The following is a 117,839-nucleotide window of genomic DNA, read 5'->3' as shown; positions in this document are numbered from 1 at the left end:
TTAAAAAAAAATTAATTTCAACCACGCCCTCTTGATTTTTATGCTAGGTGATCTTCACTGTGGGGTCCACTTAAACTCCATCACGGTCAAGTGTTTTACACATGTAAAAAAGATTGGCTTGCCTGCTACGCGTTGTTTGGGTCGCCTCCCTTTACAAGTCAAGCAAAAACTTTAGCGGCTGGGTCAATGGTGGTCACCATTTATTTTTTATCATGTCCCACCTTTTGATTCATGAAAATGACACGTCTAATATCCTATGGGGTTGCAAAAATGACAGATGGGGTCGAGGAATAGTGACAAACATCAGTGATTTCTCAGCTCAAAATTTGAGGTTTTCCAAGGAATAGTATTTGGGAAATCTCATGGAAAATAAAAACATTTAAAGATATTTATTATAATTTATTTGATAACTTTAAAATATTATTTTATTACTAATTTTTAAGTTAATATTATGGTTAAAACATGAATTTCATACCCTAAAAAAAACTGATGGATGATGCAGATATCCAACATATACTTCAATGTGAGTCTGACAGGCAAGAAAATATCTGCCACATTATCTGTTACCCTGTGAAAGATGCCGCATGAAAGTCATGCCATAAACTTATGGTGCACTTCCCTTATTTCAACCTTTAAAGGGCAAGGTTATCTTGAAGGTGGGCGGAATATTAGGATTACAATTTGAATAAATCCCTTGCCTAAAAGGGTAGGTAAGCATAAATCTATTTGAACCGTTTGATTTTATATGCTTAGATGCTTTTTATTTGTTTCCTATTTAGGATCACATCCTTTGTTATATGTTTTATAGAATAATGAAAGGTGGTATGATTTTTTTTAGCTGATTTCTAGTGAGCAGATTGGGTTGACTACTGAATAATCTCTGCGGGAGCCACCATCATGTATGTATCTTATCCACACTGTCCATCTATTTTTCAATATCATTTTAGATATTGGGCCGAAAATTGAAGCACATATATAGCTGGAGTGGACCACACTAAGGGAAACAGCTTGGATTAAACACCTACCGTTGAAATCTTCTTTGAGGCCACGAATGTTTTGGATCAAGCTAATATTTGTGTTTTTCCTTCATCCATGTCTATGTGACCTTATGAATAGCCGAGATGACAAAAAATTAATAATAATAATATTATTGGCCCTATAACAGTGCACATCATTTATTTTTTATGTGTTTCCCGTGGTCTGGTCCACTTCACTTTTGGATAATCTTTAATTTTTGGCTCATGACCTAAAATAAGCCACCACGGATGTTCACGGTTAAAAACTTACTAGGGTGCACCATAAAGTTGGCTTGATCCAAAGCTTTTGTGGCCCACATTAAGTTTTTTATGGTCAATTACTATTGTTTTCTATAATGTGGTCCAATTGAGAACTAAATCTACTTCAAAATAAGACCATGCCTTTAAGCTACCTGGAAAAAGTAATTGATAGAGTGGATACACAACGCATACATGAAATCCACATGTGGTGGGGCTGTTTGATGTTCCAAATCATGGGTAATAATTACTTCCTCGAGTAATAACGTCAATCTCCCCTATGTTGGATTTGATCCCTACCTTTTGAACCTGGTTATCCACACCATCCATCCGTGGTGCCAGCTGAAATTAGGGGTATTAGAAAAAAAAATTGGAAGATTTAAAGCTCAAGTGGACTACACCACAGGAAAAAGGAAATCGAACATCTGCCGTTAAAAACTACTTGGAGCCACTATTTCCTTTGGTGTGGGCCACTTGAGCTTAGATCTTCCTCATTTTTTTATTCTCTTCCTTCAAAATGTTCTACTAAAGCAGATGGATGGAGCGGATATTATATATATATCAAGGTGGGGCCTACACCTTTAAACAAGTCTTTTGCATTGGTTTTGGAAGCAGAATACACTCTTATTTTCAAACGGGATGAAAACGTAATAATTACTTATTTACATGGTATTTACAAGGATTTGGAAAATCAACAGGCCTTAGTTCTTGTGGTGAGTGCTTCTCGTCACTCTCCCATCTTGACGGCATTTCATTTTCTCTTAAATTGATGTCCCAACAGTCTTGGCGGCCCTGCTTTGGGCTTGGTCCGTACGCCTATAATGAGCCTTGGAAGAGTCTATCATGGCCCACCAAGATCTAGATCAGTAAGGCTCTTTCCAGATTGTAGCAAATTGCACATTGGTTTTAAAATATGAATTTCTAGGTAATCTGCCTGTTAGAGAAACTACTTTTGGATACACCGAAAAATAAATAATAAAATAAAATTATCACTAGGCTGAATCACGTATAAAATACGCTGTCCTTAAAGCGTGATTCGCCCCCTTATCAACTGCTGATGAGTTACAGGCGAATTGCTTCCAGGATAAGATAAGCCTTATCTGGATCCAGCGTGCAGCAATCACGATAGGTCCACTATGGAACAATTTTAACGCAGTCGATTTATTCTGACAGATTTAGACTATGAAGATGACAACAATATTCTAATATGAAGCTATGGACTGTATCTGATTTGATGGGGAGATGGTGTGTTGAGATGATGAAATCGGACTGGAATGGTCCAGTTTATATAGGCCTCAGGTTTAGACCCGTTGCTGTGTGGTATTCAATGGTCCAGAACGTTTGAAAAATGTTTCTGGCCGTTGTCCATTAATCTCAGATGTTTCTGGTCATTAGATCTTTAGATCTGACCGTTGGATCATCCTAGCCCATCCGTTTTCGGACCGTTGTGGCTTTTAAGGTAGCTATCCGTTTAAGAAACGGCTGGACGTTTCGGATTTAAGATCCGACCGTTCTCAGTCACCTATAAAACCCAGGCTCATTTCCAACATTTTAGATCTACACCGCCTTAAGGCTCTGACCAGACCCATTGCACCGCGATCGTACCGAGGTCGCACCAAGTTCGTGTAAGGTCGCGAGGGAGCGACCACGCGACCACTATACGACACGATGCGCACGTGCGAAGTGTAAAGTGCGTCATCTAGCGCCACTACAGCCACACTGCCCACGCCTTCGCCCTCGCCCTCGCCCGTGCCCGTGCCCGTGCCCGAGCCCGTGCGCGAGTGCGCGTGCGTGTGCGTGCGTGCGTGTGTTCCAGTGCTTCGGAACACGCAACCCGTGTTTCATCTCTTCCAAAAAAGCTCCAAGTAAGAATACCCTTTTCAACATCTCATATAAACCACAAAACTTTTCTCTGTATTTCCGATATGGGATAAAGCACACACACCGCACTTTTTAATTTAAAAAATTCAAAAAGGTAATTTGGCGGGAAAATCTCGAAATTTTGAAAATTTTGAATTTTTATTTTTTAATTATTTTTTAAACCACAAAAAAGCAACAATCCCCCACTGGTTTTTAAAATAATGAAAAAATTCTGCCAAAATAATAACAGTTATTATGCATAAAGAAAGATATCTTGTGATTTGAATCTTTCCTTAGTGTAAGCATTTTAAAGTTATTTCGAAATTTCTGGTTGCCGTAGCATTGAACTAGTTATTCCTTTATGATATAACCGAAAATACTACACACATAATAACTTATGCGTTAGGTGTTCCTTTATAATCTCGCTTAGTACTTTTAATGGCCATGTGCTTATCCTGTTTCATGAACGATCCCGAAATAACTCTAAGTCTCATGAGAAGCGGCACCACTTCTACGTTCACATAGGTGAAATTCTTCTAGTGTTTCCGTTTAAAACACTTGTCTTGTTTGACTGGATTTCATTAAGAGTTCAATACTCATCCCTCTTTATAACGGACAGCACTATCATCCTGGATGAGGTTATCAATTTATTTAGTGCTGAAACTTTTCACTTATCAGTGAATTGTTGTTACCCATTAAACCCAATATTTAGAGATTTTCTAATTTAGAGTTGGGTTTCTTTCACTGGTAAAACTTTAAGTAAAGAGTTTCAACCCCATCCCTCTAGATGTTGTCCTTACTACTTCTCTCGTTAGAGGTTTAGTAAAAGGATCAGCCAAGTTATTACTTGATTTTATATATGAGATCGCAATGATTCCATCTTGAATCAATTGTCTTACATAGTCATGTCGCAAACTTATGTGCCTGGACTTCCCATTATAGGTACCACTATAGGCTCTTGCTAGAGTAGCTTCACTATCACAATGAAGTGAAACAGCCGGTATAAGCTTCGCATAAAATGAGATTTCTAAAAGAAGATCCCTTAACCACTCAGCCTCTTTGCCTGTAGCAGCTAAAGCTATGAACTCAGATTCCATAGTTGAGTGTGTTATGCAAGTTTGTTTCTTATATCCCCAAGATACAGCTGCACCTCCTAGGGTGAATATCCACCCTGTAATGGACTTGTTGTTCCCTGCACTCGATATCTAACTTGCATCGGTATATCCTTCCAATATTGCTGGAAATTTTGAGTAAAATAACTCTAGTTCTTTGGTTTCTTTAAGATAACCTAGAACTCTACTAATTGCTTTCCAGTGTTTAACACTTGGATTACTTGTAAACCTACTTAGTTTACTCACAGCGTATGCTATATTCGGTCTTGTGCATTGCATTGCATACATAAGACTACCTATAGTACTAGCATACTCTAGTTGTGCAACTGCTCTTCCACTGTTTTTTTTTAACTTGATACTTGGATCAAACGGGGTCTTTGTCTCTTTAATTTTCAAGTGATTAAACTTATTTATTATTTTCTCAATATAATGAGACTGTCATAATGCAAAATCTCCACTATGTTTTTTAACTTTGATACCTAATATGGTATCCACTTGTCCAAGATCTTTCATTTTGAAAACTAAAGAGAGAAACTTTTTGGTTTCAGTTACCCCTTCCATTTTATTACTGATTATTAACATATCATCTACATACAAGCATATGATTATAACATAATCATTACATACTTTTGAATATATGCATTTATCAGCAGTATTGTGTTCAAAACCATAAGAAAGAACTTTAGAATCAAATTTATCATGCCACTGTTTTGGTGCTTGTTTTAATCCATACAAAGACTTAACAAGTCTACATACTTTTCTTTCATTTCCTGGTAGAACAAACCCTTCTGGTTGCTCCATGTAAACCTCCTCATCGAGATCACCATTCAGGAATGCTGTCTTCACGTCCATTTGATGGATATGAAGATGATGTATGGAAGCAAGAGCGAATAAGATCCTAATCGATGTTATTCGAGCTACTGGTGAATAAGTGTCAAAATAATCAATTCATTCTTTCTGTCGAAAACCCTTAATAACTAATCTTGCTTTAAAAGTTTAAATTGTACCATCTGTGTGATATTTTTTCTTAAATACCCACTTACAACCTATTGGTTTAGAACTTGGAGGTAGATCTACCAATTTCCATGTTTGGTTAGATATTATAAAATCCATTTAATCATTAATGGCTTCTTTCCAAAAAGCGGAGTCTCTTGAAGACATAGCTTCACTAAAAGTTTTAGGTTCATCTTCTATAGTCAAAACCATATGTATTTTCCTAATCACCTTCTCTCTATCATCCTCAACTAGATGAAAAGAGAGTTGTTGAGAGTCTATTTGATCAGGATCAAGACTCTTTTCTACTCTTGCTCTTTGACTCCTACGAGGTTCACTAGGAGTTTTCTCTTCTATTTGTGTTTCTTTTATATTTTCATTAGGAGATTGAATCTCAGCATTCTTTTCCTCCGTGAATACAGAATTCTCAAAGAACTCTACATCTCAAGACTCTATGATTATATTAGAGTCTAAGTCTAGAAGTCTATAGGCCTTACTATGTTGTGCATATCCTACAAGGATGCACTTGATAACTCTTGGTCCTAATTTAGTTCTTTTAGTTTCTCGAGTTTTGCAATATGCAAGACACCCTCACACTCTAAGATACCCTATGTTTGGTTTTCTTCCTTTCCATATTTTGTATGGAGAGGTCTTGGTTTTCTTAGAAGGAATTTGGTTTAAAACATGACATGCAGCTAACAACGCTTCTCCCCATAGGTTTAATGGCAACTGTGCTTGTATTAGCATTGAGTTGACTATTTCTACTAACGTCCTATTTTTTCTCTCTGCTACACCATTTTGTTATGGTGTATAAGGTGCTGTGCACTGATGTATTATGTCGTGTTCTTTACAATATTTAGAAAATTCATTAGAGAAATATTCTCCTCCTCGATCACTACGAAGGATTTTAATATTTTTATCTAATTGATTTTCTACTTCAACTTTATAGATTTTGAATGCATTAAATGCTTCATCTTTCGATTTTAACAGATATATATATACATATCTTGAACAATCATCTATAAATGTTATAAAGTACCTTTTACCTCCACGGGTAAAAATACCATTTAGTTCACATATGTCAGTATGCACTAGGTCTAATATTTGAGACGATCTCTCAACGCTAGTGAATGGTTTCTTTATTATTTTAGACCGTATGCATACTTCACATTTATCTTTGTCACTATCATTGTATGATATTAGGCCATTCTTAGCCATGAGTTTTATGGTACTGTAGCCAATATGGGCTAGTCTACCATGCCATAACGTTATAGACTCAATCATGTAAGCAGAAGAATTCTTTTCATTTAAAGAGAGTTTGATCATCCCATTACAAGCGTATCCCTTACCCACAAAGTTTCCATTCTCAGACAAGATCAGCTTGCCTGATTCAAACACAACCCTAATACCAGGCTTGTTTAAGAGATCCCCTGAGACAAGATTCCTCCTTATGTCTAGGATATGTAGTACGTTGGTCAGGATTACCTTCTTTCCAGATGTAAAGATTAATTCTACGGTTCCTTTGCCTACAACTTTCGATCGTCCTTCATTTTCCATTTGAACCTCTTGACCATTGGTCTCATTTTTATAGGTTTTGAAAGCAGATCGATCATTGCATACATGGACTGTGGCACCTGTATCATACCACCAACCAGGAATTTTCTCTTGAACTAGGTTTACTTTTGTGATCATGGCTACGATTTCATCGTCTACTGCATTAGCCTCTTTCTTAGGCTTTTTTCGGTCCCTACAGACTTAGGCGAAATGCTTGGTCTTGCCGCAGACATAGCAAGCTCCCTTGGGTTTGCCGTTTTTCTTCTTTTGGATTTTCTTGAATTTTCTTTGATCTTTGTTGGGTTTAAGGGAATCAACTTTCTCATAGGTATTATTTTGGGATGTCTTTTCTACTACGTTCACCTTGGATGAGGATGCACCATTAGCGTCATCCTTTTTGTCTCGGTTACGAGATTCTTCTTCAATATGAAGATGCTTCTGGATTTGTTCTAGGGTGAACTCTTCAGATTTATGCAGTAGTTTCTTCCTGTAGTCTTTCCAGCTCAGAGGCAACTTTGCGATTATAGCTCTGACTTGAAAGGATTCAGGAAGATCGATTTTTATGGCTTTTATTTTATTTACAATAAGCTGCAGTTCTTGGATTTGGGCAAGTAACGGTAGATGGTCTACCATCGTAAAGTCGAAATACCTGGCAATTATAAATTTCTGTGTACCTTCCTCTTCAGCCTTGTATTTGTATTCCAGTGCGCTCTAAATTTCTTTCGCTGATGTGGTCCCCGTGTACAAATTATACAATCGATCAGAGAGAGCATTGAGGATGTGGCCACGACACAGCAGTTCATCTTCTTGTCGCTTGATCCTAGCAGTGATCTGTTCTGGAGTGTCAGTGTCCTTTGCTTCAGGCAGAGGTTGGAGAGTCGGGTCCAAGATGTAGAAGATCTTCAGCGCGGTCAGCAGGAATTTCAGCTTTTCCTGCCATCTAGTAAAATTTGAACCATCGAATCGGTCCAATCGGATCAGATCCTGGTTCATCAGTTTGATTGATGCAACACTTTCGGTGTCCATAATCACGCTTTAAGATTGTTTGAGAAACTACTTTTGGATACACCGAAAAATAAATAATAAAATAAAATTATCACTAGGCTGAATCACGTATAAAATACGCTGTCCTTAAAGCGTGATTCGCCCCCTTATCAACTGCTGATGGGTTACAGGCGAATTGCTTCCAGGATAAGACAAGCCTTATCTGGATCCAGCGTGCAGCAATCACGATAGGTCCACTATGGAACAATTTTAACGCAGTCGATTTATTCTGGCAGACTTAGACTATGGAGATGACAACAGTATTCTAATATGAAGCTATTGACTGTATCTGATTTGATGGGGAGATGGTGTGTTGAGATGATGAAATCGGACTGGAATGGTCCAGTTTATATAGGCCTCAGGTTTAGATCCATTGCTGTGTGGTATTCAATGGTCCAGAACATTTGAAAAATGTTTCTGGCCATTGTCCATTAATCTCAGACGTTTCTGGTCATTAGATCTGTAGATCTGACCGTTGGATCATCCTGGCCCGTCCGTTTTTGGACCGTTGTGGCTTTTAAGGTAGCTATCCGTTTAAGAAACAGCTGGATGTTTCGGATTTAAGATCCGACCGTTCTCAGTCACTTATAAAACCCAAGCTCATTTCCAACATTTCAGATCCACATTGCCCTAAGGCTTTGACCAGACCCATCGTACCGAGGTCGCACTGAGTTCGCACCAAGTTCGCGTAAGGTTGCGAGGGAGCGACCACTCTGCGACACGATGCGCACGTGCGAAGTGCAAAGTGCGCCATCTAGCGCCACTACAGCCACACTGCCCACGCCCTCGCCCTCGCTCGTGCCCGTGCCCGAGCGCGAGCACGCGCGCGCATGGGTGCATGCGTGTGTTCCAGTGCGGTGTTTCATCTCTTCTAAAAAAGCTCCAAGTAAGAATACCCTTTTCAACATCTCATATAAACCACAAAACTTTTCTCTGTATTTCCGATGTGGGACAAAGCACACACACCATACTTTTTAATTTAAAAAATTCAAAAAGGTAATTTGGCGGGAAAATCCCGAAATTTTGAAAATTTTGAATTTTCATTTTTTAATTATTTTTTAAACCACAAAAATGCAACACTGCCTTCACACGCTGAAGTGACACATGAGATCTGGCCGTTCATCTGGTGGGCGTCCATGTTGTTTCCAAATTAAACCAGTCTAGTCTTCAGGTGGGTCGTATCAATGGTTTTAAGGCTTGAACGAGTATGATAGGACTCATCCAAGTTGACTTGGATTCGGTAGATTACTGATCTGGTTCGATATGATTGGTCGACTTCCAACTCAGGTTTGTGACTCAACCTAGGCATGATGTGTTAAACCTGTATTTCCGGATCAACGGATCATCTATGTATCGATAATGGAGATTCAACATAACACTCACAAATGCATATCTAATCGGGAAGACATTCCTAATGCCGCGTTGTAGCCGAGGGATGCTAGGTCTTCCGCACCCCATACCTTTAAGAGAATCTTTAAATGTGATTAGGTTTTTTTTTTTTTTTAAAAAAAATCTTCTTCTTATGTTGGTGTGGGACAAAACCATCTATTTATAGAAAAGAAGGCTAGAGAAGCTTACCCATCGCACTCCTCTTCTATAGGGTCTTTATATCGTAGGTTTCCATATCCGGTTTAATAACTATGTATAGGAATCATGGTTCAAGCGTCTTGTCTTGTTGTAAACCTATTTACAATAATCACAATTATAGTGAAGCCCACTGAATTGCTGAATCTGAATAATCCAACGGTCTAAACCGATAATCATGTGTGGCCCACCCAATAGAGTCTTACATGATGAGCCAATCAAGTCTTTGGATATTAAATTATGGTCCTATCAAAGGTTTTAAGACTTGGACAACTCCCATACGACTGGCTTGGGCCTACCCCGTGGAACCTTATCCGGTTTGATACCATGAGTCGCCCTCTGAATCACTCCCGACTCATGTGAGTTGGGCCTGGAGAGTCATGACTCGATGAGTCGACCCGAATATTAGAGTCTTAAAACCATGGTCTTTATCTGTATGAAGAAAAGATCAAAGCAAGTGGGTCCCACTTGAACATGGCACATGGGGTTGAAAGTAACCACTGCACTATTTTGTTCTGACTATACCACTGATTTAGGTTGTCGTCTCATCTACCATTGGTGGAAATTAGGACGTATTCACATGGGGTGGATTGGTGGGTCCCATCATTTCACCGATGACAGCTTGGTGGGCCACTTGGATTCGTTGTCTGGTGGATGATTGGCCTCTTTCCCAATAACAAACTTCCTGTAATTGGAGGATAGTTAGCGGGTTAGGTATACCTTCTAACTACTATATGTGTTCAATATATAAAAGACAAGATTCCCCTCCGTGGCTGACATGGCTGTTTATGGCTCTGCTGCACAAGAATGTCCCGGATAATTAAAATCAGGACCGTTGATTGATCAGGTGGGCCATTGAATATGGGCCATCATGAACAGAGCTTTGTAGGTTGACCTTAACCTACAAGGTGATGTGTGATGCTGATCGTGAGCTGTGCATGACATCCAATCCGTCTATCATGTGTAGCCATAAGTTAGGGCGTTACAAAACTTTAGTGGGCCACACTATTGTGAATAATTGGGATAGGGATGCCCACAATTAACAACTTTACTGATTGTATGGGGGGCTTGCGATATATATATATATATATATATATATATATATATATGGGAAATGGTACTATGAGGTCGGCCTCATGGGAAATTCCCATGAGGTCAAGCTGTGTGGGTCCCACCGTGATGTGTGTCGAACATCAACAACGTATTCTATGAGGTCGGCCTCATGGGAAATTCCCATGAGGTCAAGCTGTGTGGGTCCCACCGTGATGTGTGTCGAACATCAACACCATGCATTTGATGGGTCCCATTTAAATGTTGGTATATCTCAAAAATCAGCTGTATACAGAAGTCAGGTTGGCCATACCATCTAAAATCATGTGAAGACATGCCTAAAACATATAAAAGCACTTGGTGGGGCCACCTGAAATTTGGATGTGTCTGAAACTTGGTTTGACCCCTCATCCAAGTGGGACACACATAATGGATGGGCTGGATTTGTGAACCACATCTTGATGGTCCCAACAAATGATTATGAATGTTTTAATGGGAGGGTAACCCCTCTCAACTTTTGCATGTGGTGTGGCCCACAAAAGTCATGGATTGACTTGATTTTTAAGCCCGAGGCCCACCATGGGATGGTGCATCTGACTAATGAGGTAGATGTTCGACATGCATCACGGTGGGGCCCACACAGCTTTAGCTCATGGGAAATTCCCATGAGGTACTTCCCATGAGGTCGACGGCATAGAACCATTTCCATATATATATATATATATATATATAGAGAGAGAGAGAGAGAGAGAGAGAGAGAGAGAGAGAGAGAGAGAGAGAGAGAGAGAGAGAGAGAGAGAGGTTTTAAGCATGATTTTACATGGTGGCCCACCTTGGCTATGAGCATGCACTACATTCAGTTTATTTACCATTAATGCAGGGCTATTTTCACACCGGTCTCAAGTGGGGTGGCCTTTGAGATGCAGGGGCACATTTGGGTAGGGTGGCTCACAAGGGGAGTTTAACTGAGGTCCTAACCTATGTGATGTGGGGCTTGAGCCATGAGATAAATGGATTAATTCGCTATATTCTATCAGTTCGAGCTTTTAGAGCAAATGGTTAATTGTCTTACATCAACAATCTGTCATATTTAGGGTGCCGACTTTCACATCTTTTATAACCATTATTTTGATCAATCGACATCAATTAATGTTAATCAGCTATGCTGTTGTTGGCATCACCATCGGCCTTTAGCCTTTGTACTTTGGTCACTGTGGAGAAGGTAGAAGGGTGATAAAATGATTAGAGCTTGACAAAATGATCATGAAAATACCAATCTCCTTTATTGTCAAGACATTTATATATGCCAAATTATTACTTGTTTCTATTAAGCTACTTGTTAATTAATTTTCTAATCTAATTGAAACTTTTTCTAGTTTAACTATGAATTCATCAATTGATTTATCTATAAATCGATCAAGTAATTTGATAGTAGATTCATCAAGAGGTATTCCTTCATCTGCATAGGTCTACTCTTCTTCATTAGTGAATTTTTCAAGAGTTAATTGTTCATCTATACAAGTCTTCTTCTTCAACATCTAATTGACAAAAAAGCATTTGGATATAAATTGACTAATTGCAAGCCCTTTTGATGGTCGTGAATGTGTTTGCAATCAATGGCCTTAATCATGCTACTAGTCTTTGCTTCTATCTCCTGATTTCTAAATAAAAAACCATGAACCCTACACTCATCACATGATGCTCCAAAGCATTGCTCATATGATTGTTGTAGTCCAATTTGCTAGTAGAAGCCATTGACTCAAGGAAAAAAAAAACCTCACTCTAATATCAAATAATGTAGTGGGTGGGTGTTGGAAAAGGGGAGGAAGAGACCACCATCTTCTTCCACTATGATAAACCTCAAATTCATGAGAAATTTTAAATCTATAAGGTAAAAGTAATCTCTAAAAGAGAAAATTTATTAATAAATTGCAAATAAAGTCCAAATAAAGCTTTCTTACAAAACAATTTAGGGACTATTTGGTTTTCCTTACAATGGTAAATAGTTGTCAATAGGCAAAGTTTACTTACCATTGTAACCATGCAGTGACACAACTTATATTTGATTGCAATGATGATTTTGTTACATATTAATTATTTCAGCTAGAAATTATTGTAAAAATGATAGTTTTGTAATGTAAAAAAGTAATAGTTACAATTTACTTTATCTATTTCCTTTGCGAGTGTTTTTGGGTCTCGGTTTACAAGCCATAATTCTTCTTTAAACAAATGTCTGAAACCATAAAATATAAGTCATTTACTTTGCATTTCATAGGAAATTGGAAAACCACACCAACCTTTAGATGAATTATATGTCTTAGACCCCAAATTTATTTTTGACAAAATAATAAACTTTTTTAAAACAATAGATTTACTAAAAATAATAAATGACTTTTGAACTAATATTCAAAATATTTTGCATTACTCAAAGAAAGACCTAAAGCTATTCTTAGACTTTTCAAACCCTAAATTATACTAAAAATAATAGAAAAACATAACTTATTAAAAATAATAAATTTTAACTTAAAATTCAAAATTAACCTCTCTAAAATAACTTATTTTTGGAATTAAATAATTTGGGTTCAATTGCCTTTGGCATTAGCCATGGCGTAGGACTTGTTGATACCTTTCAATAACATATTAAATATTGAAATAATTGAAAGTTATGGTACTGGGAAGCTATATTGCGTGTTATTATTATTTATTTTTTCCATCTCAAGCTATATGGCCCTATTCCTCTTGATCTTGGTCATTCATGAGTTTTGAGTTTTTCCTTGACTTTGTCCCACATCATGACCTACCCAAAAATTGCACTTTTTGGAAAGAGGTTTGCTAGAGTACATCCCATGCATTGGGAATCGTAACCATTGGATTCCAATGGTAGTTGATAATTAAAACCATTTACATAATAGGTCTTACTTTCCACAATAACATATACCCAATAATAAAATTCTTGTATTGAAATATTTTAATACTTTAGTACTTTTATCTCTTTTTCTTTGAATATAGATCATTTCCTTAGGGATAAGAGTTTTGGGATTCACTTGTAAAATAGAGTTCTTGTAGAGCCCAAAGCTCTATGGGGCCACCATGATGATCATATGAAATCCAATCTATCCATTAATTTTGCCAACTCATGTTAGTGTGGGAGCTAAAAAAATGAGGCAGACTTAAGCTTGAGTATACCACATTACAAGAAATAGTGGGGATTAAACGACCATCAATGAAACAATCATGGGTTCACCGTGATGTCCATGCGTTATTCAACCCATTCATAAGGTGATTCCCACCTGGATACAGGGAGAACATAAATATTATCTTGATCCAAAACTTTTGTATGCCCCAAGAAGGTTTTAAAGGTGTGTGTTCCTGCATTCTAGACGGTGGCTCAGACACACGCACGCACACGCATATAGTTTACTTTGCCTCTTTGATTATTTGAAAAACTTGGGTTTAAGTTTCAAAGCCCAATAATCATAGAGGAAAAACTGCACATTAATGTAAGCTAACATGTCCAGGGAAGAAAAGTCCATATAGGACTTCGTTCATATGTTCAGATAGGAAATCTAAGTCTATACATAAAAGAAATTCTTGGCTATCTCCATCCAAACTCAAAAAATGTGTGGGGCTATTCATCTTTAAGAGCATACATGAGGGAAGATTAAGGAGAAGATGAGCGAAGGGGCATCGTCACATGCAGGAACACAAAAGCGATGATTAGAGTTGTTCATCATCAAGTTTGAGTTTCTAGTTGATATCTTTACATATGTATGTGTTTCACAATCCTAAGTGTGGAATCAAGACCGTCAATTAGATTTTAGAAAATTTCACAATTAGATCCTCGATATTTCTTATGGTGTCGCCACTTGAGCCTTGGACTTTTCTCAAATTTTTGGGATCACTTTCTAACATGAGCCAACAAAATTGATAAATGGCGGATGTACATGGATATTGTGGGTGGGCCATATAAAGCTTTGGGTTACAAAAACTCCATATAACAAGTGTTACCAAAAACCCACATCCTTTCCTTAATCCAATATTTTTATAGAGATACTTAAAAAAATTTCCAATCTTAAAGATTTTGTAAGTAGTCACCTTCATTTGTATATATTATCTCATTAATATTTTGGATCATAAACATGACATATACCTAACGGTTACAGTCCAGACATATCCTACCTTATGCACAACTCTAGTACTTTTGAGCACTTTTGCGAACAAAATTATTTTTGGGCAATTATACATGCGGCCTATCAACAGAGTTGTGTATTTTACTTCCATTTATCAACAGAGTTGCAAAATCCACGCTAAGTAACCTACGTACTGTGACCCCTCCTTCGTAGGGATCCTGTACAACATTATGTGGAGTCCACTACGATGATTATGTAACTATTTACATGCGGCCTATCAAGACCAGATCAAATGGCCTAAAATGTACCACGAGACAATTTTATATATAGTGAAGATGAACCTCAGGCTAGAGGTGTGTTTGTATTGGGAAACATTAAATGCTAGTGACCAATTAAAGCGACTTTTTGCAATGTAAGTTTCCAATAAAAGCAATTATGCAGTAAGTAAAAAGTTCAACAATATGAAGATTCTCCAACGATTCTTCCTATATACATTGTAAGATTGGAATAGCAAGAGGAAAGCATACGTAATTACATACTCTTTAGAAACATGCTCTCTCTTATACATATGGCTGAACGTGATGGGCTACACTTACGATCAAAGACAGTTGCACTTTATCTCTCATGCTGTCGAACTCTGCACGCGGTCACCGCCTCTCCAAATCTATAAAAGCAACATGAAACAAAAAGCTCCAGGCCTCACACCAAAACAATCAACACAATCTTTTCGGCTCAGCACTGTTTATCTTTTGTCCCTTAGTGGCATATATTTCAATTAGTTTTAATTTAAATTCCTTCATTTCTGTCCAACACCATGCTACAATAAGCTTAAAGTGTTTAGTTTTGTTTTAATCTAGTTTCAACTTCTGTCCAGTACATTGTTGCAGCAAGCCGGTTTAATTTATATTAAATATCCATGACTTCATTGTCAGTTCACTGAAATCTCCAAGTCCTTAGTGATTCCCTAGTCACATTCTATTGACCAATCCCATGACCATCTCACAACCGTATGGATATCTTACGACCCTCTAGGTTTGGAAGACTATCAACACTATGACCATTTTGCTAGCTTGAACCGTTGTTGGTGATTTATTGTGATTTCTTTACTTTATCAAGTGATTGTACTTCATATATCTCTAGATTAATAAAATTGGCAAATTTTTTTTTTAAAAATCTTTATATTATTTTGTTGATGGACACTGCCAAACTATCACCCTTGTAAGAAAAAGTACATATTTCCAAGGAAAAAAAAAAAACATGTGAAGGACTAACTCCCCTTTGCAAATTGTTTGATCACCTTGCCAATGGTGATGAAGTAAATAGCCAATCTTCTTAGACCAAGTCTTAATTGGTCTATCCTGGCTGTTGGAGTCACAAGGCATTCAAGGCATTCAATTCGATTCAAGTCAAATGTAAGTCTAGCACACCGGGCATATAGCATCCATGCGTAGCTTTGCATACATGTCATGGGCACATAATCTGAATGGTCCATGTGATGTGTCACCCCTTGAAACCTCACAAGCCTAACTTTCAGCCCAATACATAACTTTGGTGGGCCATGATAAAAGGAAACAATTTCCTCCCTTGATGTGTATTTCTCTTTGCTATGGCCCACTAGAGTTTTGGATCAGGTTGGAAATTGGGCTAGTGAGATTTCAAGGGTGCCGCATCACCATTCAGATTATGTACCCATGACACATGTGCAAAGTTGCACACATGTGCTCATGTAAGAATGTGTACGGGTGAGCATTACTCACCCCACTTGAAAATCGATACCAAGACCTCGGTGTTGAAACAAAGATATCTTCATTCAGTCTACCACTTGACCTATTGACCGGTGTGTCCCGACACTTACATTCACATGCATAATCAAATTTGAGTCATTCATTATATGTTTGACTGTCTCTGAAGAATAGCAATAGTGACTGCTTTCCATATCATTTTCTTTGCCTACCATCTTAAGACATGATTTTACATAATTCCATGTGGTGTGGCCCACCTCTTAGTTACTCAGTGTTTTGCATGTGATGAAAAGAATGGACTGCATTTACAGAAAGTCGTTCTCCTACATTGGAGCCAAATCCGTAGGCATAACATTTAATTGACCTAAAATTAGAATAATGTTACATTATATCTAACCGAATAACTTTTAAACATACTTTACATGGTGATACATGAGTAGACTGTTCAATCAAATTCTACAATATCACTGCCCATCTCTGCTGGGTACGACAGTGGCAGTGCCTAATCCGAGTCCAGGAATAACACAATTTAGAAGGACTCAAGTCCCACATTCAACAAAAACTCGTGGCCCACCAGTTTGAGTGCTCTGCTGGGCTTTTTGAATCAAGTCAGCTTTGAGCTGGGGCCAATCTTACACCCAGGTCAGATATCTCATGCACGTGCTTATTTGGCACGTGCTACTTCAAAGTGAACATTCTCAAATGATCTGCTCCATTGATTACGTGATTTCAATTTCATTTGCATTCATTGAAATCATGACCAAAAATTAGTATAGTATGGGCTGGAACATCTGGTCAATGGAAAGATGGACGGTCCATAGTTATTATATTAGAAAAGGTTCGATCAACGTTTGGACTATCCATCATGTGGGGCCAACTTTCGTTGGTCACCCTATTAAGTCACTTTGATTGGATGATCCTGACCAACCAAGATACTAATCATGGCTATAAAAATGGACTGTCCATATTGATTATACAAGAAAGCGTCTAGTTATTGATCTGGACCATCCATCATGCCAACCTCTCAAAATCACATTGATATGATGATCCTAACCATATACTCAATGGATAAAAAGTGCATGGTACGTATTTATTATATTGAAAAATATTTTATTGACTAACCTTCACCGTCTATCTTGTGGGCCCACCCTTTCTAGCCGACCATTCTTAAAATTCACTTTGATTGAATGATCCTAACCAATGGTGACAATGGCTGGGTAGCTCGCTTGATCTGATGAGCCTGACCTGGCTTTCTGAGCCAGCTTGGGCCTTACATCCATGGCCGAATCAATTTCCGGTCAGGCTTGGTCTCAAGTCATTTTAGCCCTGGCTGATCCCAGCCTGACCGACTGTATATGTGTCTGTGTTATATCCTACAAACACACCATGCCAATCCTCGGTTGGATGACCCATCCATCTTGAATCTAGACCGTTGGTTCCACTCCTATGAAGTGTTTATTTCTTTATAAATGTGTGGCCCACTTGATCAATGGATAGATTAGAACATTCAAGTTGTAAGAAGCGATTTTAGTAAGTTTTAGGTGGCACCAGGGCCAGGCCCACCCAATTATTTCCAGGTTAGGGTTGGGTTTCTTCCTTCATGTGGAGCCCACCTTTTATTGCACGTCCATCAAAAAGAATCACGTCACCATCCAATAAATGGCTAAGAAAATGGACCGTCCATGTTGATTGTAATAAAGAAGGTCCATTCAATGATTTGGATCATCCATCATATCTGATGGTCCAATCATTTCTGGCCCACCTCTTATTCCCCTTCCCTCTTACAATCTTTTGATAGGATGATCTTAGCCATCTGATCTTCAGCTAGAAAAATCAATGTTCTGTCTCCATTATAATGAAGGTCCAAGAATTAATTTTAATCGTCCAATACATGGGGCCCACCTTTGACTGCACAACCCTCCCAAATGATCTCTTTAGATAATACTAATTAAATTGCAATTTTCATATTAATTATCCAAACGCACTAAAAAAAAATAATTTCAACCATTAAGTCACAAAGACCTGTTACGAGAAAACACCTTAAAATACAATCTCTACCAAAGAAATCACAAAAACCTATTTCCAAACTCAATAAAAATTTAAAATCTTCTGGAAGTATACGATGGCAGGGTCACCCAATGAAGGGTTAGGATCTTCCAATGTGAGAGATTATATGGGCCATCACACACCTATCTGGATCACCAAACCATGGGCCCCACTTCTACAAAAGCCCCATTAAATACTAATACAGCAAGATCCTATAACTGCTCTTTGAAAGCTGATATATTAGTTAACACTGTTCCCATGATCTCTCAGCAAGGGCCACACATTCATTGAACCTAAAGCAGTGGACAAGGTGATCAACGGTCATCCCTGCAGCCTGCATGAATGAATAAATGATGACGGGGCCCACGAATCTGAACCCTCTCCTGAGTAGATCCTTGCTTATAGCCTCTGATTTTGGGCTCCTCAAAGGAACATTTCTGGGGTACCTGTATCTGTTGATCATGGGTTTGTAATTCACATAGGCCCATAGATAGCTACTGAAAGATCCGAATTCCTTCACAATCTGCATTTTCCATCCAAATGAAATTAGGAATGTTTCTGTTAATACTACCAACTTTGTTATGTGTACAATGTCATGAGGGTGTAAGTATACCACTACTGTATTATTGGGGGTGGCGATGGGCCGGGTTCGGCCGGGTCCGGATCAACCCGGCACTTAAGGTTCAATGGCCAAGCTCTGTCGAAGCCTGAGCTTGGAAAATTTGGTTGGCCACGACCGAACGAACCCGGCCTTAGCATTAGCCGAAAGTTCATAAAATCCCTATCTTTCACTTGAATGTTCTTAATTTATCCATTCATGCATCACACATGTAGAAATAAATAGAGACTTAGAAGAAACAAATCAACCATCTACATTCAAAATGCATGTGCTGCCTAATCAAGGATCAGAACGAACTAGGGCTGAAAGTCGGGTGGGTTCAACCCAACTGACCTGTGATTGACCCAACATTGGGTTGGGCTTGGGCAGGATGTATCGGGTTCAGTATTGGGCTTGGGCTGTACAAACACCAATCCGATAAAACTTTGGTTGGGTTTGGATTGGGCTCGGGTTGAGGTCTCAAGTTGCTTGACCCAACCCGAACCCGATTGATATATAAGTTATAAATTATAATTGAGTGTGGATCATCTGTGTTGAAGGCACAAGAAATTTCCTTGTTGTCGGGTTTCATTGGTCAATGTCATTTCCGATGACTCAAAGCTAATGAGATATGTCGGATTTCTCTCTCCCAAATAGATTGCATGTTACACAACACGACTTTTAAAGCAGTAGTTGTCCTATATTTTAGCTTATTTGTTTAAGAAAAATGAAGTTCTTTACTATAAATAATTATATATATAATCAATAAAATCATAGTCACAAAAACTAAGTCATATATTGAAAATATAATAGACCAATGTAATAACGAAAATATTAGCATGTATCCACCTTAGCAACCCGACTAACCTGGCCAAGCCTGCTTGGGTTGAGAATTCCCAACTGATGTTGGGTTGGGTTGGGTTGAGGCATGGGAACCTTGGATTGGGCTAGGGCTGAGCACCAACCTGACCCAACCCACCCGACTTTCAGCCCTATAAAGAACATATGAAGTTGGGTTGGTTTGGGCTGGGCCAGGCTGGCTCGCGCTAAAAGAACATGAGCCCAGCACTAGTCCATGGGCCGAGCTAATAGGTCCTTGCTTTGCCCAAAGTCAGAATCTGCTATAAAACGTTTCTACCTCAAACTTTATTTACAAATGGACTTTAATGACATCCAACCCATCTCTCATTTGCGCCTCCTTTTCTCCTTGCCTAAAGCGCAGGACAGTCCAAAAATGCAGGTGGGCCACACCACGGGGAATATTTGGAACGGGGACATCCATCATTAAAAACCTTCCATATTGTATTTGAGGCCTATCCCAAATCTCAGGTGGGCCACAGCATGTGATTTTAAAGTTTTTAGGCATGATTCTACCTGATGTGGGCCACCTGAGTTTTGGAAACGTAGGAGAATAGGAGGTGGCACATATGATGGATGGATGGGATGTTATTAAAACAACATGGTGGTTCCATGGTAAGAATTATTGTATCAACACTTTAAATAACCGAATCATGGTCCCATTTTTGTAGAAAGTGGATTGCGTCCTGCCCCTGTTTGGACAATAATCCGTGCAGGCAGGGGCTATGTGGGGTCACTGTGATGTGTGGGTTGTATCCATGCCGACCATCCATTTTTCATATTATTTTAGGGCATGATCCCAAAAAATAAGGCAATGCCAAATCTCAAGTGGAGCAAGCCGTAGGAAGGAGTTGTGATAATGCAACCCACCATTGAGACCTTTCTAGGGGCCACTGTGATGTTTATTTGCATCCAACTGTTCATAAGGTCCTATAGAATGAAGGTAAAATGAAAATATCAGCTTAATCCAAAACGGTTGTGGCCCCCAAGAAGTTTTTAATGGTGGGCACTCAATCCCTACCGTGTAGTCCACTTGAGCCTTGGAGGTGCCTTATTTTTTGGTTCATATCTTAAAATGATATGGAAAAATGGATGAATGGCATGGATAAAGTGTATACTTCATGGTGGACCTCACGGAGCCTTGCCAGGATGGATTATGGTCTAAGCATAAATAGGATGTACTTAGATTCTTTTTTATTTAAGAAACTAAGGAGCAATTTGGATGGGGGTAATGATGGTAAATGAGAAGAATTGGGAGTAAATGAAGATAAATAACATTTAAGTCAAATGGTGTGTGTGTGTGTGTGTGTGTGTGTGTGGATTTCTATTCTTAGTAGAATTTTGAAAAGCCATAAAATGATACTTGTGTCAATATTGAAGATAGACAACTGCACACACAGGTATTTAGAAGATGGGCAATGAAACATGTGACTACCCCGTCCGGGGTTTTATAAATACAGTTATTTACTTCTTGTCTTCAATTTTTTCAAAGTCACGTTTCTAAAGTATGGGTAAGGAAATTAAAGAGGGGCATTTTTCAAGAAATGAAAGGAAAATGAAAACGGCATTTTTAAAGAAAAAATTGCAAAACAAACAATGGAAATATTATTTCCCTATAAACTTCCAAAATCTACATTTCAGTAAATCCAAACAGGCTCTAATGTTTTTTGTAAACGAAGAGGTGTGATCATGATCATGAACCTTACAGTCCTAATCAGCCCACAGGCCCATCAATCCAAATAGTCCAATTCAATGGACCACCTATGGGATGAATCATAGCCCACAAATTAACCGTTGGATTAATGTACTTTGCACTGATAGGCAACTAGAGCTGACAAGAGTTTTTATGTTATAATCTAACCATTGGATCATTCCTATATTATCATGTTAGATGAGATCCAAAGGGCATTAGGCTTTGTTAATTACAATGGCCCACAAGGACGATGATAGCATAATCTACGTACCATTAAATATAAGGTGCAATACTCATCAAGCTTACCTTTAGTATGCATCTGGCATTGTCTACAATGCACCTCACCCTGCTCTCTGCTAACATGAGCTTCTTGTTGGAGCTGATCTCAATAATCTCTTTCTCCCCCATCTTAGCAACAACATCAACGTCGAATCTTGCAAAAGCCTCTCTATATATCAAACAAACAAAAATTTATAAAAATTTTATAAAGAGAAAAGGGCGGGTAGCATCCGGCAGGTGGGCCACATCGATTGATCGGTGTAAAAAACACACTTCAAAAGATAGCCACCTTGGATAGGCCATGGATGGTCCTCTTTTCTCCGAAGGATTTTTACTACGAAAATCTCAAAAAATTCTGATATTACCAAACAATGCCTTGACCATTCTCTAAATTTTAGTAGTCTAAAAATTGAATTGCTGAGGTCATTTTCAATGGTCTATATTTTTCCCACCACAGATTAAATGTGGGCTCCACCACTTAAATGGTTCGGATGACCCAAACCCATGTCCAAGTGGCAGATTACAAGTTCACTTCAAAGCGTCCATGCAACTAAACTGGTGCTGATTATATATAAGAGTTAACTCCCTTAACTCACTCGTCTCAACTCGCTCGAAACTGGGTTCGAGCTCCAAAAGATTTCAAGCTGAGTCTGAGCTAGACCTAAATCGGCTCGAATCGGCTCGGAACTTGACTTGGTTGGAATCGATTTGACTCAGATCGGATTTATATATATATATATATATATATATATATATATATATATATATATATATATATATATAACTTTAAAACTTAAACTCAAACTTAACTCGTAGGCTTGAACTCGAACTTGCCTCGAAAGATCAAGCTCAAGCTCGGCTTGAACTTGCCCCCAAGCTAATATACAAGCTAAACCGATCTGCTAAATCAAGCACAAGGACTGAACTGAGCTGAATTCGAAACATGGTAGCTTCCTGGCCGAGTTGAGCCGAGCTGGGCCAAGCTCGAATAGGTTCAACTTGTGTACAACTCTAATAATCACAATACTAATCTCATTTAAGAGAAAATAAATTAAAATTGCAGTAAATTAGAAAATTTCCACCCCTATGTTTGGGTGTACCAATAATCGCAAGTGGTTTCCATATTTCTTCCAAACATTGATACTTTCAATTTCTAGGAGCAGTTTGCAATATGGAGTACGCCCAAACGCACCATAAATATTTATTTAGTTGTTGAATAATGGGGAAAAATCACCTATATAACTCCCTTCGGCTGAGAATTTCTGTCCAATTGTAATCCATCAACATACCGGACAATGCAAGAAGCTCGAACAACTCACTGTTCATAATCACAGCTCACAAAAATGACATAATATTCCTCAAATAATATAAGATTTGGACACAGATCTGTGCACATGGCACGTGTGTGGAACATCTGAGCCGTTGCATCAGGTGGTCGTAGCCATTTTGATGAATTGGGCAGCTCATAAATGTACATCGAATATGGACTGTTAATTAAGCTGTCCATCCACCCTTTTTGTACTATGTCAGATAAGTCGACGGATCTGATTTTTGGGCCAGGCCGTCTATATAGTAGGCCTCCTGATTAAGTGCTCATGTCCCAAACACGGGACATAAGTTCCTATAAATTTGCAAAGAGCGGATTTGGTGAGACTCCGGACTCACCCAAGAAGGTGCGGCCCTTACCGTGGTGTTACCGTGGGGCCAACCTTGATGTATGTATTATGTATCCACTCCGTCCATACGTTTTTCTAGATCATTTTAGAGCATTGCCCAAAAAATGAAGCAGATTCAATTATCAGGTGGACCGTACCATAAGAAATAATGGTGATTGACCTTCCTACCATTAAAACTTTCTCAGGGCCCGTATGGTTTTTATTTACCATCCAATATATTGATAAGGTCACATAAGCTGGGATGAAGGGAAAAAATAAATATCAGCTTGATCCAAAACTTTCGTGGTCCATTAATGGTCAATCATCACTGTTTCTTATGTTATGGTCCACTTAGTAATTGGATCTGCTTCATTCATGGCTAGCGTAAAATGGTTTGGAAAAACGGATGGACGGTGTGGATACATAATATATATATATCAAGGTGGGCCCCACTGTAACCCCACGCTTGGGTGAGGCCTGGTCTCACCTAATCGGCTCCCAAATTTGCATGGGATTAAGGGTGTGTTTGGTTGCACTAAATACAACATTTCATGATATTTTGTACAAAATTAAACTGATTAATGATATTTGTTGCAACCAAACATGCCCTAAATTAAGAAATTTATTACAAAAAAGAAAGAAAATCTCAATCAAGTTGGTTAAAAATCTTACTTGTCATCATAAACAGGGACGCCCCACCGCTCATCATGGAACAGAACATAGACCTGATCTGTGAGAAATGCATGTGGAAAAATCATGTTTGTTTCAAAAAAAAAAAAACATGTTACTGATGAAATAACCGTCTGATTTTATATTTTTTAATTAATTTGAACTAGATCTGATTTTTGATTTTGATCACTAGCCAAATAACATGAATCAATGGATGATCTTGTTATTGGTTTTGGACTACTTAATATGATCTAGCCCATGTTTGGATGTCCAATTGAATTAAATTGCAATTGCCCAGTTATTGGTATAGACGGTTCGCTCAAAACTATTCCACCTCATTTGTAACTAGCAACTTGGAAATATGTCCTAGCACCAACCAAAAGTCGTCCAACGGTTTAGATTTACACAAATATCATGGTCCACCAAGAGAACAGGTGGGCCTGATTTTTGAGTCAGGTTATGGCCATGACAATGCTCTTAATGGTACAATTTAAAAACCTGAAAACTCAACTTGGTAGTTAATAAATATAAATTAAAATTTTTAGGAAATGCTCAAACACAACTAGCTGTAGGTTTTTATATTGGTCTGTTGGTAGGAAGAGTCTACCAGATGAGCGAAGTTCGGTCCTTGATAGGGTGGGTCATTCTGTCTAAGTCAGCATGAGTTGCATTGAATCAACTCATCCGCCAGGCTCAGCCGATGCCACTGTGAGAACTGAGTTTCCTAGGGCCTGTTTGGATCGCAAGTTGCTTAAGATAAGTTATTTATGCCACATGTAATTTACCTTAATTTTTTACTTATTAAGAAGATAAGTATGTTTGGTAAACAAATTCCTTAACAGATTCTCCTTTCTTTCGTCTTTCCCATGCCTCTCTTTAGCAACTTATGAAAGGTAGAAAAGTTAAAACTTTTGATCGAAGCGGTTGAATACTTTTACGTAAAAAAGTTACTTCTAACTAATCATAAATCAAACTTATCTAAAATAAGTTACCTATTCACTGTTGTAAGTATAAAAAGTAACTTATTTGGTGGGAACCTAATAGCCTCGGGGGACAAGTTCGAAATCTTGCTGAGTTGAGTTGACTTATTTTGAGTCAAGTTAGATGGGAAAGCAGATTAGCTATTATCGAGGTAACACCTTACTAGGTGTTACCCTAACCATGTGGGGCCTACCTTGTTTTTTTTTTTTTTTTTTTTTTTTTCTTTTGTATCCATGCTGTCCATTTATTTTTCCATCTCATTTTAGGACACAATCCCAAAAATGATCCAAATATCAAATGGACCATAACACTAGAAACAGTGATGAATGACCATTAATTAAGAACCTTTTATGGGCTACAAAAGTTTTGGATCAAGCTGGTATTTGTATTTTCCCTTCATTCAGATCTTCTTGACATTATCAAAAGGTTGGATGACAGGTAAATACTCTTACCATGGGCTCTTAGGGATTTCTAATGGTGAGGCACTCAATCAACACTGGTTCCTATGGTGTGTGGTCCATCTGAGATTTGGATCTGCAAAATTTTCGGGACCACATCCTAAAATTGGATGGAAAAAATGGATGGATGCCGTGAATATACAAGTTATCATGAAGGTGGGCCACTGGGTAAGGGTAATAACCACTAAGGTGTTACCTGGGTAACACCTAATCCCCATGTTTTGGGTTGCATGCACAACATAGGCACCTGTGCAAGTTGGAAGATAAATATCATCTGCCAATAAAATGCAGCAAGATGCAATTATGTGTTCGGTTGTCACTATCAATTGAAGTGATGTGACTGCCATTTTCATCGTTTAGTCTCTACACCCAACGTATGTTTGGATCACCATCAGATCTAATTGCAACCTTTAATCTAATAACGCGACAAATGACCAACCTTTCAGACTGGGTTCATAATATTGCCATTTCATCTGCTGTGAATTTGGAGCAGCCTCCCTCAATAGTGAGAAAAATCATCAGTTCTTGCAGTCCTCTTGTTTGATTAAATTGATTGTTGTCTATTCAGCTCACATGTGTTAGGGGGGAGCAGATTAGGTGAGATATCGGACTCACTCCAAACGGTGTGGCCCTTACCATGGGACCCAACTTGATGTATGCATTCTGTGTTAACTCTGTCCATCCCTTTTTACAAATTATTTCAATCTATTATCCCAAAAATGAAGCAGATCCAATTATCAAGTGGACCATAACATTGGAAACAGTGGTGATTGAATGTTCTACCATGTACCTTAATGTTTCTGGTAGTATTTAATTTCCATATCCAATCTGTGGATAAGGTTAAATAAGCTTGGATGAAGAAAAAAAAAAAAAAAAAACAAATACCAGCTTGATTCAGAACTTTTGTGGCCCATTAATAGTCAATCACCAATGCTTCCTGTGATATGGTCCACTGATAATTAGATCTACCTCATTTTTGGGATAATGCCCTAAAATCATAAGAAAAAAATGGACCGACTGTAGGCACAAAATACATACATCAAGATGAGCCCCACGGTAATAGCCTCACCATCTTGGGTGAGTATGGGTCTCACCTAAACCAATCCTGTGTTAGGGTTTGTTTGACTACTCTCACAGCTTCTCTCACAGAATAGAAGTTATTTTAAATAGCTTCTATTTCAAGAGAAAAGCTATTGCCAAAATAGAAGGTTCTTTTATAAAATGGAAGTCATTCTAAAAATAGAAACTACTTTAAAGTAGAGAATAACATCTATTTTTAGAGAGAAGCTGCTACCAAATACACCTTTAGAGCAGCTTCTCTTATAAAATAGAAGTCATTCTAAAAATAAGAGTTACTTTAAAATGTAGAATGGCTTCTATTTTATTTTATTTTATTTTTTTTTTTTTTTTAAAGAAAAAAAAAAGCAGTTGCTAGCTAACAAACCCTTGGGTAGGGTGTCATCAGTCCATACCTAAGATTGGTTAATCAAATTAGCCTATGAATGTGGATCATTTAAATTTTATAGTTATGGTAGGGCCCATCTAATAATCGTATAGCATCCCCTCATCAATGTGAGGCTCATGTAATATACAGATTAGAGTCATATACACAATATAATTGGCCAAAGACCATAGAAAACAATGAACAACCATTCATAAACCTCCAAATTCATTTGGTAGCTTATATGATGGTTAGATTAGCTTGATTTGAGTCTTCCAACTTTGACAGTGGGATGATTCAGATGGATAGGTCTGATTTGTACAACCCAATGGGTCCACACGTGTTAAATAAGCTTGTTTTACAATGAATTTTAGAGAAACCACATAAAGATAAGTTGAGAATTAGGTAGGGGTGGGGACATTTATCGGACTAGATGCCTGTTTTATTGTAGGTTGGAGAAGGGTCATGTCATGGTCACTAAGACCCAGTCCCATTTATTAAATGGCTCAGAATTCAGGATCAAGCCCAACCAACGATCTGAAATGACACTACCAGACCTAACCCATGACTAGAAATTCCTCAGCCCCAGCCTGGCCCAGCTTGATTGACTTATAAGATAATTAAAGATGGAGCACACACGTGATGAGATCTGAGCCATTCATCACACTTGGCACAAATATGTGCACGTCCTGGGCCAAAATCAGGATGGTACACTGATCCGGTGAGCATCGTGTCTACTTTGAATGTGGTCCGTTAGTCTTTTCGGATCCATCATTTTCTTCGTACACATACGAACAATCTGATTGTTTACACACGGTGGAGCCGTCCTTGGAAAGGTTGGGATCTTGTACATGTGCATTCCATTGTCACATGTGGGCAATAAAGATTTACAAATGCAGAGGGAAACATCAAAGATCTACAAATGCATAAGTATGATGGCATTTCTCAGTCTCCCCACATGTGACAAATTTGGTATGTGTTTGCGCGAGATCCTGACCATTCATCCGATGTACATAACCATGAACATTTCATGGCCCCAAATTCAGTATGGTCTGTCCATCAGGTGGACCACACGGGTACTGGAAAAAATGAGACTGGCCCGCCTAATGAATGGATAGGCTGGTGGCCTGATCTTCGGGCCATGTAACATACATTGTGGGCCCCACCTGATTTATAGCACATACAAGGAGCAGGATTTGAGAATGTATCTTACCACTACCCTTAGAAATCCAACTGCACCTCTTTAAGCTCCCGTCTCTAGAATCCAAGCTCACCTTCTCAACATCAGCAACTTCGACCTGACTAACCTCCCTTCTCTCAAATGGCCCAGCAGTACCATTTGTAGAAACCGCAACCTTCTGGTCCCACAGGCAAATCGAGCCGTTGATTGAAGAATTAATGGAATCCAAGGATAGAGATAGGGATGAGAATGATGCTGATGAACTGCACTTGTGAATAGCAATTGGGTAGACCTTTTGGAGGTGTTTGGATAATATGGGGTTGTTTGGTTTCTCTCTTTCTCTAAGACTACTGTTTCTCTCTAAGACATTGCGTCTCACATTGGTTGAAGGCATGGTTTTTGGGGTACCAAAAATTTCAGAAACTTTGAAATGAGTGGATGTGTATGTTTGTTTGTAGTTTTGGGTGGGGTTTTAAATGGAAGGTGATCATTGAAGGATCAAAATCTCATAATGGTTGGTGGAATGTGAACTTCATGGTAGATAGAGAAACTATGAGAGAGACAGTTATAGCTTAAACGAGAGCTTTGACCCACAAGTTATATTTTTTACCTCATTAGGCATCTGGGGCCCAAGTAGGTCCTTCTATGATCAATCTGGACAGTTGGATAGAATAGGTGTGTCATGGATTGCGCATGGGCCCAACATCAATCTCATTGGATGACTGCACCATTCAAATTTAAGAGCCCCTAGGGAAGGACGTGTTGAGTTGGAGCACCATCTTCCTCGGGGGATAACTATTCTGAATCCACGAAACATCAATCTCATTGGATGACTGCACCATTCAAATTTAAGAGCCCCTAGGGAAGGACGTGTTGAGTTGGAGCACGTATTATCATTTGCCATGTATGTCCCATTTACACCATTAATATATATATATATATATATATATATATATATATAAACCAAAATTTGTAATTATCAAAAATAGCAAATTTTTTACTCTAATAAAAATCCTAATTCTAAAACCTAATTTCTAAAAATAAAAATTCCAAATAAATTTTTTGTAGAAGTGTCATAACATGATTACAAATTAATTCTAAATAGGAAGAAAATCTGAAACTCTAAAAATTTAAAAATATTTAAAAAAATTGAAATTACTAAAAATAGTAATTTTTTCCTAAAAATTAGTTTTTGAGCAGAAAGCGTGCATTTTCTGACAAAATGGACAGACACAACCTACTCTATGGGTCAGTTCACCTCGGATGGCCTGTTTCAATAAAAATTGATAGGTTGTATGCCCCATAGCAATACCCGGATCAAAAGTTATGGCCAATTTACGATTTGCCTTCTTTTGGCCCAACCATGCCAGGACTATATCTGGACCATCGTCCTACTTCACCATCCTTACAAGGATGGTTTGCTCACCCTACAAGCTGTCTTGTAGAGAGGTTTCTCTACCATACTAGGTGAGGTGTGCTGAGGAACTTGCAAACTGTTTGAAATGGACCCATGCAATCTGATCCAGAATTCTCTTTACCTTATCTGGGTGCAAGTTTACATGTGGAGCCCAGCTGAGTCCATCCATGATCATGGATCCTTGGATAGGGGAAGTCTGTTGTAGAACCTCTGCTGCACAAGAATGTCCCAGATAAAAATCAGGCCCGTTGATGATCAGGTAGGCCATTGAATATGGGCCATCATAGTGAGCTGTGCATCACAAAGCTTTGTAGGTTAACCTTAACCTATAACGTGAAGTGTGGTGCTGATCGTGAGCTGTGCATGACATCCAATCCGTTTATCATGTGTATCCATAAGTTAGGACGTTACAAAATTTTAGTGGGCCACACCATTTTGAATAGTTGGGATAGGGATGCCCACAATTAACAACCTTCCTGATTGTGTGCAGGGCTTACCATGTTTTACATATATATGATTTTAGAGGTTTTAAGCATATGATTTTACAAGGTGGCCCACCTTTACCGTGAGCATTATTGTTTCTTGATCTTTGGAAATTCTATTGTGAAAAATAACTGTCTTTCCTACACATTCACAAAATAGTCTTGCGTTGTGAATTTTGAATACTACTTCACGCTTACAATTATATATATATATATATATATATATATATATATATATATATATATATATATATATATATATATTTATTCTTCCTCGTCTAGCCATTAACTAGCTGGTCTCTCTCTTTCTTCTTCTTCTTATTATTTTTTCTTTTTAAAGTATAAATAGCTTGAGGACTTGACATAGCTAGTGCATCATCAAAAGGTAGTAGCCCAGGACAATGACCTGCATTTGTAACGCTTTCTCTGTCTTCCTCTTCGGTGGCAATTAATGTTGAAGGCCTATATGGTGTATTGGAATTTTATACTTATTAAGAAACTTAGAAAATGAAACACCACATTATGTTTATTTATAATAAATGCAATGCCATTTTCATACTAGGCTCGAGTGTAGTAGCTTGTGGGATGCATGGGTAAAATCGTGATGGGTGGCTTGTGTGAGGCAGGTGGCTTGTGTGAAGTGGAACCCATGTGAAGTAGGGCCTACGAAGGGGGGTTCGGCCGAGGTTCTAATCCATGAGATGTGGCGCCTGCGATATGAGATAAATAGATTAATTCACTATGCATTATTAGTTTGAGCTTTTAGAGCAAGTGGTTACTTGTCGTACATCAACTGTTAGGTTTTTTGAAAATAAAAAGAAAATGAATTTTAATTTATAAAAGAAAATTTAGAGAAAATGTTGTGGCTTTTGGTGATTGTTGGTGACCATTCATTTGTGAATGGTGGTGCCTCTTGGTAAATGGAGCATCATTTGAATTTGAAATGGAAGGATACCATTGTTAAAATGACATAATGGAAGAAGATATCTTTTCATGAAAATGGTCTTAAAGCATCTCTAGTGATTCTATATAAAATCATCTTTAGATCAATCCGAAAATCACAATTCCAACAATCTCCTCTCTATCTTTTTCTTATTATCCATTTTCTTTTTTGGAAAGTTACAATTTTTAGGCGCTAAACTGTAAACAGTTTTCTAAGTAGTAAATTGCAAACAGTTTTCAGGAGGTAAATTGTAACAGCATAGAAGTCAAGGGTATACGCTGTAAAAGTGTGTTCGAAGTGCGGTTTTTCAATTTTGAAGGTTGAAATTTACATTTCTCCAGTCTTGGCGAAGAGGCTTATTATATCCTGGAGGCGGATTTGTTGTAACCCTCTTGCAATTTGGTTTAATCACCAGTAGGGGGCGAATATCACCTTAAAGATAGCAACATCATAATGCGCCTTAAACCTATCTTTAAGTGATTATTTTTCTCTCTTTCCGCCTCTAACCTAACTTTAACAACCCTTCATATTTAGGGTGTCAACTTTCACATCTTTTATAACCATTATTTTGATTAGTGGACATCAATTAATGTTAACCATGCACGCTGTTGTTGGCATCATTATCGGTCTTTAGCCTCTATACTTTGGTCACTGTGGAGAAGGTAGAAGGGTGATGATATGATTAGAGCTTGACAAAATGATCATGAAAATACTGATCTCATTCACCCTCGAGACATTTATATATGTCAATTTATAACTTGTTTCTATTGAGCTACTTATGAATTAATCTTCTAATTTAATTGAAACTTTTTCTATTTTAACCATGAATTCATTAGTTGATTCATCCGTTGATCAACATCTGACTGACAAAAAAGCATTTGAATATAAATTGACTAATTGCAAGCCCTTTTTGATGGTCGTGAATATGTTTGCAATCCATGGCTTCAATCAAACAGTCAATTTTTGTTTGATTCTCTTGATTTAAATGATTGATTTCTCAACATAAGACCATAAACCCTGTTCTTATCACTTGATAATCCAAAGCATTGCTCGTATGATTATTGTAGTCCAATTTGTGAGTAGAAGCTATGGACTCAAAGAAAAAGAAAAACCTAACTCTAGTACCAATAATATAGTGGGTGCACAGTGGAAAGGGGTAGGAAGAGACCACCACCTTCTTCCACTATGATAAACCTTGAATCCATGATAAAATTTAAATCTATAAAGTAAAAATAATCTCTAAAAGAGAAAATTTATTAATAAAATGTGAATAAAGTCCAAATAAAGCTTTCTTCCAAAACAATTTAGGGACTGTTTGGTTTTCCTTACAATGGTAAATAGTTGTAGATAGGCAAAGTTTACTTACTATTGTTACCATGCAGTGATACTACTTATATTTGATTGCAATTATGATTTTGTTACATTATTTATTTTAGCTAGAAATTATTGTAAAAATGATAGTTTTGTAATGTAAAAAAATAACAGTTACAATTTACTTTATCAATTTCCTTTACGAGTGCATTAGGTCTCAGTTTACAAGCCATAATTCACCTTTAAACAAACGCCTAAAAACCATAAAATATGACTCATTTACTTAGCATTTCATAGGAAATTAGAAAATCACACAGACCTTTAGATGAATTATACATCTTAGATCCTAAATTTCTTTACTTTATGAGCTGATTGTACTTCATCTATCTCTAAATTAATAAAATTAGCACACACACATATATATATATATATATATAAAATTTATTTTTTTTGATTTTTTAAATATTTATAATACTTTGTTGAGAAACACGACGAAACTATCACAGTTATAAGAAAAAATTCTCATTTTCAAGGTAAAAGAAAAAAATCATTTGAAGGGCTAACTCTCTCATTTGCAAATTTTCTGATCACCCCAATCGACGACAAAGTAGATGTCCAATCTTCATATACCAAGTCTTAATTAGTCTATCTCAGCAAATGGAGTCACAAGGCATTCAATTCAATTTGAGCCAAATAGAAGTCTATCACACCCAACACTTACACACACACACACATGAATGCTCACCTATGCATCCATTCTCATGAGAACTTGCGAGAACTTTTTCAGAACTCATCACAAGTAATGTGGGCCCAAAATTTGAACCGTCCATGTGATGCAGGACCCCATATGAAACCTCCGAGTCTCAACTTTTACCCTTATCCAAAACATTGGTGGGCCATGGCAAAAGAGAGAGACAAATAAAGGAAGGAAACTATGTTGAAACGAGGATATCTTCATTCAATATACCACTTGAGCTATGGCCGGTGTATCCCGACACTTACATACTTACATGCATAACCAAATTTGAGTCATTCCTTGTATGACAGACCATGTGTCTGAAGAATAGCAATAGTTACTACTTTTCATGTCTGTTTCTTTGCCTCCCATCTTAAGACATGATTCTGCACAATTCCATATGGTGTGGCCCACCTCCCAGTTAATCAGAGTTTTGTATCTGATGGATATAATGGACTACATTTACATAAAGCCATTCTCCTACATTAGGGCCACATACATAGGCAAGGTGTGTGCTTGTTTCGATTAAAGATGGTCATATCACCAATGGTCGTTGACAACTTTCAAATATGCTTTACATATGGACATAAATGATCAGTTATATAGTCAAATCCTCATCTCTGGTAGGTTGGGCAGAGGCAGTGACACAATTTAGGACTTGTCTGGCCCACCTGTTTGAGTGCTCTACTGGACTTTTTGAATCAAGTCAGCTTTGAGCTGGGGCCAATCTTACACCCAGGTCAGATATCTCATACACGTGCTTATTTGGCACTTGCTACTTCAAAGCGAACATTCTCAAATGATCTGCTCCATTGATTATGTGATTTCATTTTCATTTGCATTCATTGAAATCATGACGAAAAAAATTAGTAGAGTAGGGGCTGGAACATCTGATCAATGGAAAGATGGACGGTCCATAATTATTATATTAGAAAAGGTTCGATCAACGTTTGGACTATCCATTATGTGGGGCCAACTTTGGTTGGTCACTTTTATTGGATGATCCTGACCAACCAAGATACTAATCCTGGCTATAAAAATGGACTATCTATATTGATTATACAAGAAAGCGTCTAGTTATTGATCTGGACCATCCATCACGCAACCTCTCAAAATCACATTGATATGATGATCCTAACCATACAATCAAAGGATAAAAAGTGTATGGTACGTATTTATTATATTGGAAATTGTTTTATTGACTAACCTTCACCGTCTATCTTGTGGGCCCACCTTTGGTTGCCAACCACTCTCAAAATTCACTTTGATTGAATGATCCTAACCAGTGGTGACAATGGGCTGGTTAGCTCGCTTGATCTGATGAGTCTGACCTGGATTTTTGGGCCAGGCTTGGGCTCAAGTCATTTTAGCGGATCCTTGGTTGGGTGACCCATCCATCTTGAATCTAGACCGTTGGTTCCATTCCTATGAAGTGTCTATTTCTTTGTAAATGTGTGGCCCTCTTGATCAATGGATAGATTAGAACATTCAAGTGGTCAACTCAATGATCTGGGCCTTTCTTCATGTGTGGGGCCGGACCCACCCTTAGCATGGCCCCACCCAAACTTGGCCCATTGCTTGCCCTATTCTTAATCATCTGATCCATAGATAAAAATGGACTGCATGTTTATTTTTACTAGAGAAGGTCAACTCAATGATCTAGGCCTTCCTTCATGTGGAGCCCACCTTTTATTGCACGTCCATCTAAAAGAATCACGTCACCATCCAATACATGGCTAAGAAAATGGACCGTCTATGTTGATTGTAATAAAGAAGGTCCATTCAATGATTTGGATCATCCATCATATCTGATGGTCCAATCATATCTGGCCCACCTCTTATTCCCCTTCCCTCTTACAATCCTTTGATAGGATGATCTTAGCCATCTGATCTTCAGCTAGAAAAATCAATGTTCTGTATCCATTATAATGAAGGTCCAAGAATTAGTTTTAATCGTCCAATACATGGGGCCCACCTTTGATTGCACATCGCTCCCAAATGATCTCTTTAGATAATACTAATTAAATTGCAATTTTCATATTAATTATCCAAACGCACTAAAAAATAAATTCAACCATTAAGTTACAAAGACCTGTTATGAGAAAACACCTTAAAATACAATCTCTACCAAAGAAATCACAAAAACCTATTTCCAAACTCAATAAAAACTTAAAATCTTCAGGAAGTATACGATGGCAGGGCCACCAAATGAAGGGTTAGGATCTTCCAATGTGAGAGATTATATGGGCCATCACACACCTATCTGGATCACCAAACCATGGGCCCCACTTCTACAAAAGGCCCATTAAGTACTAATACAACAAGATCCTATAACTGCTCTTTGAAAACTGATATAGTAGTTAACACTGTCCCTATGATCTCTCAGCAAGGGCCACACATTCATTGAACCTAAAGCAGTGGACAAGGTGATCAACGGTCATCCCTGCAGCCTGCATGAATGAATAAATGATGACGGGGCCCACGAATCTGAACCCTCTCCTGAGTAGATCCTTGCTTATAGCCTCTGATTTTGGGCTCCTCAAAGGAACATTTCTGGGGTACCTGTATCCATTGATCATGGGTTTGTAATTCACATAGGCCCATAGATAGCTACTGAAAGATCCGAATTCCTTCACAATCTGCATTTTCCATCCAAATGAAATTAGGAATGTTTCTGTTAATACGACCAACTTTGTTATGTGAACAATGTCATGAGGGTGTAAGTATACCACTACTGTATTATTGGGGTTGGCAATGGGCCGGGTTCGGCTGGGTCTGGATCAACCCGGCACTTAAGGTTCAATGCCCAAGCTCCGTCGAAGCCTGAGCTTGGAAAATTTGGTTGGCCATGACCGAACGAACTCGGCCTAGCATTACCCGAAAGTTCATAAAATCCCTATCTTTCACTTGAATGTTCTTAATTTATCCATTCATGCATCACATATGTAGAAATAAATAGAGACTTAGAAGAAAGAAATCAACCATCTATATTCAAAATGCATGTGCTGCCTAATCAAGGATCAGAACGAACTAGGGCTGAAAGTCGGGCGGGTTCAACCCAACTGACCTGTGATTGACCCAACATTGGGTTGGGCTTGGGCAGGATGTATCGGGTTCGGTATTGGGCTTGGGCTGTACAAACACCCACCCGATAAAACTTGGGTTGGGTTTGGATTGGGCTCGGGTTGAGGTCTCAAGTTGCCTGACCCAACCGGAACCCGATTGATATATAAGTTATAAATTATAATTGAGTGTGGATCATCTGTGTTGAAGGCACAAGAAATTTCCTTGTTGTCGGGTTTCATTGGTCAATGTCATTTCCGATGACTCAAAGCTAATGAGATATGTCGGATTTCTCTCTCCCAAATAGATTGCATGTTACACAACACGACTTTTAAAGCAGTAGTTGTCCTATATTTTAGCTTATTTGTTTAGGAAAAATGAAGTTCTTTACTATAAATAATTATATATATAATCAATAAAATTATAGGTACAAAAAATAAGTCGTATATTGAAAATATAATAGACCAATGTAATAACGAAAATATTAGCATTAGCAACCTGACCAAAGCCCGCTTGGGTTGGGCTTGGGTTGAGAATTCCCAACTGAGGTTGGGTTGGGTTGAGGTATGGGAACCTTGGGTTGGGCTAGGGTTGAGCACCAACCTGACCCAACCCACCCGACTTTCAGCCCTATAAAGAACATATGAAGTTGGGTTGGTTTGGGCTGGGCCAGGCTGGCTCGGGCTAAAAGAACATGAGCCCAGCACTAGTCCATGGGCCGAGCTAATAGGTCCTAGCTTGGCCCAAAGTCAGAATCTGCTATAAAACGTTTCTACCTCAAACTTTATTTACAAATGGACTTTAATGACATCCAACCCATCTGTCATTTGCGCCTCCTTTTCTCCTTGCCTAAAGAGCAGGAAAATCCAAAATTGCAGGTGGGCCACACCACGGGGAATATTTGGAATGGGGACATCCATCATTAAAAACCTTCCATATTGTATTTGAGGCCTATCCCTAATCTCAGGTGGGCCACAGCATGTGATTTTAAAGTTTTAGGCATGATTCTACCTGATGCGGGCCACCTGAGTTTTGGAAACCAAGGAGACTTGGAGGTGGCACATATGATGGATGGATGGGATGTTATTAAAACAACATGGTGGTTCCATAGTAAGACTTATTGTATCAACACTTTAAATAACCGAATCATGGTCCCATTTTTGTAGAAAGTGGATTGCGTCCTGCCCCTGTTTGGACAATAATCTGTGCAGGCAGGGGCTCTGTGGGGTCCACTGTGATGTGTGGGTTGTATCCATGCCGTCCATCCATTTTTCATATTATTTTAGGGCATGATCCCAAAAAATAAGGCAAAGCCAAATCTCAAGTGGAGCAAGCCGTAGGAAGAAGTTGTGATAATGCAACCCACCATTGAGACCTTTCTAGGGGTCACCGTGATGTTTATTTGCATCCAACTGTTCACAAGGTCATATAGAATGAAGGGAAAATGAAAATATCAGCTTAATCCAAAATGGTTGTGGCCCCCAAGAAGTTTTTAATGGTGGGTGTAGTCCACTTGAGCCTTGTATGTGCCTCATTTTTTGGTTCATGTCTTAAAATGATATGGAAAAATGGATGAACGGCATGGATAAAGTCCATACTTTATGGTGGACCTCATGGAGCCGCGTCTACGCAGAAATAGGATGTACAGAAATTGGATATACTTAGATTCTTTTTTATTTAAGAAACTAAGGAGCAATTTGGAGGGGAGTAATGATGGTAAATGAGAAGAATTGGGAGTAAATGGAGATAAATAGGATTTCTATTCTTAGTAGAGTTTTGGAAAGCCATAAAATAATACTTGTGTGAATATTGAAGATAGACAACTGCACACATGGGTATTTAGATGATGGGCAATGAAACATATGACTACCTTGTGCGGGGTTTTATAAATATGAGTTGTTTTCTTCTACTTGTCCTCAATTTTTCGAAAGTCACATTTCTAAAGTATAGGTAAGGAAATTAGAGAGGGGTATTTTTCAAGAAATGAAAGGAAAATGAAAATGGCATTTTTTAAGAAAAAATTGCAAAACAAACAATGGAAATATTATTTCCCTGAAAACTTCTAAAATCTACATTTCAGTGAATCCAAACAGGCTCTAATGTATTTTGTAAACGAAGAGGTGTGATCATGAATATGAACGTACACAAGAGCTCATTGCTCAAACCTTATGATCTCCTAATCAGCCCACAGGCCCATCAATCCAAATAGTCCAATTCAATGGACCACCTATGGGATGAATCATAGCCCACAAATTAACCGTTGGATTAATGTACTTTGCACTGATAGGCGACTAGAGCTGACAAGAGTTTTTATGTTATAATCTAACCATTGGATCATTCCTATATTATCATGTTGGATGAGATCCAAAGGGCATTAGGCTTTGTTAATTACAATGGCCCACAAGGACGATGATAGCATAATCTACATACCATTAAAGATAAGGTGCAATACTCATCAAGCTTACCTTTAGTATGCATCTGGCATTGTCTACAATGCACCTCACCCTGCTCTCTGCTAACATGAGCTTCTTGTTGGAGCTGATCTCAATAATCTCTTTCTCCCCCATCTTAGCAACAACATCAACGTCGAATCTTGCAAAAGCCTCTCTATATATCAAACAAACAAAAATTTATAAAAATTTTATAAAGAGAAAAGGGCGGGTAGCATCCGCTAGGTGGGCCACATCGATTGATCGGTGTAAAACACACACTTCAAAAGGTAGCCACCTTGGATAGGCCATGGATGGTCCTCTTTTCTCCGGAGGATTTTTACTACGAAAATCTCTAAAAATTCTGATTTTATCAAACAATGCTTTGACCGTTCTATAATTTTTAGTAGTCTAAAAATTGAATTGCTGAGGTCATTTTCAATGGTCTATATTTTTCCCACCATGGATTAAATGTGGGTTCCACCACTTAAACGGTTCGGATGACCCAAACCCATGTCCAAGTGGCAGATTACAAGTTCACTTCAAAGTGCCCATGCAACTACACTGGTGCTGATTATATATAAGAGTTAACTCCCTTAACTCACTCGACTCAACTCGGCTCGAAAGTGGGTTCAAGCAAAGTCAATCTAATTTTTTAAGCTCCAAAAGATTTCGAGCTGAGTCTGAGCTAGACTTAAATCGACTCGACTCAGCTCAGAACTTGACTTGCTTCGAATTGATTTGACTCAGTTGGGATTTACTTAATATAAATATTTTGCATATATTTATATATTTAAATAAATTGTGTGTGTGTATATATATATATTAAAAACTTTAAAACTTAAACTCAAACTTAGCTTGTAGGCTTGAACTCGAACTTGCCTCGAAAGATCGAGCTCAAGCTTGTCTTGAACTTGGCCCCGAGCTACTATACAAGCTAAACCGATCTGCTAAATCAAGCACAAGGACTGAACTGAGCTGAATTCGAAACATGGTAGCTTGCTGGCTGAGTTGAGCCGAGCTGGGCCAAGCTCGAATAGGTTCAACTTGTGTACAACTCTAATAATCACAATACTAATCTCATTTAAGAGAAAATAAATTAAAATTGCAGTAAATTAGAAAATTTCCACCCCTATGTTTGGGTGTACCAATAATCGCAAGTGGTTTCCATATTTCTTCCAAACATTGATACTTTCAATTTCTAGGAGCAGTTTGCAATATGGAGTACGCCCAAACGCACCATAAATATTTATTTAGTTGTTGAATAATGGGGAAAAATCACCTATATAACTCCCTTCGGCTGAGAATTTCTGTCCAATTGTAATCCATCAACATGCCGGATAATGCAAGAAGCTCGAACAACTCACTGTTCATAATCACAGCTAACAAAAATGACTTAATATTCCTCAAATAATATAAGATTCGGACACAGATCTGTGCACATGGCACGTGTGTGGAACATCTGAGCCGTTGCATCAGGTGGTCGTAACCATTTTGATGAATTGGGCGGCTCATAAATGTACATCGAATATGGACTGTTAATTAAGCTGTCCATCCACCCTTTTTGTACTATGTCAGATAACTCGACGGATCTGATTTTTGGGCCAGGCCGTCTATATAGTGGGCCTCCTGATTCACTGCTCATGTCCCAAACACGTGACATAACTTCCTATAAATTTGCAAAGAGTGGATTTGGTGAGACTCCGGACTCACCCAAGAAGGTGCGGCCCTTACCGTGGTGTTGCCGTGGGGCTAAACTTGATGTATGTATTATGTATCCACTCCGTCCATACATTTTTCTAGATCATTTTAGAGCATCACCCAAAAAATGAAGCAGATTCAATTATCAGGTGGACCGTACCATAAGAAATAATGGTGATTGACCTTCGTACCATCAAAACTTTCTCAGGACCCTTACGGTTTTTATTTACCATCCAATATATTTATAAGGTCACATAAGCTTGGATGAAGGGAAAAAATAAATATCAGCTTGATCCAAAACTTTTGTGGTCCATTAATGGTCAATCATCACTGTTTCTTATGTTATGGTCCACTTGATAATTGGATCTGCTTCATTTATGGCTACCGTAAATGGTATGGAAAAACGGATGGACGGTGTGGATACATAATACATATATCAAGGTGGGCCCCACTGTAACCCCACCTTGGGTGAGGCCTGGTCTCACCTAATCGGCTCCCAAATTTGCATGGGATTAAGGGTGTGTTTGGTTGCACTAAATACAACATTTCATGATATTTTGTACAAAATTAAACTGATTAAAGATATTTGTTGCAACCAAACATGCCCTAATTTAAGAAATTTATTACAAAAAAGAAAGAAAATCTCAATCAAGTTGGTTAAAAATCTTACTTGTCATCATAAACAGGGACGCCCCACCGCTCATCATGGAACAGAACATAGACCTGATCTGTGAGAAATGCATGTGGAAAAATCAAGTTTGTTTGAAAAAAGAAAAAAAAAAAACATGTTACTGATAAAATAACCGTCTGATTTTATACCTTTTAAGTAATTTGAACTAGATCTGATTTTAGATTTGATCACTAGCCAAATAACATGAATCAATGGATGATCTTGTTATTGGTTTTGGACTACTTAATATGATCTAGCCCATGTTTGGATGTCCAATTGAATTAAATTGCAATTGCCCAGTTATCGGTTTGGACGATTCGCTCAAAACTATTCCACCTCATTTGTAACTAGCAACTTGGAAATATGTCCTAGCACCAACCAAAAGTCATCCAATGGTTTAGATTTACACTAATATCATGGTCCACCAAGAGAACGGGTGGGCCTGATTTTTGAGTTAGGTTATGGCCATGACAATGCTCTTAATGGTACAATTTAAAAACCTGAAAACTCAACTTGGTAGTTAATAAATATAAATTAAAATTTTTAGGAAATGCTCAAACACAACTTGTTGTAGGTTTTTATATTGGTCTGTTGGTAGGAAGAGTCTACCAGATGAGCGAGGTTCGGTCCTTGATAGGGTGAGTCATTCTGTCTAAGTCAGCATGAGTTGCATTGAATCAACTCATCCGTCGTCGTGAGTCCAGGCTCAGCCGATGCCACTGTGAGAACTGAGTTTCCTAGGGCCCGTTTGGATCGCAAGTTGCTTAAGATAAGTTATTTATGCCACATGTAATTTACCTTAATTTTTACTTATTAAGAAGATAAGTATGTTTGGTAAACAACTTTCTTATCAGATTCTCCTTTCTTTCGTCTTTCCCATGCCTCTCTTTAGCAACTTATGAAAAGTAGAAAACTTAAAACTTTGGATCGAAGCGGTTGAATACTTTTAAGTTAAAAAGTTACTTCTAACTAATCATAAATCAAACTTATCTAAAATAAGTTACCTATTCACTGTTGTAAGTATAAAAAGTAACTTATTTGGTGGGAACCTAATAGCCTCCGGGACAAGTTTGAAATCTTGCTGAGTTGAGTGGACTTATTTTGAGTCAAGTTAGATGGGAAAGCAGATTAGCTATTATTCGAGGTAACACCTTACTAGGTGTTACCGTAACCATGTGGGGCCTACCTTGTTTTTTGGTTTTTTTTCTTTTGTATCCATGCTGTCCATTTATTTTTCCATCTCATTTTAGGACACGATCCCAAAAATGATCCAAATATCAAATGGACCATAACACTAGAAACAGTGATGAATGACCATTAACTAAGAACCTTTTATGGGCTACAAAAGTTTTGGATCAAGCTGGTATTTGTATTTCCCCTTCATTCAGATCTTCTTGACATTATCAAAAGGTTGGATGACAGGTAAATACTCTTACCATGGGCTCGATCTTAGGGATTTCTAATGGTGAGGCACTCAATCAACACTGGTTCCTATGGTGTGTGGTCCATCTGAGATTTGGATCTGCAAAATTTTTGGGACCACGTCCTAAAATTGGATGGAAAAAATGGATGGACGCGGTGAATATACAAGTTATCATGAAGGTGGGCCACTGGGTAAGGGTAATAACCACTAAGGTGTTAACTGGGTAACACCTAATCCTCATGTTTTGGGTTGCATGCACAACATAGGCACCTGTGCAAGTTGGAAGATATATATCCTCTGCCAATAAAATGCAACAAGATGCAATTATGTGTTCGGTTGTCACTGTCAATTGAAGTGATGTGACTGCCATTTTCATCGTATAGTCTCTACACCCAACGTATGTTTGGATCACCATCAGATCTAATTGCAACCTTTAATCTAATAACGCGACAAATGACCAACCTTTCAGACTGGGTTCATAATATTGCAATTTCATCTGCTGTGATTTTGGAGCGGCCTCTCTCAATAGTGAGAAAAATCATCAGTTCTTGCAGTCCTCTTGTTTGATTAAATTAATTGTTGTCTATTCAGCTCACGTGTTAGGGGGGAGCGGATTAGGTGAGATCTCGGACTCACTCCAAACGGTGCGGCCCTTACCATGGGACCCAACTTGATGTATGCATTCTGTGTTCACTCCGTCCATCCCTTTTTACATATCATTTCAATCTATTATCCCTAAAATGAAGCAGATCCAATTATCAGGTGGACCATACCATTGGAAACAGTGGTGATTGAATGTTCTACCATGAACCTTAATGTTTCTGGTAGTATTTATTTTCCATATCCAATCTGTGGATAAGGTTAAATAAGCTTGGATGAAGGAAAAAAAAAAAACAAATACCAGCTTGATTCAGAACTTTTGTGGCCCATTAATAGTCAATCACCAATGCTTCCTGTGATATGGTCCACCTGATAATTAGATCTACCTCATTTTTGGGATAATCCCATAAAATCATAAGAAAAAAAAATGGACAGACTGTAGGCACAAAATGCATACATCAAGATGAGCCCCACGGGAACAGCCTCACCATCTTGGGGGAGTATGGGTCTCACCTAATCCAATCCTGTGTTGGGGTTTGTTTGGTTACTCTCACAGCTTCTCTCACAAAATAGAAGTTAATTTAAATAGCTTCTATTTCAAGAGAAAAGCTGTTGCCAAAATAGAAGGTCCTTTTATAAAATGGAAGTCATTCTAAAAATAGATACTACTTTAAAGTAGAGAATAACATCTATTTTTAGAGAAAAGCTGCTACCAAACACACCTTTAGAGCAGCTTCTCTTATAAAATAGAAGTCATTCTAAAAATAAGAGTTATTTTAAAATGTAGAATGGCTTCTATTTATTTTTAAAAAAAAAGCAGTTGCTAGCTAACAAACCCTTAGGTAGGGTGTCGTCAGCCCATAACTAGGATTGGTTAATCAAATTAGCCTATGAATGTGGATCATTTAACTTTTATACTTATTGTAAGGCCCATCTAATAATCGCATAGCATCCCATCATCATTGTGAGGCTCATGTAATATATAGGTTAGAGTCATATACACGATATAATCAGCCAGAGACCATAGAAAATAATGAACAACCATTCATAAACCTCCAAATTCGTTTGGTAGCTTACATGATGGTTAGATTGGCCTTATTTGAGTCTTCCAACTTTGACGGTGGGATGAGCCAGATGGTTAGGTCTGATTTGTACAACCCGATGGGTCCACACGTGTAAAATAAGCTTGTTTTACAATGAGTTTTAGAGAAACCCACATAAAGATAAGTTGAAAATTTGGTAGGGGTGGGGACATTTATTGGACTAGATGCGTGTTTTATTGTAGGTTGGAGAAGGGTCATGTCATGGTCACTAAGACCCAGTCCCATTTATTAAATGGCTCAGAATTCATGATCAAGCCCAACCAACGATCTGAAATGACACTACCAGACCTAACCCATGACTAGAAATTCCTCAGCCCCAGCCTGGCCCAGCTTGATTGACTTTTAAGATAATTAAAGATGGAGGACACACGTGATGAGATCTGAGCCATTCATCACACTTGGCACAAATATGTGCACGTCCTGGGCCAAAATCAGGATGGTACACTGATCTGGTGAGCATCATGTCTACTTTGAATGTGGTCCGTTAGTCTTTTCGGATCCATTATTTTCTTCGTACACATACCAACAATCTGATTGTTTACACACGGTGGAGCCGTCCTTGGAAAGGTTGGGATCTTGTGCCTGTGCATTCCATTGTCAGGTGTGGGCAATAAAGATTTACAAATGCAGAGGGAAACAGCAAAGATCTACAAATGCATAAGTATGATGGCATTTCTCAGTCTCCCCACATGTGACAAATGTGGTATGTGTTTGCGCGAGATCCTGACCATTCATCCGATGCACATAACCATGAACATTTCATGGCCCCAAATTCAGTATGGTCTGTCCATCAGGTGGACCACACGGGTACTGGAAAAAATGAGACTGGCCCGCCTAATGAATGGATAGGCTGGTGGCCTGATCTTCGGGTCATGTAACATACATTGTGGGCCCCACCTGATTTATAGCACATACAAGGAGCAGGATTTGAGAATGTATCTTACCACTACCCTTCGTAATCCAACTGCACCTCTTTAAGCTCCCATCTCTAGAATCCAAGCTCACCTTCTCAACGTCAGCAACTTCGACCTGGCTAACCTCCCTTCTCTCAAATGGCCCAGCAGTCCCATCCGTAGAAACCGCAACCTTCTGGTCCCACAGGCAAATCGAACCGTTGATTGAAGAATCAATGGAATCCAAGGATAGAGATAGGGATGAGAATGATGCTGATGAACTGCACACGTGAATAGCACTTGGGTAGACCTTTTGGAGGTGTTTGGATAATATGGGGTTGTTTGGTTTCTCTCTTTCTCTAAGACTACTGTTTCTCTCTAAGACATTGCGTCTCACATTGGTTGAAGGCATGGTTTTTGGGGTACCAAAAATTTCAGGAACTTTGAAATGAGTGGATGTGTATGTTTCTTTGTAGTTTTGGGTGGGGTTTTAAATGGAAGGTGATTGAAGGATCAAAATCTCATAATGGTTGGTGGAATGTGAACTTCATGGTAGATAGAGAAACTATGAGAGAGACAGTTATAGCTTAAATGAGAGCTTTGACCCACAAGTTACATTTTTTACCTCATTAGGCATCTGGGGCCCAAGTAGGTCCTTCTATGATTAATTTGGACAGTTGGATAGAATAGGTGTGTCATGGATTGCGCATGGGCCCAACATCAATCTCATTGGATGATTGCACCATTCAAATTTAAGAACCCCTAGGGAAGGACGTGTTGAGATCGAGCACGTATTATCATTTGCCATGTATGTCCCATTTACACCATTAATATATATATATATATATATATATAAATATATATATATATATATATATATATATATATATATATATATATATATATATAAATATATATATATATATAAACCAAAATTTGTAATTATCAAAAATAGCAAATTTTTAACTCTAATAAAAATCCTAATTCTAAAACCTAATTTCAAAAAATAAAAATTCCAAATAATTTTTTTGTAGAAGTGTCATAACATGATTACAAATTAATTCTAAATAGGAAGAAAATCTGAAACTCTAAAAATTTAAAAATATTAAAAAAAATTGAAATTACTAAAAATAGCAATTTTTTTCCTAAAAATTAGTTTTTGAGCAGAAAGCATGCATTTTCTGACAAAACGGATAGACGCAACCTACTCTATGGGTCAGCTCACCTCGGATGGCCCGTTTCAGTAAAAATTGATAGGTTGTATGCCCCATAACAATACCCGGTTCAAAAGTTATGGCCAATTTACGATTTGCCTTCTTTTGGTCCAACCATGCCAGAACTATATCTGTACCATTGTCCTACTTCACCATTCTTACAAGGATGGTTTGCTCACCCTACTAGCTGTCTTGTGGAGAGGTTTCTCTACCATACTAGGTGAGGTGTGCTGAGGAACTTGCAAACTGTTTGAAATGGACCCATGCAATCTGATCCAGAATTCTCTTTACCTTATTTGGGTGCAAGTTTACATGTGGAGCCCAGCTGAGTCCATCCGTGATCATGGATCCTTGGATAAGGGAAGTCTGTTGTAGAACCTCTGCTGCACAAGAATGTCCTGGATAAAAATCAGGCCCGTTGATTGATCAGGTAGGCCATTGAATATGGGCCATCATAGGGAGCTGTGCATCACAGAGCTTTGTAGGCTAACCTTAACCTATAACGTGATGTGTGGTGCTGATCGTGAGCTGTGCATGACATCCAATCCGTTTATCATGTGTATCCATAAGTTAGGACGTTACAAAACTTTAGTGGGCCACACCATTGTGAATAGTTGGGATAGGGATGCCCACAATTAACAACCTTCCTGATTGTGTGCAGGGCTTACCATGTTTTACATATATGATTTTAGAGGTTTTAAGCGTTAGATTTTACAAGGTGGCCCACCTTTTCCGTGAGCATTATTGTTTCTTGATCTTTGGAAATTCTATTGTGAAAAATAACTGTCTTTCCTATACATTCACAAAATAGTCTTGCGTTGTGAATTTTGAATACTACTTCACGCTTAGAATTTTATATATATATATATATATATATATATATTCTTCCTCGTCAAGCCATTAACTAGCTGGTCTCTCTCTTACTTCTTCTTATTTTTATTTTTTCTTTCCTAAGAATAAATAGCTTGTCTTCTTTTTTAAAGTATAAAAAGCTTGAGGACTTAACATAGCTAGTGCATCATCAAAAGGTAGTAGCCCAGGACAATGACCTGCCTTTGTAACACTTTCTTTGTCTTCCTCTTCGGTGGCAATTAATGTTGAAGGCCTATACGCCGTATTGGAATTTTATACTTATTAAGAAACTTAGAAAATGAAACACCACATTATGTTTATTTATAATTAATGCAATACCATTTTCATACTAGGATCGAGTGTAGTAGCTTGTGGGATGCATGGGAATAATCGTGATGGGCGGCTCGTGTGAGGCAGGTGGCTTGTGTGAAGTGGAACCCGTGTGAAGTAGGGCCTACGAAGGGGGGTTCGGCCGAGGTTCTAATCCATAGGATGCGGCGCCTGCGATATGAGATCAATAGATTAATTCACCATGCATTATCAGTTTGAGCTTTTAGAGCAAGTGGTTACTTGTCCTGCATCAACCATTAGGTTTTTTGAAAATAAATTTTAATTTATAAAAGAAAATTTAGAGAAAATGTTGTAACTTTTAGTGATTGTTGGTGACCATTCATTTGTAAATGGTGGTGCCTCTTGGTAAAGGGAGCATCATTTGAATTTGAAATGGAGGGATGCCATTGTTAAAAAGACACAATGGAAGAAGATATCTTTTCATGAAAATGGTCTTAAAGCATCTTTTACGATTCTATATAAACTTATCTTTGGGTCAATCCGAAAATTACGATTCAAACAATCTCCTCTCCATCTTTTTCTTATTATCCATCTTCTTTTTTGGAGAGTTACAATTTTTAGGCGCTAAATTGTAAACAGTTTTTCAAGCAGTAAATTGCAAACAGTTTTCAGGGGGTAAACTGTAACAGCATAGAAGTCAAGGGTATACGCTGTAAAAGTGTGTTCGAAGAGCGATTTTTCAGTTTTGCAGGCCGAAACTCACGTTTCTCCGGTCTTGGAGAAGAGGCTTATTATATCCTGGAGGCGGATTTGTTGTAACCCTCTTGCAATTTGGTTTAATCACTAGTAGGGGGCGAATATCGCCTTAAAGATAGCAACATCGTAATGCTCCTTAAACTTATCTTTAAGTGATTATTTTTCTCTCTTTCTGCCTCAAACCTAACTTCAACAACCCTTCATATTTAGGGTGTCGACTTTCACATCTTTTATAACCATTATTTTGATGAGTGGGCATCAATTAATGTTAACCAAGCATGCTGTTGTTGGCATCATTATCGGCCATTAGCCTCTGTACTTTGGTCACTGTGGAGAAGGTAGAAGGGTGACGATATAATTAGAGCTTGACAAAATGATCATGAAAATACCGATCTCATTCACCCTCGAGACATTTATATATGCCAATTTATTACTTGTTTCTATTGAGCTACTTATGAATTAATCTTCTAATTTAATTGAAACTTTTTCTATTTTAACCATGAATTCATTAGTTGATTCATCCGTTGATCAACATCTGACTGACAAAAAAGCATTTGAATATAAATTGACTAATTGCAAGCCCTTTTTGATGGTCGTGAATATGTTTGCAATCCATGGCTTCAATTAAACAGTCAATTTTTGTTCGATTCTCTTAATTTAAATGATTGATTTCTCAACAAAAGACCATAAACCCTATACTTATCACTTGATAATCCAAAGCATTGCTCGTATGATCATTATAGTCTAATTTGCGAGTAGAAGCCATTGACTCAAAGAAAAAGAAAAACCTAACTCTAGTACCAATAATATAGTGGGTGCACGTGGGAAAGGGGTAGGAAGAGACCACCATCTTCTTCACTACGCCAAAATGGCCATTTTGCGACGTATTTTTGCGACGGACACTTGGTTTAACGACGGATTTAATCCGTCGCTAACGAAAAAAGTCTGTCGCTAAGCTTGTCTTTCTCGAATATCCGTAGGCCAAACGTCGCAAAATTTTGCGACGGACCAAAATCCGTCGCTAAAATCCGATTTACGACGGATTTTTTGTCCGTCGTAAATAGGCGACGGATGAAATCCGTCGCAAATTTTGATTTGGCGACGGAAAACGAACAGTTGCATATTCCCACCGAAATTAGCAAATGGTGGGCTTTTCAGTTGATTTTGCGACGGATCAGGTCCGTCGTAAAAGGTCTTTTGCCTACACATTAATTTGTTTTTCATTTTCTTTAGAATATGGTCAAAAATTAAGTTTTTTTGTAGTCTAATAATTGTTTTTTAAAATAATTTCAGTGGTTTAATTGTACATATTTGTATCTAAGATTATTTTTTAACAATTGATTGAATGCAAAAAGAAAATTTATTTATTTTTATATCAAATGAGTGGAATTTTTATTTTTATTTTTTAATTTAAAACTAATATTTAAATGATTTGTAGTATCACATGAAAAAGAATATTGAGAAGTTTAAAAAATTTAACAATGTTTGAGAAAAAAATTAGATTTTGAAAAAATAAAAATCGTGATTTAATAAAAATCTATTGTGGGAACAAAAAAGAATATTTAATAAGGTTGATAAATTTGAAAAAAAAAAATAGCATTTGATTTTGAGAAAAAATAATATCCTGAAAAAGAAAATTAAAAATATTTTAAAAAATGTGAAAATTTTCACAATGTTGAAAAATGAAAATATTTTAAAAAAGAAAATGAGAGTTTGAAATTTGAAAAAAAAATAAATAAATTGTGAAGTTCAATTAAAATTGACAATTTCGAATAAAATGCTTTAAAAAAAATGGAGAAGTGAAAAAGAATTGAAAATTTTTAAAATAAAACGATATTAAAAAATTGGTACTTTATCAAAAAACAAACATTTTGAAACGAAAAATAAATAAGTTGAAAAATTTTGTGATTTTGAAAAATAATTGAAAATGTTCAAAATTCGAAATTAAAAGAAAAATTTATTTATAAAAACACTAAGATTTTGAAAATATATATATAATTTATTAAAAAAATTGAAAAGTTGAAAACAACATGATGCTTTTAAAGAAAAAAAATTGGCATTTTGGAATTTTTGGGAAAAAAAATTAAAAATTGTGAAAATTTAGGATATTTTGAAAATAAAAATTCAGAATTTGTATTTTAATTTATTTTTTGAAATATTTTATAATAAAAATGATATTTTGTTAAAAATTTTCAAAGAAAAATTAAGGGTAAAAAAATATACATTTTGCAAAAAAAATGTAATTTTTAAATGAAAATTGATATTTATCCGTGAAAAAAAATATTTTTTAATAAATTATTAGGCACATCCACTAATTGATCATTTAACCATTTTTGGACAATGGAATTAGTCCAGATTGAAGAGTAAGTAACTTCATATGTTTAAATCAAATTTCACTCAAATTGTTGATCAATCTTGTAATCCCAATACCTTTCTCACTTGTAGCTAGCCTGATTGAGGCGAGTAACTAGTCAAATTGAGGATATTGATCAATAAAATAGAGTGAATGGACTATACATATAAAATGGGCTAAATGTTATTGTCAAAATTGTGACCCAATTTATTGACCTTGTGAGAACCTACGAATTGATGTAGATAAGTTGTGGGCCCCATCATGATGTGTGTCGAACATCAACATCGTGCATTTAATGTGTCCCCTTTAGGTTATGAGATATCTCAAAAATCATCCGTAAACGAAACTCAGGTGGACCATACCATCTAAAAATATATGAAGACATCATAAAAAATATAAAAGCACTTGGTGGGGCCCACATGAGTTTTAGATGCGGCTAAAACTTGGTCTGACCCCTCATCCAAGTGGGACACACATAATGAGTGGGTTGGATATGTGAATCACATTAAGGCAAGCCTAATATATGATTATGAATGTTTTAAGGAAACTCCTCTACATTTAGGTGAGTTAGTCATTACCTTTACCAAAGTAAACTTTGTGGGGTCCACCGTTATTTATTTATTTTATCCATTCCGTTTATCCATGTTAACAAATAATATGAGGTCTAAAGAACAAAAAGGAAACATATCCAAAGCTCAAGTGGACCACACCACAGGAAATAGTGTGATTGAACCTCTACCATTGAAAAATTCTTGGAGGCCATAGAAGTTTTGGATCAAGCTGATGTTTGTGTTTTCTCTTCATTCACATATATTTGATATTATGAATAGGTTGGATGGCAAACAAATTAACGTTAACGTTACTGTGGGCCAAAGGAAGGTATCAATGGTGGAAATCATTATTCCACATTGTTTCATGTGGCATGGTCCACTTGAGCTTTGGATTTACCGAAAATTTGGGATCAACCCACACCGTTCATCCATTTTTCAGAGAATTATTCCAAAAATGAATCATTTCCAAAGATTAAATGGACCACACCACAAATACTAGCATGGATGGGAACGGATTGGCTACTCCCCTGTCACCCACCCGTTGGCTAGTATTACGTGCTATGTGGGCCCCACCATGATGTATGTATTTCATCCATTATGTTCATCCATTTTTACCGATCATTTTAGGGCTTGATCAAAAAAATGATAGGGATATAAACCTAAGGTGGACCACATCATAGGAAAACAATATTGATTGGATATCCACCATTAAAATCCTCTTAAGGGCCACAGTACTGTTTATTTGACATCCAATCTGTTGATTAGATCATACAGGCCCTGATGAAGGGAAAAAACAAAGATCAGCTTTATCCAAAACTTTTATAGCCCCCAAAAGGATTGGCTACTCCCCCTGATGAAGGGAAAAAGCGGATTGGCTACTCCCCCTGACACCAGCCATTGGTTGGTGGTTGGTGCTCTGTGGGGCCCACCATGATGTATGTGTGTCATCCAAGCCGTCCATCTATTTTTATATTTCATTTTATGATGTAAGTAAAAAAATAAATTATATCTCAATCTCAAGTGGACCACATTACAGGAAACAATTTTGAATGAATTTTGACCATTAAAAACGTTTTGGGGGGATAAAAGTTTTGGATCAAGCCGATATTTATTTTTTCCATTCACCTGGGTCTTTATGACCAAATCAGCATATTGGATTTCAAATAAACAGTACAGTGGGCCTTAGGAGGATTTTAATGGTGAATATCCATTCATTATTTTTTTCCTGTGATGTGGCCTACCTAAGATTTATATCTCAATCAATTTTTTTGTATAAAGCCATAAATTGATCTGTAAAAATGGATGAACGGAATGGATGAAACACGTACATCATGGTGGGGCCCATAGAGTACCGACCACCAGCCCCGTGTAGCCAATCCGTCTCCCCTGGAAATCGGATTGCGTACTGAGCTACTAAGTACGCTTTTATCGTACTGAGTAAACTCAGTCAGGTCCACTGTGAATGTATGTGGTTTATCCACACCGTCCATCCTTTTTTCCCACTAATTTTAGGGGTTGATCCAAAATGTTAAGTAAATCCAAAGCTCTAGAGTACCATACCACAGGAAATAGTGTGGAATAATGATTTACACTGTTGAAAACTTCCTAGGACCCACAGTGATGTTTATTTGTCATCCAACCAGTTCTTAAGATCACAAATACATAGATGAAGAGAAAAAACAAACATCAGCTTGATCCAAAACTTCTGTGACCTCCATTAATTTTTCAATGGTAGAGGTTCAAAAAAACTGTTTCCTGTGGTGTGGTCCACTTGAGGTTTAGATATTCTTCCATTTTGGTATCAAGACTTAAAATTATCTGTTAAAATGTATTAACGGAGTGGATAAAATAAATAAATAACGGTGGACCCCACATGGTTTACTCAGTACGCTAAGGTACCGAGTTACTCGGTACGCAATCTGCCTAAACGAGGCCTCTGTTCTCTCTCCCTCTCATTCACTCCGTCGGTTCCTCTCCCAGCGCCGGCCACAGACATCTCTCCCACCTCTTTCTTCCTGTCAATCTCTTCACCAACACAGGTAATGCTCTCTCTCTCTCTCTCTCTCTCTCTCTCTCTCTCTCTCTCTCTGTTTACTCAGTACGCTAAGATACCGTTTTCAGATCCATTGATTTAAGATCCCAGGTATGAAGCACTATTGGTATTATTATTCTTGGTAGCTGATTTTCTATGTAGGTTGGATACAGTTCCTTCCTGTTGAGAAGCTGTCACAGTGCTGTTTGTCCCACTGCTCTGTGGTATTTTTGCTGGATCAGTTGTTTGTTGCTTAGGGTGATGTGCTTGTTGCATCACCTCAAGCAACAAACAGCAGATACGGGCATGTTAGTAAGAACAGGAATAATAGTCCTTGAGGTGATGCTTGTTGCAGTACACTCAGGTTTTTAGTTCTGACGAGTGGAGCCCATGGTTCAGTAATTCAGATCATTGGTCTTTTCTGTCCAGCCATGGAAAGAGCATGCCCCAAATATTCCTAAATTGGAAAATCCTAGCCTCCAGCTGTAGTATTTCTTTCAGTTGAACGTAGGTCCTTACTGTAGTTCTATTTTCAGTTGTCCTTTTTTTTTTTTAATAGAAAAGTAATGAAATTTTATATGAAAAAAACTCCAAATAGCTACTGCCCGACCGTAGATGTAGAAAGCAGCATCAACCCAAGTGAGGGAGACAAGGAACCATCGTCCAGGGCCTTTAAACAGGAGTACTTGCAGTGTTTTACTGCTTGAGCCGTGTGCCTGCCTCGGCTGCTACATGACCATGACAGATGCTGAAAACGGACCAGCTGATCCTGCCTTGGCTGCTACGTGATCTTACATAGCAACCACACATGGAGATGGCCATGATTTCTGATCAATAGTTTAGGCTGTTCCAAGTGTTTGGATCACCCCAAATCAACTCTTCATTCCATATTCCACAGCACCTGAGGTTGATCTATAGGTTCAATAAGTACACACCAAGCATGTCTACATGGTAAGTGCACAGCTAGAAGAAGGAAAAAGAAGCTGAAAGCATGCTTTCCAACAATTGTTGGAGATGGAACAAAGCTTGAGACACATACCATGCCACGCAAGGTGTGTCACTAGCAACATTCACAACCCCCACGACAGGCTCTCTACGACACACGTTCCTTGACAAACAGTTACAACTGCCACTTAAAAAGATGGTGAATTGCAAATATGATCTCTATGCCCTCCAACTGGAAATCATCAGAAACCATTACTCCACTACAACACAGTTCCAAGTCCATCCATCCATATCAGCCCATGACACAGCATACTGTCTTTGAATTAACTTTTAAGAGAGTCGAACGTACAAGCCCACTATGGATCTAGAAGTTGATTGAAGTAACTTTTGCTTGTATTTGTGTGACAAAGAACCTGCTAAATAAAGGATTTAATCTTTGTAATTCCTTTTTTCTAGCAATAGAAGTTCAGAGCACTTTGGTTTTCCAAACCGAAATGTTTCCAAAAGTATGTTTGTGAGTTTCTGCATTTTGGTGCAGATGAGATGCACCCCACCCAATTTAGCAGCCTGTTAAACATCAAGTTATCCAAATGGGTGGTGGAAATGCACCTTCTTAGGATGTGGTTTCTGGAAAGAATAGCCTGTCACAAATGATCAGTTAAATAGATATAAACCCATTTTCACAATGGATATCCAATTGAATGGTGATTTTGGGTACATCCAAATGGGCAGTTGTGCACATGTTGCATGTGGAAAATCTTGACAACCAAGACTATGACTTCACCTTTTGACTCCTGCTGGGACTGCATTGTGACGCACATGGTGATGGGTGGACTCAGATGAGTCGTCAATCCATGTCATTTGGAACAAATAGCTAAACTATTCTTGGACAGTTACCATCCATAAGAAAATTTTAGTCACTCGAATCTTTTCTAATTTTTACTATATATAATGTGATTAGCTTTTCTTGGCCAGTTACCATCCATAGAAAAATTTTAGTCACTTGAATCTTTTCTAATTTATGCTATATAGAAAAATCAAAAGCAGAAGTTTATCGATGTCATGCATTGTTGGAGAAACTACAGGTGGTAACTGGTCGGTAGATGCATGTAGATGCTTCTTGTGTAGTTTTTGCAGTTTAGGCATCCATTTTGGTTTGTTTTGAATCTTATTTTGGGTTTTGGATTTTGTTGGTTTTTGTTAGATTGATTCGGATTTTCAGATTTTGGTCATGTCTACTTTCATGTATGGGACTAACTAGATTACACCCATCTGTTAGAAAATAATATCCCCATCACCATGCTTAATAAAAAGAAATGAGGATAAACCTGTTACACTTGTATTGAGCATTTTCTTTTTGTTACTACTGGTGAAATCAGGATTCAATGTTATTCAATGTCATGCTCTGAGTTTTGTTTATCTGTTTATGTATGGAGAACAGGTGGTGCTAGTATCTGGTGAGACTGGTTGCAGGAAAACAACTCAGGTTACCACTTCTTTTGAATTATGTTCATTTAGATTAAAAATTTTGATGTGATTGTATATAGATTAAGACAATCAGTTACCCATTTAAGGGTTTTTATGTGGCCAGGCATAGATACAGTATGCTCCTTGGTGCATAAAAATCCTTAAATTGTCCATGTTTGGACAGTTCAATGCCAGATAGAATGTAATGCTTTCATTTTAGCAATTCAAATGCACTTGCCTTTTCTATGCATCATCTCTCTTTCTCTCTGGATATGTTTCTTGCATTTATTTCCATTGTCAAATATCCTCACTTTGTGTTGATACCTGACGTGGGAATCACATACAAGATCAATATATCTGGAGAGATATGGGGAGATGCTGCCGGAATTTCGGTGTAGGCATTTAAATTTGAAAATGAAAGCGTTACAATCTATTTGGTCTTGGATGGGCAACTGATTTAGTCAATTAGATAGACATACTCATTCGTAATCTAACTTAAACACATCATGTATACGTTACCAGAGATGACTTCCATGACACCATGCAAGAACTGGATGCGGGCAGGAAGGTTAACTGTTGAATATATGGAAGGTGTTGTAACATTTCTAAAGTACGTAAAACAAAATTCAAATGGGGAAGACTGGCACAGCTGTCCTTGTGCCAAGTGTTGTAATATATGTGGGAAGATGACATTAGAAACCATTTCCGAACACTTGGTTTTTAATGGCATAGATCAAACGTACACGACGTGGTTTCTCCATGGGGAACAACGTCTTGAAACAGGTGCGAGTACATTTGTCGATAATTGTAATGAAGATGTGTTGCCCAGAATGGTCGATTTGGTGAATGATGCTTTCGGTCGTTTTCAACCCATTGAGTTAGATGCATGTATGGATGAGGTTAATAATGGAGATGATATTGAAGCTCATGATGAATTAGGCGATGAGGCTCGGTATAGGAAGTTAATGGAGGATGCAAAACAACCCCTATATCCATCGTGTAAACCGGAGCATACAAAGTTGTCTGTGATAGTGGAGTTGCTGAGTATGAAGGCTAGGTTTCGTTGGTCAGACAATAGCTTTACAGAGTTGTTAAACTTGCTCAAGAAAATTTTGCCCAACGAGAACTCTTTGCCAGATAGTACTTATAATGCAAAGAGGCTGATCAGTTCATTAGGTATGAACTATGAGACAATACATGCATGCCCTAACGATTGTATTTTGTACTGGAAGGACCATGTTGATAAGCAGTGTTGTCCAAAATGTGGAGAAAGCAGATGGAAATTTAATAGTGTTGTAAGGTCAACCGCCCCACATGTACCTCGTAAGGTGCTAAGGTACTTCCCATTAACGCCGAGGTTAAAAAGACTCTACACTATACCAGAGATTGCAGAGAATATGATATGGCATTCAAAGTCGGCTCAAGATGATATTTGCATGCGTCATCCAGTGGATTCGTCTATGTGGAAGATTGTAGATGAAAAGTATGCTGATTTTACTGCGGAGCCACGTAACGTTCGTTTAGGACTTGCAACGGATGGATTCAATCCTTTTGGGAATATGAGCAATTCATATAGTTGCTGGCCTGTTATGATTGTTACGTATAATCTCCCGCCTCATTTATGCATGCGGAAGCAGTTTACCATGTTAACACTTTTGATCCCTGGAAAAAAGGGTCCAGGACATGACATTGACGTTTACTTGAAACCGTTGATTGCAGAGTTGCTTGAATTGTGGGAAGGATCTATGACATATGACTCGCACAGTAAGAATATGTTCACAATGAGGGCAATTTTACTATGGGCAATAATGATTTTCCAGCATATGGACATCTTTCTGGTTGTAGGACAGGAGGAAAGTACGCATGCCCTATTTGTAGTGAGGAGACAGAATCGGTTTGGCTTGAACATGGAAAGAAGTTTGCATATATGGGACATAGAAGATTCCTGCCATCAGGTCATGACTTTAGGACTGATAGAACCAGATTCAATGGGAAAGAGGAAAAAAGAAAGGCTCCAAAGCGTATGAAAGGTTCAGATGTACTACGTAAAATGAATAATATTGAAACCGTTTTCGGAAAGCAAGTGGGAAAGACTAAGAAAAAGTCTAAGAATGACCCGAACAACATTACTGCCTGGACAAAGAGATCAATCCTTTTTGACTTGCCATACTGGGAGCATTTGCCCATTCGTCACAATCTGGATGTGATGCATGTTGAGAAAAATGTCACTAAGAACCTCATTGCAACAATCATGGATACAAAAGATAAGACTAAGGATGGTTTACAAGCCCGTCAGGATCTTCAGGCTATGAAGATAAGAAAGTCTATGTGGCCTGAAGAAAGAAACGGCAGGTTATTCTTACCCAAAGCTCCTTTCACGTTGTCCACATCTGAAAGAAACATGTTTTGTCTGACACTGAGCAATTTGAAAGTCCCAAGAGGATATTGTGCAAACTGGACACATCGTGTCAATTTAGAGGATTGTCAACTAAAGGCCCTCAAGTCACATGATTATCACATTGTGATGCAGCAATTGCTACCAGTTTTGTTGATGCACTCGTTTTTAGGAAAGAAGAAGACATTACGCACTGCCATTTGTGAAATGTCAAGATTCTTCAACGTCATATGTTCAAAAGTTATTAATCATGAAGAGCTTCAAATTATGAAAAAAAAAATAGTGGAAACATTATGTGTATTCGAAAAATATTTCCCCCCATCTTTTTTTGTTCCTATGACACACCTAGTGGTGCACTTAGCAGAGGAAGCACAACTTTGTGGACCTGTCAGATATCGGTGGATGTATCCTTTTGAGAGGTAACATTAATTATCAGAATTTATCAACTTTCTTTTTTCATTTTTTTAAAAAATTTATATCCATATCTGATTTTAATGTGTATAGGATGATGAGAACATACAAAAAGTATGTGACGAATCAAACTTATCCAGAGGGTTGTATTGCTGAACGCTACATACTGGAAGAGTCCATGATGTACTGCATGGACTACATGCCTGATAAGATGTTAGGAAGCCATAAGAGAGTGAAAAAGATATTCTATGATGAGGGTGATGATAATGCCGATAATTTTCAAATCGATAAAAAAGGAAAAAGTTATCTTCTTACTAATGTGCAATATCAACAAGCACGCAGATGGGTATTACAACATCACGCTGAAAATGCTCAATGGCTGCGGTAAGTTGACAAAAGTCTATATTTCTATCCTTAATGTTTTTAAATTGTACCATGTAAAGTAAAAAATTTAATTATATTTTATATTATATGTGAATTGTAGGAAGTACAATGAATACATTCATGGCCAAACACGTAAGGGACAAAACAGGAGGGGCAATCCGTCGGTGCAAAAAGAAGTAGACTACAATGCTTGGTTAAGGGAACAATTAGAGAATGAAGAAATGTCACAATTTAAGAGAATCGCTACTGGTCCTAGCTACGATGCCACATCATACAGTACATACTCAGTAAATGGATATGTTTTTTGCACATCAGACTCTGAAAAAAACTTGACAACACAAAGCAGCGGAGTCTCTATGAAAGCCTTAACTATGTTCAGGGCGAGTGCCAGGGATAAGAACTTGGTAGAACAGGAAGCCACCTACTATGGTATCATTAGACAAATTCTTGAATTAAACTACTTCACCTTTAAGATAACATTGTTCTACTGTGATTGGGTGCATATCGAAGATACTTCAAATGGATGTTATGTAGATCCTGAAACAAATCTGATATTTGTTAACCTAGGAAGGTTTAGAAGGAATATCAAGGAAGAGGATGAGCCATTTATACATGCATCTCAGGCGGCTCAAGTCTTCTATTGCAAGGATCCGACAAGAGATGACTGGCATGTTGTATTAGATGTTCCGAAGCGACTAACAAAAGATGCATATGCATTTGAGGATCCGCTAGTGTTTGAGGCCAGGTTGACTGCAGGTTCCTCGAGCCCTTCCTTAATAGATGATCTGTATGACCCAACTAGTGAAGATATACAAGAAGGGTCATATGTAGAAATTGTATCAAGTAACCCACGTATTCAGAAGCGAAAAAGAAACTGATCAAGTTTCATATCAGGTTGAAATAAATTTAACTACTTTTACTATATTAGATTATTTTCCTTTTCATTTTTTCTAAATTCAGTAAAAACTTATGCATGTGTATAGTGTCATCTCTTTATTATGTATCGCAACATATTAAATGACTAATAATCTTAATTTTTTTTAGGAATTATGTCGTATGTAGGGCCTTCTAGTTCTGCCCCAGGAAGCACCACAAAAATAAAAGTTTCAATTAGTCCAGTTGGAGAGATTACTGGAGATAACAAAAATCAATTCACCTCATTTCTAGGAAATGTGGTCAGGACTCATTGTCCAATTGCATACAAAGACTGGCGGCTTGTGCCAGATACCATCAAGGATAATGTTTGGTCAACTATTTTGGTAAGCATTTAAATACATGAGTTTTACTTTCTAATGTTTATAATATAATTGTTGTTGACTAATTGCCCTATTTAATGAAATATGTAGGCCAAATATGATGTTGACGACAGTGACAGCTGTAAAACTGCCATAATTAAGCGTGCTAATGATATGTGGAAGGACTGGAAGAACCGATTACGAGGAACTGTCCTGGATATGTATGATAATGATGGAGACAAAAAAAATTGCCCTAATGGCGTAAAGCTAGAAGATTGGGTCAAATTCGTTGATTACGAATCTACAAAAGTGGCAAAGTCTCGTCGTGAAAAGGGAAAGGAATCCAGAAGCGAAATGAAGTTTCCTCACACGACTGGGCGACGGGGATCTGCTAGGACGGCAGAGTTGATTGTAAGTTTTTAATATAACTTTAATTTTTTTAAATCCAATTTAAGAATATAGAATAATTAACATGATTTCTCATTGTAAATTACAGCAACTAAAAAATCCAGATACTCAAATCACGAGAACTGAATTGTTTCTGGCAACTCATACTAGATCCGATGGGTCTCTCCCTTCACAGGAGCTGAGCATCACAACGGAAAAAATAAAAGACATAGTTGCCAATGACCCAGCTTGTATACATAATGATTTAAATCACGACCCGGTTGCACAGGTTTTTCATTCATTCTCTTCACTTTGACATACTTAGCTTTCTGAACATTTTTTGTTACTAATATACATGCATTACTAATAATGGTTGATTATCATTTAGGTTTGTGGTCTTGATAAAAGAGGACGTGTAAGGGGGTTGGGTCATATTGCAAAAACTACCATTATTGCTTCAACCCCTTACATTAATGAAATTAGAGAAGGAAAGGGTGAAATTGCTGAGGTTAAAGCATCGATAATTGTATTAAAAGAGCAAATGGAAAACAAGATCAACGAGTGCAAGGATATGATATTGACCATTGGAGAACGTTTGCTTGAAGTTTAGAATCAAATAAATACTCCAGTTCAACCAATGCAATGCTCTCCAGGCACTGCTGGTTCTCAGGTATTTTAACAATAAAAGAATAATGTACAGTTACTATTTTATCCATGAAAATAATAAAAATTATTTCTTGTAGGCGTTTTTTCGATCTGGCGATACCTCAAGTCATCGTGATGAGTCAGCTCCACCTCCACCTCCACTTCTACGGGTGGAACAAATCTGTCATTTGACAGATATTTGTAGTCGAGTTGTTGCACGTGGGCGTCTGATTAGAGATAATGCAGGCATCCCTCCAGATTGCATCAAAGTTATATTGGATGTTGTTGAAGTTCCTAGTGCGAATGTGTTTGGTGATATTGAGAAGACGTTAGCCGATTGCGACGTGGGTGATGTTCTCGTTTGGCCTAGAGTGCTGATGAAAACATAGATATTAAAGGAGTTTACTTAAAACTTTTCCTAAGTCAAGAACATATTTTTGTAATTTGGTCAGGACATATGGATTGTGTTTGAGGTTATTTTGGATATTATTTGACTAAATCTTTATCTTGAATTATTTAGTAGTTTTGCTTGACTAATCTAGTGATTTGTTTCAGCTTTTCATCTTCTTATACGTGACAGAAGGTACACATATTTCTATTATGATTTATTTTAATTTTTTCTTTGCTTATGCGTAAAATGTTCTGATTTAAATATTAAGAACTACGTAGTGGCTTGATCCCAATCTTCCAAACATTGGGTACGTAGGCAGCCGTTCATACTAGACCGTATCGGTGCAGCCACAAATTTTATTTTATTTTTCCCTTCTCATAGTGTGGATGCATTTTCGTCGGGACTACTTGGCAATAAGAGCGAGGTGGATGTAAGTTCTCGAAACCTTTAATTAATTTCAAATCATTTATATCTTTATCGCTTCATTTATATGCTGTCGTTAGGGTCAACTTGTAACTCCTCAGAACCCGCTCTGCCGTAAGACATTACGGTGCATAACGGTTCCCATTAGGTTAAGTTGCAAATTATTATTAAGGATTGGTTGGATATATTTTATTTTTTGTAAATGTTGTTAATAGTTTGATGGATGATGAATGTATTTGTGAATGTAAATGAAAAAAAAAAACTTATTATATATATATATATATATATATATATATATATATATATATATATATATATATATATATATATATATCAATGGAGGATGCCTTGTTTAGGGGGACATGAAATTTTGTAGCTTATGGTATGGTGCCCCAATATTGGTTGTATGTTACTAATATGTAGTAGATAATACTAGGATCAATAGTAAACATTTTGTTTTGAGTGGAAGACCGAGTAAAAGAACTTGGAAGATGTACTTTTTATGCCTTTCAGCTTCAAACTAGATACCTTTTGGATAAACCAAACATCCATTCACCACTAGTTTTCCAACTTCAGATTCATACTTTGGAATTCAGATTTAACAAATACCAACCTGACATGTTTTGGTAGGAAATGAATAGATAGTTTAATGTTTATTTTTTCTTCTTTTAATGCGATTTGTGTGATAGACGGTTGCAAGTGTTCGGTTTATGTGATTGAATTTGCTATTTTTTTCCTTATTTTTTCATTCCAAAGTAATCTGGGATTTTTTTAGTCTAATATCATCCCTTGCACTTGCATTAAGCACTTTTGTGGGCATTTTCAAGTTTTGTATCTTTTACAGCATACATGGCCGACTCCAATGGTGATGGTTATGGCAAAACTGAAGATGTTAATGCAATTGACAATCATGATTTTTTTTTTCCCCCAATAGTCATTGAAATCAACTGATTTAGGTGAGATTTTACAAGGACATTGGTAATGAACTGCACATGCATTGGATTCTTTTCTTTAGTTTGATCTCCAAATTCTTGCATTTTACTACTAACAGTATTTGTTTTAGTTGCAATGCATGTTTGGGGATCTACTTATCTTTTCTTCTTTTCCATTACACCTAGAGCTCTTCCTTGGCTCTGGAATTGTTAGCCTCTCTATTTATTCATTGGTTGCTAGGATCTTTGGCATGAATCTCTCATATACATGGAATCTAAACCATGGATATCTATTTAAATGGGTACATTTTCTCCTTTTTTTTTTCCCTTTCAAATAGACAATATGTGCTTGACCAAACACATGATATTTTCGTATACAAATCAAGTTTCTTCATGTGGTCCCAAACAGTCAACATGCATGAGGGACTAGCTTGAATTATGGGCCAGGGCATCTATACATATAGGGTTCATCTAATGCATGGATTGTGCTAATTTTTGCACAAGGTGCTCCTCATGGTAGGCCCACCTTTTGGACAAGTTGGATGTTGCATGCACGACAGGTTAGAAGTTGTCCACTGGCTAAACAATAACCTACGGTCCAACTTAGTTGAACTTGATGCATTATCCCTACTCATAAAAGAGTTCGAATTGTTGGGAAATAGGAATTTCCCAGTTCCTACACTTTCCTTTGGTCATGTCATTAAACACTAGGGCATTAAATGCAGATTGCCTTGCACTGTTGTCTATTGATTCCAACATCTAAAGATCCTTTCAAACTGTATTGTACTCTCCCAGTGAATACTATGAAGTTAAGAAATGCTCTTACCTGAACCTCTAATGGCTAGGATGAATTCTAATCTTTTATTTTGTTAATTGGTTTTAGTTGCTCTTCACATTTCATGGATTTGAGCCGGTTATTTGTAATATATGAAGGGTTGACTAAACTATTCTTTTCTTGGATTGAATCTGGTTGTTTGTAATATATGTAGGAAGGGCTCAAAAGAAGGTTGAACAAGAGCAGATACTAAGTAGCCAATTCAAGGCAAGGCATAGCTAACAGTTGAAGTTCTGGGTAATTTCTTTTGTACGGGTCCTAGTTTAAGAGGGGGAAATGTTTAGTTAGTAGGGTAAGTCAATTTTTGTTGGAGTGGGCCACTTGAGTTATTTCCTCTTTTATTGAATTGAGTCGTTAGCAATTTTGTGAATAGGATTCTTATCAAACAGTAGTGTGAATTATTTTTTGAATGACTATCAGGTGCAAGATTAAAAAAATAATAATAATAATAATTTATCAATATTTTGTTTTATTTACAGATATTTTAGCGACGGACCAAATCCGTCGCTAATTTGTGAACATTAACAACTAACGACGGATTTGAGGTCCGTCGCTAATTTCTGACTGTTGAAAATCAACGACGGATTTGAGGTCCGTCGGTTACTCATATTAGCGACGGATCTTATCCGTCGCCAATATTTTTAAGTAACAACTGATTTTTTGAATTTTACCGACGGATTTTTTTATTTTTTACGACGGATCTTATCCGTCGCTATGAAACGACGGACGTTATCCGTCGCAGATTAAACGACGGATTTTATCTGACGAAAAAAAAATGACCCAGTAAACAGCGACGGACCCAGCGACGGTCGAAATCCGTCGTTTATTTAGTTTTACGACGGTTTTGGTCCGTCGCAAATTGGCGATTTTGGCGTAGTGCTTCCACTGATAAACCTTGAATCCATGATAAAATTTAAATCTATAAAGTAAAAATAATCTCTAAAAGAGAAAATTTATTAATAAAATGTGAATAAAGTCCAAATAAAGCTTTCTACCAAAACAATTTAGGGCCTGTTTGGTTTTCCTTACAATGGTAAATAGTTGTAGATAGACAAAGTTTACTTACTATTGTTACCATGCAGTGATACTACTTATATTTGATTGCAATTATGATTTTGTTACATTATTTATTTTAGCTAGAAATTATTGTAAAAATGATAGTTTTGTAATGTAAAAAAATAACAGTTACAATTTACTTCATCAATTTCTTTTACAAGTGCATTAGGTCTTAGTTTACAAGCCATAATTCACCTTTAAACAAACGCTTGAAAACCATAAAATATGGCTCATTTACTTAGCATTTCATAGGAAAATAGAAAACCACACAGACCTTTAGATGAATTATACATCTTAGATCCTAAATTTCTTTACTTTATGAGCTGATTGTACTTCATCTATCTCTAAATTAATAAAATTAGCATATATATATATATATATATATATTGATTTTTTAAATATTTATAGTACTTTGTAGAGAGACACAACGCAACTATCACAGATATAAGAAAAAATTCTCATTTTCAAGGTTTAAAAAAAATCATTTGAAGGGCTAATTCTCTCCTTTGCAAATGGTCAGATCACCCCAATCGACGATAGAGTATATGTCCGATCTTCATATACCAAGTCTTAATTAGTCTATCTCAACAAATGGAGTCACAAGGCATTCAATTCAATTTGAGTCAAATAGATGTCTATCACACCCAACAGCTACACACATGAATGCTCACCTATGCACCCATTCTCATGAGAACTTGTAAGAACTTTTTCAGAACTCATCACAAGTGATGTGGGCCCAAAGTTTGAACCATCCATGTGATGCAGCACCCCATGAAACCTCTGAGGCTCGACTTTTACCCTTATCCAAAACATTGGTGGGCCATGGCAAAAGAGAGAGACAAATAAAGGAAGGAAACTATGTTGAAACGGGGATATCTTCATTCAATATACCACTTGAGCTATGGACCGGTGTATCCCGACACTTGCATACATGCATAACCAAATTTGAGTCATTCCTCGTATGACAGACCATGTGTCTGAAGAATAGCAATAGTTACTACTTTCCATGTCTGTTTCTTTGCCTCCCATCTTAAGACATGATTTTGCACAATTCCATATGGTGTGGCCCACCTCCCAGTTAATCAGAGTTATGTATCTGATGGATAGAATGGACTACATTTACACAAAGTCATTCTCCTACATTAGGGCCAGATACATAGGCAAGGTGTGTGCTTGTTTCGATTAAAGATGGTCATATCACCAATGGTCATTAACAACTTTCAAATATGCTTTACATATGGACATAAATGACCAGTTATATAGTCAAATCCTCATCTCTGCTAGGTTGGGCAGAGGCAGTGACACAATTTAGGACTTGTCTGGCCCACCTGTTTGAGTGCTCTACTGGACTTTTTGAATCAAGTCAGCTTTGAGCTGGGGCCAATCTTACACTTAGGTCAGATATCTCATACACGTGCTTATTTGGCACGTGCTACTTCAAAGCAAACATTCTCAAATGATCTGCTCCATTGATTACGTGATTTCATTTTCATTTGCATTCATTGAAATCATGATGAAAAAAATTAGTAGAGTAGGGGCTGGAACATCTGATCAATGGAAAGATGGACGGTCCATAATTATTATATTAGAAAAGGTTCGATCAACGTTTGGACTATCCATTATGTGGGGCCAACTTTGGTTGGTCACTTTTATTGGATGATCCTGACCAACCAAGATACTAATCCTGGCTATAAAAATGGACTATCTATATTGATTATACAAGAAAGCGTCTAGTTATTGATCTGGACCATCCATCATGCAACCTCCCAAAATCACATTGATATGATGATCCTAACCATACAATCAAAGGATAAAAAGTGCATGGTACGTATTTATTATATTGGAAATTGTTTTATTGACTAACCTTCACCGTCTATCTTGTGGGCCCACCTTTGGTTGCCAACCACTCTCAAAATTCACTTTGATTGAATGATCCTAACCAGTGGTGACAATGGGCTAGTTAGCTCGCTTGATCTGATGAGTCTGACCTGGATTTTTGGGCCAGGATTGGGCTCAAGTCATTTTAGCCGATCCTTGGTTGGGTGACCCATCTATCTTGAATCTAGACCGTTGGTTCCATTCCTATGAAGTGTCTATTTCTTTGTAAATGTGTGGCCCACTTGATCAATGGATAGATTAGAACATTCAAGTGGTCAACTCAATGATCTGGGCCTTTCTTCATGTGTGGGGCCGGACCCACCCTTAGCATGGCCCCACCCAAACTTGGCCCATTGCTTCCCCTATTCTTAATCATCTGATCCATAGATAAAAATGGACTGCATGTTTATTTTTACTAGAGAAGGTCAACTCAATGATCTGGGCCTTCCTTCATGTGGAGCCCACCTTTTATTGCACGTCCATCTAAAAGAATCACGTCACCATCCAATAAATGGCTAAGAAAATGGACCGTCCTTGTTGATTGTAATAAAGAAGGTCCATTCAATGATTTGGATCATCCATCATATCTGATGGTCCAATCATTTCTGGCCCACCTCTTATTCCCCTTCCCTCTTACAATCCTTTGATAGGATGATCTCAGCCATCTGATCTTCAGCTAGAAAAATCAATGTTCTGTATCCATTAGAATGAAGGTCCAAGAATTAATTTTAATCGTCCAATACATGGGCCCACCATTGATTGCACATCCCTCACAAATGATCTCTTTAGATAATACTAATTAAATTGCAATTTTCATATTAATTATCCAAACTCACTAAAAAAATTCAACCATTAAGTCACAAAGACCTGTTATGAGAAAACACCTTAACATACAATCTCTACCAAAGAAATCACAAAAAACCTATTTCCAAACTCAATAAAAACTTAAAATCTTCAGGAAGTATACGATGCAGGGCCACCAAATGAAGGGTTAGGATCTTCGAATGTGAGAGATTATATGGGCCATCACACACCTATCTGGATCACCAAACCATGGGCCCCACTTCTACAAAAGGCCCATTAAGTACTAATGCAACAAGATCCTGTAACTGCTCTCTGAAAACTGATATATTAGTTAACACTGTCCCCATGATCTCTCAGCAAGGGCCACACATTCATTGAACCTAAAGCAGTGGACAAGGTGATCAACGGTCATCCCTGCAGCCTGCATGAATGAATAAATGATGACGGGGCGCACGAATCTGAACCCTCTCCTGAGTAGATCCTTGCTTATAGCCTCTGATTTTGGGCTCCTCAAAGGAACATTTCTGGGGTACCTGTATCTGTTGATCATGGGTTTGTAATTCACATAGGCCCATAGATAGCTACTGAAAGATCCGAATTCCTTCACAATCTGCATTTTGCATCCAAATGAAATTAGGAATGTTTCTGTTAATACTACCAACTTTGTTATGTGTACAATGTCATGAGGGTGTAAGTATACCACTATTGTATTATTGGGGGTGGCGATGGGCCGGGTTCGGCTGGGTCCGGATCAACCCGGCACTTAAGGTTCAATGCCCAAGCTCCGTCGAAGCCTGAGCTTGGAAAATTTGGTTGGCCATGACCGAACGAACCCGGCCCAGCTTACCCGAAAATTCATAAAATCCCTATCTTTCACTTGAATGTTCTTAATTTATCCATTCATGCATCACGCATGTAGAAAGAAATAGAGACTTAGAAGAAAGAAATCAACCATCTACATTCAAAATGCATGTGCTGCCTAATCAAGGATCAGAACGAACTAGGGCTGAAAGTTGGGCGGGTTCAACCTGACTGACCCGTGATCGATCCAACATTGGGTTGGGCTTGGGCAGGATGTATCGGGTTCGGTCTTGGGCTTGGGCTTGGTCTGTACAAACACCAACCCAATAAAACTTGGGTTGGGTTCGGATTGGGCTCGGGTTGAGATCTTAAGTTCCCTGGCCCAACCCGAACCCGATTGATATATAAGTTATAAATTATAATTGAGTGTGGATCATCAGTGTTGAAGGCACAAGAAATTTCCTTGTTGTCGGGTTTCATTGGTCAATGTCATTTCCGATGACTCAAAGCTAATGAGATATGTCGGATTTCTCTCTCCCAAATAGATTGCATGTTATACAACACGACTTTTAAAGCAGTAGTTGTCCTATATTTTAGCTTATTTGTTTAGTTAAAATGAAGTTCTTTACTATAAATAATTATATATATAATCAATAAAATCGTAGGCACAAAAACTAAGTCATATATTGAAAATATAATAGAACAATGTAATAACGAAAATATTAGCATGTATCCACCTTAGCAACCCGACCAACCTGGCCAAGCCCGCTTAGGTTGGGCTGGGGTTGAGAATTCCCAACCGAGGTTGGGTTGGGTTGAGATATGGAACCTTGGGTTGGGCTAGGGTTGAGCACCAACCTGACCCAACCCACCCGACTTTCAGCTCTATTAAGAACATATGAAGTTGGGTTGGTTTGGGCTGGGCCAGGCTGGCTCGGGCTAAAAGAACATGAGCACAGCACTAGTCCATGGGCCGAGCTAATAGGTCCTAGCTTGGCCCAAAGTCAGAATCTGCTATAAAACGTTTCTACCTCAAACTTTATTTACAAATGGACTTTAATGACATCCAACCCATCTGTCATCTGCGCCTCCTTTTCTCTTTGCCTAAAAAGCAGGACAATCCAAAATGCAGGTGGGCCACACCACGAGGAATATTTGGAACGGGGACATCCATCATTAAAAACCTTCCATATTGTATTTGAGGCCTATCCCAAATCTCAGGTGGGCCACAGCATGTGATTTTAAAGTTTTTAGGCATGATTCTACCTGATGTGGGCCACCTGAGTTTTGGAAACCAAGGAGACTAGGAGGTGGCACATATGATGGATGGATGGGATGTTATTAAAACAACATGGTGGTTCCATAGTAAGACTTATTGTATCAACACTTTAAATAACCGAATCATGGTCCCATTTTTGTAGAAAGTGGATTGTGTCCTGCCCCTGTTTGGACAATAATCCGTGCAGGCAGGGGCTACGTGGGGTCCACTGTGATGTATGGGTTGTATCCATGCCGTCCATCCATTTTTCATATCATTTTAGGGCATGATCCCAAAAAATAAGGCAAAGCCAAATCTCAAGTGGAGCAAGCCGTAGGAAGTTGTGATAATGCAACCCACCATTAAGACCTTTCTAGGGGCCACTGTGATGTTTATTTGCATCCAACTGATCATAAGGTCTATAGAATGAAGGGAAAACGAAAATATCAGCTTAATCCAAAACGGTTGTGGCCCCCAAGAAGTTTTTAATGGTGGGCGCTCAATCCCTACTGTGTAGTCCACTTGAGCCTGCCTCATTTTTTGGTTCGTATCTTAAAATGATATGAAAAAAATGGATGGACGGCATGGATAAAGTCTATACTTCATGGTGGACCTCACGGAGCCTTGCTGGGATGGATTATGGTCTAGGCAGAAATAGGATGTACTTAGATTCTTTTTTATTTAAGAAACTAAGGAGCAATTTGGATGGGAGTAATGATGGTAAATGAGAAGAATTGGGAGTAAATGGAGATAAATGACATTTAAGTCAGATATATATATATATATGGGGATTTCTATTCTTAGTCTAATTTTGGAAAGCCATAAAATGATACTTGTGTGAATATTGAAGATAGACAACTGCACCCATGGGTATTTAGAAGATGGGCAATGAAACATATGACTACCTTGTGTGGCGTTTTATAAATATGAGTTATTTTCTTCTTCTTGTCCTCATTTTTTTGAAAGTCACGTTTCTAAAGTATGGGTAAGGAAATTAAAGAGGGCATTTTTTAAGAAATGAAAGGAAAATGAAAACGGCATTTTTAAAGAAAAAATTGCAGAACAAACAATGGAAATATTATTTCCCTAAAAACTTCCAAAATCTACATTTCAGTGAATCCAAACAGGCTCTAATGTAGTTTGTAAACGAAGAGGTGTGATCATGAATATGAACTTACACAAGAGCTCATTGCTCAAACCTTATGATCTCCTAATCAGCCCACAGGCCCATCAATCCAAATAGTCCAATTCAATGGACCACCTATGGGATGAATCATAGCCCATAAATTAACCATTGGATTAATGTACTTTGCGCTGATAGGCGACTAGAGCTGACAAGAGTTTTTATGTTATAATCTAACCATTGGATCATTCCTATATTATCATGTTAGATGAGATCCAAAGGACATTAGGCTTTGTTAATTACAATGGCCCACAAGGAGTATGATAGCATAATCTACATACCATTAAAGATAAGGTGCAATACTCATCAACCTTACCTTTAGTATGCATCTGGCATTGTCTACAATGCACCTCACCCTGCTCTCTGCTAACACGAGCTTCTTGTTGGAGCTGATCTCAATAATCCCTTTCTCCCCCATCTTAGCAACAACATCAACGTAGAATCTTGCAAAAGCCTCTCTATATATCAAACAAACAAAAATTTATAAAAATTTTATAAAGAGAAAAGGGTGGGTAGCATCCGCTAGGTGGGCCACATCGATTGATCGGTGTAAAACACACACTTCAAAAGGTAGCCACCTTGGATAGGCCATGGATGGTCCTCTTTTCTCAGGAGGATTTTTACTACGGAAATCTCAAAAAATTCTGATTTTACCAAACAATGCCTTGACCATTCTTTAATTTTTAGTAGTCTAAAAATTGAATTGCTAAGGTCATTTTCAATGGTCTATATTTTTCCCACCACAGATAAAAAGTGGGCTCCACCACTTAAATGGTTCGGATGACCCAAACCCATGTCCAAGTGGCAGATTACAAGTTCACTTCAAAGTGCCCATGCAACTAAACTGGTGCTGATTATATATAAGAGTTAACTCCCTTAACTCACTCGTCTCAAATCGGCTCGAAACTGGGTTCAAGCAAAGTCAGATCTAATTTTTTGAACTCCAAAAGATTTTGAGCTGACTCTGAGCTAGACCTAAATCAACTCGACTCAGCTTGGAACTTGACTTGGTTCGAATTGATTGTAGTCAGATCAGATTTACTTAATATATATATTTTGCATATATTTATATATTTAAATAAGTTATATATATATATATATTAAAAACTTTAAAACCTAAACTCGAACTTTGCTCATAGGCTTGAACTCGAACTTGGCTCGAAAGATCGAGCTCAAGCTCAGCTTGAACTTGGCCCCGAGCTACTATACAAGCTAAACCGATCTGCTAAATCAAGCATGAGGACCAAACTAAGCTGAATTCGAAACGTGGTAGCTTGCTGGCCGAGTTGAGTCAAGCTGGCCCAAGCTCGAATCGGTTCAATTCGTGTACAACTCTAATAATCACGATACTAATCTCATTTAAGAGAAAATAAATTAAAATTGCAGTAAAATAGAAAATTTCCACCCCTATGTTTGGGTGTACCAATATGATGTAGAGTGGGTCGCAGAAAATTACATGGCCAAGATGGATCAGAAAAGGCCATCGAACCTTAAATCGGGCGTATCTTGCAATCCGGAATGAGTTATCTGACGTAAAATATATGATTTTGGGGTAGAACGAGCTACTGAAGCCAACCAACCCCGCTACGCCGGGTTGCGCAGCCCGGAATTGCCAACCAACCTAGAGTTTTCCTGTTTTAATTTCGTTTTTACTATAAATAGTAAGTTTTAGTTCGATTATAACTCTTCATCCGTCGGGCTTTAGGAGTTGCGCCCAACGTGAAAAGAGCTTAGAATAATTAGGAGAACGGTTTGGTGAAGCCAAATAGGACACTTACTATTTTTGGCCGAAAACGATATCACGACTGTCTATAAATAGTAAGTTTACTATTTATAGTAAGTCGCGGATTCTAAGAGTTTGAGTTGTAGTTTGCTTCTAATTTCTTTCCCATTGCTTGGTAGCCCTATTTAAAGGGTTGTGAACTCGTTTTTATTCATCAATTAATCAATTTTGAATTTATTAGAATTTATTTCTATTTTCTGCTTTCTTTCCTCGTGGATTCGAGAAGTCTCTGTGAGGAGTCCAGAGAAGCTCCGTGGATTCGGAGTAGTTATCCTCATCACGTTCATCCCTGCGTCACAATAATCGCAAGTGGTTTCCATATTTCTTCCAAACATTGATACTTTCAATTTCTAGGAACAGTTTGCAATATGGAGTACGCCCAAACGCACCATAAATATTTATTTAGTTGTTGAATAATGGGGAAAAATCACCTATATAACTCCCTTCGGCTGAGAATTTCTGTCCAATTGTAATCCATCAACGTGCCGGATAATGCAAGAAGCTCGAACAACTCACTGTTCATAATCACAGCTAACAAAAATGACTCAATATTCCTCAAATAATATAAGATTCGGACACAGATCTGTGCACGTGGCACGTGTGTGAAACATCTGAGCCATTGCATCAGGTGGTCATAACCATTTTGATGAACTGGGCGGCTCATAAATGTACATCGAATATGGACTATTAATTAAGCTGTCCATCCACCCTTTTTGTACTATGTCAGATAACTTGACAGATCTGATTTTTGGGCCATGCCGTCTATATAGTGGGCTTCCTGATTCACTGCTCATGTCCCAAACACGTGACATAAGTTCCTATAAATTTGCAAAGAGCGGATTTGGGCGAGACTCCGGACTCACACAAGAAGGTGCGGCCCTTACCGTCGTGTTACCGTGGGCCCACCTTGATGTATGTATTACATATCCACTCCGTCCATACGTTTTTCTAGATCATTTTAGAGCATCACTCAAAAAATGAAGCAGATTCAATTATCAGGTGGACCGTACCATAAGAAATAATGGTGATTGACCGTCCTACCATTAAAAATTTCTCTGGGCCAGTATTGTTTTTATTTACCATCCAATATATTGATAAGGTCACATAAGCTTGGATGAAAGGAAAAATTAAATATCAGCTTGATCCAAAACTTTCGTGGTCCATTAATGGTCAATCACCACTGTTTTTTATGTTATGGTCCACTTGATAATTGGATCTGCTTCATTTATAGGATACTACTGTAAAATGGTCTGGAAAAATGGATGGACGGTGTGGATACATAATACATATATCAAGGTGGGCCCCACTGTAACCCCACGCTTGGGGGAGGCCTGATCTCACCTAATCGGCTCCCAAATTTGCATGGGATTAAGGGTGTGTTTGGTTGCACTAAATACAACACTTCGTGATATTTTGTACAAAATTAAACTGATTAATGATATTTGTTGCAACCAAACACGCCCTAAATTAAGAAATTTATTACAAAAAAGAGAGAAAATCTCAATCAATCAAGTTGGTTATAAATCTGACTTGTCATCATAAACAGGGATGCCCCACCGCTCATCATGGAACAGAACATAGACCTGATCTGTGAGAAATGCATGTGGAAAAATCATGTTTGTTTCACAAAAAAAAAAAAAAAACATGTTACTAATGAAATAACCTTCTGATTTTATACCTTTTAAGTAATTTGAACTAGATCTGATTTTAGATTTTGATCACTAGCCAAATAACATGAATCAATGGATGATCTTGTTATTGGTTTTGGACAACTTAATATGATCTAGCCCATGTTTGGATGTTCAATTGAATTAAATTGCAATTGCCCAGTTATCCGTTTGGACGATTCGCTCAAAACTATTCCACCTCATTTGTAACTAGCAACTTGGAAATATGTCCTAGCACCAACCAAAAGTCGTCCAATGGCTTAGATTTACACTAATATCATGGTCCCCCAAGAGAACGGGTGGGCCTGATTTTTGAGTTAGGTTATGGCCAGGACAATGCTCTTAATGGTACAATTTAAAAACCTGAAAACTCAACTTGGTAGTTAATAAATATAAATTAAAACTTTTAGGAATTGCTTAAACACAAATAGTTGTAGGTTAGAGTTTTATAATGGTCTGTTGGTAGGAAGAGTCTACCAGATGAGCGAGGTTGGGTCTTTGATAGAGTGAGTCATTCGGTCTAAGTCAGCATGAGTCACATTGAATCAACTCATCCAGTCTTCCTGAGTCCAGGCTCCGCTGATGCCACTGTGAGAACTGAGTTTCATAGGGCCCGTTTGGATCGCAAGTTGCTTAAGATAAGTTATTTATGCCACATGTAATTTACCTTAATTTTTACTTATTAAGAAGATAAGTATGTTTGGTAAACAAATTCCTTATCAGATTCTCCTTTCTTTTGTCTTTCCCATGCCTCTCTTTTGCAACTTATGAAAAGTAGAAAAGTTAAAACTTTTTGATCAAAGCGGTTGAATACTTTTAAGTAAAAAAGTTACTTCTAACTAATCATAAATCAAACTTATCTAAAATAAGTTACCTATTCACTGTTGTAAGTATAAAAGTAACTTATTTGGTGGGAACCAAATAGCCTCTAGAGACAGGTTCAAAGTCTTGCTGAGTTGAGTTGACTTATTCTGAGTCAAGTTAGATGGGAGAGCAGATTAGCTATTATCGAGGTAACACCTTACTAGGTGTTACCCTAACCATGTGGGGCCTACCTTGTTTTTTTTTTTTTTTTGTATCCATGCTGTCCATTTATTTTTCCATCTCATTTTAGGACACGATCGCAAAAAAGATCCAAATATCAAATGGACCATAACACTAGAAACAGTGATGAATGACCATTTAGAACCTTTTATGGGCTACAAAAGTTTTGGATCAGGCTGGTATTTGTATTTTCCCTTCATTTAGATCTTCTTGACATTATCAAAAGGTTGGATGACAGGTAAATACTACGACAACTGTACCATGGGCTCTTAGGGATTTCTAATGGTGAGGCACTCAATCAACACTGGTTCCTATGGTGTGTGGTCCATCTGGGATTTGGATCTACAAAATTTTCGGGACCACGTCCTAAAATTGGATGGAAAAAATGGATGGACGCCGTGAATATACAAGTTATCATGAAGGTGGGCCACTGGGTAAGGGTAATAACCACTAAGGTGTTACCTGGGTAACACCTAATCCTCATGTTTTGGGTTGCATGCACAACATAGGCACCTGTGCAAGTTGGAAGATAGATATCCTCTGCCAATAAAATGCGACAAGATGCAATTATGTGTTTGGTTGTCACTCTCAATTGAAGTGATGTGACTGCCATTTTCATCGTTTAGTCTCTACACCCAATGTATGTTTGGATCACCATCAGATCTAATTGCAACCTTTAATCTAATAATGCGACAAATGACCAACCTTTCAGACTGGGTTCATAATATTGCAATTTCATCTGCTGTGATTTTGGAGCGGCCTCTCTCAATAGTGAGAAAAATCATCAGTTCTTGCAGTCCTCTTGTTTGATTAAATTGATTGTTGTCTATTCAGCCCACTTGTGTTAGGGGGGAGCGGATTAGGTGAGATCTCGGACTCACTCCAAACAGTGCGGCCCTTACCATGGGACCCAGCTTGATGTATGCATTCTGTGTTCACTCCGTCCATCCCTTTTTACATATCATTTCAATCCATTATCCCAAAAATGAAGCAGATCCAATTATCAGGTGGACCATACCATTGGAAACAGTGGTGATTGAATGTTCTACCATGAACCTTAATGTTTCTGGTAGTATTTATTTTCCATATCCAATCTGTGGATAAGGTTAAATAAGCTTGGATGAAGGAAAAAAAAACAAATACCAGCTTGATTCAGAACTTTTGTGGCCCATTAATAGTCAATCACCAATGCTTCCTGTGATATGGTCCACCTGATAATTAGATCTACCTCATTTTTGGGATAATGCCCTAAAATCATAAGAAAAAAAATGGACAGACTGTAGGCACAAAATACATACATCAAGATGAGCCCCACGGTAACAGCCTCACCATCTTGGGTGAGTATGGGTCTCACCTAATCCAATCCTGTGTTGGGGTTTGTTTGACTACTCTCACAGCTTCTCTCACAAAATAGAAGTTATTTTAAATAGCTTCTATTTCAAGAGAAAAGCTGTTGCCAAAATAGAAGGTTCTTTTATAAAATGGAAGTCATTCTAAAAATAGAAACTACTTTAAAGTAGAGAATAACATCTATTTTTAGAGAAAAGCTGCTACCAAACACACCTTTAGAGCAGCTTCTCTTATAAAATAGAAGTCATTCTAAAAATAAGAGTTATTTTAAAATGTAGAATGGCTTCTAATTATTTTTTTTAAAAAGCAGTTGCTAGCTAACAAACCCTTAGGTAGGGTGTCATCAGTCCATACCTAAGATTGGTTAATCAAATTAGCCTATGAATGTGGATCATTTAACTTTTATAGTTATGGTAGGGCCCATCTAATAATCGCATAGCATCCCATCATCATTGTGAGGCTCATGTAATATATAGGTTAGAGTCATATATACGATATAATCAGCCAGAGAGCATAGAAAGTAATGAACAATCATTCATAAACCTCCAAATTCGTTTGGTAGCTTACATGATGGTTAGATTGGCCTGATTTGATTCTTCCAACTTTGACGGTGGGATGATCAGATGGTTAGGTCTGATTTGTACAACCCGATGGGTCCACACGTGTAAAATAAGCTTGTTTTACAATGAGTTTTAGAGAAACCCACCTAAAGATAAGTTGAAAATTTAGTAGGGGTGGGGACATTTATTGGACTAGATGCGTGTCTTATCGTAGGTTGGAGAAGGGTCATGTCATGGTCACTAAGACCCAGTCCCATTTATTAAATGGCTCAGAATTCAGGATCAAGCCCAACCAACGATCTGAAATGACACTACCAGACCTAACCCATGACTAGAAATTCCTCAGCCCCAGCCTGGCCCATCTTGATTGACTTATAAGATAATTAAAGATGGAGGACACACGTGATGAGATCTGAGCCATTCATCACACTTGGCACAAATATGTGCACGTCCTGGGCCAAAATAAGGATGGTACACTGATCCGGTGAGCATCATGTCTACTTTGAATGTGGTCCGTTAGTCTTTTTGGATCCATCATCTTCTTCGTACACATACGAACAATCTGATTGTTTACACACGGTGGAGCCGTCCTTGGAACGGTTGGGATCTTGTACATGTGCATTCCATTGTCACGTGTGGGCAATAAAGATTTACAAATGCAGAGGGAAACAGCAAAGATCTACAAATGCAGAAGTATGATGGCAGTTCTCAGTCTCCCCACATGTGACAAATGTGGTATGTGTTTGCGCGAGATCCTGACCGTTCATCCGATGCACATAACCATGAACATTTCATGGCCCCAAATTCAGTATGCTCTATCCATCAGGTGGACCACACGAGTACTGGAAAAAAATGAGACTGGCCCGCCTAATGAATGGATAGGCTGGTGGCCTGATCTTCGGGCCATGTAACATACAGTGTGGGCCCCACCTGATTTATAGCACATACAAGGAGCAGGATTTGAGAATGTATCTTACCACAACCCTTAGTAATCCAACTGCACCTCTTTAAGCTCCCATCTCTAGAATCCAAGCTCACCTTCTCAACATCAGCAACTTCGACCTGACTAACCTCCCTTCTCTCAAATGGCCCAGCAGTCCCATTCATAGAAACCGCAACCTTCCGGTCCCACAGGCAAATCGAGCCGTTGATTGAAGAATCAATGGAATCCAAGGATAGATATAGGCATGAGAATGATGCTGATGAACTGCACTTGTGAATAGCAATTGGGTAGACCTTTTGGAGGTGTTTGGATAATATGCGGTTGTTTGGTTTCTCTCTTTCTCTAAGGCTTCTGTTTCTCTCCAAGGCATTGCGTCTCACATTGGTTGAAGGCATGGTTTTTCGAGGTACCAAAAATTTCAGGAACTTTGAAATGAGTGGATGTGTATGTTTGTTTGTAGTTTTGGGTGGGGTTTCAAATGGAAGGTGATTGAAGGGTCAAAATCTCATAATGGATGGTGGAATGTGAACTTCATGGTAGATAGAGAAACCATGAGAGAGACAGTTATAGCTTAAATGAGAGCTTTGACCCACATGTTACATTTTTTTACTTCATTAGGCGTCTAGGGCCCAAGTAGGTCCATCTATGATCAATTTGGACAGTTGGATAGAATAGGTGTGTCATGGATTACGCATGGGCCCAACATCAATCTCATTGGATGTTTGCACCATTCAAATTTAAGAGCCCTTAGGGAAGGATGTGTTGAGTTCGAGCACCGTCTTTCTCGGGGGATAACTATTCTGAATCCACGAAACTTCTCTGGACTCCTCAGAGAGATACCTCGAATCCACAAGGAAAATAAGAAAAAACAGAATAATTTCTAAAAATTTATAATAATTTGATTGATTATCATTTGCCATGTATGTCCCTTTCACACCATTAATATATATATATAAATACACACACACAGACACACACACCAAAATTTGTAAGTATCAAAAATATCAAATTTTTAACTCTAATAAAAATCCTAATTCTAATAAAATTATTCTAAAACCTAATTTCTAAAAATAAAAATTCTGAATAAACTTTTTGTAGAAGTGTCATAACATGATTACAAATTAATTCTAAAAAGGAAGAAAATCTGAAACTCTAAAAATTTAAAAATATTTTTAAAAAAAATTGAAATTACTAAAAATAGTAATTTTTTCCTAAAAATTAGTTTTTGAGCAGAAAGCGTGCATTTTCTGACAAAATGGACCGACGCAACCTACTCTATGGGTCAGTTCACCTCGGATGGCCGGTTTCAGTAAAAATTGATAGGTTATATGCCCCATAACAATACCCGGATCAAAAGTTATGACCAATTTACGATTTGCCTTCTTTTGGTCCAACCATGCCAGGACTATATCTGTACCACGTCCTACTTCACCATCCTTACAAGGATGGTTTGCTCACCCTACTAGCTGTCTTGTGGAGAGGTTTCTCTACCATTCTTGGTGAGGTGTGCTGAGGAACTTGCAAACTGTTTGAAATGGACCCATGCAATCTGATCCAGAATTCCATTTACCTTATTTGGGTGCAAGTTTACATGTGGAGCCCAGCCGAGTCCATCCATGATCATGGATCCTTGGATAAGGGAAGTCTGTTGTAGAACCTCTGCTGCACAAGAATGTCCCAGATAAAAATCAGGCCCGTTGATTGATCAGGTAGGCCATTGAATATGGGCCATCATAGTGAGCTGTGCATCACAGAGCTTTGTCGGTTAACCTTAACGTATAATGTGATGTGTGGTGCTGATCGTGAGCTGTGCATGACATCCAATCCGTTTATCATGTGTATCCATAAGTTAGGACGTTACAAAACTTTAGTGGGCCACACCATTGTGAATAGTTGGGATAGGGATGCCCACAATTAACAACCTTCCTGATTGTGTGCAGGGCTTACCATGTTTTACATATATGATTTTAGAGGTTTTAAGCATATGATTTTACAAGGTGGCCCACCTTTCCCGTGAGCATTATTGTTTCTTGATCTTTGGAAATTCTATTGTAAAAAATAACTGTCTTTCCTATACATTCACAAAATAGTCTTGCGTTGTGAATTTTGAATACTACTTCACGCTTACAATTAAAATATATATATATATATATATATATATATAGATATATATATTTATTTATTTATTCTTCGTCGTCCAGCCATTAACTAGCTGGTCTCTCTCTTTCTTCTTCTTATTATTATTTTTTCTTTTTTAAAAGTATAAATTGCTTGTTTTCTTTTTTAAAGTATAAATAGCTTGAGGACTTAACATAGCTAGTGCATTATCAAAAGGTAGTAGCCCAGGACAATGACCTGCCTTTGTAACACTTTCTCTGTCTTCCTCTTCGATGGCAATTAATGTTGAAGGCCTATACGTCGTATTGGAATTTTATACTTATTAAGAAACTTAGAAAATGAAACACCACATTATGTTTATTTATAATAAATGCAATGCCATTTTCATACTAGGCTCGAGTGTAGTAGCTTGTGGGATGCACGGGTATAATCGTGATGGGCGGCTTGTGTGAGGCAGGTGGCTTGTGTGAAGTGGAACCCATGTGAAGTAGGGCCAACGAAAGGGGGTTCGGCCAGGGTTCTAATCCATGGGATGTGGCGCCTGCGATATGAGATAAATAGATTAATTCACCATGCATTATCAGTTTGAGCTTTTAGAGCAAGTGGTTACTTGTCTTGCATCAATTGTTAGGTTTTTTTGAAAATAAGAAGAAAATGAATTTTAATTTATAAAAGAAAATTTAGAGAAAATGTTGTGGCTTTTGGTGATTGTTGGTGACCATTCATTTATGTATGGTGGTGCCTCTTGGTAAAGGGAGAATTATTTGAATTTGAAATGGAGGAATGTTATTGTTAAAGAGACATAATGGAAGAAGATATCTTTTCATGAAAATGGTCTTAAAGCATCTCTTGTAATTATATATAAACCTATCTTTGGGTCAATCCGAAAATCACAATTCCAACAATCTCCTCTCCATCTTTTTTTTTTTTTATTATCCATTTTCTTTTGTGGAAAGTTACAATTTTTAGGCGCTAAACTGTAAACAGTTTTTCAAGTACTAAATTGCAAACAGTTTTCGGGGGTAAATTGTAACAGCACAGAAGTTAAGGGTATACGTTGTAAAAGTGTGTTCGAAGTGCGTTTTTTCAATTTTGCAGGCCGAAACTCACATTTCTCTAGTCTTAGAGAAGAGGCTTATTATATCTTGGAGGCGGATTTGTTGTAACCCTCTTGCAATTTGGTTTAATCACCAGTAGGGGGCTAATATCGCCTTAAAGATAGCAACATCGTAATGCGCCTTAAACCTATCTTTAAGTGATTATTTTTCTCTCTTTCCGCCTCAAACCTAACTTCAACAACCCTTCATATTTAGGGTGTCGACTTTCACATCTTTTATAACCATTATTTTGATGAGTGGACATCAATTAATGTTAACCAAGCATGTTGTTGTTGGCATCATTATCGGCCTTTAGCCTTTGTACTTTGGTCATTGTGGAGAAGGTAGAAGGGTGATGATATGATTAGAGCTTGACAAAATGATCATGAAAATACCGATCTCATTCACCCTCGAGACATTTATATATGCCAATTTATTACTTGTTTCTATTGAGCTACTTATGAATTAATCTTCTAATTTAATTGAAACTTTTTCTATTTTAACCATGAATTCATTAGTTGATTCATCCGTTGATCAACATCTGACTGACAAAAAAGCATTTGAATATAAATTGACTAATTGCAAGCCCTTTTTGATGGTCGTGAATATGTTTGCAATCCATGGCTTCAATCAAACAGTCAATTTTTGTTTGATTCTCTTGATTTAAATGATTGATTTCTCAACAAAAGACCATAAACCCATACTTATCACTTGATAATCCAAAGCATTGCTCGTATGATTATTGTAGTCCAATTTGCGAGTAGAAGCCATTGACTCAAACAAAAAGAAAAACCTAACTCTAGTACCAATAATATAGTGGGTGCACGTTGGAAAGGGGCAAGAAGAGACCACCATCTTCTTCCACTATGATAAACCTTGAATCCATGATAAAATTTAAATCTATAAAATAAAAATAATCTCTAAAAGAGAAAATTTATTAATAAAATGTGAATAAAGTCCAAATAAAGCTTTCTTCCAAAACAATTTAGGGACTGTTTGGTTTTCCTTACAATGGTAAATAGTTGTAGATAGGCAAAGTTTACTTACTATTGTTACCATGCAGTGATACTACTTATATTTGATTGCAATTATGATTTTGTTACATTATTTATTTTAGCTAGAAATTATTGTAAAAATGATAGTTTTGTAATGTAAAAAAATAACAGTTACAATTTACTTCATCAATTTCCTTTACAAGTGCATTAGGTCTTAGTTTACAAGCCATAATTCATCTTTAAACAAACGCCTGAAAACCATAAAATATGGCTCATTTACTTAGCAATATTTCATAGGAAATTAGAAAACCACACAGACCTTTAGATGAATTATACATCTTAGATCCTAAATTTCTTTACTTTATGAGTTGATTGTACTTCATCTATCTCTAAATTAATAAAATTAGCATATATATATATATATATATTGATTTTTTAAATATTTATAGTACTTTGTTGAGAAACACGATGAAACTATCACAGTTATAAGGAAAAATTCTCATTTTCAAGGTAAAAAAAAAAAATTCATTTGAAGGGCTAGCACTCTCCTTTGCAAATTGTCTGATCACCCCAATTGACGACAGAGTAGATGTCCCATCTTCATATACCAAGTCTTAATTAGTCTATCTCAACAAATGGAGTCACAAGGCATTCAATTCAATTTGAGTCAAATAGAAGTCTATCACACCCAACACTTACACACACACATGAATGCTCACCTGGGCACCCATTCTCATGAGAACTTGTGAGAACCTTTTCAGAACTCAACACAAGTGATGTGGGCTCAAAATTTGAACCGTCCATGTGATGCAGCACCCCATGAATCCTCTGAGGCTCGACTTTTACCCTTATCCAAAACATTGGTAGGCCATGGCAAAAGAGAGAGACAAGTAAAGGAAGGAAACTATGTTGAAACGAGGATATATATCTTCATTCGATATACCACTTGAGCTATGGACCGGTGTATCCCGTCACTTACATACTTACATGCATAACCAAATTTGAGTCATTCCTTGTATGACAGACCATGTGTCTAAAGAATAGCAATAGTTACTACTTTCCATGTCTGTTTCTTTGCCTCTCATCTTAAGACATGATTTTGCACAATTCCATATGGTGTGGCCCACCTCCCAGTTAATCAGAGTTTTGTATCTGATGGATAGAATGGACTACATTTACATAAAGTCATTCTCCTACATTAGGGCCAGATACATAGGCAAGGTGTGTGCTTGTTTCGATTAAAGATGGTCATATCACTAATGGTCATTAACAACTTTCAAATATGCTTTACATATGGACATAAATGACCAGTTATATAGTCAAATCCTCGTCTCTGCTAAGTTGGGCAGAGGCAGTGACACAATTTAGGACTTGTCTGGCCCACCTGTTTGAGTGCTCTACTGGACTTTTTGAATCAAGTCAGCTTTGAGCTGGGGCCAATCTTACACCCAGGTCAGATATCTCATACACGTGCTTATTTGGCACGTGCTACTTCAAAGCGAACATTCTCAAATGATCTGCTCCATTGATTATGTGATTTCATTTTCATTTGCATTCATTGAAATCATGACGAAAAAAATTAGTAGAGTAGGGGCTGGAACATCTGATCAATGGAAAGATGGAGGGTCCACAATTATTATATTAGAAAAGGTTCGATCAACGTTTCGACTATCCATTATGTGAGGCCAACTTTGGTTAGTCACTTTTATTGGATGATCCTGACCAACCAAGATACTAATCCTGGCTATAAAAATGGACTATCTATATTGATTATACAAGAAAGCGTCTAGTTATTGATCTGGACCATCCATCATGAAACCTCTCAAAATCACATTGATACGATGATCCTAACCATACAATCAAAGGATAAAAAGTGCATGGTATGTATTTATTATATTGGAAATTGTTTTATTGACTAACCTTCACCGTCTATCTTGTGGGCCCACCTTTGGTTGCCAACCACTCTCAAAATTCACTTTGATTGAATGATCCTAACCACTGGTGACAATGGGCTGGTTAGCTCGCTTGATCTGATGAGTCTGACCTGGATTTTTGGGCCAGGCTTGGGCTCAAGTCATTTTAGCCGATCCTTGGTTGGGTGACCCATCCATCTTGAATCTAGACCGTTGGTTCCATTCCTATGAAGTGTCTATTTCTTTGTAAATGTGTGGCCCACTTGATCAATGGATAGATTAGAGCATTCAAGTGGTCAACTCAATGATCTGGGCCTTTCTTCATGTGTGGGGCTGGACCCACCCTTAGCATGGCCCCACCCAAACTTGGCCCATTGCTTCCCCTATTCTTAATCATCTGATCCATAGATAAAAATGGACTGCATGTTTATTTTTACTAGAGAAGGTCAACTCAATGATCTGGGCCTTCCTTCATGTGGAGCCCACCTTTTATTGCACGTCCATCTAAAAGAATCACGTCACCATCCAATAAATGGCTAAGAAAATGGACCGTCCATGTTGATTGTAATAAAGAAGGTCCATTCACTGATTTGGATCATCCATCATATCTGATGGTCCAATCATTTCTGGCCCACCTCTTATTCCCCTTCCCTCTTACAATCCTTTGATAGGATGATCTTAGCCATCTGATCTTCAGCTAGAAAAATCAATGTTCTGTATCCATTATAATGAAGGTCCAAGAATTAATTTTAATCGTCCAATACATGGGGCCCACCTTTGATTGCACATCCCTCCCAAATGATCTCTTTAGATAATACTAATTAAATTGCAATTTTCATATTAATTATCCAAACGCACTAAAAAAAAATTCAACCATTAAGTTGCAAAGACCTGTTATGAGAAAACACCTTAAAATACAATCTCTAACAAAGAAATCACAAAAACCTATTTCCAAACTCAATAAAAACTTAAAATCTTCAGGAAGCTACGATGGCAGGGCCACCAAATGAAGGGTTAGGATCTTCCAATGTGAGAGATTATATGGGCCATCACACACCTATCTGGATCACCAAACCATGGGCCCCACTTCTACAAAAGGCCCATTAAGTACTAATAAAACAAGATCCTATAACTGCTCTTTGAAAACTGATATATTAGTTAACACTGTCCCCATGATCTCTCAGCAAGGGCCACACATTCATTGAACCTAAAGCAGTGGACAAGGTGATCAACGGTCATCCCTGCAGCCTGCATGAAGGAATAAATGATGACGGGGCCCACGAATCTGAACCCTCTCCTGAGTAGATCCTTGCTTATAGCCTCTGATTTTGGGCTCCTCAAAGGAACATTTCTGGGGTACCTGTATCTGTTGATCATGGGTTTGTAATTCACATAGGCCCATAGATAGCTACTGAAAGATCCGAATTCCTTCACAATCTGCATTTTTCATCAAAATGAAAATAGGAATGTTTCTGTTAATACTACCAACTTTGTTATGTGTACAATGTCATGAGGGTGTAAGTATACCACTACTGTATTATTGGGGGTGGCGATGGGCCGGGTTTGGCCGGGTCCGGACCAACCCGGCACTTAAGGTTCAATGCCCAAGCTCCGTCGAAGCCTGAGCTTGGAAATTTTGGTTGGCCACGACCGAACCAACCCGGCCTAGCATTACCCGAAAATTCATAAAATCCCTATCTTTCACTTGAATGTTCTTAATTTATCCATTCATGCATCACACATGTAGAAAGAAATAGAGACTTAGAAGAAAGAAATCAACCATCTACATTCAAAATGCATGTGCTGCCTAATCAAGGATTAGAACGAACTAGGGCTGAAAGTCGGGCGGGTTCAACCCAACTGACCTGTGATCGACCCAACATTGGGTTGGGCTTGGGCAGGATGTATCGGGTTTGGTCTTGGGCTTGGGCTGTACAAACACCAATCCGATAAAACTTGGGTTGGGTTCGGATTGGGCTCAGGTTGAGGTCTCAAGTTGCCTGACCCAACCCGAACCCGATTGATATATAAGTTATAAATTATAATTGAGTGTGGATTGTCTGTGTTGAAGGCAAGGGAAATTTCCTTGCCATCGGGTTTCATTCGTCAATGTCATTTCCGATGACTCAAAGCTAATGAGATATGTTGGATTTCTCTCTCCCAAATAGATTGCATGTTACACAACACGACTTTTAAAGCCGTAGTTGTCCTATATTTTAGCTTATTTGTTTAGGAAAAGTGAAGTTCTTTACTATAAATAATTATATATATAATCAATAAAATCATAGGTACAAAAAATAAGTCGTATATTGAAAATATAATAGACCAATGTAATAACGAAAATATTAGCATATATCCACCTTAGCAACCCGACCAACCTGGCGAAGCCCGCTTGGGTTGAGAATTCCCAACTGAGGTTGGGTTGGGTTAAGGTATGGGAACCTTGGGTTGGGCTAGGGTTGAGCACCAACCTGACCCAACCCACCCAACTTTCAGCCCTATAAAGAACATATGAAGTTGGGTTGGGCTGGGCCAGGGTGGTTCGGGATAAAAGAACATCGGCCCAGCACTAGGCCATGGGCCGATCTAATAGGTCCTAGCTTGGCCCAAAGTCAGAATCTGCTATAAAACGTTTCTACCTCAAACTTTAAGATAGACAACTGCACACAGGGGTATTTAGAAGATGGGCAATGAAACATATGACTACCTTGTGCGGAGTTTTATAAATATGAGTTATTTTCTTCTTCTTGTCCTCAATTTTTTGAAAGTCACATTTCTAAAGTATAGGTAAGGAAATTAAAGAGTGGCATTTTTCAAGAAATGAAAGGAAAATGAAAATGGCATTTTTTAAGAAAAAATTGCGAAACAAACAATGGAAATATTATTTCCCTGAAAACTTCCAAAATCTACATTTCAGTGAATCCAAGCAGGCTCTAATGTATTTTGTAAACGAAAAGGCGTGATCATGTTTATGAACCTTACACAGGAGATCATTGCTCAAGTCTTTTAATCTCCTAATCAGCCCACAGGCCCATCAATCCAAACAGTCCAATTCAATGGATCACCTATGGGATGAATCATAGCCCACAAATTAACCGTTGGATTAATGTACTTTGCACTGCTAGGCGACTAGAGCTGACAAGAGTTTTTATGTTATAATCTAACCATTGGATCATTCCTATATTATCATGTTAGATGAGATCCAAAGCGCATTAGGCTTTGTTAATTACAATGGCCCACAAGGAGTATGATAGCATAATCTACGTACCATTAAAGATAAGGTGCAATACTCATCAAGCTTACCTTTAATATGCATCTGGCATTGTCTACAATGCACCTCACCCTGCTCTCTGCTAACATGAGCTTCTTGTTGGAGCTGATCTCAATAATCTCATTCTCCCCCACCTTAGCAACAACATCAACGTCGAATCTTGCAAAAGCCTCTCTATATATCAAACAAACAAAAATTTATAAAAATTTTATAAAGAGGCGGGTAGCATCTGCTAGGTGGGCCACATCGATTGATCGGTGTAAAACACACACTTCAAAAGGCAGCCACCTTGGATAGGCCATGGATGGTCCTCTTTTCCCCGGAGGATTTTTACTACGGAAATCTCAAAAAATTCTGATTTTACCAAACAATGCCTTGACCGTTCTTTGATTTTTAGTAGTCTAAAAATTGAATTGCTAAGGTCATTTTCAATGGTCTATATTTCCCAAACCACAGATCAAATGTGGCTCAACTTAAATGGTTCGGATGACTCAAACTGTCCAATGGCAGACTTACAAGCTTCACTAATCAACAGTGCCCAGCCAATAAACGGTAGCTGATCTATATATAAGAGAACTCACTTAACTCATTGACTAATCGCTCGAACTGTTAAGCAAAGTCAATTAATTTTTAGTAAAATTTCAACGCTATGGTAGTACCTAAATCACGTTGATCGCAATCCAAACATTGACTTTTCAATTGCATATGGAGTACGTCAATTTACCTTAAGATATAAATATTTGTTTAGTATGTTGATAATGTTAAATAATCACCTATATACTCTCGAGCTATATTTACTGATCCAATTAATCCATAACATCCATTGCAAAACTCAATCAACTCACTTCATAATCAAGCTAACAAAAATTGACTAAATTTCTCAATAAAAGATCGGAGCATCAACTGTGGCATGTGACGGTGTGGAACACGAGCTACTATCAAGCGTAACCATTGTAATGGCAGGCTCATAAAGACATCGAATAAGGATTGTTAATTAACTGTCAGTAGCTTTTTGCTAGTCGATATCGAGGTCTGATTTTGGCCAAGCTCTAATAGTGGCTCCATTCACTGTACATGTCCCAAACACAAGTGACATAAGTTCCTTCAAATTTGCAAAGAGCAGATAATATGGTAATTCACTCACCCAAGAAAGTTTCCCACCGTATGTTTGTGGGCTACCAATAATTCACAGCTAGTTTTCTAGACATATTGATCATCACCAAACATTGAACGTTCAATTATCAGTGAACGTAATATAGAATATGTGATTACTGTCCATAACCATTATAAATATTTAGGGTATAGTTTTGATATTAATAATATATATATAATCACATACCAAGGAGAGGAAAAATAAATATCAGCTTGTAATCCAAACTTTGCTGGTCCATCTAAGAAGCTCAACACCACTGTTCATAGTCACAGCTACAAAATGACTAAATGATCTGCTCAAATAATACTAAATGGTCTGGAACAACGTGCATTGGCACGTGTGTGGAACATCAATACTGTGCATTATTGGGGTCCATGTCTAACCATTGTGAATGGGAGTGCTATGGTCCACACCTTTTGCATGTGTGTTTGGTGTCCAAATCACATTTTGATATTTTGTCAAAATTAACTGATTCTGATTTTTAGTGCCCAACACGCCCTAAATAGTTTATTCATGTAAGAAAATCGTGACAAAGTTCCTATAAACTCTTGCTAAAGGACGCCAGATTGGAATCAGAACATCGGACTACTGCAAGAAGCTGCGGAACAATCACTGTTGTTCAAAAATACTGTTACCTTGATGTAAATTACCGTCTGATTCACTCCTGTACATACGTTATATTCTAGATCATTTTAGATGATCACTCCAAAAACATGAGATTCAATTATCATTGGTTTTGGACTACTTAAGATAATCACATGCTGATTGTTCCACCATTATAAATTCAGGGCCCTGGTTATCTCGATTTACCTCAAATACTATTCCATAATTTGTCACATAGCAGCTTGGTAGTCAGGACCAACCAAAAGTCATCCACGGTTTAGATCCAAAACTTATGGTCCATTAATGAGTCAATCCGCCTGTTTTTAGTTGTTATGGCCATGACAATGGCTGCTTCATTATGGTGAACTACCTGTAAAATGGACTCTGAAAAACTCAGGACTTGGTAGTTACATAAATATAAATACAAAGCTTTAGGAAACTCAAACACCAGCTTGAGGCTAGATTATATTGGTCTTTGGTCACAAATGCATTCGGTGTAGTAGTGGTCGCACTTGAATCAACTTATCTGTCATTTTGGCTACCGAAAATGTGAAACTGAGTTTCTAATGATATTTGGTGCAACCATAACAACTGATCAGCAGCATTGTTGATAATATGCATATGTTTGGTTATAAATCTTACTCTTATGTACCACGCCCCACCGCTCATCATGGAACAGAACATAGACCTGATCTGTAAGAAATGCATGTGGAAAAATCATGTTTGTTTCAAAAAAAATAATAATACATGTTACTGATGAAATAACCGTCTGATTTTTTACCTTTTTAAGTAATTTGAACCAGATCTGATTTTAGATTTTGATCACTAGAAAAATAACATGAATCAATGGATGATCTTGTTATTGGTTTTGGACTACTTAATATGATCTAGCCCATGCTTGGATGTTCAATTGAATTAAATTGCAAATGCCCAGTTATCCGTTTGGACCTCAAAACTATTCCACCTCATTTGTAACTAGCAGCTTGGAAATATGTCCTAGCACCAACCAAAAGTCGTCCAACGGTTTAGATTTACACTAATATCATGGTCCACCAAGAGAATGGGCGGGCCTGATTTTTGAGTTAGGCTATGGCCATGAAAATGCTCTTAATGCTACAATTTAAAAACCTGAAAACTCAACTTGGTAGTTAATAAATATAAATTAAAACTTTTAGGAAATGCTCAAACACAACTAGTTGTAGGTTAGAGTTTTATATTGGTCTGTTGGTAGGAAGAGTACCAGATGAGCGAGGTTGGGTCTTTGATAGGGTGAGTTATTCGGTCTAAGTCAGCGTGAGTCGCATTGAATCAACTCATCTAGTCTTCTTGAGTCCAGGCTCAGCCGATGCCACTGAGAACTGAGTTTCCTAGGGCCCATTTGGATTGCAAGTTGCTTAAGATAAGTTATTTATGCCACATGTAATTTACCTTAATTTTTACTTATTAAGAAGATAAGTATGTTTGGTAAACAAATTCCTTATCAGATTCTCCTTTCTTTCGCCTTTCCCATGCCTCTCTTTAGCAACTTATGAAAAGTAGAAAAGTAAAAACTTTTGGTTGAAGTAGTTGAATACTTTTAAGTAAAAAAGTTACTTCTAACTAATCATAAATCAAACTTATCTAATATAAGTTACCTATTCACTGTTGTAAGTATAAAAAGTAACTTATTTGGTGGGGAACCAAACATCCTCTAGAGACCAGTTCGAAATCTTGCTAAGTTGAGTTGACTTATTTTGAGTCAAGTTAGATGGGAGAGCAGATGAGCTATTAACCACGTAACACCTTACTAGGTGTTGCCATAACCATGTCGGGCCTACCTTGATGGGTTTTTTTTTTTTTTTTTTTTTTTTTTTTGTATATCCATGTTTTCCATTTGTTTTTACATCTCATTTTAGGACTCGATCCCAAAAAGGATCCAAATATCAAATGGACCATAACACTAGAAACGGTGATGAATGACCATTAAAAACCTTTTATGGGCTACAAAAGTTTTGGATCAAGCTGGTATTTGTATTTTCCTTTCATTCAGATCTTCTTGACATTATCAAAAGGTTGGATGACAGGTAAATACTACGGCAACCTTACCATGGGCTCTTAGGGATTTCTAATGGTGAGGCACTCAATCAACACTGGTTCCTATGGTGTGTGGTCCATCTGAGATTTGGAACTGCAAAATTTTTGGGACCACGTCCTAAAATTGGATGGAAAAAATGGATGGACAGCGTGAAAATAGAAGTTATCATGAAGGTGGGCCACAGGGTAAGGGTAATAACCACTAAGGTGTTACCTGGGTAACACCTAATCCTCATGTTTTGGGTTGCATGCATAACATAGGCACCTGTGCAAGTTGGAAGATAAATATCCTCTGCCCAAATCATTCAAAGCAAATAAAATGCAACAAGAGGCAATTATGTGTTCGGTGCGTGTCATTATCAATTGAAGTGATGTGACTGCCATTTTCATGGTTTAGTCTCTACACCGAACGTATGTTTGGATCACCATCAGATCTAATTGCAACCTTTAATCTTATAAAGCGACAAATGACCAACCTTTCAGACTGGGTTCATAATATTGCAATTTCATCTGCTGTGATTTTGGAGCGGCTTCTCTCAATAATGAGAAAAATCATCAGTTCTTGCAGTCCTCTTGTTTGATTAAATTGATTGTTGTCTATTCAGCTCACATGTGTTAGGGGGAGTGGATTAGGTGAGATCTCGGACGCACTCTAGACGGTGTGGCCCTTACCATGGGACCCAACTTGATGTATGCATTCTGTGTCCACTCCGTCCATCCCTTTTTACATATCATTTTAATCTATTATCCCAAAAATGAAGCAGATCCAATTATCAGGTGGACCATACCATTAGAAACAGTGGTGATTGAACGTTCTACCATGAACCTTGATGTTTCTGGTAGTATTTATTTTCCATATCCAATCTGTGGATGAGGTTAAATAAGCTTGGATGAAGGGGGGAAAAAAAAACAAATACCAGCTTGATTCAGAACTTTTGTGGCCCATTAATAGTCAATCACCAGTGCTTCCTATGATATTGTCCACCTGATAATTAGATCTACCTCATTTTCAGCATAATGCCCTAAAATCATAAGAAAAAATGAACAGACCGTAGGTACAAAATACATACATCAAGATGAGCCCCACGGTAATAGCCTCACCATCTTGGGTGAGTATGGGTCTCACCTAAACCAATCCTGTGTTAGGGTTTGTTTGACTACTCTCACAGCTTCTCACACAAGAATGTTCTTTTATAAAAGGGAAGTCATTCTAAAAATAGAAACTACTTTCAGGTAGAGAATAACATCTATTTTTAGAGAGAAGCTGCTACCAAACACACTTATAGAGCAGCTTCTCTTATAAAATAGAAGTCATTCTAAAAATAAGAGTTATTTTAAAATGTAGAATGGCTTCTATTTTTTTTTTTTTTTTTTTTAAAAGCAGTTGCTAGCTAACAAATCCTTAGGTAGGGTGTCATCAGTTCATACCTAAGATTGGTTAATCAAATTAGCCTTTGAATGTGGATCATTTAACTTTTACAGTCATGGTAGGGCCCATCTAATAATCGCATAGCATCCCATCATCAATATGAGGCTCATGTAATATACAGATTAGAGTCATATACACAATATAATCAACCAAAGACCATATAAAATAATGAACAACCATTCATAAACCTCCAAATTGATTTGGTAGCTTACATGATGGTTAGATTGGCCTGATTTGAGTCTTCCAACTTTGACAGTGGGATGAGCCAGATGGATAGGTCTGATTTGTACAACCCGATGGGTCCACATGTAGAAAATAAGCTTGTTTTACAATGAGTTTTAGAGAAACCCACATAAAGATAAGTTGAAAATTAGGTAGGGGTGGGGACATTTATTGGACTAGATGCCTGTTTTATTGTAGGTTGGAGAAGGGTCATGTCATGGTCACTAAGACCCAGTCCCATTTATTAAATGGCTCAGAATTCAGGATCAAGCCCAACCAAAAATCTGAAATGACATGACCAGACCTAACCCACGACTAGAAATTCCTCAGCCTCGGCCTGGCCCAGCTTGATTGATTTATAAGATAATTAAAGATGGAGGACACACATGATGAGATCTGAGCCATTCATCACACTGGCACAAATATATGCACTACCTGACCCAAAAATCAGGATGGTACACTTATCCGGTGAGCATCATATCTACTTTGAATGTGGTCTGTTAGTCTTTTTGGATCCATCATTTTCTTCTCACAAATACGAACAATCTGATGGTTTACACACAGTGGAGCTGTCCTTGGAACGGTTGGGATCTTGTACATGTGCATTCCATTGTCACGTGTGGGCAATAAAGATTTACAAATGCAGAGGGAAACAGCGAAGATCTTGAAATGCAGAAGTATGATGGCATTTCTCGGTCTCCCCACATGTGACAAATGTGGTATGTGTTTGCGCAAGATCCTGACCGTTCATCCGATGCACATAATCATGAACATTTCATGGCCCCAAATTCAGTATGGTCTGTCCATCAGGTGGACCACACGGGTACTGGAAAAAATGAGACTGGCCCGCCTAATGAATGGATAGGCTGGTGGCCTGATCTTCGGGCCATGTAACATAAATTGTGGGCCCCACCTGATTTATAGCACATACAAGGAGCAGGATTTGAGAATGTATCTTACCACTACCCTTAGTAATCCAACTGCACCTCTTCAAGCTCCCATCTCTAGAATCCAAGCTCACCTTCTCAACATCAGCAACTTCGACCTGACTAACCTCCCTTCTCTCAAATGGCCCAGCAGTCCCATTCGTAGAAACCGCAACCTTCCGGTCCCACAGGCAAATCGAGCCGTTGATTGAAGAATCAATGGAATCCAAGGATAGAGATAGGGATGAGAATGATGCTGATGAACTGCACTTGTGAATGGCAATTGGGTAGACCTTTTGGAGGTGTTTGGATAATATGGGGCTGTTTGGTTTCTCTCTTTCTCTCAGGCTTCTGTTTCTCTCCAAGACATTGCGTCTCACATTGGTTGAAGGCATGGCTTTTGGGGTACCAAAAATTTCAAGAACTTTGAAATGAGTGGATGTGTATGTTTGTTTGTAGTTTTGGGTGGGGTTTTAAATGGAAGGTGATTGAAGGGTCAAAATCTCATAATGGTTGGTGGAATGTGAACTTCATGGTAGATAGAGAAACTATATGAGAGAGACAGTTATAGCTTAAATGAGAGCTTTGACCCATAAGTTACATTTTTTACTTCATTAGGATGGTAGTTTGCATCTGGGGCCCAAGTAGGTCCATCTATGATCAATTTGGACCGTTGGATAGAATAGGTGTGTCATGGATTGTGCATGGGCCCAACATCAATCTCATTGGATGATTGCGCCATTCAAATTTAAGGGCCCCTAGGTCAGTTTATTTATTTATTTTAAAGTTGGGAGAAGAACGAGTACTGTAATATGGTAGAGCAATCCCTCAACAAGATAAGTGGCAGGTGATGTGTTGATTGGGTCCACTCATATACTGGCACTAGGATGAATGGCTCATGTTTTAAAGATAAATTCATGGACGATCCTATACTTATTGCATGCCACCAGCCGCATTTGTTTTCCACGGTCGCTTTAGTGGGATTTGATCAGACAAAAACCATCTGATCGCAGGAAGGATGTGTTGAGGTCAAGCACCGTCTTCCTCAGGGATAACTATTCTGAATCCACGAAACTTCTCTAAACTCCTCGTAGAGATACCTTGAATCCACGAGGAAAATAAGAAAAAACAGAATAATTTTTAAAAATTCGTAATAAATTGATTGATTATTATCTGCCATGTATGTCCCTGTTACACTGTTAATATAGAAAAAAAAAAAAAAACAAAAAACAAAATTCGTAATTATCAAAAATAACAAATTTCTAACTCTAATAAAAATCATTATTCTAATAAAACTATTATAAAACCTAACTTCTAAAAATAAAAATTCCAAATAAACTTTTTCTAGAAGAGTCTTAACATGATTACAAATTATTTCTAAAAAGGAAGAAAATCCAAAACTCTAAAAATAAAAATAAAAATTAAAAAATCAGAATTACTAAAAATAGTAATTTTTTTCTTAAAAATTAGTTTTTGAGTAGAAAGTGCACGTTTTCTAACGAAATGGACAGACACGACCCACTTCGTGGTCGGTTCACCTCAGATGGCCTGTTTCAGTATAGATTGATAGGTTGTACGCCCCATACGATACCCTGATCAAAAGTTTGTCCAATTTATGATTTTCCTTCTTTTGGTCCAACCATGCCAGGAATATATCTATGCTATGTCCTACATCACCATCTTTACAAGGCCCTACATATGAAGTAGCTAGTTTGCTCACCCTACTAGCTGTCTTGTGGAGAGGTTGCTCTACCATACTAGGTGTGCTGAGGAACTTGGAAACTGTTTGAAATGTACCCATGTAATCTGATCCAGAATTCTCTTTACATTTGGGTGCAAGTTTACATGTGGAGCTCAGCTGGTTCCATCCATGATCATAGACCTTTGGATAAGGGCAGGCTATTGTAGAACCTCTATCATTATTGAGCCATTTAAATAAGGGCCTACAAATTGAATGGGAAGACTAGTTATTTACAATGCATGTAGAGAGAGAAGGGAAGAGAGATTAGAGGGAAAGAGTGAGATGACATTGATGTTGGGCAGACTACACATAAGAGGCTGGCCATATTCACCTAGTCTTTAAAAAAATAAAAATAAATAAAATAATAAAAAATCACACTTGCACGCATACCCCAACACACTCATGCTGTAGTGGAATTTCACCATCTATGGGTACTGGAACCCCTGACCAGGTGTTGGAACTCCTAAGAGTCTACCCACCGGAGAAAGAATAAGGACCCCCTATTCACCTAGTCCATACTGTTGGAGGTGTTCTACTTCACTTGAGTTTTGGATTTGACTCTTTTTAGACTTGCGTCCTAACATGAGCTCCAGCAATTAATTGTTGAAGTGGATGTGACACAGACAACACAATGCACTCCACAGAACTTTTTATTATATACTCTGATTAACATGCGCGACTAGAGACTATGCTAATGGTAGTAGGTCACTCACGTGAAAAAAGAGCGAATGAAATGAGTAACTTCAGCTTAAGATGCAGAGACATCCAAATCTACAGTTAAAAACCCAAAATTTAAGACTTTCGGATTGTTTAATTCCGTGGTAAAATTGTCATGGGTATTCATGTTAAACATGGTAGAGATTTATTTGGATGAGAATCACTTGTAATCATGGGCTTGTAACTCCTAACATGGCCCAATGTAAAAATGTTATGTGTGTGTGTCAAGAATGATTTTTTTTTTTTTCCCACTTTGGATCACACCTTTAAGAAATGCACTTGATGCTTTTTCATTGGGTCATGTCAGAATTATACGATATTTCTCTAACCCTAATTATAAGTAATTTACACCAGATTTATTTATTACTCTTGCCCCTGATTTTGCATTCCTTATTATCGAACTTTGAGAATATGAGAAGAAGCTTTCTAGAATACAGTCGGACTTATTGCAACAGAGACAATGGGACTTAAAGCATTGGATTGGGTCCTTTTCAATGACTATATTAATTAAATGACAGGCCTTGCCATTTGATTGATTATTTAAAGGTTTAAGGAGATGGTCCATATTCAAGGAAAAAGACTCGAAATGAGCAAAGGGTAGAAATAACTCTAGTTTTCTTGTTATGATCCATCCAAGGTGAGCCCCATTATATAAATGACTCGTATCACCGAAAGATGAGTACTCTATATCCAAAGGCTCAAGTCCTAACACGTTATATTGTAACAGGGTGGGGTGTCTTATACTCATCCAAAGGCTCAAGTCCTAACACGTTATATTGTAACAGGGTGGGGCGTCTTATACTCATCCAAAGGCTCAAGTCCTAACACGTTATATCGTAACAGGGTGGGGTGTCTTACAACAAACATTGTATAAGAAATGCACCAATGCAATAGATGAACAATCATGCAAGAAATCTGTATAAAAGTTTATTAGGGCTGTCAACTGATGAGATTGAGAGCTGATGTAGAGCGGGCCGCAAACACTTTCATGTCCAAGATGGACCAGAGAAGACCAGATTGAAGACAGAAGTCATCAAGACTGTTAGAACTTTAAAACATGCATATCTCGCAAACAAGAATGAGTTACTCAATCGTACCATATATGATTTTGGGGTGGGACGAGCTACTTTAGCCAACCAACCTGGGTAGCCAGGTTGCCCATGCCGAATTTGCTAGATTCCATTAGATCGACGGTCGAATTCTTTGTTTGATTCTGTTTTTACTTTTTTTAGTAAGTTTTGGTTTGATTGTAACTTTTCGTCCATTGGGCTTTAGTAGTTGCGTCCGACATGAAAAATGTTTAAAAAAATTAAGATAATAACGTAGTTAAGCCACATAGGACCCTAATAGTAAATTTACTATTTAGAGTTAAGTTACGAATTTTAGAGAGTTTTAGTTGTAGTTTAATTCTAAAACTTCTTACAAAGCTTGATGTTCCTATTTAAAGGGTCGTAGACTCTTTTATTTCATCTATCAATTATCAACATATTTATTTCTAGAATTATTTTTAGTTTCTATCTTTTTTCATAGATTCGAAAAGTCTCTATAAGGAGTCCAAAGAAGCTTGGTTGATTCGAAGTAGTTATCCTCAAGGAAGACGATGCTCGACCTCACATCCTTCCCTATGTCAAGAGCACATCAATGCATATCGGAATCTGATCCAGTTAAGATTATCTGAGATCTGAATCTTGATATCCAATGAATTCCCAAAAAAACTATCCGAATTCGAATTCATTAAAGGTTCAAAACATCCAATTGGATCATAATATAATGTTCATGCATTTTTCCCTTTTGTATACAAAAATACCCTCACTATTTTTAAAATCCCATTGCAATTTGTGAAGGGAAATTGTCCTAACATTATATAGAGATACGACTAATCGGATCTTTATCAATTGACAGCCTAAGGTTTGCATGTGAGGCCCAAGTGGGCCCATCTATGATCATGGTAGACCATTGGGTGGTAGGGCTTTCTCTCAAATTACACATTGCTTAAGTGGCCCTAATATAATAACAGAGCCCTTTAAATAAGGTCCTACATTGGGTCCCTTTTGCATGCCCTTAATTATATGGCTTTTATTGTCCAATAATGGTTAATTTTGTGTTACCTAACATGTAGTGCAGTCTTCTAATATCGTGTAGACCGTCAAATCCTAAAGGCCCACTCTTCCTTACTGACTTTCACCACTGCGGTCCCACATATAAATAATTTGCACCTTTCAAGATATTAAGAATTCGTGCTCCATTATAACTAGAAAAAACAATCACCGAATCCAGACATTCACATTTCTGTAATATTGTGAAAGTAAAATGTGCATTTGCTATGATATTCTAGATTTTGGAATCTCATTCATGGAAAATGTGGCACACAGGCATCCAGATCTTGGCCATGAAAATCATGGGACTAGTTGCAGGTGGAGCATAGGTGGAAATCACATTGATTGAAAGATTATAACCATCCATTTTCATCCATAACTGTCCATTTGAGGGACACCAATCATGCTTGAGGAATCATCAGATTAGTGTGGTTTTTTCAATCTATGCTCCATCAACGATCGGCCTCTCATGATTTGGACAGTTTGGATTGTAATCATATAGCACGTTTAAGCTGCAGCAATTAATAGATTTTTGGCAAACATTGTTGGAAGATTCTATCAATGGCCCATCAAACAACGGTTAATGCAGGTTTCTCCGATAAGGTTCATAGGAAATTTTTTTCACTCCAGTTAAAAGATAAAATGCAGATTTAAAGACAACGTTGAATATTTAAGAGTTAAAATATTTCAACCTGAGAGCTATTTTTTAGACATCATTCATACACACTAAAATTCATCATAAATCACCTAACTGATAAAATGGTCTGAATTTTTGCATGACCCTTCATCTAAGCCAAATAAAGGGCTTGTAAGGTCCCTGTTGAATATGTAATTCAAAAATAAAAAATATATTTGAGAAATGTCTAAAAAGTTTCTGGAAAGTATCTAGAAAGTGTCTAGGAAATATCTGGAATGTATTCTAGTCTGATCTAGAAAGTGTCTTTTGAATTTCTTAGATAATTAATGCTTATGGTAGAAAGTTGTGATGCATTTATTCTTGTATGTAGATCCTTCCTCAAAAGTCTATAAGAAGGGACTTCATTTACATGGAAGAAACAACAAAATGAGAAGAAAAATCCTCCCTTCCAAGAATTCAAAGCATTATAATATATACTTTCGTAGCTTAAAATATTCAAAAGCATTCTACCGCAATAGTTTAAGTCTGAAAAATCTCTTTTTCCTTCTCCGATGAGGTTCATAGGAAATTTTTTTCACTCCAGTTCATACTCTAGAAATCAGATAGATCCAGAACTTAGATGAGCCATAGCAAAGGGAACAAAGTAAAAGGAGACATCACACTTATTTTCATGGGTCCCACCCGGGTTGAAATAGCTTGATTTTTGTATAAACCCTTCATCCAAGCCAAATAAAGGACTTGTGTTGTCTATATTATATATATGCTATCTAAGGGATGAGTTGTGAAATGGCTCTCATGGATTTCCATGAGAACCAGCTCCTAAGAGATTATTTATTTATTTATTTTTTTTAATGTCCAACCTGGTATGAATGGACAAAACTTAAGCTAGCAACACCATTTTGTTTTGGAGGATTTAGGCACATTTTTACATGATTTAGCCAACCATGGTTTTAGATAGGATTGAATTTAGGCTCCAAAGGGAATATGAACATGCATGATGGGGCACACATGATAAAGGGATGAGATGAACAAACCACACTCTACTTCTTGAATAGCCGACCTTGTAAAATATGTTTTTTATTACTTTATTTTAAAATTTTAACTTTTATTTTATTTTATTTAATACCATACAATCATCTAAGTTATGCCTTTTGAAACACGTTTCATTCATCAGTGTTATTTCAAAACTCCAGCAGTCCCTTTTACGTGTAACTCAATAGTTATGATTTATGATTTATGAAGAATTGAATTATATATTATGGTGTGTTGGAGAAGCAACTGTACCGTATACATGAGCTTTCAGTTTATATAGGTGGGCCCCATGCTTAAGTGATCCAAGACATTGATATGACGGGACTCACCTTAGATGTCGGCCAGTGGGCCCATAATAACAAGGGTTTGGATCACTTAACAGAGCTTCCCACTTTTAGAAATCAAGAACCGTACCGTGCAATCACAACCGCTCATTAGTTATATGCTTGAAATACAATGATATTTTATGTAAGATTTTCCTATAATCAAAAGGGTTTACTACATGGCATGCAACGATTGGCAGTTGATTGTGGAGGCTGCCCCAAATCAATCAAACCCGTTGAAACAGAGGGGCCCACTTGATTCTTTCAAGACATCCAATCCGTCCATCCGATGCATCACCTCATCAAACGGATTGGGGCTTGAAATGTAGCCCGATATAAAATTCAGGTGGCCAACAGAAAAGGGAACAAGCTGTAGGGGAACACCCACCCTTGATTTGTGTGGGGACCCACCGTGTTATGTGTATGAAATCTATACCACTCAGACCCTTCATCTGGCTTGGATTTAGAGTCTACCAAAAATCAGGCTGTTTTTCAACTCAGTTAGTTCCCAGTAGAAATCAAGGGTAGGAATTTTCTCCCATCTTGTTCCCTTTCCTGTGTCCCTGATGATTTTTATATCTACTTAATTTTTGGGAACTATATTCAGCCATAGGTGACACATCTGATGGAAGGTTTGGATGGTGTTCACACATCACGAGGGCCCATATCTACACGATACCACTGTTAGCTTACAACGGTATCTTTAAAAATTACAAAATAAAGGTAAAAATGTCAAATTCAAGAAGTTAGAAGGGCCATTTTGGAAATGGAAAATAAAATAATTGGAAAAAATCAGAAGCATTAGTTGAAGTGTGCGTTTCAGATGGTTGAAAATGGGACCGTTACAAGCTTAACTTTTACTCTGATGAAATATGGGAAAATGGCAGTGCAGCCCGCATAGAAAGGGAAATGGTATCCCCCTTGGATTATAGATATGGTGGAATGAGCTTTTCCATTTTGGTGAGTAAGGTGGTGGAACCCTTCATCCCAACGTTGTTACCCTCTTGCGTCCTAATTACTACCCCATAAGGCCACTCAAAGGGGATCACCTAATTAGGGCTGTCATGGGCTCAGGGTCTTGTCATAACTTGTTTACCCGAATCTGGACCCGACTAGGGAATCGGGTGTTTGGGTTCAGGTCGGGTTTGGATGTGGGTGTTGTTGATATGAATCCAGTTTGGGTCCAATTGGGTCTGGTCACCGTTGATAGGCAAATTAGAATTTAGAATATGACATGGTTAGATGACTCAATGACTTGGATCGAGTTACTCGGTTGTGACTTGTTGGTGTGGTTGGGGTTGATTCGTGAAGTTGTTGTAGAGTGGGTCATGGATACTTTCATGGCCAAGATGGACCAAAGAAGGGCCGATTAGAGGCGGGGGTGATCGGAACTATCAGAACCTTAAAACAGTAGTATCTTACAAACTGGAATGAGTTTTTTGATATATCATATATGATTTTTGGCCAGGAGAAACTACTTTAGCCATCCAACCCATGGCGTTGCCCACACCGGATTTGCAAGATTCTATTAGATTGATGGTTGAAAGTTCATTTTATTTTTGTTTTTACTATAAATAGTAAGTTTTAGTTCAATTATGAGTTTTGATCATTTGAAGTTTAGGAGTCGTGCCCAACATAAAAAGACTTGGAAAAACTAGGAGAATAACATGGTTAGGCCAAATTGGACACTTACTAGTTTTGGCCAAAAACCAAGAAGTCTAGTAGGAATTATGACCGTCTATAAATAATAAGTTTACTATTTATAGTTAGTCATGTTTTTAGTGAGTTTGAGTTTGAGTATGAAACTCCGTCCTGAGTTTGAGTATGAAACTCCGTCTTAAGTTTGAGTTCAAAATTTAAATTTTGTTTTTTTATATCATCAATCAATTTATTTCAATTTATTAGAAATTATTTTTGTTTTCATCCTTAGTAGATTCAAGAAATATATATGAGGAGTCCCGAGAAGCTCCATGGATTCGGAGTAGCTAGCCATGAGGAAGACGGTGGTCGACCTCATCATGTCCTCCCCCGCATCAAACGTAGAGGGCACTCTAATTGGGAGTCCCGTGGGACTCATCCAATGGACTCATCTGAGTCTTAAAACCATGTTTTCAAAGACCCATTTGGATGCAACTTCTACAAAAGGGGTAAGTCCATTTTCTTTCTAAATTTTTTTAATTCATTTTTCACAGTTAGGTTTTTTAATTGCCATTGTAATAAGTGAAGGACCAAGCAGGGTTTGTGAAAGAGTATCCAAATGCTGTGGGCCCAGGTCTATGTCTTAGATTTGAGTCCATACTAGAAACATGCCTTGGTTGTAGGGGTGTACATCGAGTCGAGCTGGCCTCAGCTCGACTCGGCTCGGCTCGGCTCGGTCCTCCAGCCTGATTGGCCAGCTCGGCTCGGTTCGTTCAGCAGCTCGGGCCAGTTCGAGCCAAGATTGAGCCGAGTTCAACTGTGCAGCATTTTCACAAACACCTGGACTGCACCTTCGAATTCTCACTGAAAAAAAAAGGTACTGGTTTCATATACATTCTTGATAGTCGTAGAACAAGCAAGTAGCTCCTTTCAACCTACTGCTCTCCAACCCAAGCTGAATATGAAGAAAGATATCAAAGTCACAACGGAACCTGCTCATTTCCTTCACTCAGCCAATTGCATACAGCTTAATCAGATCCATCACTCCAGTGTAACCTTCCAAGCTATAAACCCACACAACTCTGCCACACAAATACTTACTGGGGTTTGGAGTTGAAGATTCAAGGCAATCTTTATTGCAGGAAAACCGAAATGACGACCTGAGACAGGAATGTTCCATCAGATTTTTCAACCTAAGTCACAATATCCAAGATAGAGCCTGCCCAATGCTCCAACACCACAGATGATTCATGATCACCATTTGGGTCCACCCCATCAGTACCGTTTTCCTATTTTGAAGAATCAGATGTCCTTGCCAGGTGTTGTAATGACATTAGATGGCCCTAATCAACTTGCATGCCTAACCATTTAACCATGTACAACATGGATGGGTCACACGTTACTCAATCATCAATCACATGCCCCAAGCGGCATGCGCAAACACTTCTAACCACCACAACATACACTCACTGTCCACCTTCAGTGTCCATGCTATTCTTGATCCAGAACTATGCAACCACCACCAGCCACACTTCGTTGAGTCATTTCATCAAACACTTAGTGAGCAACATCAATATCAAAGTAACCGAGTCACCGTACTGAATCGATCCGAGCTCGATCCGATCCGAGTCGAGCAGGGCCAGCTTGAACTCGGCCTTTTCGAGCTAAAAACTGTTCAAACTCAGCTTTGAACCGAGTCGAGTCGAGCCGAGCTAGCTCGGTTCGTGTACACCTCTGCTTGGTTGTATCTTTCAGTAATATATATCAATATAAGGGAGAAATGCTCAAGTGCTATCACGTCACTATAATAAGCTACAGTACTTTCTTGTTGCAATGGGACACTTAGGCAGTCCAATCTATTGATCTAGACTGTTCATTGGATGCACCAATGCACATTTCATTGAGAGATATTGTAAGTTATAGCGCTCCTAGTTGCATTGGGCACTTAATCCACTCCACTAATCTAGACCGTTTATTAGGTTTCATATTTCACAGGCTACTGTTCATTAGGTTTCACATTTTCATGGGCTACCATGCCAACATAACACTAATTTGTCAAAAATTGAAACGGTTGTGATCAGTTACACAAAATATATAAGTCCAATCAATCATTTGATACGTCTGTTTGTTAGGATCCATCATGACTAGGGCTGAAAGTCGGCCGGGTTGGGTCGGGTTAGTGCTCAACCCTAGCTCCCAAGGTTCCTATGCCTCAACCCTAATCTAATCCAACCCAACCTTGGGTTGGGAATTCTCAACCCAACCTCAACCCAAGCGTGCTCAGCCGTGTTGGTCGGTTGGATACATGATAATATTTTTATTATTATATTAGTTTATTGTATTTCAATATACTTCTTATTTTTTGTATCTACAGTTTTATTAATTATATATATAGTTATTTATAGTAAAGAACTTCATTATTTTTTTTTCTAAACAAACAAGCTAAAATATAGGACAACTATTTTTTTAAAAGTCATATTGTGTAGCACGCAGTTTATTTGGAAGAGAAAAATCCAACATATCTTATTAGCTTGAGTTATCGGAAACGATGTGGACCAATGAAACCCAACAACATCGAAATTTCCTATGCCTTCAACACAAACGATCCACACTCATTTATAATTTATTAGTAACTTACATGTTGATCGGGTTCAAGTTGGATTGGGCAACCCAAGACCTCAACCTGAGCTCGACCCAAGTTTTATTGGGTTGGTGTTTGTATAGCCCAAGCCCAAATCGGACTCGATACATCCTGCCTGAGCCCAACCCAATGTCAGGTCGGTCAAGGGTCGGTCGGGTTGAACCCGTCCAACTTTCAGCCCTAATCATGAGTTTGCATATGATTACTTTCGTAATGAAATTACAACCATCAGAACCATGGCTGCTAAAACAGATGGCCCTAGAAAATAACTCCAAATCAAAGATGGATTGGATCATCTGAATAGGTGTGATTTTTGTAATGGTATCCTATGATATGCATTTTCTGTACTCAATGGACACTTCATATTGATTGATTGAACGGGAGCGGATTGCCGGTGACCACGTGCACAGATGTTTCTGTGCCTGGAGCTGTGTTGGGCCCATAGAGATGTCCATGATAAATCCACTCCGTCCATATGTTTTGACAGACCACAATAGGAATTGATTGTAAAAATCAGACAGATCCAAAACTCATGTGGGCCATACCAGACAAAAAAGTGGGGATTGAACGCCTAGTGGTGATAGAAGTTTTGTATCAGTATGATATTTGTTCCTACAGTATATCTGAGTGGTAATAATTCTATGAACGGTTTTGATGGCATATATACATCATGGTCAGCTCCAGGAAGGTTTTAATAGTGGACGTTTCTGCTCCCACTGTTATGTTGGTGTGGCTCACTTGAGTTTTGGATCTGCCTGATTTTTATGATATTGTCCTATTGTAGTCTTTCAAAACAGATGGACGGAGTCGATTTATGATGGAAGGCAATCCTCTCCCTGGTCCAAATGAACCAATGCAAATAGGAGCACTGTAACTTATACTACTTTCAAGAGTATTGGAGCATTTCATGGACTGGGCTTGGACCTGGCAAAATCCAAATTTTGAATAGCTGCAGCCCAAACAGTTCAAAATCCGGCCCCAAGCCAACCCAGGCCTGGTCCGTTGATGGCCCCTCTTTTTAATAGAATAATGTTGCTTGTACTTGAATATGGTGTTTTTGATGTTTTAATACCTCATATAAGTTACTTTCTCTAATGTGGGGAAAGTAATGAGATCAATGCCGTCCATCAGATCCCCACCTTGAAATCAGATTGATTCAACACTTGCTAACTCAGTGGGGCCCACTTTGGTGTTGATCATAAAAGCATGAAGGGGAGCAGGGTAGTTAAAAGTGTGGAGACTTGATGCGAGAAGAGTCCAAGGTGGGTTAGGAGACTCCACCCTTTGAGAAACAAGAGTCCTGTTCCTCACTTCACTCTCATGTTTAACCATGACCATTGGTAGCAGTCAGTGATGGAGTCCATTTCCAGTTGTAGATGTTGCTGCCATTGGTTTTATGATATGTGTTCTAGCAGGATCAGGATCACCACACAATTTCAATTTCTTTTATTTGTATGTTTCTTGATTCAGCTAACCATTCTTTTAGTCTAGATGGGCTGGATTCTTTATAATAACAAAGTGGGTCCCACGTGCGAATCAAGGGTGGATCTCCCTTCTCAACTTGTTCCATATGTGTTGTAGGCCACATGAACTTTTGTTTGACTTATTAGTGGGCCCAAGGGGTAATATGAAGGGATGGATGCATCTATAGGACATGTCAGATATCGTGAACAGATCAAGTGGGCCCCACCCCACTTCTTCCCTTTCTATTAAGGTGTTCCTCATGTTAGGGCCAATTTATTAGACAGGCTGAATCTCACATGCACATGGCTGGTTTGAACTTATCTTGGTTGAACGGTAACTTACTCCCAAATGGTTGGACCTGATAGCATGTTTCATGTTTGTGTGTTTTCAAGCATTCGCATTGTACCATTCGGTTAGACTACCATTTTGGACGGGTTTGAGGTTAAGCTTGCGTGTGACATTTTGAAATTGGAAGCACCTATAATATGTAACTTCAAACATTTTAAAAATAAATTAACTTCGAATGCATAACTAAAATCGCCTTCTTTGTTTCACAGATGAAGGAAAGCCAATAAGATATGCCAATTCTATACACAACAAGAATACACACACACACACACACACACACACACACACACACACACGTATGGAAAAGGTTCCATGCGGTCTAGCTCATGGGAACTTCCCATAAGGTCGAGCTGTGTGGGCCCCATGCATGATGATGTATGTCGAACATCAAGACCATGCATTTGATGGGTGCCCTTTAAATTATGGGATATCCCAAAAATCAGTAGTATATGGAGCTTAGGTGGGCGATACCATCTAAAATCATGTGAAGACATTCCTAAAACATATAAAAGAACGTAGTGGGGCCCACCTGAAATTTGGATGCGTCTGAAACTTGGTCCCACCCCTCATCCAAGTGGGACACACATAATGGATGGGCTGGATTTGTGAACCACATCTCGGTGGGCCCAACAATGATTATGAATGTTTTAATGGAGGGTAAGCCCCCTCAACTTTTGTATGTGGTGTGGCCCACAATAGTCACGGATTGACTTGATTTTTAAGCCCTAGGCCCACCATGGAATGGTGTATCTAACTGATGGGGTAGATGTTCGACACGCATCATGGTAGGACCCACACAACTTGACCTCATGGGAAGTTCCCATGACACACACACACACACACACACACACACACACACACACACTATGAGGTCGACCTCACGGGAACTTCCCATGCGGTCGAGCTATGTGGGCCCCACCGTGATGCATGTCGAACATCAACACCGTGCATTTGATGGGTCCCCTTTCGATTATGGGATATCCCAAAAATCAGCCATATATGGAATTCAGGTGGGTTGTACCATCTAAAAGTATGTGAAGACATGCCTAAAAAATATAAAGCACTTGGTGGGGCCAATTGAGTTTTAGATGTAGCTGAAACTTGGTCTGACCCCTCATCCAAGTGGGACACACACAATGGATGGGATGGATTTGTGAATCACATATCAGTGGAACTAATAAATGATTATGAATGTTTTAATGAGAGGATAACCCCTCTCAACTGTTGTATGTGGTGTGGCCCACCCAATTCCTAAATTGACTTGATTTTTTAGCGTGTTTTCCACCATGGAATGGTGCATCTAGCTAATGGGGTAGATGTTCGACACACATCACAGTGGGGCCCACATAGTTTGACTTCATAGTTGCACCAGCTAATGGGGTAGAAATTGGACCGCAGGATGGTTTGCAGGAGACCATTACTATATATATATATATATATATATATATATATATATATATATATAGAGAGAGAGAGAGAGAGAGAGAGAGAGAGAGAGAGAGAGAGAGAGAGAGAGAGAGAGAGGAATGCTCATTTGTGCACCCGTTCATTTGCGCACCCGTTCTCATGAGAACTCGTGAGAACTTTTTTAGAACTCGTCTCCTGTGATATAAGCCCAAAATCCCCCGGGTCAACTTTTACCCTTATCTAAAACGTTGGTGGACCATGACAAAAGAGAGAGACAAATCAAAGGAGAAAACTGTTTCCTTTTGCCATGGGCCACCAAAGTTTTGGATCAGGGTGAAAGTCGAGCACTGAGGGGTTCGATGGGATGTTGCATCACATGGACAGTTTAGATTTTGCACTCATATTATGGGAGATGAGCTATGAAAAAGTTCTCATGTGAACCGGTGGGCATGTGAGCATTCCTTTACACACATATAGGGAAAAGGTTCCGTGCGGTCGAGCTCATGGGAACTTCCCATGAGGTCAAGCTGTGTGGGCCCCACCATGACGTATGTCGAACATCAACACCGTTCATTTGATGGTTCCCCTTTAAATTATGGGATAACTCAAAAATTAGTCGTATATGGAACTTAAGTGGGCCATACCATCTAAAATCATGTAAACACATGCCCAAAACATATAAAAGCACTTGGTGGGGCCCACTTAAAATTGAGATGCGTCTGAAACTTGGTCTGACCCCTCATCCAAGTGAGACACACATAATGGATGGGCTAGATTTGTGAACCACATCTCGGTGGGCCCAACAATGATTATGAATGTTTTAATGGAGGGTAATCCCTCTCAACTTTTGTATGTGGTGTGGCCCACAAAAGTCATGGATTGACTTGATTTTTAAGCCCTATGCCCACCATGGAATGGTGCATCTGACTGATGGGGTAGATGTTCGACACGCATCACGGTGGGCCCCCACAAGTCGACCTCATGGGAAGTTCCCATGAGCTCGACCGCATAAATCAACCTTTTCCCACACACACACACACACACAAATCCGAATGGTCAACATGATGCGGCACCCCTTGAAACTATATGGGCCCAATTCTCAACCTGATCCAAAACTCTAGTGGGCCATAGTAAAGAGAAATGCAAACAAGGGAGGAAATTGTTTCCTTTTGCCATGGCCTACTAGAGTTTTGTATCGGGCTGAAAGTTGGGCTTGTGAGGTTTCAAGGGGTGCCACATCACGTTGACCATTCAGATTTCATGCCCACGACAAGTGTGCAAAGATGCGTACGAGTGCTCATGTAAGGTGTGCAGGTGAGCATTCCTGTGTGTGTGTGTGTGTGTGTGTGTGTGTGTGAGAGAGAGAGAGAGAGAGAGAGAGAGAGAGAGAGAGAGAAATGCTCACCTGCGCACCTTCTTATGTGAGCACTCGTGAGCACCTTTACACACGTGTCATGGGCACATAATCTAAATAGTCCACGTGATGCCGCACCCCTTGAAAATCTATGGGCCTAATTTCCAGCCTAATCTAAAACTCTAGTGGGCCATATGAAAGAAATGCAAATCAAGAGAGGAAATTGTTTCCTTTTTCCATGGCCCACCAAAGTTTTGTATCGGGCTGAAAGTTGGGCTTGTGAGGTTTCAAGGGGTGCCGCATCATGTGGACCATTTAGATTTCGTGCTTAAGACACGTGTTCAAAGGTGCTCAGGGTTGCTTACGTATTGCTCACGTAAGAAGGTGCGCAAGTGAGCATTCCTCGTGTGTGTGTGTGTGTGTGTGTGTGTGTGTGTGTGTGTGTCTGCTGTACATCGAGCCGAGTCGAGTCGAGGTGGGCCAAGCTCGACTCGACTCGTCCATGCTATACTCGAGCTCGAGCTCACCCTCGAGCTCAACATTGAAGCTTGGCTTGTTTGCTAAAGCTGTCGAGTCGAGTTCGAGTCGAGTTGAGTTTACCTCGAGTCGAGTTGAGCTTGTTCATATGTTAATTTATTATATTTTTGGCTAAAAATACAAATTAAATGTCAATCATGTTAAGTTTAAAATGTCTCATATGCCACATTACTAAGACAAAAAAGATTGTCACATAAACCTCTAGATACTATCATACCACAAAACCACATGTTGGTCCTCAACAATCAACATCAAATCCAAAGAGTTAAAATATATTAGAAAATATAAAACGTTAATAAAAAATTTTAAAACTTACATTCCTTTAAGCATTATGGACCTCGTCTTCACTTCCATTCTCCTCCTCATACTCTTCAACATCGAAATTGGTACCACCCCAAACTGGACGCAACCAATCTTGCGTACATACCAGTGCTTCAACTGTATTCGAGGCGAGTGAGCTTCGATACTTGTTAACTACCCTGCTCCCGGTGCTAAAAGCTGATTCTGATGCTATAGTTGAAATTGAAATTGATAAAATGTCTCGTGCCATCACCGAAAGTCTAGGGTATTCACAAGCTCTCAACTTCCACCACTACAGTCGAAATCATCTTCTTGTAGCCTTATGACTGGCTCTTTAGATACTTCTCCACTTCGGATTTAGATTTATGCATCTTTGTTTCTTTTTCGTCTAAAAAAGACATAAAGTCATGAAGTCGCTTGCCCACAGTAGAAGAACTACTTGTAGTTTGAGAAGTACCTATTGCACTTGATGTTTCGATCGAATTATAAACGTATGAAGTGAACAACTCTTCAATTGTAGCATTAATAGTGAAGGTCTTCGCTAAAATTCTTTTAGAACTGGAATAAAGTGATATGAAAAGAAATCTAACCATTGTCATCTTGTATCGTAGATCCATGACAACTGCGATAGCCATTAACAAGTGGCATTCAGCCCAATACTTATCAAATTTCATCTGCATTCTTACAGCCAATGCTTTTAAAAAATTTGGACCATCAGTGGCACACTTTTTTAGTGCGTCCATGATGAAAATAATTTCAGGAAGAAATTGATTTTCCGTAGGATACTTATTTCTTGAAAAAATCTTCGTGCAGTCGTAAAAAACTTTGAGAAATTGATGAACATCTTCAGCTTTCTTTTAGTCTTCATCACTTGGCACGTATGTGTACATTTTATCATGTGCCGCAAGTTCAGGGAATGTAACTTTATATTCTAAAGTCATATCCAACATTTTATAAGTTGAATTCCAGCGCGTGCAAACATCCAAAACTACTGTTTAGATTTCAAATTCAAACGTTGGATTATATCATTCCACGTACTCAGTTTTGAATGTAACCCCCTTATATATTTAACGTTGTCTCGTATGTTGGCAATCGTTGAATCAATTGCTTTCAGCCCTTCTTGAACAATCAAGTTGACTATGTGAGCACAACATCTAACTTGAAATATTTTACCTTCGAATAATAAATTTTCAGTAGCCTTGAACTGAGTGCATAAGAAAGAAACCAAAGCATCGTTGGAAGAGGCATTAGCTAAAGTAATTGAAGAAATTTTCTTTTCAATGCTCCACTCAACAAGACAGTTGTAAATGCAGTCGGACAGTACTACTAGGGTTGAAAGTCGAGCGGGTTGGGTCGGGTTGGTGCTCAACCCTAGCCCAACCCAAGGTTCGTATACCTCAACCCTAACCCAACCCAACCTAACCTCGGGTTGGGAATTCTCAACGCAAGCCCAACCCAAGCAGGTTCGGTCGGGTTGGTTGGGTAGATATATGCTAATATTTTCATTATTACATTAGTTTATCATATTTCAATACAAGTTTTATTTTTTGTACCTATAATTTTATTAATTATATATGTAGTTATTTATCATAAAAAACATTTTTTCTAAACAAACAAGATAAAATATAGGACAACTACTCCTTTAAAAGTCGTATTATGTATTAAGCAATCTATTTGGGAGAGAGAAATCCGGTGTATCTTGTTAGTTTGAGTCATCGGAAATGGCGTGGACCAATGAAACCCAACGGCATTGGAATTTCCTTTGCGTTTAACACAGATGATCCACACTTAGTTATAATTAATTTATAAGGAGAACTTATATATTGATCGGGTTCAGGTTGGGTTGGCAACCCAAGACCTTAACTCGAGCCCAACCCAAGTTTTATCGGGTTGACATTTGTATGGCCCAAGCCCGAGACCAAACTCGATACATCTTGCCCAAGCCCAATCCAATGTCAGGTCGGTCACAGGTCGGTCGGGTTGAATCCACCCAACTTTCAGCCCTAAGTACCACACCGGTATGAGAAGGAGGAATGTAACAGAAGTTTAAAATCCTCTTTTATAGTTTCCAATCCACATCAACAAAGTGTACAGTCAATGACATATATCCCTTTCTCTGATTCGAGGTTGTCCACATATCCAAAGTCAAACTTTTTGAATACGGATGCCAGAAGGGTTTTCAAATTAGCTTTCTCAGTAGCACACATCTTTATGCACTATCTTTTCATAGTAATATGAGAGGCCTTCTCACATTTGAGAATTAAAAATTTATAAAATTTCATGAAAACCTTGCTTTCTACCATGCTAAATGGCTTCTTATTGACTATCACCACCCTTGCAAACCACACTTTTAGTTTATCCGGATCATACTTATACGTTGAGAGTATAGTTTGAGAGTCATCATTTTCAGAAACGGTAAATGAAAGTAGTTGCTGGACTCCACCCTTCAATGTTCTTGGTCTCTTCACACATTTATCAAGATGCCTTTGATAGTGAGTTGTGGAAGAACCAGAATACTTGTTGTAAAGAGTTTTATAAAAATTACATCTAATCTTGACTAAATCATCTGGTTGCGTGATCTCATCAAAAGACTCATATCGCCGATCTTTTTCTCCCTTTCACCGAACATGAAGTTGTTTCAACCTTGTTTTCTAATTTTTCTTCCTCCACTACAAAAGAAATGTGATTGACGCACCAGGGCTAGAAGTACTTAGGTTTTCTTCATTAGTCATCTAAAAATCAAAAGATAACAAGGGTAGGATAAAATCAGGACTTTTATAGGTTGAAGTAATCAGTCAATCACATTTATATGTATATATAAATATATAATACAAATAATATCGGGTCCCTCCATAAACTGGAAGACACAAGTATCTCAAATAGTCCCCTAATAAATAAATCCACTGGGATATATACATAAATATAACTATAAATTGTCCATAATTGTTTCAAATTTTGTTTACTAATTGTCTCTAAATATCTTATTCCCACTTATCTCTATATAGAGATACTAATTGTCTATATCCCATTTGGTAACATACTATGTACTGTCCCCATACAATTTACATGCGAGCCAAAATTTCAGCAACACCTCCGTATATTTTTCAGATATATATAAAATTCAATACTAATTAGTTGCTACACATATATGTAATCCATTACACATGTTGTAAGACCCGTATCCTAGCCCGTACCATTCCATAAACTTCCATGGTCCTCCCAGTCGAATTCCGACGACCCGCGACGCGTAGATAGCATTGGCGCACGCTCTTGAGTCACATCCTGTAAACCCGAGCCTACTCAAAATGAGACCTATGTCATTGCGACCGCGCCGTCGCCACGGTTCCGACGACGCGTCTTGTGCGTTAATGCGACACTTAGATTATGAGATCCGGCCTGTGCATTATCTAGGCCGTTGATTGCTTGATCGTGGGACCCACCTATCCCTGTTGTTGTACTTCCCTAGAAAAATAATTACTATGATGTCACCCTAGGGGTGACATCACCCTACCCTACCCCTAGCACTAACTCCTTACAAGCAACCACCCCTTCCCTTTTTTTCCCATAAGTCAAACTTATTAATTTCCATCACCTCACCATCTCTCTCTCCCATCACTCCCTTACATCACTTCTCTCTCTCTCACTTCACTCCATTCTAAGCAACCCATGAGAGCCAACGTCCACCTCCATGAGAGAAAACTTGGTGTGGCCCACCTTCCTATCTCTCATCCCTACCCTCCAAAAATAATCTCAACCGTTGAAGTTTGTCCTTTGGAGCTCTAGATCACGTTGGCGGAAGAAAGAAGTCCAAGATCTAAAGTGGGTGCTTCTCTCTCTCTCTCTCTTTCATTGTTGATGGCCCACCCGACGATATACATGTTGTATCCATGCTGCCCACTTAGTGGACCACACTACAATCCACTGGTGGAGCCCACCTTGCTGTCCAAACCTGGATGGATAAAAAAATAATACACAAATGTCATACTTATCAGGTGGGCCACGTACATGTCAGACCCACCATGATGTCCGTGTTCATCCATGCCTATAAGGAAGGCTAACATGGAGTGCGTGCACTGACTGGAGTATGTACTAACAAGCTAACAAAAAGGAAAATAATAAAATAATATTTAATACATATGAGTGAGATTTTGGGGTGGGCTGTTCATGCAGGCCCCACCTAGATACATTAATTTAATCCAAGCCGTGCATTCTATTCCCCAGATTATTTTAAGCGTTGAGCCAAAAAATGAGGTTAATCTGACTCTCAGATGGGCCCTAGCATAGCAAATAGTGTGTCTACCACTGAAATCCACTCTGTTGTTTTGATGCACCAAAAATATAGTGAATATTGGACTTGTTTGGTCCATCTCAGGCCATGGAATACAATGAGCGGTGTGGATCTTCCTGATGTGGGCCCTGCATGCAAAAAACCATACAAAAACCAATTAAAAAAAAAAATGGCAGCAGCAGCTGCTGCCTCTGCTTACCATCAGAGGACGCCAGAGGCGTCCTATTGCGTAGGCGGACGGGTCAGGGACCACTGTCCCAGCCGTGGGCCCCACTATGATGTGTGCAATATATCCACAATGTCCATTTTGTAGGCTCCTCTCCGGGCAGTGGGCCACCCCAAGAATAATCTATATACAAAGCTCAGGTGGCCCACATCATAGGAAACAGCGGTGATTGAACGGTTGTCATTGAAACCCATTTTTTGGGTTCACAGAAGTTTTGGAACATTATGAAATTTATTTTTTTTCATTCATATGGGTCTGTGTGACCTTTTCAACGGATTGGATGGAAAGTAAACATTATGGTGGGCCCCACATGGGACCCACAGTAATGTACGAGTTTTATTCACACAGTCCACTGTCGTGGACGGTGGACACCACATGTATGCGTTCTATCAATGCCGACCAGGCATTCGCTAGATGGCCAATAGGCCCCACTATGTTTGTGTTATATCCAGCCGTTCTTCTATCTAGTGGGCCACACATGTGGACCCCACCATGAGGTATGCCGTCCATTCCTGTGGGACCTACCATGATACATGTGCTGCATCCAAACCATCCAATCCTTTGGCAAGCTCATCCTACAGGCTTGAGACTAAAAATAAGTCAGATCTAAGGTTCAAGTGGACCCCACCTTACTGTATGTATTCTATAATCACACCATCCGTGGAATGAGTGTCCAGAGGCTGGTGTTTGATTATATATAATAATAATATATAATAATTCCTAATATAAATAATAGTGGTATATAATATTATATAAATATTATATGATGTTATATAGTGGACCCCACTTGGGACCCACCTGTGATGGGATTAGATTGGCAGGTGTACCACACACTAGCCTATAGCTGCTGTTGAAACAGCAGGTTATGTGGAGCCCACCTTGGTGACGTGTGCAACCCATGTGTGGGACCCTCCTTGAAGCATGTGTTGCATCCAAACCATCCATCTAATTGGCAAGCCATCTTAGGCTTAAGACTAAGAATGAGGTTGATTTATCAGGTGGACCACACCATAGAAAGCAGTGGAGAGACGAACACTTACCATTGAAGTCCTTTTTGGACCATAGTAGTCTTGGGTTAAATTGATATTTATTTTTCCTCCCAACCAAGTCTTTGTAACTTTACCAACAGGCTAGATGGAAATAAATTTGATGGTGGGCCCTGGACTTGTAAACTGTGAAAATCATTATCTCCACTGTTATTTGTGGAATGGTCCAGATCCTTCAATATGATCTTTTTGGGAATGCATGAGGCCCACCTTGGTATATACACAAGGCCCATTATGATATGTATTAGGCCTATGGGCAAGGCCCATTGTGCTATATATATGGTCCATTGTAATGTATTTGGAACCCGTGAACAGAGCCCACCTCATATGTTCCACCTTAACCGTCCAGGTCATATAGGGCCAGCCTCGATGTATGTTTTACTCACACCATCCGTGGGATGTGTGACCCACTAGATGTATGCATTCTATATCCACACTAACCATCTGGTGGGGTCCATCTGCTGCATGTGCAGGGCCTACCTATTGTGCATTTGTGCGGCCCATTGATGCAACCCACTTGATGTGCATGAACCCCATTAGTGCGGTTCATTGATGCAAGGCCCGTTATGATATGTTAGAGGCCCATGGTTGAGGCCCATTAGGATGTGTTTATGACCCATTTGGTAAGGCCCACAGAGATGTATTTTCGGCCCATGAGTCGAGGCCTATTGCGACGTATTTCCGACCCGTATGTCGTGTCCCATTATGACATATTTCCAGCCCAGTTATCGAGGCCTGACTTGATGTGTATAAGGCCCATTAGTGCGGCTCATTGATGCGGCCCACTTGTTGGATTGACGCCCATTGATGTGCATATTAGGCTAATGGTGTGGCCCAATGTATTGACCCACCGTGATGTGTAGGCCCACATGCTACATGTGTAAGGCCCATCTGTGATGACTATTTGAGGCCACCTATTGGATACTTGGGCCCACCTTATGTTTGACTCTTCATGGGCCACTACTTGGGAGCAATGTTGGTTAAATGTCCACTTTGATGGGCAATGATGGTTGAATGTCCATATTATGACCTTCTCATAGGCCATGTTCGACCAATCAATGAGGCTGATTATTGATCGATTCTGATTGACGTGACTGATTTGTTGATTTTGATTATCGACTACCGATTCCGATTGTCATGGCCGATTGATGATTATTGATCGAGGCCAATTATCGTGGCCAATTACCGATTATGATTGTTGTGATCGATTGACTGATTATCAATCGAGGCTGATTATCGTGGCCGATTATCGATCGAAGCCAATCATCGTGGCCGATTGTGGATTCTGATTGTGATGTATATTCTGTCCGTGGGTTGAGGCCCATTGCGACATATTTGGGACCCCTGGGTTAGGCCCATTGTGATGTATAAAGGCCCCTGGGCGTGGCCCATTGTGATGTATATGTAACCCATGTGATGTGTATTAGCCCCATGTGACGCGGCCCATTATGATTGTATGAAGCCCATTGTGGTGTGTTTGAGGGCTAGGCTATAGAGCCATTGTGATGTATGTTAGGCCCATGTGAAAGGCTCATCGTGATGTGTATTAAGCTCTTGAGTGAGGCCCATGGTGTTGTATATTTGTCCCTTGTGTGAGGTCATGGGTCCACTATATGTTAGGATCTATGTGGGCCATTCCTTGGGGGCAATGTCGGTTAAATGTCCACATTGTCGAGGATGATTGTCGATGCTTGTTATTGATACCTATTATAAGTATGTGACAGCATAGTATCATGATACATGCCCATACGCATCATTTGCATGTTTGTTATGAGATGTGGTTGATCATAGCATATGTCATTGAGCATGTTGTTATGAGATTCCTTGATAGGCGAAGGTTATCTCACTTGAGCACGCAGTATGCACAGGATTGATGCATGACTGGATTGTATGACTCATGCATCTCGCATTATGATTACTGTATGCCCTAGCGATACCAGGGCCGTAGCCTCCATAGGCGTATCGTGGATGACCAAATGGGACACCAGAAATGTTTGGTTCTAGCATACGGGCGCCATAGATGTCCCTGGGTGAAAATTCTTAAACCTTCGTGGCCAGGAGACGCCTCAACGTTGAAACCGAGTGGATATATATGAGCGCATGAGGGTCGTATACCAGTAGGCCGCTTCTCCCACTATGTCGTGGTCGGTTGGGAGGGGGTGTGACCTTACCCGCCTGAGTGAGGGGGCAATATCTAGGTTGAGTTTGACCAGCTTGAGGAATGAGTCCGTTATCGACGAGCCGGGCCCGATATTGGCAGGCAGATAGTGAGGTCTCTTTCACTTACCCAGTTGTGCGCTCGGATAGGGGCGACAAGCTGGAGTAGTGTAATAGACCCCGGTGATGATCCCAGAGAGGAACTGTACTGATATGTGGATTTAATGAGCAGAAGTTGCATACTCATTCATGCATTCATTCATTCACTATCCACTCGGGTTGGTAGTGC

The 117,839-nt window shown here is 38.3% G+C and overlaps 3 protein-coding genes across 3 annotated transcripts; all 3 read right to left on the bottom strand.

Annotated features, from left to right (window-relative positions):
* Positions 1–18,534: 18,534 nt before the first annotated feature.
* On the bottom strand, positions 18,535–28,630 carry LOC131257381 (uncharacterized). Its single transcript, XM_058258267.1, has 5 exons — positions 28,235–28,630; positions 24,145–24,202; positions 23,052–23,135; positions 21,845–21,986; positions 18,535–18,912 (listed from the first exon to the last, which is right to left on the bottom strand). The coding sequence occupies exons 1-5, from the start codon at positions 28,593–28,595 to the stop codon at positions 18,634–18,636; spliced, it is 924 nt and encodes a 307-aa protein (XP_058114250.1). The 5' UTR covers positions 28,596–28,630; the 3' UTR covers positions 18,535–18,633.
* A 6,522-nt stretch (positions 28,631–35,152) lies between these two features.
* Positions 35,153–45,420, bottom strand: LOC131258116 (uncharacterized). Its single transcript, XM_058259185.1, has 5 exons — positions 45,024–45,420; positions 40,954–41,011; positions 39,865–39,948; positions 38,619–38,760; positions 35,153–35,729 (listed from the first exon to the last, which is right to left on the bottom strand). The coding sequence occupies exons 1-5, from the start codon at positions 45,382–45,384 to the stop codon at positions 35,463–35,465; spliced, it is 912 nt and encodes a 303-aa protein (XP_058115168.1). The 5' UTR covers positions 45,385–45,420; the 3' UTR covers positions 35,153–35,462.
* A 22,040-nt stretch (positions 45,421–67,460) lies between these two features.
* On the bottom strand, positions 67,461–94,028 carry LOC131258115 (uncharacterized). The gene is made up of 5 exons (XM_058259184.1): positions 93,633–94,028; positions 73,765–73,822; positions 72,666–72,749; positions 70,768–70,909; positions 67,461–67,819 (listed from the first exon to the last, which is right to left on the bottom strand). Exons 1-5 carry the CDS (start codon positions 93,991–93,993, stop codon positions 67,541–67,543), a joined length of 924 nt encoding a protein of 307 aa, XP_058115167.1. The 5' UTR covers positions 93,994–94,028; the 3' UTR covers positions 67,461–67,540.
* Between the last annotated feature and the right edge of the window lie 23,811 nt (positions 94,029–117,839).

The sequence above is a fragment of the Magnolia sinica genome, chromosome 10 (genome assembly GCF_029962835.1).
Source record: "Magnolia sinica isolate HGM2019 chromosome 10, MsV1, whole genome shotgun sequence".
Taxonomy (NCBI): Eukaryota; Viridiplantae; Streptophyta; class Magnoliopsida; order Magnoliales; family Magnoliaceae; genus Magnolia; species Magnolia sinica.
This window is presented reverse-complemented; position numbering and strand designations above follow the sequence as displayed.

Excerpts from the sequence above, each read along its gene's own strand:
- LOC131258116 (XM_058259185.1), bottom strand. The coding sequence starts at position 45,384 with ATGCCTTCAACCAATGTGAGACGCAATGTCTTAGAGAGAAACAGTAGT. Across the intron at positions 39,949-40,953 it reads GTCCCTGTTTATGATGACAA|TGAGTTGTTCGAGCTTCTTG; the intron begins GTAAGATTTTTA and ends GATTATGAACAG. Across the intron at positions 38,761-39,864 it reads AGCCGAAGGGAGTTATATAG|AGAGGCTTTTGCAAGATTCG; the intron begins GTGATTTTTCCC and ends TTTGATATATAG.
- LOC131258115 (XM_058259184.1), bottom strand. The coding sequence starts at position 93,993 with ATGCCTTCAACCAATGTGAGACGCAATGTCTTGGAGAGAAACAGAAGC. Across the intron at positions 73,823-93,632 it reads TTGGATTACTAAGGGTAGTG|ATCAGGTCTATGTTCTGTTC; the intron begins GTAAGATACATT and ends CATTTCTCACAG. Across the intron at positions 70,910-72,665 it reads AGCCGAAGGGAGTTATATAG|AGAGGCTTTTGCAAGATTCT; the intron begins GTGATTTTTCCC and ends TTTGATATATAG.
- LOC131257381 (XM_058258267.1), bottom strand. The coding sequence starts at position 28,595 with ATGCCTTCAACCAATGTGAGACGCAATGTCTTAGAGAGAAACAGTAGT. Across the intron at positions 23,136-24,144 it reads GTCCCTGTTTATGATGACAA|TGAGTTGTTCGAGCTTCTTG; the intron begins GTAAGATTTTTA and ends GATTATGAACAG. Across the intron at positions 18,913-21,844 it reads ATGCCAGATGCATACTAAAG|ATTGTGAAGGAATTCGGATC; the intron begins GTAAGCTTGATG and ends TGGAAAATGCAG.